Genomic DNA, 144179 nt, shown 5'->3' with positions numbered 1-144179 from the left:
GAGAGCAATCTTCAAGAGTTCAAGAGTTTGACCATGTTGATACGAACTTATTAACTGATAGTCGAGAGTACCGAGATCCCTTTTTTCTCCATAGTATGTTAAAAGTGTTTTCTTAATTAATAGCCAATTTATGTTAACGTTTGATGCTACTAAAGCATCATTCGCTTCACCTCGAATTTTCCTTCTTATGGCTTTATACACCATATGAATTATTTTTTTCATCAGTTGTACTTTGATGATGAGGCTTGTAAAGATTGATTAAACCTTCAGCGTTATTTATCCAGATGCTGACCTCATTTGGTTCGCCGTTAAATATCGGTAAATCTTTCACCAAATCAGATAGCTTCTCAATAGACTCTGGGTTAACGGGTGTTCCGTCTGCGTTTTGGAGAAAAAGTGGTGGATCACTGTAATCCAACTCTTGAAATGCGATTCCTGGTCTTGCATTTTCGAGTGCATTTACTCGATTGTTCAGATCTTGAATTTGTTGTTGAGCCATATTAAGATGGAAATTTTGCAATAAGTCGGCAATGCTGTCAGGATCAATTTTGAAAGTTAAAAATTTTCCTTAAATATTAGTAAAAAAAAATATTCTTCTTCTTTAAAAAAAAAATCGCTTCCTAATAATAATTCTTCTTCTTTAGTAAAAGAAGGTCGTTCCTTAAAATAATTCTTCTTCTTTATTGAAAGAAGGTCGTTTTTTTTTTGTTTAAAATAATTCTTCCTCTTTATTTAAAGAGGGTCGTTATCTAATTCTATTTGTTTCGTATTTTCGTATTCTTATTTAATTTTCTTATATTTTTAATTTTAATTTTTGTGATGTTGTGTGGTATAATTTTATTTTGATAATTATTATTTTTCTTCGCTTTTTGCGGTATTTTTATATTTCACTTCGCTTTATGCGGTATTTTTATAAAAAAAATTATTTGACTTACATGATTAGCCTGAACATCTCGAGGGTACTCCTTGAGACTGCGGGACAACGTACTTCTGGCCACCAATCCTTTATCAGTGGTGATCTCAGTAAGCTCCGGTACGCGTGTTCAGATGGTCCTTACCGAGGACCTATTACTACCTTTTATCTCAGCTTCGCCGGGTGCGAATGGAATCTGCTGAGCAGGAACCTGGAGTGTGTTGCTCACCTTCTCAGTACGTCGCGTTGGATCCCTTTCCTCAGGATAAACCAGCTACTCAGGAACGTTACGTACGGCTGCCTTGTTGCGATTGGGTTAAGCGGTTGATGATAGTCCGGATGTACAAATCCTTTAACAGTTGTACTATTCCGGTGCTTGTGATATGGACTACTTCACTTTAACGTTGTAATACTCATAACACTTGATTCCACACTATGACTATCACTGCACACTCTGGGTCCCTATTCAGGCGCCAGTTAATTTTCTTTCTCTAAGATAAAAGAAAAAAAAAATTTTTAGTTTAGAGCTATGCTCTACTTTTTACTTAAACTAAACTTAAACTTGAACTAACTAGAACTAGAACTAGAACTAACTCTACAATCATGGCCCTGCTCTATTTATATTGATTTGGTGATGCGTCGTTGTGAAATAGCATGATGAAATCTTGCTATCGATTTCCTGGGAAAGTTCCGTTCTCGATAATCCGTCTGGTCAATGTTTATGTCTCGATCGCCCGCCTGTCCGCTGGGTGGCTAATTTATGATCTTCTGCACTTTGTCTGGGATGATGTTTATGGGTGGCTATGCTGACGCTGCGCGATAATGAAGTCATCTCGGTGTTAACTTACACTCGAAAAAATAATTAGAGGAACAGAGTACGAAGCCGAAAATTTTAAGTGTCTTTTGACATGCTGTAACTTCGTGAAAAATCAACGCACATCGATGGGATGCAAATCATTTTGAAGCTATAACTTTCAAGTATTAGAATATTTCACGTAGCTATTTTTATCTTGGTGTGTGTAGTCGGCAACAATATCGGGAAGAAATGAAAACGGATTTTTCTTTGTTTTTCAAGAATATTCTGACTAACACAATTGCTAACCAACTCAACAGCACATTCAATTAACCTTATCAACCAGCTTTTATTTGGTTCCAAGAACGTTCCTATAGGACCTTCCCACACGGAGATATTTCAGTTTGAATGAAAAATTACCCCTCCGTCTTTGATAATGAATAATTCAATAAACAAACATCGCATCGCAAATCGTTTTGAAAACTACAATAAATTCAGTATAGAGATGATTTGCTACTTTGACGAAAAGAAAATAATTTAAATTTTTTGCATCGATTTCAAAAAAGTGTCAAAAACAGGATTTTCATTGTACTTTACAAAATCTACTGTAGTTCTGCAAATATCGCAGTAAGTTCCAATGTTTGCAGGCAAATTTTTAGCCTAGTGTATTCCCTAAACATCCGTGGACGTTTCATATTGATAGGTTCAGCCGTTTTTTCTAGCCGATTGTTCAAAGTATGGAGTAAATTAGAGGAGTATTCAATCGCAAATCGTATCAGAAGTACAAAATCCTACGCGATTCTCAGAATGAACGATTCGTAGTTTTCGTTTTTATGAGTTTCCTTTCGATTTGCGGTGCGATGGTTGTTTATTGAATTATTCATCATCAAAGTCGAGAGGTATTTTTTCATTCAAACTGAAATATCGCTGTGTAGAAAGGTCCTACAGGAACGTTCTTGGAACCAAAAAAGAGCTGGTTGATGAGGCTAATTGGATTTGCAATTGAGGTTGACAAAAAATTGTGTTAGATTTTTCACGAAGGTACAGTATGTCAAAAATCACTCAAAATTTCCGACTTCGAACTTTGTTCCTCTGATTTTTTTGTCGAGTGTAGATGCCGGATGTGAAGACATGTTTTTGACATTTAATTTTGTGAAAACATACTGAGGTCAAGACGGGTCTATGGTACTAGGTGAGGCCGTTTCGTCACTAAGTTGGTTAGGGGAGCGGTATATGAAAACAGTACGGAAGAAAGCAGAAGGGGAATTATTTCCTTGAAGCGTGAAAGAGACAGACTGATCACGAGCGAGCTCCGGCACAAGCGTATTGTGTTTTGTTTACAAACAAAACACAGTAGATTTCCAAGATGGCTGAAGAGTGGTTTTAGCAAGTTGGCCCACCTTAGGATATACTTCTACGCGCCTTGACTGAGGTCATTTCAAAGAACGTGAATACAATTGTTTGTGTGATTTATCGAACATGATTTAGAAATATCGTGATGGTTTGCTCATTTTTGTTCATTATGATTACATTTGAAGACATTTATTCGTGCCATGCAGAGATATTTGAAAAAAAAAAAAAGTCTGGCATCACTCACATACAAGCTATTTCTCTCGTGAAAATGTTTACGGCCGAAAGCGAGTAAATTGCCCCGATCGAGGGTATGCCATACTGCCCGATGGTAAGCTTACCCGGAAAATATCAGATTGAGAAGGAAATGAATCCTTTCTTACCGTTTTCTTCATCTGAGATATTCACTGGGAACTCGACTCAATAAATATGACCCACAGTTATCGCCTTTGAATCGGTTTCAAGCAACGAAAACTTTATAGAAATGATGTAGAAAATTTCATCGAAAATAACTTCCAAAGAAAATGATTGTTCTTATTTTTTTAAAGCATGTTACAAATATAAAACTTGCATGGTAAAATTCTGTCATTGACTAGCACGATTGACTATATCCATTGCATTTCTATTCTTGCCGGTTTACGAGAAAATCAGGTGGATCAAATTGCCCGGCAGGCGCGTTTCAGACACATCTCCTCTACTTCAGAAGGTCTTCGAGAAGTTTTTATCAATGAAATGAAGTTTTCGGACTCCGTCTGAGAGCTCCGTGCAAAATGTATCCATCAACCATTTTTGGTATAGTTTAACAAAAAAAAGTGAAGCACTATCCGTTGCAACAAATAGGGCTCATTTGTGGAGACGGATGGCATTTTAGTGATATCTTGCTGAAGAATTTTGATATTTATGTTGATGTTATGACGTGATATCTACAGTTTCTGAGGATTTGAAACAAAGAACCGTGCGTGAAATGAAACTTTTGGAAACGAACATGTTTTTCTAATGTATATATGATGTTTGGTAATAAAAACCATCCTAGTGTTTTGTAATCCAAAGAAACACATGTCCATTGATAATATAGTAATAAAAGAAAACAACAGATTTGTGTTCAAGCTAACGATTACAGAAACTATAGTCATCTTCATCAGCTACTTGCTATAAATTACAGACATGTTGAACATATACCTTAAAAACGTCCACCATCATAACAAATCATCTCTCCAGAATAAACAAAAACCGAAACAAAAAGCTTTCTATTGGGAAATTCTTCACCGTATACATCAATACAAACAACTTTTTCCATCTTCAATTTCATTGTTTCTACTTTTGTTCTGGCCATTTCTTTCCGGTGTTCCAAATGCCACGCGTGGTTCAATGCTTCCGGATTCATCACAGTTTCTAGGCGACTCGTCGTTTTTCGTCTCGTTTTCCTTATTTTACCTTCTCCTGTGGAAACTGGGACAACGTTATATAAAGCCGACGAGCTTTTTTTTTCTGGCCAGACTAATAATTCGGCACAAACCAGCGGGGACCCAGTGAAAAAGAAATCATTCCTAGCTAACCTTTTTCTGTAGTCTTTTTCTTTCGTTGGCTTAGCTCCAAATGATATTAGCCAAGTTATTTGTACGAATGAATGATTCACACAGTTGGATTCCATCGTGTGCCCAACGACCAGGGATGGTCAATGTTTGTCAGCTGAATGAATTGTGTTCCTTCGCGATTCTGTTACTGCTGGTAATCAATGGTTCTCCTGGGGAAGGAAGTGACGGAAAAGTTGTCTTGCTCATCGTGTGCCAGGCCATTTTTCAGACCGCTCTTTTGTTCTGGTTCGGTTGTCTGTCTCGAGAGAATGTACCCCAATTCGGTGATTCTGGGCGTTGGATAATCCAATTTTACCTTTGCGGTAAAGGGAGGAACTTTTTTTTTGAATAGACGGCGAAATTCTTTTACTTACCGGTAAAGAATTTGTCTAACAGAAAAATAGAAAGGACAGAATAACTTGATCGTCTGGTTAGTATTGGGTTAATCAAATTGTCTAAATCACATTATCTAGGAGTTGCTAGGAGATTCAAAACGTTGAATCTTTTCACACTTTTTCAGTGAAACTTTTACTCATTCGACAATCCGAAATTACTAATATTTTACATTCTTGATATATTCGTGAGGAATATCATCAGTGATGAATTTCACACCAACCCACGACCTCTAAGAAGAACTACTCTTATAGCGAAAAGTACCGTGCATAACTACTTTGTCTTCATTGCGTTCTCGCACCCTTCGGGGAATACCGGATGACACGATGAATAATCCCAGCTGGAATGAATCCTTTCATCTAGTGGCGCTCGTCTCCTGTGTAACATTTGCTACGAGCTCTCATCTAGGATTTTGAATCACGGGAATACGAAATTAGAACCATCTTCTGCTAATGTCTGCTCTTTCATGAAGACACAACTGTAAAAGTGTCATCTCCTCGGCAATCAAGTACATCTCTGACCGGCAGCTGCTTCTGCTGACTATTATTTTTCGTTTGCTTTAATCATCGTTTTTTTTGCCTGCAAACTAATGCTGACTTGATATAAAATAGGTCAACAAGTTTCTCTTTGGAATAGGTTCGTTTTTTCCACTACCACATCGATAAGCTCATCCTGTTTTGTGTGCTTTCGTGGGCAAAGCCAGCGGTTGAGTAGTGCTTAATTTCACGGCTTGAATATCATTAAATATTTTAACATGGCTTCATTGAATTTAAGCTTTTGCAGATCAAGTTAAATATACAGTGATACAAACTCGTAATCGTACTCCACCGTGCAAATCTCTTTTCCCTTCTTTTGAAAGTCGAAAACAAAGTTTCAGAACATTCTATTTAGATGAAGTCATAGTGCCATATGATAGTTAAAAGGTTTACTATCTGTTTTAAGAATAATAGTTTTTATTTCTGTAACAATTGCGAAGTATGTGCGAATGTATGAAAATTGACTCAAACTCATAATCGTACTCTGGTTGAAATTTCAACTCGATTCATAAAGCGTTAATCGATTTCAGGATTCCATCATTAGTATGGTATCTCTTGTTCATTGCAACTATCTTTAGCTGTCTTTAGTCGTTGTCTACGAGTTTTTTGGTGCATTCGGAAGGAATATTCATCCATTTTTTGATCAAGTGATTTTCAAAATCGTTATTTTTAGAAATTTGATTATTTCTAAATTTCCTACACAGATGACTTTCATATTTTTTAACTGGGATTGATGCTGGGAGATTGGGAACAAGTATCAATAACTTTTGAGCAATTATAATGTTAACATGTGCGAACTATATGTGACATGTGTTTAGGGTCATCGTCTTGGTAAAATTTGAATCCTCGATTCAATCTCATTTTGTTCACACTTTGCTGCATGTTTTTCTTTGGTGTGTACAATTAAACATTCTGACCCAATACACCATCGATGGAAACCAAATTACCCTCTACATGCACCCTCATACCATCCCTCCACCACCAACATGTTTATACGTTGCTTTCAGATGTTTATGCTCAATTCATTGTTCGGCTTCCTCGATACGAAACGACAATCATCGGAGTCAAAAATATTAAATTTCGACTCACCTACATCTTACTAGTAAGACATTGGTGTGTTTCATGCTGTTTGGAAAAATGGAAATTGGAGTTACTGATTTATTTTACCGTTGAACGGTTTTTCCGTCTGTGCTCGGACATTCAAGATGTTCTTCCTCGGCACATTACAAACTTTTTTTTTGTTCAATTTGATTTTCATCGATGGTGTATTGGATCAGAATGTTTACTTGAACATCCTAAAGAAAAACTTGTAGCAAAGTGTGAACAAAATGAGATTGAATCGAGGATTCAACTTTTACCAAGACAATGACCCTAAGTATAAGTCACATATAGTTCGCACATGGTTACATTATAATTGCTCAAAAGTTATTGATACTTCTCCCCAATCTCCCACCATCAATCCCAGTTAAATAATATGGAAGTTATCTGTGTAGAATATTTTTTTTTTTTATCCAGTTCATTTATTTGTAAGACTCAATCGCATAAGCTTTGCGGAGCCGCTAATTCAAGGTTTGTTTATACAAAGTTTCAACTAATTTCTATGTTTAGTAGGATTCGACCGAATACTCGCGGTTTACTCGAGGTTAAAAGGGCAACATTTTTGTGGGACGGGTCAGGTTGGGGATATGGATATGAGGTATCGTTGTCAGAACCGAGGGTTGCCGCACGCACTGTAGCATAGTGCATAATGACCAGGGATAGCATCTGGTGTTCGACTAGCTGTCGAGGGTGGGCGACGGTGAGATGGGGGGACAAGACAAACAAACTAATAACGAAAAAAAAAACACAAAATCATTAAATACTTATACTAGACCGTTTCACAAACATATAGATCAACTGCATATAGCAGATGTCGCGAGTTCCCAACACGTCTCTAACAGGAACATAGGGTTGTCTTCCTTGGACCTCAAGGGCATTCAAAAGGTACTCTCTGGCTGCGTAATTATCCGTACATTGCCAAACTGCGTGATCGATGTCATCGTAACCGTTTCCACACCGACAGACGGTGCTTTGAACAAGATTTATTCTGTGGAGATGCACATCTAGCGAGTAGTGGTTGGACATAAGTCTACTCATTACACGAATGAAGTCACGACTTAAGTCCAAACCTTTGAACCACGCTCTCGGTGAAACCTTTGGAATAATTGAATATAACCACCGCCCAAGAATTCCAGTGTCCCAATCGGTTTGCCAACTCAAGAGGGAACTCTGACGCAGTAATTGGAAAAATTCATCGTATGAAATCTGTCTATCAAACAATTCGCCTTCCTGGGCACCCACCTTTGCTAGAGTGTCCGCCTTCTCATTGCCAGGAATTGAGCAATGAGAGGGGACCCATACAAAGGTTATCTTATAAGATCTTTCGATCAGTGCACTCATCTGCAGCCTCACTTTTGTGAGGAAATAAGATGGGTGCCTACTAGTTTTCATCGACTGGAGAGCCTCAGGCGAACTGAGACTATCCGAGAAAATGAAGTAATGGTCTGCAGGCTTGTTGGAGATCATCCCCAATGCGAAGTCGATTGCTGCCAGCTCAGCAACATAAACGGAACAAGGTTCCTGCAGTTTACGGAAGGCGCTTGAATTTTCATTGAAAACACCGAAGCCAGTGGATCCATTGAGGCGAGACCCATCAGTGAAGTATCTTTTCATGCAATTGACTTTTTGGTACTTTCGGTTAAAAATATGGGGAATGAAAGTTGGTCGAAGCTGATCTGAAATCCCAAGTATTGCTTGTTTCATCGACAGATCGTATTCAATTGAGGAACTGCTGATGGTGAAGTGAGCACGGTCTGGAGTAAACGATGGAAGACAAATATCTGATGAAATATAGTGATGATAAATTCTCATAAACCGAGATTGTATATTTAGATGAAGCATTTTATCAAAGTTTTCAATCACAAGTGTGTTCGTGATACCGCATTTCACCAGTATTCTGAGAGAAAGTTCCCAGAATTGGTTCTGTAGAGGAGTTACTCCTGCCAGAACCTCGAGACTCATGTTATGCGTTGAGTGCATACAGCCGAGAGCTATACGCAGACAATGATATTGAATTCGTTCCAATTTTAGAAGGTGACTTTTAGCTGCTGAGAGAAAGCAGAAAGAGCCATACTCCAGAATAGATAGAATAGTTGTTTTATAAAGCGTTATGAGATCTCCCGGATGAGCTCCCCACCACGTGCCGCAAATCGAGCGGAGAAAGTTGACTCTTTTTTGACATTTTTGCTTCAAATACGTAATGTGGGTATTCCAAGTGCATTTTGAATCAAACCAGACACCAAGGTACTTGAAGGTCAATGATTGGGTAATGTTTCTCCCCAAAAGCTTAAGTTGCAATTGGGCTGGGGACCGCTTTCGAGTAAACACTACCAGTTCTGTTTTCTGCGGCGAGAATTCTATCCCTAAGTTCCTTGCCCAAGAAGACAAGTTATCTAGGGAATTTTGCAATGGTCTTTGCAAGTTTTCGGCATGGGGACCTCTGACGGAAACCACACCATCATCTGCAAGTTGTCTTAGCGTGCATTGTTCTGCCAAACAACTGTCAATATCTTTCACATAAAAATTATAAAGAAGGGGGCTGAGACATGAGCCTTGGGGTAGACCCATATAACTATTTCTGGAAGTTGTCAGCTGTCCAAGGGTGAAGTTCATTTGCTTTGCTGACAACAAATTGTACAAGAAGTTATTCAAAATTCCAGGAAGTCCACATCTGTTCAGATTGTCTGACAGAATTTCTATGGAAACTGAATCAAAAGCTCCCGTAATATCCAAAAATACTGAAGCCAGTTGCTCCTTGTGCGCAAAGGCCAGTTGAATATCTGTAGAAAGCAACGCTAGACAATCGTTTGTTCCTTTGCTCTTGCGAAACCCAAATTGTGTACTTGATAGCAAATTATTTGTCTCGATCCATTGATCGAGTCTTCGAAGGATCATTTTCTCCAGCAATTTTCTAATGCACGAGAGCATAGCAATCGGACGGTATGAGTTATGGTCAGACGCTGGTTTGCCAGGCTTTTGAATTGCTATCACTTTGACCTGTCTCCATTCGGGTGGCACAATATTGTTTTCTAGTAGAGTATTGAATAAGTCTAGCAAGCGTCTTTTCGCGATATGGGGAAGATTTTTTAGAAGAACGAATTTAATCATATCGCTTCCGGGTGAAGAGTTGTTCGATGAAAGAAGAGCCATAGAAAATTCCAGCATTGAGAATGGTCTGTCCAGAGGTCCACCGCTTGGAGACGTTTCTCGAAGAATATGTTGGGCTGGAACTGAGTCTGGACAGACCTTATTAGCGAAATCGAATATCCATCGGTTGGAGTATTCTTCACTCTCGTTGGTAGATGAGCGGTTACGCATGTTGCGAGCTACCCTCCACAAGGTGCGTATTGAGGTTTCACGAAAAAGACCTTCGATGAAATTGCGCCAGTAACCGCGTTTTTTTGCTTTAACTAAATGTTTCAGCTGTATTTCAAGCTTTGAATATTCCTCGAAGTGTGTGGATGTTCCATGTCTGCGAAAAGCTTTGAAAGCATCAGATTTTTTCAAATACAATTTTGTGCATTCATCGTCCCAGCCAGGAGTGGCTGGTTTTCTTTTAAATGAAGCACTTGGAACTTTTCTTTTTTGTGCTTCCAGTGAGCTTTTATACAATAAATCGACGAAGAATCGATATTCTTCCAATGGTGGAAGTATATCTATTGATTCGACACCGATTGTTACCGCCGTTGCAAATTTTTGCCAGTCGATGTTCCTTGTTAGATCAAATGGAACTCGAGATGGTTCAGTGGATTGCGGGCTACACTTGATTGATATATTGATTGGCAAGTGATCGCTACCATGGGGATCATTGATGACCTTCCACTGACAATCTAATGATAGCGTGTTTGAGCACAAAGATAGATCGAGTCGGCTTTCTCGAGCCGGAGGTTTTGCAATTCGTGTCACTTCACCAGTGTTCAAGATAGTCAAGTTGAAATCGTCACATAAATCGTAAAAAATAGCCGCCCTAGCGTCATCATAAAGATCGCCCCACCCAGTACCATGGGAGTTCATGTCACCCAAAATTAGAACTGGGGTTGAGAGAATCGAAATTAGATTCCATAGTTGATTACGGCTAATGGAAGTATTCGGGGGAACGTATACTGAAGCTATGCAGAGTTCTTTATTCTTTGCAGTTATTTGACAAGCGACGATTTCGACGTCTGATAGAGCTGGGAGAGGAATTTTATAGAAAGAGTAGCACGTTTTGATCCCTAAAAGTACTCCTCCATAGGAATCATCTCTATCCAGGCGAATAATATTAAAATCGTGGAAGTTGAGTTCTGTGTCAGAAGAAAGCCATGTTTCGGAAAGAGCGAATATATCACAATCATAATTTTGAAGTAAAAATTTGAACGAGTCTAGTTTAGGCACTAGACTATGGCAGTTCCATTGTAGCACATTGATCATATCTTCTACTACGTTAGATGAATTATCCATCGAAAGATATGATTGATGCAAGGAGGGGCCATGAAGCAGTCAATTGCTTAAGGTAAGACTTTAAAGATGGAAGCAAGGCAGAAATAAGGCTTCTGAGGGGGTCTTGAATTTTGAACGTGTTTAGTATGAAGTCCACAATGTCCGAAAAAGCTATCAATCCTCGATTAGACGCGAATTTTCTACGAGAAGATCGAGGAGCAGCGTTTTTATTTCTCTCTTCTCTGGGTAATGACGTAAAATCCTTGCTGCAACCAGGAACTGGCTGAGAAGGAGCCTTCGGATTCGTTTTTTTGCTACTATTACCCTTGGAATTAGACAATCTTCCGAGGGTCATTTTAGCTTTCTTACGGTGCACCATTGGTGAAGAGAGCTTTCTTTTTGATGATTCATCCTTTATTGAAGATTCTGGTGCAGCCGAAGTATGACCCTCATCAGAATCAGAATCCGATTCTTGAGATGACAAAACCGAAAATTGGTTTTCATTTTGAGCGGCTGATGCGGTCTTTAGCATTTCAGCATAAGTCCGCTTGGAGCGTCCAGCGATAGAACGCGTCACTTTATCGGAGTGCTGTTTGTACCTTGGGCACTCTTGTAGAGGGTGAGGATTCTCGCCACAGTGAATACATTTTTCCACTGTTTGAGTGCAAGAATCCTCACTATGTTTATCGCCACATTTGCCGCAACGAAATTTGTTGCCGCAGTGGCTAACCGAGTGTCCCAACTTTTTACATTTGGTACAATTATAAACCCGCGGTACAAACAGGCGCACTGGGAAAAAACATTTTCTACTTTCACATAGTTTGGGAGAACAGAACCTGCGAAAGTAACTCGAAAAGAGTGCGAGGGCTTATAAACTTTTTTATTTTCTTCCAAAGATGCTGAATGAAGATTTCTAATATCCAGGATCTTTACAAGATCTCCAATCATCGAGTTTTTGAAGAAACCCGACGCTTGTTTTAGTTCATCGACACTCAGACTCGCGTCGGTTACTACGCCTTCTATCTCCACTTCTCGAGAAGGGATGTAGATGTGATACTCCCTGTTAAAAACTTCGTGGTCAACAATCTTGTTGGCCACATCAAAAGTCGGTGCTTCTACACGCAGTTTGTCCGGTCTCTCTTTATGTATCGAGACGCCCTTATAATTACGCAGCAAATCTCTGATATTTCAAGAGTTCTCAAAGCTTTTTCCTTGGGCCGAAAAAAAACAACCCATGGTGCCTTCGAGGACTGTTGATAATAACGCGTCCGTGCAACATTGTCATCAGCAGATGTCATAACGGTTGCGCAGACGGTGCGCAACCGCCTATGAAAACGAAAAAAAAACTCGCACGCACACACTCGCGCAAAAACTCAACTTAAAACTAACTTAGACTAAAAACTAACTTAAACTAAAAACTAGCTCAAATCAAAAATCTTCTTGAAAAAAAAAACAATAATTTCGTTAAAAAAAAAATTTTAATAAATAAAAACTCAATAAAAAAAATTAGTCTGATGAGTTCGAACAACTTGAACAACCCTATTCAGGGAGCTATACAACGCTGCACGCTACGGTATAAGCACAATAGCGAGACGGCAAAAACTATTCTATTGTACTTCTCTGTTTGATGTTTGGTGAAGATACAAATGTGACGCTCAATGGAACCAATTCACAGAACACCGGTCCAGCGTCGCTGGAGAGGTGCTGCTTCCTCGCTGTTCCGGATGCGTTGGCACTTAACTTGTCACCAATGGGCGAAAGAAAAAAAAACAACAACCAAAAATCACTTTGGCGGAGGGGAAAAAAAAACTTTCCAGCTTCGATATTGTAGCGGAGGACGGACAATGTGTGTCCGTCTCTTGCAAATAATCGACGAGGAATGTGTAGAATATTTAGAAACCATCAAATTTCCAAAAATAACGATTTTAAAAACCACTTGATCAAAAAATGGATGAGTATTCCTTCAGAATACACCAAAAACTCGTAGATAACGGCTAAAGACAGCTAGAGATAGTTGCAATGAACAAGGGTTACCATACTAATGATGGAATCCTGAAATTGATTAACGCTTTATGAATCGAGTTGAAATTTCAACCAGAGTACGATTATGAGTTTGAGTCAATTTTCGTACATTCGCACATACTTCTCAATTCTTAGAAAAATAAAAACCATTACTCTGAAAACAGAAAGCAAACCTTTTAACTCTCACATGACACTATGACTTCATCTAAATAGAATGTTTCGAAACCTTGTTTTCGACTTTCAAAAGAAGGGAAAAGAGATTTGCACGGTGGAGTACGATTACGAGTTTGTATCACTGTATGTTAGTTTTCTGTTTACAAATTAGCTGAGCTAGTTCTGATGTTACTTTTCGATACAGTAAACATCCCAAAGAATCTCACCCCATGGCGCAACTAGGATATACCAGACAGAAAGCAGTTACAATACAACACAACTCTCATTATCTTTCGGCATTCATTTTTCTTTGTCTTCCATTGTCTAGAACTCTAGACAGACGATTGTCGTCGACATTGATAATGCGTTTCATTGTTTATCCGTTTATCCATTTTCCCCATTTAGTAGCCAATCGAGTTTTAAATTAGTGTGATTATTTTCAAACTTCCACCGTCCGGTTGAAGAGTTATCGAAGCTTGGTTAAAAAACAAACAAAAAATGTTCGCAATTAATTGTTATTTTGTATACCATTCCTATAACCGTTTGACTCGTATCCAGTTCATCCAGATCACACACACACACACACACAGTGTAAATCATTCTGCTTCGCCGGGAATTTAGGACACACTCCACAGCATAGAACTATCGTATCTGCTTATTGAATAGCTCCAGCACGAATGCAATTTCACTGCACAATTTCATGAACAATGTAGTTCCAATCTGTGAGTTGTATGAAACCAAACGCAGCGACTGGTAAATAATTGATGGAAAGGGATATCTCTGCAAATGAGAGCCCAGCGATGGGTCCTCCAACTTGCCTCGGACAGAGACAGACAAGACAAAGTTTTGTTGCTGGTTCATGCCATGGAGCAACATGCATCAACCATAAATACATGTGTAACATTTGCGAAAAGGGAAGTTTCTGCCAGCGTTGGAACATTCAGTCATCTCCTACGATGTGATGCATATTCATGGTGTAAGTTTTTTTTTTAAATTTACTACAATTTCGTGATATGTGAATGTGGGTTTTGTTGAAACACGAGTGGAAGGCCCAGCGAAGGTTGGCTCAAAGTACAAATTCTCAAAGAACAAATTCTGCACTGTTGTAGGAAGCTGGTTTCAGTGCAGTTTTTCATACGTAGTGTTCCAAATATTTGGTCATTATAGCTTGGTCTTTATCTCATCGAACTTAATTTATCTCAGAAAATATTAAAAGGCAGGCTTAAATGTAAAAAAAAATTGTAGTAAAGTATGAAATTGTCAGAATTTCATGATTCAATTGAATCTCATTTGGTTCTTTATTATCATTGAGTATCATCGAAACAATCAATGGAATCAAAGCAATGAAAAACACATGATTTACTCGGTCAGAAGTTTTTTTTTTTTTTTTTTTTTCCAAAATATATATTTTTATAAAGGCTCATATGGCGTTAGCCTCACGGGGCCGGGAGTTCAATACAATTTTTCTTATTATCTATGTTAGTAATATGTAACCGATTACTCGCGGTTGGCTCGAGGTTAGTATTACAAGTGTTTTCGTAATTGGGATGTTGCTGTCTCCAATGCTCTGTACGTGTGCCCGACACGGGATACTTCCTATTGGGATGCAGCTGACCATTAATCAGCAACGCCCCCCTAGTCTGTACCCCATATCTAGCGTGGTGCGTCTTTCTCGACTCGAGGAATCCAGGATAGAATGGTCACTAGCCGGCGCAATCATCAGCTCGTGTAGAGTTGTCATGAGCGGTACAACCTTTGGCTCTTGTTGAATGATCAGTGGACTGCACAACCTTTGGCCCGTGTGTCTGTAAAGAGTGTGTGTATGTATTGCCGCGACTAAGTAAAAGTTTATCGATCGGATAGGAGGGATATGAAACGGGGACACAACGAAGGAAACATCATTAAACGTTGACATCGGCGTTTCTGAGGAACAGGTATAGATGAAGCAGAAGATCAGGATCACGGCTACCTAAGATATCCCGGACGGGGATCTCCGATTGTCTGCCTTGTGCTCTCAGTGCTCTAGAGAGCTGAGAGCGAGCAGCATGGAACCGGATACACGACCAGACAACATGCTCGATGTCGTGGTAGCCATCGCCACAATCACAAAGATTGTTTGCTGCGAGCCCCATGCGATAGAGATGCGCGTTTAGGTTGTAGTGATTGGACATAAGCCGAGATATCACGCGAATGAAATCACGACCTACATTCAATCCCTTGAACCATGCCCTCGTCGAGACCTTAGGGATAATCGTGTGTAACCAACGACCGAACTCATCTCCACTCCACATGCGCTGCCAACTTACGAGCGTATACTGACGAGGAATGTGGAAAAATTCATCATAAGCAATTTGCCTTTCAAAAAGAGTGCCTTCTAAAGCGCCCACCTTAGCTAGCGAGTCCGCTTTCTCATTCCCCGGAATCGAGCAATGAGAGGGAACCCATGCTAAGGTAATCTTGAATAATTTTTCGACCAAAACACTCAATAGTTGTCTTATTCTTGTTAGGAAATAAGATGAGCGTTTATCAACCTTCATTGAGCGGATTGCCTCTAATGAGCTGAGACTGTCTGAAAAAATAAAATAGTGGTCGATGGGCAATGTTTCAATGATCCCCAGTGCGTAGTATATCGCACCCAGTTCAGCAACATACACGGAACAAGGATCTTTGAGTTTGAAAGAGGCACTGGAATTTTCATTGAAGATGCCAAAGCCAGTGGACCCGTTTATGAATGAACCGTCAGTAAAGAACATTTTATCAGATCTAACTATGCCCCCATATTCTGCCGAAAATATAGCGGAATAGAATCTGAGCGTAGATGATCTGGGATTCCATGGATTTTTTGTCGCATGGACAGATCAAAAATGACAGAGGAATTGCAAAAGTATGGGAAGCAAACTTGGTTGGAGATGCCCGGTGAAGGGTGCACGTCGTGGGTAAGGTACTCATGGTATAAAGACATAAAACTTGACTGAGGAGTCAGTTGGAGTAGATTTTCGAAGTTATCAATCACCAATGGATTCATGATCTTGCAACGGATGAGAAATCTGTAGGATAATTCTGTGAACCGAAGAGTAAGCGGGGGTACTCCTGCCAAAACTTCGAGACTCATCGTATGTGTCGAATGCAAACACCCCATTGCTATACGCAAGCAACGATATTGTATTCTCTCCAGCTTGAGAATATGAATCCTGGCAGCTGATCGGAAGCAAAAACTGCCATATTCCAACACTGATAATATCGTTGTTTTGTACAACTGAATGAGGTCTCCTGGATGGGCACCCCACCATGTTCCGGTAATTGTTTGGAGAAAATTGATTCTTTGCTGGCATTTCTGTTTCAAATACGCAATGTGTCTCCCCCAGGTACACTTAGAATCAAAATATACACCCAGGTATTTGAAAAACATAGAGTGTTGGATCGTTTTGCCGGATAGGTGAAGCTGGGATTGGGCGGGTTCGTGCTTCCTAGAAAAACGACCATTTCAGTTTTCTCCGTAGAGAATTCGATACCCAGCTTGAGGGCCCACGTGAACAGATAGTTCAGGGTATCTTGCAACGACTTTTGCAGAACGACGGGATTAGTACCCGTGATGGAAATAACTCCATCGTCTGCAAGTTGTCTCAGCGTGCAGTCTCTAGTTAGACAATCATCCATATCATTGACGTAAAAACTGTACAAGAGGGGGCTTAGGCAGGAGCCTTGTGGGAGGCCCATAAAACTGTAACGAGAAGATTTCGAGCTGCCATGAGAGAAAATCATGTGCTTTTCTGACAGGAAATTGTTGAGAATTGGTGAAAGTCCACGATTATGAAGCTTCTCTGAGAGAATTTCCATGGAAACTGAATGAAATGCCCCTTTGATATCGAGAAAAACGGAAGCCATTTGTTCTTTGCGAGCAAATGCGATTTGGATTTCAGAAGATAGCAGCGCGAGACAATCATTTGTCCCTCTACCTCGGCGGAAGCCAAACTGCGTATTTGACAGCAAATTGTTCGTTTCGACCCACTTGTCCAAACGAAGTAGAATCATTTTCTCTAACAATTTACGAATACAGGATAACATTGCAATCGGCCTATACGAGTTGTGATCGCAAGCCGGCTTGTTGGGTTTCCGTATGGCTATCACTCTCACTTGTCTCCAGTCATGCGGGATAATATTCAGCTCCAGAAACTTGTTGAACAAGTTCAGCAAACGCTGTTTTGCCAAGTCGGGAAGATTCTTCAACAAGTTGAATTTAATCTTGTCCGAACCCCGGAGCTGAATTGTTACATGAGAGGAGGGCAATTGAGAATTCCACCATCGAAAAATTCTCATAGTCGCATTGGAGCGGAATGTCGCGTACGACGCTTTGTGCAGGAACGGAATCGGGACAAACCTTTTTTGCAAATTTGAAAATCCAACGGTCAGAGTATTCCTCACTTTCATTTGTATGGTTCCAGCCACGCATTCTCCTAGCCGTATTCCAAAGAGTGCTCATAGCGGTCTCCCTTGACAAACCATTGACGAACTTTCGCCAATATCCACGCTTTTTTGCTTTAATCAGACCTTTTAGTTTGGCTTCTAGAGCTTGGTGCTTTCGAAACCATTCCACTAGTCCAGTTTTCCGGAATTTTTTGAAAGCGGATGATTTTTCAAGGTAGACCTTTGAACACTCCTTGTCCCACCAAAGTGATGGAGGACGACGTCGGAAAGTGGTAGCAGGAACACGTTTCTTTTGAGCTTGAAGTGCGCTTTCGTAAATCAAACTCGATATAAAATTATACTCTTCGAGTGGAGGAAGTTCATGCATTGAAACAAGTGCTTCAGATATTATTTCTGCAAATTTTCTCCAGTCAATATTTTTCGTGAGGTCATACGCAATATCGACTGACTCACGAGAACCTGATTCATTGGCGATCGATAAAATTATTGGCAGGTGGTCACTACCGTGGGGATCTTGGATTACCTTCCACGTGCAATCCAGGGATAACGAAGAAGAGCAAAGTGATATGTCTAGCATGCTTGCCCGTGCAGGAGGGTTGGCTATTCTAGTTGCTTCCCCAGTATTCAAAACTGTCAATTTGAAGTTGTCACACAGATCATAAATCAAAGTGGCACGGTTGTCATCGTAGAGTGAACCCCATGCTGTTCCATGGGAGTTGAGGTCACCTAAGATTAGCCGCGGCTCCGGCAGTGCCTCGATGATATCAAAAAACTGATGGCGGCCAACCATAGTTCTTGGAGGAATATATATCGAGGCAATGCAGAGGTCTTTGCCATTGATTTGTGTCTGGCAAGCGACAACTTCAATGCCTGTCATCGATGGGAGAGTGACTCTATAGAAGGAGTGGCATTTTTTGATCCCCAATAGTACGCCACCAAACGAGTCATTTCGATCGAGGCGAATAATGTTGAAATCGTGGAAATTCAGTTCGTCGGCTGAAGAAAGCCATGTTTCACAGAGGGAAAACACATCACAGTTAGAACTATGAATTAAAAATTTAAATTGATCTAGTTTAGGGATGATGCTTCTGCAATTCCACTGTATTACAGTGGTCAAATCCTTGACCTCTTGCACTGAATCAGGCATCGAGGGAAATGAACGCTGCTAAAAACCACATTTTTCTTTCAAAAATGTTCTCACAATCGGAAGCAAACATAATACTATGCTTTTAAGAGGGTCATTTATATTTAAAGCATTTAAAATATTGTCCACCAGGTCAGAAAGCGCAAGCAAGCCAGATTGTGGCTGTTACCTCGACCGCGAAAAAGGAACAGACGTGTTGGGCTCTGCTCCGGGAAGTGCTGAGGACCCCTGGTGCGTAGAAGAACCGCTTAAACCAGGAGGTACTTGCTTCGGTCTATTCTCAGCACGTTCGATACGAGGTTTCATTCCAACTTGGGAAGTTTCGGTCTACTTTCTGGGGAGTGATGGAAAAGAAGTAATTTTTCTTTTCCTAATGGCACCCTGCGATGTACCGGAACTTCCTGCATTGGGAGCGTCTGGAACAGGCTCGTCGTTCTGCAGAATGGAGTAGGGATTGTCCTGAGTCGTTGGGGCGGAACTCCTAAGCATTTCTGCATAAGTCCGCTTGGAACGTTCCTTTAAGGAACGCTTGAGTTTTTCCCCTCGTTGTATGTACACCGGGCATTGAGAAAGATCATGGGGGGCCCCGTCGCAATGAAGACACTTACGCTCTTTTGCGCAAGAAGTCCCATCATGACTCTCTCCACAATCTGCGCAACGTTGTTTATTGCAACAATAGGCGGCCGTGTGACCGAGTTGCATACATTTGTTGCATTTCATTACCCGGGGTACAAACAACCGAACAGGTAAACGAAGAGCACCTATTGCAACGTAGTTTGGAAGAGCGGAACCCTCAAATATCACTCGAAAAGAATTTGTCCGATTGAGAACTCGTTTGTCATTTTTAAGTGACACAGACTTCAGTCGATCGCATTCAAGAATCTTCACACTTCTAAGTGAGGAATTCTTGAAGCGACCGACACCATCGAGTATCTCTTTTCGAGTCAAACCCTTTTCGTTTATTACACCGTCTATTTCAACGTTGCAACAGGGTACGTATACGCGATACTCAATCGCAAAGAGATCACAGCGCGTTATTGCATTCGCTTGGGTCCTGCAAGAGACGACAACTCGTAATTTGTCTGGCCCCATCCGAGTAATTTAAGTAACTTTGGAAAATTTTTGCGTTAGTTCTTTTGAGATGCGAATGACATTAAGAGGTTTTGATTTTCGTCTAAAGTATACAATGAATGGACCTTTGAATCCCTCCGGGTATTCCTTTAGACGAAAATCATGTTTTTCATCAATTTCCTCATCTTCAGAACTTTCTACTTCATACACAGAATTTTCCTCCTCAACGTCTGCTTCATCCTCCTGCTCTTCAGGAGGTGGGTCAGCATCAGAAACATTCAATGACGTGGATGGGGGATCCTCCCCACCCTCAGCCATAATAATGAATTAGTCACCTGTTCGATGTGAACAGTGTAGAATAATAATAAAAAATAGAAAAAAATAAATGAGTAAATAAATTATATTTGTATTCAAGGTATATATAAATTATATTTATTTCAATTTTTTATTGTATAAAATTCAAAAATGAAAAAAAGTTTCAACAAAAGTTCAACGGTAATGTAAGAAAGATGTACACCCCTAATGCCAACGCTTGCCGATTTGGTAAATACAATGTTGGACAATGGTGTAAATCGTACACAGGAGGTTGAAGGAATGATATATGGAACAATAGAAAAATAAACTTCTACTTGCCGCTGCTGTGTAGCGTGTGATGAATGTGTGTTGATCTGAACTGGATCCTCAGCGTCTCGATCGTGCACCACTTTTAATTGAGCTCGCTTCACTCGCAAGCACTGATGAAAAAAAACACAATATAGATCTGCGTGAAAAAAAAACACCGTTATCGGATCGATTCTCAAACTTGTCCGATCAGCTCGCGAGTTCCGAGTTGATAGTTGTTCGACTGTTCGACATATTATTGTACGAATGAAGTTTTTCATTCGTACAATAATAGCTCAACTTTCCAACTCACTAACCCTCCAAATGTTCTCGCTCAATAAAGGAAAATGACAAATTTATCCCCAGCAATCAATTTCAATGCCGCCGCATAATGGCATCTATAAAAGAGGCACGACCTCGGTCCTCACAGCAGGAAGCATATGTTTTATAACTAGTTGAAGGCGCTCTTCCTGGAACTTCGAACAATTTCGAACATTGATTATCGTCGAGTTTTGTTATTGATTTAACGACCCGCGCTCGGATCGGTGCCATTTTATTGAATTGGATCGGCAGACAGCAGCGAAATCGCTCCGCGTCGAAACGGGAACCGTTTCATTTTTTGCCATTATTGGCAAATATGTTCGAATCCTCATCCTCGTTGCATTCTCTCTGGCGGGTTGATTTTTCGCCATGTGGGATGATTTTGCTTTCTCCGATTCGTTTAATTAATGTTTGCTTATTCAGGTGAAATAATGACTGACAAAAAGCTTCCAGTGCTGGTTTTCAATTATTGTTGAATTATAATTGATTCTGGGAACCGTATTAATGCTGAGAGGAAATTTATGTGTATGCCTAGCCACATACTGGCATGAATTATGAATCAAATATTAAAATGAGTCCATTGAGGTATTGATTTAGCTGCGCTTCACGCAGATGTATTTTATTTGTACTTCCTATCTTCAGTGGATTTTGTTATTCACATATCATTTATTATTTTCTGGCTGTTATTTTCGTGTAAAGGGCTCAATAAAATGATTGTTGATGTTGATTGTGATTATCAAAGTAATACTGTAGAAAATCTCATATATCTTTGTATTTTATTGTTTTTTTTTATTGAAATTGAAAATATCTTCCAGATGACAATATTAACTGTATAACAGAATTCAAAATTAACTAGTCGTAAATTATGATGAACGAACAATGAAATTCTAGCAGAGCACCGAAGTGAGTTCGGTTTCGTTGTGCGATCTCGTCTTTGTCCAGATACTTTTTTGATGCAGCAACATGCGGAATTACCACTAATATATAAAAGCCCAACGCACTACAATTGTTGGTAAGTCGTCACATTAGTAAATGTGTCCCTGAAGACAGTTCTAAGTTTTTTTAATCTCAATAAAAATAATCAATTGCTCTTATCAAAACAAGTACAGGCAAACCTTTTTTTTTTGAGGGGGATAGGGAAAAAAAATCGCATTGAAAATCATGGGAAACTTCACCAGTAGCTTTAAGAAATCGTGTTCAGTACAAATGTTGACGCTTATCACCAAATTTGCTGATATCCAGGATATTCCCGAGAGCAAACACAAAATTAATTCTATGTCAGCTTCAAGCTGTAAATATTTATTTTACTTCAAAATTCATTTAAATTTTAATTTGTTAGATTACATTTGTCTATCCAGTATGTATATATGTTTCCAAGTTTGTCTTTATAACAAATGGTTTTTTAGGAGAGGTTTTAATTCGTTTTCTGTTATCTATTTCACGTTCCACGTTTTCTCAAAAACCTTTCTTCTGTCTAACTATATTTCTTTGTCTTTCTGTCTTGTTTTTTTCAATTTGTCAATCTGTCATTCTGTCAGTGTCTCTAGTTATGCGCACGGAGTGAAAGGTGTGGCCCAGGTTACACTTCCACATCCGTGGTGCCATTTTCGCGGTGATCGTCGCTAACAATCCCCTCCTCGTATTGATGGTGCCCTGTCCCAGCCATACCACTACCAGAAACGTCGAGTACCGCTATCTTCGCCACTGGTCTCTCCAGTATACCTGAATTGGTCTGGATATCTGCCTTCCGGATCCGGCCATCTTTCCCGGAATACACGCGAATGACTCGTCCACGTCTCCAGCTATTTCTTCTAGTTTCACCCACGATAACTACCAGGTCACCCACTTCAAGTAGTTTCACTTCCTTGAACCATTTACTGCGGCAGGCAATCGAAGGTAGGTACTCCCGAATCCAGCGAGTCCAGAACTGATCCAGTAGCAGTTGAACGTGTTTCCAGTTATTTCTTAAGGTAAGTTTTTCATTTTCAGGTAATTTCATCGGTTGGACAACCCCGGAGGAGCTCAACAGGAGGAAATGATTCGGCGTTAATGACTCCTGCGTCTCAGAACCCAAAGGTAAGTATGTAAGCGGCCTTGAGTTGACCATTGATTCAGCTTCCGCCAAAACCGTGCAGAACAATTCATCATCAGGTTTCTTCGGAGCAGACAAAGCAATCAACGCAGTTTTCACAGAGCGTACCATGCGCTCCCAGGCTCCGCCCATGTGTGGAGCCTCCGGAGGATTGAAGTACCACTGGGTTCTGGCGTTAGTGAAAGTTCCTGCTAATGATTGGTTCATATTCTGAATCTCCTTTACTAGTTCCTTGCCGGCTCCACGAAAATTTGTGCCTTGATCACTGTAGATCTTTTGTGGAGAACCTTTTCTGGCTATAAAGCGCCGAATCGCAAGTTTGCACGAATCAATATCGAGGGAATACGCTACTTCCAAGTGAACTGCTCTCACTGTTAAGCACGTAAACAGTGCAACCCATCATTTGACACTCGATCTTCCTCTTCGGATGAGAAATGGGCCGCAGTAATCTAGCCCAACGAAGGTGAAACAACGAGCATGTGGCGTTAATCGTGCCGAAGGTAGCGGAGCCATTCGCGGAGTCTCCGGAGCGGACTTATACACCCTACACCACATACACTCTTTCGCTGCTTTGCGCACTGTTGTCCTGAGATTGAAAATATGGAAGGACTGACGAATCTCGTTGACTACCGTCTCGTTGTTGCAGTGACCATATTTACGGTGATAGTAGTTAACCAACAGCTTCGTCACAGGATGGTTTTTTGGCAAAATTGTTGGATTCCTCGTTGCGTAGGAGACATACAGTGCGTTACTGATGCGGCTTTCCATGTCCCATGCGACTACTCCTGATTCGTCCAGAAACGGCGACAGTTTATACAATACACTGTTCTTTTCTAGCAGAATTTGTTGATCCGAGGGTCTTTTCAAAAAAAATTCCACATATTCGCGAGTTCGAGTGGGTAAGCTTCCATCTGTGTTAACCGGTAGATTGTTGATTCAGCTTCTTTCAAATCTTCTCTGGATAAAACGCTATTCGAAGAATTACCATAGCTGCGCCCGAGTTTACATTGGGTGATGAAACGATGAACGTAAGCAACCATTCTCACCAACCTTTCAAACTTTGAGAATCTACTAAAATCGATAATGTTTTGCTCGTTCTGGTTCCGATGGATATTGTGAACTGCTCTAATTTCTTCGGACGTATCAAAAATTGTATTTTTCTGGGTTGGCCATTCTTTCTCTGAGTTGTACAAAAAATCTGGCCTTGAACCACCTAGTAGTAGGGTCATACTCCGAGCCTTTACCCCATTTTGTCGCTTCATCCGCAACGTTTTGTTTGGTAGGAACTCATCGCCATTCTGCTATCGTGGATTCACTCAGAATTTCGCTAATTCTAAAGGATACGTACTGCTTGTATCGTCGATGATCTGACCGGATCCAAGCCAACACCGTACTGGAGTCGCTCCAAAAAATTCTGCGACTAATTCGGAGAGAATGATTTTCCACAAGTGAGTTAATACTTTTACAGAAGGTTTATTTTAAAAAAATATTTTTTTGACACCAACGTGTCTTTATTCACTCTTGCTTAATAACTGAACATAGAATTTTAGGATACTGCTATATATAATCTCGCTGTGCCCTGATTCTAGTCTTATCGCTAAATACTGCATTATGGCAAATAATGGAAATGTTTGTTTATTTGGATCTTGGGTCGTGAGATTGTTTATGATGTGATGTGGCTGAGTGGTCCGATGTCTGGAGTTTGTTGATAATAAATTATCGCTTCGCGGGTGGTCCGTTGCTGGCCAGATGGTTGGTGACTTAACTCTTCCCCTCTTAAATGACTTTGTCCTCAAAGTCTAATGGTTCGAAAGGGTGATGGCATGTCGATGAAAGATTGGATTTCGTTTTCGCGTTCTGCTGATAGTTCTGATGACTGTGTCTTGGAGTTTGTGATGATTTCGTTTTTGCTGACGGAAACAGTTTCCGTGAGAATGATGTCGTCTTTGTTAATACTTGGAATGCTGAATTTGGCGTTGATGATTGTTTTTCTAGAAAGATATAGGAAAACTCCAATTGTGGCAATTATTGATACTACCGTGAATCTTCCAATGGGTCCAAACAGGTGTAGCTTCCAGGTGAGAGAGTTACTTTGAAGTTTCAATATTTCCAATTCGTCTCGATGTTCTAATGTCAGGTTTTGTAGATATTCAACAGGTGGTGAGTCCAGGGTATCGAGCTCGGTAACTATTAGGCCGGTTGTAGGGTGATACGGTCGTCCAGGTAGAATAGTTTCAAAGTTAGAGAAGAATTCTCCGTTGATTCGTAGAGTGCATCCTTCAAATTGGATTAGAAATGAACCATTGAGTTGTTGGTTCGAGTTGCTGCAGTTGGATGAGACTTGCACAAGTGCGTTGTTGATAAGTATGGAGGCGTCATCTATTCGTTTGACTAAACCTCTTGAATATATTTTTTCGAAGATGCAATTGGAATGTTGTCCACGTATTAATTTTTCTATGCAGTCATTGCTTGGGGTTAAAGTTGAAGTTTCGCAAAGAAAATAATTTCCTTGATCCTCACATGGTTGGTTTGGTTGGTCAAATTACGCATTAGATAATTGCGTTGCAGTGAGATGCGTTTGTTGTTCTTTATAATGGAATCAATGTATTCATATTCATAAATGTCTTTTGAAAATTGTGGTACTTTTAAAATATACGCAATGTGCGTGTTGTTCAATGTTACTTGTGCCGTTGATTGTGATAATAGTTCCTCAAATGATGTGACGAATATGTCGTGGTTCCCCAGGAAGGTTGCGATCGTATTGAAGTCGCGCATTGATAACAGCTTGCTACTCGGTATACCATGTTTTGCCATTAGAATTGCTTCCTCAAGTGTTTCTATCTGGTCCTGAAGTGAGTCTAAGTTGGACAGTATCATTAAATGATTAATTTCAATCGAATGATTTTTAACTTTTTGTTTTTCCATTAACAGCATTTGATTAGCCAAATCGGTTACTTCTTGTATTCTATTGCTTATAGCTTGGTTTATCATTACTTGCTTGTTGTTTTGGGTGATGAGGGAGTTAAGTGTAGCGTTGATGATACGAAGGTCGTCTGCATCAGGGTTGCCTGCTACCCACTTCCATACAGTGCCTATAGTATCCCATCTTTTTTGTCTTTTTATAAAAGGTTTCAATTTGAGAAAGGTTTCGTACAATTTAAGTTAATACTTTTACAGAAGGTTTATTTTAAAAAAAATATTTTTTTGGACACCAATGTGTCTTTATTCACTCTTGCTTAATAACTGAACATAGAATTTTAGGATACTGCTATATATAATCTCGCTGTGCCCTGATTCTAGTCTTATCGCTAAATACTGCATTATGGCAAATAATGGAAATGTTTGTTTATTTGGATCTTGGGTCGTGAGATTGTTTATGATGTGATGTGGCTGAGTGGTCCGATGTCTGGAGTTTGTTGATAATAAATTATCGCTTCGCGGGTGGTCCGTTGCTGGCCAGATGGTTGGTGACTTAACTAGTGTTTTTTCCCAAGCGAGTACCGATAACCGCCGCCTGTAGTTCAAGCCTCGGTATTGAAAGCGACTTTACCGGAGCTACTTTGCTTTTTGAAGAAACCAAGATACACTTCACCGACCCTCGATCTACAATTCTAAAGTACGCAGCACAAGCATAAGCGTTCTCACTCGCGTCTACGAAAACGTGCAGTTCCAAACTGTCGTAACTCACCGGTTCGTGTTCCGGAAAATAACAGAGTGGAATTTCAATCGTTTCTAATTTCATAAAGGCGTTCACCCAGCGTTGCCAACCAACAAATATTTCTGGTGAAACCTGATCGTCCCAACTTGTTCCCGCCTTCCAAATGGCTTGTATGAGGATCTTACCGTGTATCACAATCATCGATAATAATCCGAGGGGATCAAACACACTCATCACGAGGCGGAGAGCCTCTCTTTTTGTTGGCACACGTTTTTTTCTCGCAATAGATCTTCCATTTCATCACGGAGTGTCAACTTAAACCGGAACACATCTTCGACTGGGATCCACATCATCCCAAGCACCCGTTCACATTCTTCTTCTTTATCGTTGTTGAGGCACTTGAAGGCTTCTACTTCAACCTTCCCCATACGACTTATCAGTTCTGTTGAGTTGGAGAGCCAATTCCGGATTTCAAATCCGGCTTTCTGGTGAACTATTCGCACTTCTTCCGCTACTTGATATGCTTCATCGATCGTATCAAAGCTATCGAGATAATCATCCACGTAGTGGTTGTTTTGAATGGCTGCTGATGCTCTAGGGTATTGGGTCTCATATTTTTCAGCGTTAAGATTCTTTACGAATTGCGTACAACAAGGCGAACAACTGGAACCGAACGTGGCTACGTCCATGACGAACACTTCGGCAGGATCTGAAGGATCGTTCCTCCAAAGGAACCGTTGAGATTGACGGTCGGACGAACGTATCAGCACCTGATGAAATACTCTTTGATGTCACCACTTACTGCTATTTGCCTTTCACGGAATTTGAAGAGCACACTAGGGAGAGATATCAATAGGTCTGGACCTTTGAGGATCATGCTGTTGAAAGAAACGTTTTCAACCTTTGCAGCGGCATCCCATATTACACGAACTTTTCCGGGTTTTTTCCGAATTCAGTACTATTCCCAATGGTAGGTACCATACACGCCGTAGATCAGAACGCTGTAGATCTCCTTCGGTAATTTTGTGTGCGTACCCTTTATGCTGATAGTTAGCTATCTGTTATCGCACGTTGTCGTATAATGATGGGTTTCCCAATAGTCGACGTTCCAAACACTGCAGCCTACGCTCAGCCATCGGAAAACTATCGGGGAATTCAATTTCGTCGTAACGCCACAACAGACCGGTCTCGAATCTTCCTGACGTTGTGCGCACAGTAGTTTTCTCCAAAATAGCTCGAGCTCGCTGGTTGTCGACAGATTCCAAAAGAGGAACAGTGGATACTCCTTCTCTGTCGGCATTGAAGAAACTTTGCACCATAGTGTGCAATTCATCATCCCGCGAGCGAGAACAGACATGGACGTGACGGTGCTTGGAAGTATTTTCCATCACTCCTATGTTCCCATATATCCAATTCTTGTTTTCGATGCAAATGGTTCGTTGAGTTTACCCTCTCGAGGCTTTAGACATGCGCTCAACTGTGCATTGTTTAAACCAATTAATAACATTGGGGTAGCGTTGAAATACTCTGCTACCGGAAGGCCGCGTAGATGGCAGAACATATTTTCCATCTCTTTGAAATCAAGTGTCTGCGATGGTAAATCGAGACTCATTACAGTACGAGCATCTTTTAATGGAAACTGTTTAAAAAATCCTCTATCCGATATCTGTAATTGAACCACTTTCGAGTCGGGTTCTGTCCGAGTCACATTTCCGGTCCACTGCAAACAAAGAGGATCGGGCGTACCGGTTACTCGAAGTCGCTTCACCAATTCCTCTGATATGAGCGTCAATTCGGAACCATCATCCAAAAACGCATAAGTGTCAACAGATATTTCCTTCTCATATACTGTTACTGGGATGACACGAAAAAGATCAAACTCCCGATGAAGTGAAACCGTACCCGAAGTTCCCCTCGGAACTTGTTTTTGTCGAATGAAGCAATTTGTGGTGGCGGTATTCGCAACCATCGATTCCGCAAACCGGACTTTTACATGGTCTTCTCCCATGGGCAACTAAGCAACGGCGACAGAGATTATAATCCTGAACCACTTTCCAGCGAGTATTCAGATCTAATTTACGAAACTGGAAGCAATCCTTTGTTTTATGTCCAGCTTTCTTACAAACTGGACAACACTTACGTTGATTCTCGGATACCGTGCCGGATTCATCCTCTCCCTTGATCGTGTGGGCGTTGACAAAAGCTTTATCTTTTCATTTTTCTCCCCTCACTTCTAGAGACAAATTTGATACTGTTGGCGTGACGACATGACTCAAGGCTGATACCAAGGATGACATAAAATCCCCAAAGACTGTTAGGTCTACTTCGACCTGTTGACGCTGAAATAGAGCCCAATCCAAACGAACGTTCGTCGGTAACTTATCCACCAGCTCTCGTAGTAAGGTTGGATTCTTCGGATGGTTCTCCATACCGACCGCCTTCAACTGAGCGCAAAAATTCTGAACAACTAGACCAAAGTTGACTAAACTTTCTAATTTATCTGGTTTAGGTGTTGGAGTTGCTCGTACCTTCGCTAACATCGTGTTCACAATTAATTCTGGCCTCCCGTACAAGGTGTAGAGTGTCGACATTACGCTTGGCAGCATTGTTGGATGCAAGAGAAAACTTTTAACAGCCTCCAACGCATAACCTCTCAAACTGCGTTGAAGCCGCATTAAATTTTCAGCTTCGGAATATCCACATAACTGAGTGGAATTGTTGTAGTTGGAGATAAAAATAGGCCAATCACAGGGATCTCCATGGAAAATCGGTAGTTCCCTTGGGACCACATGTCGAGCAACCAGTTGCTGTGCATTAGGAGCACATATGATGGAATCGGTAGAATTTCGAATTTGAGTTGAGGAAACAATTGGTGCCTGGTAGCTAGGAACTGTCGTTGCAGAAGTACGATTACAAAATGTACGTTCATACATCGGATCACTCATATTATTGGCAGCGGAGGACGGGTACATGAGAGCGGAATTTATTGTCGAACATGGTAATGGTAGGCAATTTATTGTGTTTGATAAAGGATATGTCACATCAAATTGCATCACGGAAAAAACGCTGTAGAAATTTAATTTTTAGGAATTATATCTTCAGCTTTCGCTTATAATCAGATAAGAGTGTATAGATCACGTTGGCCATGCTTCTCTGTCAATTTTTCGTAAATTTGGAAAAATGTCGTCGAACGAAAAAGAGCGTCGTGAATTAATCCTGTGCACTCATTTTGAGAATCCGGAGTTGTCACATCGGGACATCGGTAAGATGCTGGGAATCGTCCAATCCACGGTCAGCAGAGTACTAAAACGATACTTCGAGAACCTAACCATCGACCGGAAGGTGAAGAACGGCAAAAATGGATGCTCCGTCAGTGAAAAAGATCACAAGCGCGTAGTTAAGCAGTTTAGTCGTGATCCGAGAAGTTCGGTCCGGGATGTCGCCAATAAGCTGAATTTTTCAAGTTCATTCGTCCAGCGGACCAAGCAGCGGGAGGGCCTGCGTACATACAAGGTTCAGAAGGCTCTTAACCGCGACGAAAGGCAAAACATGGTGGGGAAGACGCGAGCCCGGAAGCTGTACACCGAAATGCTGACGAAGCCGCATTGCCTGGTAATGGACGACGAAACCTACGTCAAAGCGGACTTTCGTCAGCTGCCGGGCCTGTTGTTCTTCTCCGCAGAGGACAAATTCAGCGTTCCGGAGGAGATTCGCAAGCAGAAACTATCCAAGTTTGCCAAAAAGTACATGGTGTGGCAAGCGATCTGCTCTTGCGGAAAGCGGAGCGCCCCCTTCGTGATGACCGGCACGGTAAACGGGCAGCTTTACCTTAAGGAGTGCCTACAGAAGCGCTTACTACCACTATTGAAGCAGCACGAGGGCCCGACCATCTTCTGGCCGGATCTCGCTTCGTGCCACTATTCAAAGGACGTGTTGGAGTGGTATGAAGCCAACGGGGTCACCTTCGTGCCAAAGGAAATTAACCCGCCCAACGCGCCGGAGCTTCGCCCAATAGTGAAATATTGGGCGATTATGAAGCAGACCCTCCGGAAGAACCCAAAAGTTGTCAAATCGGAGGCGGACTTCAAGAGAAAATGGATTTCTGTTTAAAAAAAACTACAACCTGACGTTGTACAGAACCTTATGGACGGGGTAAAGAGGAAGGTGCGAGCATACGGGCTTGGGCTCGAAGTATGAATAAAAAGAAAATGCCAAAAGTTGTTTAATAGTTTTTATTTTACTGTCTAAAATTTTCAAAAGGATCGGTCTACTGGGCGAATTCTACAGCGTTTTTTCCGTGATGCAATTTGATGTGACACACCCTTTAATCCTACATTATTTAATATCCTATACAATATTTGCCATAGAGCTAGTGATTTCGTTTGGGGCACTTTTTACTCCCTTACCCGGCCAGACCCTTAGTTTCAATTTTCAAAATAATTTATATTCGGTATTTTGGTAAATATGTATTTTTTTGAAAATTATATGAAATGAATTTCCTAAATTTCATCTTTTGACTAACATTTTGCAGGTATTTTTTTGTTTTTTTTATATATAATTCGTTTATTTTTACAGGCTCAGTTACATAAGTTTAAAAGAGCCGAATTCTTAAATATAATTCTAAAACTATATATCAATAAACAATTTTCTCACATCTATGGCTAGTAAGGAGGAGAACCGATTACTCGCGGTGTACTCGAGTTTAGAAGGGTGACATATTTTTTAGGAGAAGGATGATATAAGAGGATATTGTAACAATGTTGATGAACACTCAATTCTTAAATCTATTCGTATATCTATTGGTAGCAAGGGGATGAATTACTCGCAAAGGAAGAAAAGAGGGGTATAAGGATATAAGGACAATTACACACGAAGATCGATAGCTTTGAGGAAAACATAAGGTATTCTTTTTAGTTATAAGTTTCTGTAAACAAAAACAAGGAAAAAACTTTGACTCTTTTCAATTTTTTTTTTCTTCGAATGATTGAGAAGAGTCCGTTTGAAAAGGAATAAAAAACACACACTTTCAATCCTTATTGACTTCGTCAATGTATCCATGCAGGAAGAACACACATATTTTTGCCATCAATTTCGAGAAGAGCGAGCCGTTTGTGTTGAGTAATGAATATTTATCTTATCGAGGTAGCAAGAAACGCCTATCAAACTTAAGCTAAACTGTCGTAAAGTGCTCGCGGCTATCTCCATTAGCTTTTCCGTAGAACCTTTCGCTTTTGCATATAATCGTCCAACAGCCAGCCCAACAGTGAGCTTATCTAATTGTGCCAGAGTGTAGTAGATCTAATGAAAAAGTTTATCGGTGAAGTGTTATATATTTTTCCAACGGATGGTCAGTAAGGGAAACAAACTCAGAGGTGAGCAAACAAAATGTTACTTAGGAAAATTCAGAGGTTGTTCTTGAGTTTTAGTTTCATGGGACAGATAAAAAGAAAAGTGATGAATTTCTATTTTTGTTTTGTCTGTCTGTCTTTGCAACACATTGATCGATAACTTGTATCTATTACTTAAAATGCGTAGATACATTGTTGGAATTAACTTCCTCTTGGATCTACTTTCGATTTCAAATTTTTTTTGGCAAACGCAGGCCCACCTGTCAGTCACAAAAACGCTAGGTGGGACAGAACACGACACTTCGTTTTGACGAATTAAAGCAGTTGCAAAATGATTATGCATTATGCTGGCCGGTTTCGAGATTGAAGCAGTCAACAGGGTAACAAGATTTTCAATTTAAAGTATCTTTCACTGAACAGTGACTGCATACATAAGAAGAGAGCTTTTCCCTATCACGTCAATGTCATCAGATGGATTGGCGATGGATGTTTGTTATCTGAGGCAACTTCTATGAGAGGACGGTACGTAATCAAAGGATTCGAACTTGTCGGAGCAAAATTTACATAGATTAAAATAGAGAACAAACACTAGCCGGGATCATGGGCAGCGGAGGTAGCAGAAATGGTAGGAGATGACAATGAAACAGCCGATGCCAACTACGATCCGGAGCAAGGGAAACAGTTTTGACGCAGATAAAAGATACCACCTCCTTCCGATAGCGAGCGTTCTGCTAGATATTTCTGTGAGCCCTTCAAAATGTATAATCTTGCTATAATCGGACAAGCAATACCATAAAGGGCTCTTATCTTCAGTCAGCATATTAGAGACAAACCTTCGTACAAATTACACTGTTAGCGGTGTCCATATCAGAAATGGTGCTTTGCACGCTCACACTCCTGTTAGTGGAGTAATATTTGAATTTTCAACCTCGACCGAATGGTAAAAAATCGAAGTAATTTCCATTTTCAATAGACTTTATTGTATTTCATCAGTTTTGTTGAGACAATTTGTTATTTGAATTGTCTATGTCGTTTGATAACTTGTATCACCATCATAAATTCGACATTTGTTTCAATTTATGCTTCAAAACTACACATAGAATATCATTGATTCACTGAATTGTTAAACTGTTTCTAATGTTGACTTTAAAAAAAATAGAATCATGTTCATTTTATTAGCATTACTTTGAATATCTCAGTGTTCTATTAAAACCATATTGTATCAACAGTCAGAGTTTGAAATTTCTATGCATGCATTGGACACCTTGCGAAGGAACTATTTAATTTGATTTAGAATATTTATGAAAACAAATTGATCCTCAATTGAAAAACTCTGTGCAGTTTTCCGAACAGCTTCCCATTTTTGTCAAAATAATTATGACATTTTCGACACCAGCTTGAAAACTATAAATTTTTCAAACGTTGGCGGTTTGCCTCACCATATCAATACATTATTTATTCACGAGTATGTCGGTAATGCCAATCATGTATGTGAGCTCATCGTTTCTACCCGTATCTTGCGTCAATCATAATTACGCATCCTCCCATTCAATACGGCATGCCCCGGAAAAGATCAAATGTTCACGGTTATTCGCAAATGGTGTTTATATACAATACATTAATGGGATGCTCATCGGAAGCAACAGACATTCTGAAATGGGTACTGAAACGTCAATTCGTATCAGTTGAGGGTTCACACAGATGATATAGTGGTTTAACATTAACAGAAAGCTATACAAGTCGCGGTTGATCCGTACTGAATATTGTTTTCTATGTTAACTTCATGTTTGATGCTTGGCATTATCACTATTAACTTGAATTGAACCTTGAATTTAATTGATTCTTACCTAGTGCTCCATCAGACAATAAGCACTAGATGTCTAAGAGCGCATGAGAAAAGCGCCTCGCCGTCGGAATCGCGTAAAAGGTTTGAAGAACCAATAGTATCAAGCTTAAAAAGCAACAATCCCAACTTATTCAGCTAGATAAACCTTTTTCATTCCAACGCTTCTACACTTGGGATAAACTTTTTTCTATAATAAAGTTCAAGCACTCTAGAATCGATTATTACAAACGGAAGATAAGCAAATGGGAAAAATAAACTTCTCACAAAATGCTAGCGATGGAACGCGCAAGATGGCAAAAAGGGAAGCGATGAAAATAACTTTATTTAAAGTGGAAATCCGACCCGGGCGATGCGCCCGGAAAAAACGGAAGAAAGAATGTCTACACAGAGATCCATTGCGGCTGTTAATCCGCCGGCTTTCGGCGGGGATTTATAACGCCCAGCAAAGTTCTGCTATCTTTTGATTAAACAAGGCGAGCACTTCCATGGAAAATGAGCAGCATCGGGTCTCTGTCCACGCTTATCTATGCCAGCGTTTGGGGGGTTTTCTGCTGGCCGAACGATTAGTGTGATCAACCAACGAACTTGGGCGTGAAAATGAACCATAATCTCCTTCGGTTAATCACTTTCACTTGTAGCCGGGCAGTGATTCCCGCTTCAGTTCAATGCTGTCCGGTATAATGGAATCACTGGAAGTGATTGAGTTTTATACAGATGAAAATTCTGCGAAAGAAATAGACATGTGTTTTATGAACATTGCGCTCCGTACATTGCCTAAAGAAAATTTTAAAAAAACAACTTTCACTACATATCATTGAAGGCTCTCCAAAAGCGAACCAAATGGATAGCCGGCTTATATTCGCCGAGCTCTTTAGCGTCATACCATCCAAAACAGATCCAATTGAAGACATCAACTTTGTTTTACTCAAGAGAATAAATCTCTAATATAGAAGCTTCAAACTACAATGTTCTATCCTTGAAAAAGGTCTATTAGAACATCAATCAATGGAGAGTCCTGGGATTGAATCAGCGGTTATTCGCGTTATAGGAGATTGATTATTTTTGACGTAGAACTACGTCTTTCATTAAGGGTGCGAAATCAGAAAACAGGTCACGTTTTTATGAAATAAAGTTAACGTTAATAACTATTTTTGCCGCGAACGGATTTTGGCGATTTACATACCAAACGAATCAGAAATTCCCTAAGATTTGTTTAATATTCTATACATTACAATCCAATAGTCTGTATATGGTTTAAATTGATGAAAATTGGAAGCATTCCCATTTCCTCATACATTTGTTCTGTACATTTGTGTGCTTTCCAGAACAGAGCTGTCAACAACAAGCAACGGAGGGGAAATCGTAAGATGCAAAGTCTCCATGAACAAAGGAAAAGAAGAAGAACGAAGGGGAATATTTGCCTAGAGTATAAACAGTGGATCTCGCTGAGGCAAACTTTCATTCTTCGTGAGGAAATCGACTGATCAACATCTGGGCGAGTTGGACGGCGTGAGATCGAATGCCTTTCTCAAGGCAATGGGGATGGAGGAGTAATATTATGGATAAATTAAAGTTTTCCAAGGGCCTTTTTGAAGATTAGACGAATGAACTGAAGAAGTCCAAAGTCTCGAGCAAGGAAGGAAGGCAAACTTTAAGTATCGTTCTGTATTCAAAGCAATGAATATCGCTTGTTCTTCCTTGTTTTGCGTCATCACATGTCTTCGTTTCGGATTGAGCTATGGACGCGACCAAATTACTCACTAGCTGATGTCTCTGGCATTGCAATCATTGCATCAAACTGACGCCATTGCATTAAAGTTCTGAGCTACACAATTGTGTGGGTAATCATCAAACTAGACTATCGTCAGCTCACCAAGAAAATAAATGTTCTGGAATTTTGTCAGTGATTTTGTTTCGCATGACGGTAGGAAAACTCTCTCCACAAAGGATGACAGCTAAGCTAATCTAGACTGGCCTTCAGTTGAGAAGACCGCAAAACGGAGATAAGTGTGGGTATATTTAGTTGCTGCAAGCCATCGTATATGGATATTTGTATTCTTGCGTGCGTGCTTCGTAACCCGTACGTAAAAATACGCTGAAACCCCATTTGTATCTGCTCCCGTGTGCATTGGCCCTGTAACGATGCAACAATCGCCTAATTTTTTATGCTATGATTGACGATTGTTTAGTGTTGCAAATTAAGCAGTCGTAATGATAAATATAAACAAGGAGGAGAGATAGCGGGAGGGATACTTCACGTTAGTGTATTGGTAATGAATCTCTGCTGAGGAATATATTCAGCCTTTTCCCAAGCAGTTAATTAACATTGTTTGTTTTCTGTCATCAATGCATTGAACTGAAGCTATGGTGAAGCAGGTGTTAAGGTTGTGTGGGCCCACTTGCCAGTCGCAAAACTGCTTTCAACTAGGGTTGCATTTGCGCTAATCTTGATCATAATGTAGCAGTGCTACTTTTTTCGAGGTTGATGAGATTAACAGATACAGTTTATTTTGTTTATTTAGTCACCAAGAAAGTAAATGTCGTTCTGATATTTTGTATGTGATTTGGTTTCACTTGCCACTAGCAAAACTTTCTCCACTAAAGATAACAGCTGCGCTTATCTCTAGCATGTATTGTTCTGCACGAGAATGAATCAATAATCAATTATCGTCAAATGATTCTACAATAAAAAAGACGGGTGGGTAATGTCGGGGACATAACCGGAGTGACGTAGGACTATACAAAGGGGACAGCTTTTGTTAAATATATATTTTAAATATATTGTTTTATTTTCTTCTCCTACGTGAATACCTACCTATCTACCTGAAAAATGGATTAGTTTACTGTTTACTCTTTATGAATATGTTGATGGTTCTGAAAAGAACCTTTGGTGTTGTGTTTTTGTTATCACTCGATATTCCCATCTTGTTCGGTTGAACCTTCCTGTTTAGCTATTGCGTTTGCCACTCGCCACAGTTTTCATAGTTGGAAAATTTCTTCCCATCCAGCTTGTGACATGTTGTTCAGTAAATTACATTTAATGCGACGTGCCGGAGAAACACTTTGCCACTCACTGAAACTAATTGTTGCCTTGATGAGCGTCGAACCGAAGCTGCTCTGTTCTTGATGCGGGTTTTCTGATTGTCGTGAGCAGCTTTGCAAGCCAACTCGAGCACTCCGACGGCCGAAACTCAATAATCGCTGTTAGGTATACTGGTGCTCCGGCACCAATCCGTTCGGCCTAGTTACCCTTGCGGAGCAATCAGTGAATGCGACCAACAGGGAACTGGAGACCTGCACGGTTCGAGTGAGACTTTGCCTTTCCCTTAACTTGTCCTCCTTTGTTACGTCCACGATGCCGATGCCGTACAACCACACGGGTTTACGGTTTGAAAGAAAATAAGATATTTTTTTTTTCACTTAAATTCTTTTTATTTCTTAATTTGGTTTACATTATAATAAAGTACTACATATCAAGTGATCAACCTAGGGTTCTACATCTTTAAGTTGCAATGTCAAGTTTTGTAATGATTTGTATCATACACATTATTCGATTGTTTCATATTCCTATTGTAAAATCATGCCTAAACTTTTCTAGTTTTTTGTTACCTCTTTTTTTACCTAAATCTAACTTATAAGATACCCTCCCCAAATTATTTACATTATCCCAACTTACACTACTTATCTAACTGGAAATAAATATATCTACCCAAACCCAAAGCCGTTACCTTGAAAGGTAACGACTATAAAGTCAGGTAGCATAATCATACAGATTTTGTATTATTCCGTGTGTTGAGAGAGCGCAACTCTGTTCAAATTTCATACAATTGTTATTGATAATTTCATCCAAGGTTTTAATCCCGGCCAGCTGATGTATCTCCGAATTTCGCGTTCTGGGAGGAGTGTTTAGAATCATACGAAGAATTTTGTTTTGTATGCGTTGAAGTTTTAATTTGTGTGTTGGAGCACAGCACTCCCAAACGGGCATCGCATATGCAATAACTGGAAATATTATTTGTTTGTATACTGCAAGTTTATTCGTTAGAGATAATCGAGAGTATCTATTGATCAGGGGATACAATGACCTGATTAAAATGTTGCATCTTGTGTCTGTTTTGTCAATGTGTGCTCAGAAGGTAAGCTTTCGATCGAAAGTTAGACCCAGATACACTACTTCTGAAGACCATTCAATACTATTGCCATTAAGACTGACTGTCATATTTTGAGGAGGAACAAGCTTTGGAGTGTTCTTGTGGGGAAACAATATAACTTGTGTCTTTGCGGCATTTATGCATATTTTCCAATTATTGAAATATTCAGACAAAGCGTCTAACCCTCTTTGAAGTTTAGATCTTAGTTCTGTGATACTTCTGCCCTTGTAAATGATGACAGTGTCATCTGCAAATAGTGACAGTTTCCCATCAGATGGGAGTGCGGGAATATCTGAAGTGTAGATATTGAAAAGAATTGGTCCCAAGATGGATCCTTGAGGAACACCTGCATTCACAATGAATTTCTCCGATGAAATATTGTTTATAGAAACATTGAACGCTCTATCAGAAAGATAATTTTTGATAATTTTTATCAAGTAAAGGGTGTGTCACATCAAATTGCATCACGGAAAAAACGCTGTAGAAATTCGCCCAGTAGACCGATCCTTTTGAAAATTTTAGACAATAAAATAAAAACTATTAAACAACTTTTGGCATTTTCTTTTTATTCATACTTCGAGCCTAAGCCCGTATGCTCGCACCTTCCTCTTTACCCCGTCCAAACTACCGATTTGACAACTTTTGGGTTCTTCCGGAGGGCCTGCTTCATAATCGCCCAATATTTCTCTATTGGGCGAAGATCCGGCGCGTTGGGCGGGTTCATTTCCTTTGGCACGAAGGTGACCCCGTTGGCTTCGTACCACTCCAACACGTCCTTTGAATAGTGGCACGAAGCGAGATCCGGCCAGAAGATGGTCGGGCCCTCGTGCTGCTTCAATAGTGGTAGTAAGCGCTTCTGTAGGCACTCCTTAAGGTAAAGCTGCCCGTTTACCGCGCCGGTCATCACGAAGGGGGCGCTCCGCTTTCCGCAAGAGCAGATCGCTTGCCACACCATGTACTTTTTGGTAAACTTGGATAGTTTCTGCTTGCGAATCTCCTCCGGAACGCTGAATTTGTCCTCTGCGGAGAAGAACAACAGGCCCGGCAGCTGACGAAAGTCCGCTTTGACGTAGGTTTCGTCGTCCATTACCAGGCAATGCGGCTTCGTCAGCATTTCGGTGTACAGCTTCCGGGCTCGCGTCTTCCCCACCATGTTTTGCCTTTCGTCGCGGTTAGGAGCCTTCTGAACCTTGTATGTACGCAGGCCCTCCCGCTGCTTGGTCCGCTGGACGAATGAACTTGACAAATTCAGCTTATTGGCGACATCCCGGACCGAACTTCTCGGATCACGTCTAAACTGCTTAACTACGCGCTTGTGATCTTTTTAACTGACGGAGCATCCATTTTTGCCGTTCTTCACCTTCCGGTCGATGGTTAGGTTCTCGAAGTATCGTTTTAGTACTCTGCTGACCGTGGATTGGACGATTCCCAGCATCTTACCGATGTCCCGATGTGACAACTCCGGATTCTCGAAATGAGTGCGCAGGATTAATTCACGACGCTCTTTTTCGTTCGACGACATTTTCCCAAATTTACGAAAAATTGACAGTGAAGCATGGCCAACGTGATCTATACACTCTTATCTGATTATAAGCGAAAGCTGAAGATATAATTCCTAAAAATTAAATTTCTACAGCGTTTTTTCCGTGATGCAATTTGATGTGACACACCCTTTATGTAGGAAAACCAAAGTTCTGAAGCTTGTAAATGAGACCGTTATGCCAAACATTATCAAATGCTTTTTCAACATCAACAAGTGCCATGGCAGATGATTTTGAAACTGACTTGTTTCGTTTGATTATGTTGTATACTCTACGAAGCTGGTGAATGGTAGAGTGGCCTTTTCGGAATCCAAACTGCTCATCCAAAAATATATTGTGCTCATCTGCAAAAGCAAGAATGCGCGTTAATATATTTTTTTCGAATACTTTCGAAAATGCTGGGAGAAGGCTAATTGGTCGATAGCTCTTTGAAGAAGAAGGATCTTTTCCGGGTTTTAGTATCGGGATCACTTTTGCCAACTTCCAACTCGAGGGGAAGTAGCCAAGTGATAGACATCTGTTGAAGACAGAAGTCATAATTTCATATAAGTTGTTACTAAGATGTTTCAACTCAATGTTAAATATACTATCGAAGCCGGGGGCCTTCATATTCTTCAACGAGCGTATAACCGAGATAACCTCTGCAGTCGAGATGATTTCATTCTCTTGAGGTACAGAATGAATATTGTCAATAGCCCTTACAGTATCATTCGCCGAAGCTTCAAATGGACTTGTAATGTTCTGGCCAAGATTGTGTGAACTAGCGAAATGGTTGCCAATTGCAATTGAATTGTCAGGTTGTAGAAGAGGAGGAATAGGATTAGACTTGGTCTTGAGAATTTTAGCGAGCCTCCAAAATGGCTTGGAGTTATTCGGAAGTTTACTTATATCTTTTGCGAATTTTTTGTTACGGAGATCAATCATTCTGGTCTGGATAACCTTGGTTAACTGATTATACTGTCGTTTGCTCTCTCGAATACCAGTACGTTGGTACTGTCTTCGATAGAGGTTCCGAAGTCTAATCAAATGTTTAGTAATTGGATCAATTTGAACAGAGTCACTCACCTGAATCGTTTCTGGGATGTGTTTTTGGTGAGCCTCAATAACTGCAGTTTGAATATAGCTGACTGTTGTTTCGATATCTTCGGGAGATTAAAGAGGCTGATCGAGATCAATATTGTTGTCGATAAGCTGCTGGAATTCCACCCAATTCGCACGATGATAGTCTCGTCTACATTGTGGCCTCCTGACTACGACATTCACTCCCAATTCAACCATCACTGGGAAGTGATCCGAACTCAACTCGTTAAGGGCAATAAGATCACCGATGTGGCGATCCATGTTGGTAATGAAGAAATCAATGATGGAATGTACTCCAGAACGAGAAATTCGAGTGGGGGTTGCTGGACTAAGAATCCTGTAGTGCCCACACTGTAGATCATCGTTTAGAGTCACTCCATTTTGATCCCCCTTTGGTTTCCCCAGGACTGATGTCGAGCATTAATATCCCCGCCGATGACGTATTTCGACTGCCTTCGTGTGAGCTTAATGATATCGTTTTTAAGAAGCAACGCCGAGCCATCTCTGATTGACGTCTGCTTGGGATTGTAGACCGCAATCACGATAATAGGCCCAATCGATGTTGTGATTTCCGCTCCTATAGCTTCGATGATGTTGAGTTTCAGGCACGACAAAAGTCGATATTTGATGTTATTTCTGATGGCTAGGGCAACACCTCCTCCACCAGAACTAGTACGATCCATTCTCAACAGATGATAATTCGGAACCCGAAGGTTAATATCCGGTTTAAGATGCGTCTCGGTAATGATAGCTACGTCGATGCTGTTTGTCACTAGGAAGTCAGTGAATTCGATGACCTTACTCTTGAGAGAGCAGGCATTCCAATTAATTAGCCTGAGAGATGACCGATCCATGGTTATAATAAAAGTGTAGCATGAGTTGCACTTGTTCCTGTTGGTTGCGACAACTTCTAGTCTGTCGATCTAGTTCAAGATAAGATATTTTTTTTGGGGTCCGCGTGTTTTATACTCTAGCGGTACACACTCACAGGATAGAGACAAATCGGCAGACTCAGCCAGAGGGGCGAGTCCAACGAGACGAACGAATGAGCGTTAAAAGGGAGCGAAGGCAAAAAAAAAATACATTCATTACGATTTGTTCGCTCGTTGGATTCACATGCAGGCTAAAAATGGTCCTTTTCAGGATCACAAAATTATCTTCAATCTAAAGAGTTTATTGTTTTGTTATCCCTCGATATACCCATCTTGTTCGGCTAAAACTTTCTGTTTAGCGATTGCATTTGCCCCTCGCCACAGCTTTCACAGTTGGAAAATTTCTTCCCATCCAGCTTGTGACATATTTTACAGTAAATTACATTCAATGGCAAGTCGCATTACCACCACTCAGTATCGGATTGGAGGTAATTTTAACCTGTAATTGAACATTTGCGATGACAGTGGTACAGTGTCGATTTTCAATGTGGGGTCATAATTTGGACCCCGAACTCTATGTTTACAAAAATGTCCAACTAAATATGTCGCATTGCAGGTCCGTCCAATTAGCTAAATGTCGAGATAAGTGTAAATTACTGTACTTTCAATCTAGAAGCAATTTAAGAATTGGTGAAAATCAATAAGCTCAGAACAACTGCCAAATTCACATACTCATCGGATCCTGGCAAACAAATTATGAAAAAATCAATTTGTGTTTTATTATTATTTTGGATAATGTTTTAGAAAGCATTGAACTGTATTTCCTAAACTCTTTTTTGGAAGGCTTAATGGTCCTGAAAAGCGCCTTGTTTTATGGAATGGTTCCAATTTAGAAAACTTAGTACTCGTGGTTTTAAAAAAAACCATTTCGAACGCCCTCGATGCCGCCTTGTTCTGGATTTGCCAGTTTGTATAAAGAACAAACTTTTTTCTTTTGCTACCTGATGCCGTTTTGCGATTGCGTTTGCCACTCGCCACTCGCTGCAACTGCCTGTTGTTGTCTTGATGTCCACCGAACCGAATGTGTTCTGTTCCGAATGTGGGTTTTCTTATCGTCGCGAGCAGCTTTGCCAGGTAACTCGATCACTTCGGCGGCCGAAACTATATAACGCCGGCTAGGTGGACTGGTGCACTGGTACTAACGCGCTCGGCCTAGCTACCCTTGCGGGGAACTCCAGATCAACACGGTTCGAGCGGGATTTTGCCTTTCCCTTCACTTTTCCTCCTTTACCATGTCCAGACATGGCTGCTTCTTCTTCTTTCTTTGTTTTTAAGAGGCTTTAAACTTTGCAGTTCATTCGCCTCTATGGCTGCTTGGGGTGGTTTGTTGATGTGTTGTGATGCGAACCGATGTGGTGTACGGTTTGAATGAGAATGATCGTTACGGCAGCGGAGCGGGGATTTTTAAGCTGACTGGCTGGCTCGAGAATTACGCATGTGTGAGACTGCGACCAATGTTTCGTTTCATTCTATTTCGCTGCTGCTCTGGTTGCCCGTTTTGGTCGGTACGATTTGAGGAGCACAAAATGGACCAATCAAAAATGGGCACATAGTGCATTTTGACAACGCTTGATATTTCACAATTATTCAATTATTTATCTCAAGAAAAATGAAATGTTATTCGTTATGATAGATGCGTAGATATATTTCCTATCAATTGATGCAAAAACCTTTGCGATCTATTGAGAAATGCTCGAGTTATAAGCGTTCCAAATCTTGCATTTTTTCCTACTTGTCCAGTGCCCAGATTTCCGTTTCACCCCCTATATCTTCCGGTTAGACGTAGTCCTACGTCAAAAAAAAAACATTTCAGGGCGACCAAACTCGTAGAATGTTTATTGCAAAATTTGGTAGCATTATAAAAATGATATCCGCAGTTATAAACAAGCGGCTTGAATTAAAATACAGCTTAGTTCTACGTCAACCATGCGGTCGTATCTTGAACACAACCTCCTATTTTTTTTTTCATATTATAAAAGCTTTAAATAATAAAAGCGTGTACCACATATTTTTGTTTTGAGAGCCCCTCGTATAATTTATTTTTTCATAGGCTCAGAGCTTTTTGTTTCTTTTTGATTGTGTATGAGATGCCCGGCAGAGCGAGAGCCGGTTTCCCATTTTTTCTCATTTTTAAATTTCTAATACAAAACTCTCGAGATTTGACTTTCTGTTGATGAGATTATCTCCCAGCGACTGAGAAGCAATCTTAAGAGTTTTCTTTTAGTTGAAAACCCGGCGTGAGATTCGGCCTAACTAGGACTCGGAGGGTGATCGGCAGTCTTCAGAAAGGAACGCGGTGCTGATGTGTAACAAATATTTTGTACTCAGTTGAGCTCTCACTGTTTGTAACCACATGCGCTTTGGCGGATGAACACGCTCCGAAACACAGATCAAATGTTTTTTTCCAGCACCGTTTTTGCAACAAGTTTTTCGCCGTATTTCTATATTCTTTCTCTGTTGAGTTATTTTGTTTACACAAGCGCATACAGTTGGCATGGAGGCGCGCTATTGTTTTTATGCTTTACTAAGAACGAGCGATAACAAAACATGCGCTAGAATTTGATGTGAGTGTATAAAGTGAGGCACGCATCACACAAGTGAGAAGCTATGTGGAGTATCTGAATTCTGCGCTGTGTTCATTGGGCCTTCTCATGTTTATGAATTTGGAGCACTTCGTACCAAAAGAGAATACGTGTTTGTTATGAACGCGCGCAGATGAAAATTAAACTCAAATGCAGCACAGCGTATGTTTTCTGAAAACTGGTGATAGGTTTATTCCATAGGGGACTCGGGAAACAATTCCGAAACCGGGTGGATAAAGTTTTTTACTAGCTTCGCGTGTATGGTTCAATTCAGTTTAGTCTTTTTTGCTTCGTTTAATTTGATTTGAAGTGCAGTAAGTGTACCCTCTCTCAGATTATCATCCCTGAAGGCAGTCCTATGTTTTTTTGATCTTGAACGAAAATAGTTGATTGACGCTCTTTGCTTATTTGAATTCGTAGTACTTACTCATACTCGACTAGTATAAGTTTGCCGGATATCCGGTATCCGGCATCCGGATTAACAAAAAAGCTAGCTAGAGAAATCGAAGATAGAGTTGGTCGATCAGGCACCAGGACTTAAGCGATCGAATCCCAAAGCTCATGAACGTATGTGAGTAAAAATTGTGGTTTTAGAGTGAAATGAAAATCATAAAATGATTGGATGTTGGGGATATAATTATAAATATACTAGCTGACCCGGCAAACGTTGTTCTGCTAAATAAATTATTTCTAGTGAATAATTTGGGTGTTAAATAAAACACAACTAATGTATTGTAAGTGTGTTTGAATGTTGAACGAAAGCGTGTATGTTGTTTTTGATGTATTTCATTAACGTAACTTACATGTTTGATCTCTTAAAAGCTAAACGTAAAGAAAAAAAAGTAATATTATTTTGTGGTAAAGTATAAAAATGGAATATAGAAAATCGATATTCGTTTCGTTTAACAGCCGTCTCGTCGGTTGAAAATACGCACTCGTTCATGAATTGGGAAAACAACGATACGTCAGCTAACTTCAATGGAGCTGATGTACCGACCTATTTGGAACCACGTTATTACATCGTTGTCATTCTATCGAGGAGTTTTCACATCGGTAATTTAAGTTTGAAAGCCGCATTGTTTCCTTGCAAATATTTTTATTACTCTTCACCGATCTGCAGAACTCAATATTCATATACTTAGAATACTTAGTTTGTTTTAGAAGCGTATTTATTCCACCCAAACATCCATTATCATTTTTGCTTCACAAAAACGGAACACGGAGCTCAAGGTCGTCTATGTCGAATTGCGCGGCAAGGTTGCCACATTTGCTCAACTCGATTGGACTTGACATTACAGAATGCAAAATAGCGATCCATTCGGGTTATTCTGACTCGATCGGATTTCAGAATACGGGTGAGTAAAAAACTGAAAAAAAGAAAATTACCAATCTCAAAGTCGCTTTTTCCATTCATCCAGCAATATTTGGGGACAAATCTGATCGGACTTCATTTTGTGTTTGAACACACGCGCTACAATCTTAAAGGGTGTGTCACATCAAATTGCATCACGGAAAAAACGCTGTAGAAATTCGCCCAGTAGACCGATCCTTTTGAAAATTTTAGACAGTAAAATAAAAACTATTAAACAACTTTTGGCATTTTCTTTTTATTCATACTTCGAGCCCAAGCCCGTATGCTCGCACCTTCCTCTTTACCCCGTCCATAAGGTTCTGTACAACGTCAGGTTGTAATTTTTTTTTGGACAGAAATCCATTTTCTCTTGAAGTCCGCCTCCGATTTGACAACGTTGGCTTTGGCTTTGTACCACTCCAACACGTCCTTTGAATAGTGACACGAAGCGAGATCCGGCCAGAAGATGGTCGGGCCCTCGTGCTGCTTCAATAGTGGCAGTAAGCGCTTCTGTAGGCACTCCTTAAGGTAAACCTGCCCGTTTACCGTGCCGGTCATCACGAAGGGGGCGCTCCGCTTTCCGCAAGAGCAGATCGCTTGCCACACCATGTACTTTTTGGAAAACTTGGATAGTTTCTGCTTGCGAATCTCCTCCGGAACGCTGAATTTGTCCTCTGCGGAGAAGAACAACAGGCCCGGCAGCTGACGAAAGTCCGCTTTGACGTAGGTTTCGTCGTCCATTACCAGGCAATGCGGCTTCGTCAGCATTTCGGTGTACAGCTTCCGGGCTCGCGTCTTCCCCACCATGTTTTGCCTTTCGTCGCGGTTAGGAGCCTTCTGAACCTTGTATGTACGCAGGCCCTCCCGCTGCTTGGTCCGCTGGACGAATGAACTTGACAAATTCAGCTTATTGGCGACATCCCGGACCGAACTTCTCGGATCACGTCTAAACTGCTTAACTACGCGCTTGTGATCTTTTTCACTGACGGAGCATCCATTTTTGCCGTTCTTCACCTTCCGGTCGAGGGTTAGTTTCTCGAAGTATCGTTTTAGTACTCTGCTGACCGTGGATTGGACGATTCCCAGCATCTTACCGATGTCCGGATGTGACAACTCCGGATTCTCGAAATGAGTGCGCAGGATTAATTCACGACGCTCTTTTTCGTTCGACGACATTTTTCCAAATTCACGAAAAATTGACAGTGAAGCATGGCCAACGTGATCTATACACTCTTATCTGATTATAAGCGAAAGTTGAAGATATAATTCCTAAAAATTAAATTTCTACAGCGTTTTTTCCGTGATGCAATTTGATGTGACACACCCTTTAGCCAAAGATTGCAAGCATCCGACCGAAGAAAAATCTTAAATAATTTTCCTGGTCATTTCATACCGATGGCTTATGCCAACGCTAAAATGACACAAATAAAAATTCCAAAAATCACCAAATATAATCGATCATTCAATCAAACATCCAAACATCCACTCACCCCTTGCATAAAAGCGACAAAAATTCAGTCGTTCATTCAATGCACTCACAATTCACTGACTCCATTGCCAACAAATCAGTATTTGAAGAATAAACAAATCGATACGTTTGTTTTCCAGTGCAGTGAGTTTTTGTTTTAATTTTATTCACGGATGATTCCGTAAAACGCATCACCGAAAGCAAGGAAAGTATAACTTACATATCCTTTCAATTATTGGATGTGAAGTTTTTGACGTAGGACTACGTCTTTCATTTCTATACCGGGGAGTAAAATCGATGTTTCGAAAACGAAAGCGTTACGCCGGAGACCGATATTTTGAGCGTTAATAGCTCTTAAACAACTGAACGAAATGGTATGATAAACACTTCATTCGAAAGATAAAATGTCTACGCGTCATATACTTGTTACTTTTTCATCCAAAAACTTGTTTCAATAGTCTTAAAATTGCTTTCAAAAACAGGCTATTGAAATCACCAATCGGTATATAAGCGAGCGCCGCTCGTAAATCCACTCAGTTATGATTGAACAGCGATTGGAGCATGTTGTCGCTGTTGTTGTGAATCTAATTTCGTTTATCATGAAAGCGCTGATGAACGGTGTCACCAAGAGCCTGTTTGTGCACCTAAGGCCATCAGGGAATCCATCAGGAGGAGAGTGATGCCACGGTTCCGCTTGAAACATCGGAGCAGTCGCCACACACACACATACACGCGCGGAACCCTCGTTGCGGAAAAAAATCTACCAGTTCCCCTGGGAATTGAAAAAAACATTCATGCGAAAGAGTTCATTTTAATGTTTTCTATCCATACAACACTGCAACCAAATACATTTGGTTTTGTGATTTTTCAATCAATCTCAATTAACAGGAAAGCTTTTGAATATTATTTTTCCCCATCAGTAGAAAAGTTTCGTATCCAATATTGGATGCATAACATGAAAAACGGAAAATGTTTCACATCGCGAAAATCGTGTAATTTTCGAGCGATTATTTGCTTCCTACTCATATAATGCTGCGACCAAATACATTTCGTTTTGGATTTTTCAATCAAGTGCGATCAAAGGAAGACCACGGCTTTCGGCAATTTATTAGAGGTGCAATGAATCTTAAGGAATTCCCGCTCTACGCGCACTGGCAAACGATGTTTACTCAACAATTTCTCAAACGAGAAATGGGTGTTGTGAGAAAGGATTAGCGAACGCAATAACGACAAACGGGAGAAAGAGATGTTTGGAGGGTGAAGGAAATTGGCAGAAAACATCTTCATTTTATCTTTCGAAAAATGTGATTCATACCACTTCGTTTTGCCAGAAAGAGATTGTTGATGCTCAAAGGAGGAATCGAGTCCTCCGAGGAAATTAACCAGCGCAAATTAGAGAACACTATCGATTGCGGCATTCGTACACAAATAATTTTATAATGCAGTTTCATCAAAATGATTTCTTCGATATGGGGATATATTCACTACATCATGTCATATATTTCATATTCTTCATTATCAAAAAATTATTTGAATTTAAATGTAAAGCAAAGTGTCCAGATTCAAATACATTACTGTATACTTACTTCGATGTTATTCGTTTCTCTCTCAGGGTAAGCTACGAATATAATAAAGGTGGGGCGCACATTCTATACTTTTATGGTTTATAAAATGACGCTTCCTTTGCTTTCGTTCATTTCTTACTCTACTCTCGCACCGTGAGGACTCGTTTGTTTGGGACCAAGCAGACAGCTCGTTAGTCTTTCGGTGGTAAGGCACCACGAAAGCAGCTCGGATAAGCGCACCAGCCGCAGGAAGTGTGAAGAAGCCACATCGCTATCGACCGGGAACTTTGCGTGGAATTCGTCGCTATCAGAAGTTGACCGAATTACTGATCCGCAAGCTACCTTTGCACCATTTGGTTCGTAGAATTGCTCAGAACTTCGAAACTGACTTGCGCTTCCAAAGTTCCGCGGTTATGACGCTGCAGGAGGCCTATTCGAAGATACCAATTTGTGTGCAATCCATGCAAAACGTGTCACATCAAGCCCAAGGACATTCAGCTGGCCCGTCGAATCCAAGGAGAGCGTGCTATATTAGCTTAGCATATAATCAACGGCCCTTTTCAGGGCTCCAAATTTGATGGATTAGAGTTCAGAAAAGTTTTTTGCAGGCCAAACTGAAAGGAGTATTTTTATTTGGATGTTATTCAGCATCGAGAAAATTCCGGAAAGATCTAATCGTTGCTGAAAAATAATCTGCCAGTTCCCCTGGTAATTGAAAAATACATTCATGCGAGTTTATTTTAATGTTTTATATCCATATAATACTGCGACCACATACATTTGGTTTTGTGATTTGTCAATCAAGTGCAGTTAGCAGGAAGGCTTCTGAAGATTATTCTTCAGAACAAGGTTTTTTGTATCCAATATTGGATGCATAAAACCTTGAGCTTCCAACGTAACGTTCTCGTTTTCGAAGTCCCCCAAATATTCATTTATTCATTCATTCAGAATGGATTTAGATTCAACTTCAAACAAATGATCTCTAAATCAACGATAGTCCTACGTCTCCCTTGCGGTTATACCATAGATATAACTCACTTCCTGTTTTCTCTTTGTTTCTTCCCCAGATTAGGTTCGACAACAAGCATCACCGGCAGAACGCGATAAACAACAAAATGGACGAACCGACTCAGACGAAAGGATGAAACCCATTCGGATCCGACAGAGATGGCACATGATCAGGAGGACAATCACTAGACGAACAACAGATACAGAAATCAGGAATCACTTCAAGTACAACAAAGGATGGGAATAACAACCAGGAAGACGGGAAGAAACAGCCAATCAACAAAGGATGGGACAGGATAAATGCTGATGTTGCGCCGAAAGAAAAACATAAATGAAAACGGGATGAAATCAAGGATTGAAAGGATTAGACAGGATGACTGGAAGAGCCAAACAATAAAACAGAATCACAATGAAAGTATTTGAACAGGATACGAGCTGGAGGACTACTTACAAAACCGGACGGAGGAATCACAACGATAAATATGAAACATTTAGTATAAAATTAATAACTAAATACTAATTTCTACTTTTTTTTAGAAACTAACGAGAAGACCATTAAAAAAAATTGAACGTAAATTGCTTAAACTAGAGATTTATTCGAAACCAAAAATCAACAAATATAACAATTACGAAGGACAAAATGACGTATGATTCAGAAAGATGGACAAAGGAAAAAATCGTGAGTGATTAAAATTATTTACATTAACAAACTAACCTAACTATATAGAAACTAGAATCTAAGTGATAGGGAACTAGGATTTACTAAACTACTAATCTAATACTAATATTTACCATTTTATTTACAATCCGAGTTAATTTGTTTACATACTCGATTCCGAAGGTCAACTCGACTGGTCTTTTCTCGTTTCTCATAGCTTGTTTTCGTGGTATCAACCAACCGAAATGGACTCTAGTCGCTTCTCCTTCAGATTGCTCTAAGTGCTAAGGCGCTCCCTTCATCTTTTCTTCACGGTGCTCACTACTGATGTTCAAGAAGTCATCATCGGGGCTCGCTTTAAGCTTCGCGGTTACCTTACCACTACTTTGTACAGGTCATAGCTCCGATTCTTTCATTTCCTTCATGAGCTCCGCTACTTAATCTAAAGTCATCGCAAGCTCTCAACCTAGCATTCTGGCAATCGTCCAAAGAATTGACGATTCCTCGGTAGTTGGGATTCAATGTAGATTTCCCCGTAGGTATTTTTTGTTTTTTTCTGGTCTCTGTATGTTACAAAACAATCGTGAACAAAATAGAATATCGTAGAATGCCCAACTTAACGATTCCAATGACATTTTCATATCTGTCTGGCACCACAACGCGCAAGTCCATACTGTTCCCAACACGAATCTCGAAGAGCAGTATGCTTGCTGTAACTGGTGCTTCTAGAAAGCACTGCACGACAACCGTCTGTTTCGAATGTTGGAAATGTTTACTCCGAGGATCAGTTTGCCCGGAATTTTTCTCACAGCTGGTAGCGTCGGTCGAGATCCGTTCCGGGCGTAGAATTACGACTGGGAGGCAATTTTAGTGTGTTTTTCGTAAAAAATTGTTCCAGAGATATGAATCAGTTTGACAGTTTATCAGTGACAACGTATCACCTCTTTGCAAATAATTTTACAAGTCGGCGCTATAATATCATGGGAGTCTGACAACATGACAGTTGACTGCTTCCTTAAGGATGACCAAAAGCGTGGTACAAAAAACATCGTTCACGCGTACCGTTACACGGAAGTACAATGAGGATAGGGATCATGATATTTACCGTCCTGTTTGGGGCACCCGTTTTCGCTGACGTTGTAAATTTAGAACCATCCGGGCCGGTGAATGTATGCTGTTGTGGCACATCAACTTGTTGCTGCTCGCAGAGAGAACACCGGCACGGGAACAAGCAGTGACTGTCGGCGGAAAAATTCACAGTGGAACAGAACAGTGATAAATTACTTGTGGAAGAGTACCTCTGGCTGCGCTTGGACGATTGCCGGGGGAGTCGTGAAAAACACATTCGTACATAAAAGAAGGGATGGTAACTTAAAGTATGATATCTGTCGTTAACACATTTCATGGAGCGCATTGGAAGGAACTAACGATGATGAAAAAAAAACCAATGTAAGGATTGTCATAACTTCCCTTCGTTTAATTCACTTACTCGTGCTAAATTGTGACAAGGATAAATGAAATTCTCCACATGTCATAGAAAACAATCCAAGTGTTGGAAATACCGATATATATAGAAGTATCATTCTCAAAAGCGAAAGCATTGACACATGAAGAGACATAAAATTTGACGAGCCCATTAAGTTCACTCAGCTGTCTCGTGCAAAGATAGCGTTTGTCTGTTTTTTGACACACCCAATTATTCAATTTGGAGTATTTTTTATGTTAACGTGTTAGGTAAATATAGACATTTACATTGAATGCCTATTATTATGAATGTTATCGTTATTGATTTTGCAAACCATTTTGAATGAATTTGTGCTCTCGAAATTAAAGCTTGTTCGAGTTTGGGAAATGAGAAGGTTTCACTTACTTCCCTGAACGTTTTTTTTATTTCCATAATTAATTATATATTATTTGTGTTAATCCTGAGTATATTTGAGTTGGTGTGGATTTTCATCTTCCAAAGCGTCTCCAGAAATACGGGAACGTGAACAGCATTTTGGTTCAATTCAACGTATTAATCACGTCGCGGTGATGTAATCGAGATTGAAGTTAGTGAAAAGTTTTATATATACAGCAATTTCATGCCAAACCGCTGTAGTGGTTCTCAGATTTTCTTGAAAAGTGATAGTTTTGTTTTGACGTAGGACTACGTCTTTCATTTCTATACTGGGGTGTAAAATCAAAGTTTCGAAAACGAAAGCGTTACGCCGGAGACCGAGATTTTGAGCGTTAATAGCTCCTAAACAATTGAACGAAATGGTATGATAAACACTTCATTCGAAAGATAAAATGTCTACGCGTTATATACTTGTTACTTTTTGATCCAAAAACTTGTTTCAACAGCCTTAAAATTGTTCTCGAAACAGGCTATTGAAATCACCAATCGGTATATAAGCGAGCGCCGCTCGGAAATCCACTCAGTTCTAATTGAACAGCGATTGGAGCATGTTGTCGCTGTTGTGGTGAAGCTCTTCGTTTATCATGAAAGCGCGGATGAACGCTGTCACCAAGAGCATGTTTGTGCACCTTAGGCTAGACATGAATCCATCAGGAGGAGAGTGATGTCACAAACGGTTCCCCGGGAAGAAGATACACACACACACACACACACATACACGCGCGGAATTCTTTCCGTTTGGATGCCATTCAGCATCGAGAAAGATCCGGAAAATAATCTGCCAGTTCCTCTGGGAATTTAAAAATACATTCATGTGAAAGAGTTTATTTGAATGTTTTCTATCCATGTAACACTGTGATCAAATATGTTTCAATCAAGTGCTATTAACAGATGGTTATCGAGTTAGCATTAACCACTGGTGGGCTTCCAGTATCGAGGAAAATGTGGAAATATCTAATCGTTACTGCAAATAATCTGCCAGTTCCTCTGGGAATTTAAAATTACATTCATGTGAAAGAGTTTATTTGAATGTTTTCTATCCATGTAACACTGACCAAATACATTTGGTTTTGTGATTTTTCAATCAATCGCAATTAACAGGATAGCTTCTGAAGATTATTCTTCTCCGTCAGTAGGATATTTCCGTATCCAATATTGTATACGCCCGCAATCGATTATTGCTCAGTCGCCGAAAGTTCCGAGCTCAGAGAGTTCATTCCCCTCTAGTTTGCCTTCCAAATTGCCATCGTAAACCACACCTTCTCTCGATTCAATCACACACAAAAAGCATACTTAAGCGATATTCTGGTGGTGAGACACATTCATTTTTCGTGAGGACATCGACAAGACAACATCGTTGCCTAACGTGCTGGAGGAGGTGGACGGCGAAGGATCGACACATACACGCGCAGAATTCTTTCCGTTTGGATGCCATTCAGCATCGAGAAAGTTCCGGAAAGATCTAATCATTGCTGGGAAATAATCAGCCAGTTCCTCTGGGAATTTAAAAATACATTCATGTGAAAGAGTTTATTTGAATGTTTTCTATTCATGTAACACTGTGACCAAATATTTTTCAATCAAGTACTATTAACAGGTGGTTATCGAGTTAGTATTAACCACTGGTGGGCTTCCAGTATCGAGGAAAATGTGGAAATATCTAATCGTTACTGAAAATAATCTGCCAGTTCCTCTGGGAATTTAAAATTACATTCATGTGAAAGAGTTTATTTTAATGTTTTCTATCCATAAAATATCCATATAATACATTTGGGTTTGTGATTTGTCAATCAAGTACAGTTAGCAGGTTAGCTTCTGAAGATTATTCTTCAGAACAAGGTTTTTCGTATCCTATATTGGATGCATAAAACCTTGTGCCTCCAACGTAACGCTCTCGTTTTCGAAGTCTCCCAAATATTCATTTATTCATTCATTCAGAATGGATTTGGATTCAACTTCAAACAAATGATCTCTAAATCAACGATAGTCCTACGTCACCCTTGCGGTTATACCATAGATATAACCCACTTCCTGTTTTTTATCGCAAAATATGAGACGCGTATTTTTTTTTTGTTTTTTCAAGAGGGTACCCATTTCCATTTTAGACTGGTCTAAAAAACCTATTTTTTACTCTTTTTATCCAAAAATTACTTTATTGTCAAAAAATATAACTTTTGAATTATATTTTGAATTATAGGACCTTTTCAGATTGTTCACGCCAAAAAGGGAACTTCAAGAGCCACCCTACATTTTAAAGCTTATCGCCGTTATCTCTCACGCTTAGCTTGAGATGAAAGCTTTTCCACTGTCATACAAAAACCGATCGATCTGCTCTTGATCTAAATCCAGTCTAGATAAGAGAGAAAGTCGTAATCTCTGTAACAATAGGTGAACAATTACTCAAGCCAGGTTCTACAGAGGATAGAAACGCAATCTGCAATCGTATGAAATAGATCGATTTCCAAAATTATCAGAAGATTAGATTTTTTACCTGAGAATAAAATACAGTTCAAATCCATCCACATTATATCTTACTAGCTGACCCGGCAATCTATCTATATCTATATATATATATATATATATATATATATATATATATATATATATATATATATATATATATATATATATATATATATATATATATATATATATATATATATATATAAATGGAGTGATGTCTGTCTGTCTGTCTGATTCTTATAGACTCGGAAACTACTGAACCGATCGACATGAAAATTGGTATGTAGGGGTTTTTGGGGCCGGGGAAGGTTTTCGTGATATTTTGAGACCCCTCCCCCCTCTCTTAGAGGGGGCTGCCATACAAATGAAACACAAATTTCTGCATTACTCGAGAATTAATCAAGCAAATGAAACCAAATTTGGCATGTGGAGGTTTTAGGATGCAATAAATGTTTCTATGGTGATAAGATACTCCTTCCCCCTCTCTTAGAGGGGGCTGCCATACAAATGAAACACAAATTTCTGCATTACTCGGAAATTAACCAAGCAAACGAAACCAAAGTTGGCATGTGAAAGTTTTAGGGTGCAATAAATGTTTCTATGATGGTTAGACAGTCCTTTCCCCACTCAAAGGGGGGGCTGCCATACAAATGAAACACAAATTTCTGCATTACTCGAGAATTAATCAAGCAAATGAAACCAAATTTGGCATGTGGAGGTTTTAGGATGCAATAAATGTTTCTATGGTGATAAGATACTCCTTCCCCCTCTCTTAGAGGGGGCTGCCATACAAATGAAACACAATTTTTTGCATTACTCGGAAATTAATCAATCAAACGAAACCAAAGTTGGCACGTGGAAGTTTTAGGGTGCAATAAATGTTTCTATGATGGTTAGACAGTCCTTCCCCCACTCAAAGGGGGGGCTGCCATACAAATGAAACACAAATTTCTGCATTACTCGAGAATTAATCAAGCAAATTAAACCAAATTAGGCATATGGAAACTTTAGGGTGCAATGAATGTTTCTATGGTAGTTAGATACCCCTCCCCCCTCTCTTAGGGGTGGCTGCCATACAAATAAAACACAAATTTCTGCATTACTCGAGAATTAATCAAGCAAATGAAACCAAATTTGCCATGTGGAGGTTTTAGGATGCAATAAATGTTTCTATGGTGTTAAGATACTCCTTCCCCCTCTCTTAGAGGGGGCTGCCGTACAAATGAAACACAAATTTCTGCATTACTCGAGAATTAATCAAGCAAATGAAACCAAATTTGACATGTGGAGGTTTTAGGATGCAATAAATGTTTCTATGGTGATAAGATACTCCTTCCCCCTCTCTTAGAGGGGGCTGCCATACAAATGAAACACAATTTTTTGCATTACTCGGAAATTAATCAATCAAACGAAACCAAAGTTGGCACGTGGAAGTTTTAGGGTGCAATAAATGTTTCTATGATGGTTAGACAGTCCTTCCCCCACTCAAAGGGGGGGCTGCCATACAAATGAAACACAAATTTCTGCATTACTCGAGAATTAATCAAGCAAATTAAACCAAATTAGGCATATGGAAACTTTAGGGTGCAATGAATGTTTCTATGGTAGTTAGATACCCCTCCCCCCTCTCTTAGGGGTGGCTGCCATACAAATAAAACACAAATTTCTGCATTACTCGAGAATTAATCAAGCAAATGAAACCAAATTTGCCATGTGGAGGTTTTAGGATGCAATAAATGTTTCTATGGTGTTAAGATACTCCTTCCCCCTCTCTTAGAGGGGGCTGCCGTACAAATGAAACACAAATTTCTGCATTACTCGAGAATTAATCAAGCAAATGAAACCAAATTTGACATGTGGAGGTTTTAGGATGCAATAAATGTTTCTATGGTGATAAGATACTCCTTCCCCCTCTCTTAGAGGGGGCTGCCATACAAATGAAACACAATTTTTTGCATTACTCGGAAATTAATCAATCAAACGAAACCAAAGTTGGCACGTGGAAGTTTTAGGGTGCAATAAATGTTTCTATGATGGTTAGACAGTCCTTCCCCCACTCAAAGGGGGGGCTGCCATACAAATGAAACACAAATTTCTGCATTACTCGAGAATTAATCAAGCAAATTAAACCAAATTAGGCATATGGAAACTTTAGGGTGCAATGAATGTTTCTATGGTGGTTAGATACCCCTCCCCCCTCTCTTAGGGGTGGCTGCCATACAAATAAAACACAAATTTCTGCATTACTCGAGAATTAATCAAGTAAATGGGCGGGACGAAGTTTGCCGGGTTAGCTAGTTCCATATAAATTGATTCTAGTGAATATTTTGGTTGTTAAATAAAAATTAACTAATGTATCGTAAGTGATTTTGAATGTTTCCACGATCTATAGAATTAATCGAATGTGTTCAATAAAATAGAACAAATGAAACGATTTGAACGAAAGTGTGATGCAGAGCAATTCAGAAATAGCCCCCCCCATCCCCTAAGAGAGGGGGGTGAAGAGTCTAGCCATAATAGAAACATTTATTGCACCTTAAAACCTCAATATGCCCAATTTGGTTTCATTTGCTTGATTAATTCTCGAGTAGAGTCTCGACCGAACACTCGTCGGGTGCGGATGAGTTTTTCTTCGCTCCGCGTCTGATTTTTTTTTCTTCTTTGTTTAGCGCGTTTCAACCTGTTTCGGCTCTATTCGCTGCTAGGAATAATTTGTTGGTGGAAGTTATCGTGAAAATGGTTTCTGGTTTCGTTGTGTTAATGATGTTGTAATGAAAAAAAAAAAGTTCAAATTCAGTTAATCAGTTTTGTGGTTATTTTACTGGATTATGGCGTTGTTTTTTTTTCAACTCTCTCGTGTACCGTGGTTATGTGTGTATGCGTGGTAGCTTGCTTTTTAGAGCATGTTTTTTACAGCAGTGATATTAAGGATGGAATCCACTAACCACTAATTCTGCCAGCAAAATGATCCAACTGTATCGAGAAACATCAACATCCCAGCTAAGTACTATTAACAATTTGTTATTTTTATAACCGATCCGAAATGCAATCCGCTTCAAGTCTCTCGGTGTTGTGTGCGAGAGAGAGAAAGTGTCAGTCAGTAGAAGACTGCGGTGATGGCGGGTGCGGCTGCGTGTGAGAGTGTGGCATTACGAGTGCGCGATCGTGGAGGATGACCAGCAAACATGTGATTGTATTGGTGTGGTTGCCTTGCTTCCCAGAACGGACTCGTTTGCTTCGGAAGACCAAGGTAGTTTGATTCTTTTCGTCGGTTGACGTACAGTCGAGTTTTTGTGAGAGGATTGGATCGGAGAGCATATTTTGATTGTGCGATAGCTGACGGATGGAGGCAGGCTGTTTTGTTTGTTCGAGGCAGACGATTTCGGTCACGGCAAGGCGGAGCGGACGGTGTAGCCACGCCGGTGCAGTTCTATGTCGTTGTTTACTTCTCGCAGTTGCGTGAGATTTGTGCAGCCGCATTTTCGTGCGAAGTTGCATTTAATCTAAACGACATTCTAGAGTTTTAGAAGATCCAATAGTTTTAGAGGTTTTTATATATCTAATATTGTCTTCGTGGTAAAGAGCGCATTGACGCCAACGTAACATCGATTTTCTTTTCTTTTAAATCTAGCTAGACGTTGACTTTGATGTGTATGTACAAGCGGCCATAAGATTTCCATGCAAGAATATTCAATGTAGTGTGCGTTTCGACCATGAGAATGTTACGGAGGTCGAGAGAAAAGTTTGAATTAACTTACATTTGTCTCTTTTGCTCACCCATGTTTTTTCTTGGGATTAGTAGTTCACCTTGAATGTCAGTGAGTTCTTCTTGTATGTATCTCCTTTTCGTTTTTTTTTTGAATAGTGGATTGACGTTGCTTTTCCTTCAATTATGTCATTCTAACCCTTACTACAAGAACAATGATTTCGTTGATAATTGCTCGACTGATTACTTGAGAAATTGTTAGTTTTTATTACAAATCCAAATCGCAGGTATCAAGTTTTCCTTTTCGAGGTTCAAATATAAATTGCAAGACTAGGTTCAAGATGCTAGAGTCCCAATTCGGAAAACTTCCGTGATTTCCGTGTATTACAATGGAAGAGCATGACGTGCGACTAGGCACAAGTATTAAGTCCGATCCGAGTCTGATAAGACCTTATCAGGTGACCCTTCAATATATTCAATCTTCAAATGCATTTGATTTTCGAGTTTTTGCTCCGTTGAACAGAGGAGACTTTTCAGGTTACCGTTCAGATGCTACGAAATGCATTTGATGTTCGAGTTTTCGTTTCAACGAGTAATTGGGTCCACGCTTACAAAATTAATTCACTTACCAGAGTTATGATCCTTTTGCAGAGACCTTTTCAGGTCACCCTTTAATATCTTCACGGTTACGAAATGCATTTGGTTTTCAAGTTTTCGTTTCGTCAAGTGATCTCTAGTTTGCGTTAGCATAATCACATCACTTACCACAGTGAATCCTGATTATTACCCCTTCCCACTAACAAACTATCCCTTCCATGATAAACGCTAGGGAACCACGCTATAGAGGCGACCCTTCTGGCCTTCGGGCGGCGAATATCATACTAACATTCCTTCCCTTCCCCTGGTGACTGTAAGGACGTGGCCGGCGTCGTTATTGATCATTGAAAGTTCGAATCACCGAAAATTGCACAACGAGAATGATTTGCTAGTCCCAAGCGTCATTCTGTGTGTTCTTTGTGCAATTTGGTTGGTTCAGGTCAATCACGGAGAGCAACTACGAATTGTACAGTCTACCCAAGCTCAAGCTCAAGCTCATTTGCTTGATTAATTCTCGAGTAATGCAGAAATTTGTGTTTCATTTATATGGCAGCCCCCCATTAGAGAAGAAGGAGGACTATCTAACCACCTTAAAAATATTTATTGCACTCTAAAACCTCCACATGCCAAATTTAGTTTCATTTGCTCCATCTCCATCTCCATCATGTGTCTAACCACCATAGAAACATTTATTGCACCCTAAAATCTCATTATGCCTAATTTTGGTTTCATTTGCTTGTTTAATTCCCGAGTAATGTTGAAATTTGTGTTTAATTTGTATGGCAGCCCCCCTTAGAGAGGGGGGAGGGTTCTCAAACTCTCAGTAGTTTCCGAGTCCATAAGAATCAGACAGACAGACAGACAGACAGACAGACAGAAATCCATTTTTATATGTTAGGCTGTCAAAAAAGTCCTGCGGTATTTCCGCGAGGTGTCGTTGTAAGCGCGTAGTTCTAGTTGTATTCATTGTATCGAGTCATACAATAGCTTGTTGGAAAGGTATTTTTGAGCGCTATAAGTGTTTTGTTTGATTAAGTCGTTCGTGAGTTATAGTGTCGCAAATATGAAGCAAAATAAAGAGAAAATCCGACATATTTTACAGTACTACTATGACAAAGGCAAAAATGCATCTCAAGCTGCCAATAAAATTTGTGCAGTTTATGGACCCGATACAGTTTCCATTTCCACCGCACAACGATGGTTTCAACGTTTTCGTTCTGGTGTAGAGGTCGTCGAAGATGCGCCACGCTCCGGAAGGCCTGTCGTCGAAAATTGCGACAAAATCGCTGAATTAGCCGAGAAAGACCGGCATAGTAGCAGCCGTAGCATCGGCCAAGAGCTGGGGATAAGTCATCCGTTATTAACCATTTGAAGGAGCTTGGATTCACAAAGAAGCTCGATGTATCGATGCCACTCACGTTGACGCAAAAAACATCTTTGACCGTATCGACGCATGTGAATCGCATCAAAATCGACCCGTTTCTGAAGCGGATGGTGACTGGCGATGAAAAGTGGGTCACTTACGACAACGTGAAGCGCAAACGGTCGTGGTCGAAGCCCGCTGAAGCGGCTCAGACGGTGGCCAAGCCCTCATTAACGGCCAGGAAGGTTCTGCTGTGTGTTTGGTGGGATTGTCAAGGAATAATCTATTATGAGCTGCTTCCCTATGGCCAAACGCTCAATTCGGACCTGTACTGCCAACAACTGGACCGCTTGAAGGTAGCCCTCATGAAGAAGAGGCCATCTTTGATAAACAGAGGCCGCATTGTCTTCCATCAGGACAACGCCAGGCCACACACTTCTTTGGTGACGCGCCAGAAGCTCCGGGAGCTCGGATGGGAGGTTCTTTTGCATCCGCCGTATAGTCCGGACCTTGCACCAAGTGACTACCACCTGTTTTTGTCCATGGCGAACGAGCTAGGTAGTCAGAAGTTAGCCACAAAAGAGGCCTGTGAAAATTGGCTATCCGAGTTTTTTGCCAATAAGAAAGCGAGCTTCTATAACAGGGGTATTATGAAGTTGGCATCTCGTTGGGAACAAGTCATCGAACAAAACGGCGCATATTTGACTTAAAACAGATGATTGTAACTAATTTTATGAACAAATGAAAATTCAAAAAAAATACCGCTGGACTTTTTTGACAGCCTAATATATAGATGTGCGGATACACAGATGATCGACAGACCAAATCGAAGCCAATGAGCTAGTCTTATTTTGAAAAAAAATATTACATTAGCGATAAAATTAGATTGTGTTTTCGTAATTATTGATTGTGTTTGTTTTACATGGTTTCGGGACCGAGGGCGTTATATTTTTTATGTTTTTGATTGAAAGCTGAGGTTTTTTTAAATCACATCCAAAAATCAGAGAATCAAATTATTTTGAAGAACTAGCTTACTGGCTTAAATGTTACATTATATGTCGATTATCTGAATCAGTCTAGTAGTTCAAAAGTTATGAATTTTGGAAAAAAGGTCATTTTAGGAAAAAAAAAAAGGAAAACAATGATTTTTCGAACCACCCTTAAATAAGAATAGGCACCCTAATGAAAAAATAATAAAAATAAGGGTCCGTTATTTTTCGATAAGGAATAAAACTACTAGTTCAGCTATATCGGATGAGCATGGAATGGCTGTTTATATAACCAACAGACCCGGCAAACAAAAAAAAATTAATTTTCATTCAAATAATTTGAAACACTCATAATGAACACGCAGAATTTTTTTTCGTATATTCGGGATGAATAAGAGATGACACCACTCGAATTTCAATTAGTAATTGAATGAAACACATAAAAAAATTCTCTTGAAATCAATTTTTATTATTTAGGTTGGAAGTACAGGATGGTCCGTAATTACCCTACAAGATTTTTTTACGCATTTCTTCCCACAAAATGTGAAGAAAAAGAGGAGTTATCTAGTCTATAAAATTTAAAAAAAATCGATTCTTCATATTTCTTATATTTATACGGTATATTATCATATTATTTGTTCAGAGCTCTAATAAACGTCCAAAATCATGACTCTGCACTAGAATACCCAAAACAACACATGAAACGATTTTATTCGTATCTCAATATTAGGAAAGGAAAAAAAATCGATGTGACCCAAAAATGACGGCCCCAAATCGGCCCAGGTATGACTCCAAGGCATCCATGTCATTTCGTTGAATTTCCTTCTATGCTTTGACCAAGATTTTCTTCAACAGCATTCATTCTTCTCACTCATCTTTGGGTATCACTGAGGAAAACTTTGCCACACACCAGCTTTGAAACGTTTTCTTAATGTGAGCCAGAGTCCCATTTTGCATGAAGGTTCTATTCTGGTTCTTGTTGGTTTTCTGAGCCTATTGCATCACGTTATTCTTCAAAATCTCATCCAAGCACTTCCTATCAATTTTTACGCCATTTTTCGACAAAAAAGCAGCGGTTACTCCAACGAAACCCATCACAGATTCGGGATGAGACAAACCGAGAATCAATGAGGTGGCTGAATTGAATGACTACAACAGCAGCGGCTTGGACATTCCTTCGTCGTTGATAGCCATTCACAGAAGGACCTTCTTAGGGGACTTAGTGTGGGAAATATATTTGACGCGATAGCTTACATCCTTGGTGGTCCCCTGTCAGTTGTTGAAGTTCAGCTTCGAGTAGGTCTCGTCATCCTTATGATCATGAAGTCAGAAAGATGTTTTCAACCAGGAGCTTCCGCCGTTCCTACTAGGTGTTTGTTCACTGCTGAGACAAGGAAGGCCTCGACTGACGCTTTCACATAAAAAGATCCATTATCAATACGTTGAGCTTTTTGGTAGGAAAATGCTCACTGACTGGGACTGACAGTTTCAAAATAAGAAAATAAAAATATATACGGTTTGTTTTCGGATGTTTTACAAAATGGGACTACTTTCTTGTCGAATTTCTAACAATTTTCTATTCATACAATAAGTATCTTTGGAAGCTGCTCAACGTGTTAAGGCACTTCGTCACCATTTGGTCGGTTGCTATGACCTCTCGGCCCAAGGTGCGGAACGTTAAGGCCACCTTGCTCACAGTCTTCCTCTACAGTTTCTGCTGCACTTCATGGTCCCGCTACACTTTTGTAGCATTTTTGTAGAAGGTTTAATAATCATTGAATTTAAGGAAAATTTGTTCCACTGAATTATATTTTGTAGTTTTTTTTCATCACCATCCGAATTTTTTTAATGCATACGTTAGCAATTTGAACCATTTGGCTCGTTTTGTAACGAACCCAACCGCAGTCAAGTCGTAATCAACGGTAGCTTTTTCACAAAATGTTATAAAGTAATATTGTATTAGGTGTACCGGTAAGTTTCTTCGGTTTTACAATAGATGACGTAACTTGATGACGTAATTCCAGTGAATCAACCAGACATTCGTTGGAAAGCTACTGTCATTGCGCGTCTTTTCAGTATATGTCAAAAAGTTGAAGCGTAAACAACATAGTTTTTTGCCACTTTGAATATGTCGAATTTCGTACCAACGAGAGTGTTCTTGCGGGGAGTGTTACTTCATTACTTCAATATGAAGAAAAAAAGCTGCGGAAAGTCATCGCAATTTGGTGAAAGTTTATGGGGACCATGCTCCAACTGAGCGAACGTGTCAGACGTGTTTCGCACGGTTTAAAAGTGGTAATTTTGACTTGGAAAACGAAGGACGTCCCGTACCCCCAAAAAAGTTTGAAGATGAAGAATTGGAGGCTTTACTCCATCAAGATCCGTCACACACGCAACAAGAACTTGCAAATACACTTGAAGTAGCTCAGCAAACCATATCCGATCGTTTAAAAGCAATGGCAATGATCAGAAAGATAGGACATTGGGTGCCGTATGAATTGAAGCCACGAGACGTCGAACGCCGTTTTTTCACATGCGAACAACTGCTCCAAAGACATAAAAGAGAAGGTTTTTCTCTACTCTACCTCTTCTCTACCGACGACAATTGATGCGTTTGAGTCGTGCACTGACGGAAAAACGGTCACAATACGAGCAAAGACACGATAAAGTTATTTTGCAGCACGACAATGCTCGGCCACATGTCGCGAAACCGGTCAAAACATACTTGGAAACGCTGAAATGTGAGGTCCTATCCCATCCCGCCGTATTCTCCAGACATTGCTCCGTTCGATTACTACCTTTTTTAATGATTCCGATTGATATGAGAGTACAAAAAAAGTTGGCAAGTCTTGCAAACTAATGAAAACTGAACCGATTACAACTTGTGCTCAAATCAATATGGGCAAAATTTTCAGAATCCAGTGAAAATTCATCAACCCCAACTATTGCAGGTAGAAGACTGTGGCGCATAGCACCACCCAACATTCCAGATGCAGCCGGGACAGACCGGTTCAACCGATGCGTTGTGTTGAGTAAATGTATGATGTTTTCCATCGGTAGTAAACTGAGAAATGTACTCTATTCATGCTGCTACCAAAATCCATAGCCACGGAAATTTGAATGCAGAAATGTCTCCGCATACTCAACGGGATAATGTGTGCGATGTCAGGTAAATGGAAATAGGTTCGTTAAAGGTCAAAACGATGCGGAACATGCAGTATCTGTTTTCACAATCCACTTTTCATTTTTCCATGGTTATCGAATTACGTTTGAATTGAATGTTCAATGAGAATTGATTTTTTTCTAGACCGTGACGTTTTCACAAAACAAAAAAGAAATATTACAACTGAGTTCGTTTGCATTTTTTCATGTTGAGAATAGGAATGCAAAACAACACAAACATGCATTCACAGGAAGCCTCAACAAAATGTTTTTCATTCAGTACATACTCATGTCCTTGCAGCACATGCCTTTGTCGTTTCGAAAATAAAAGTCCTCTTTGAACGTACGACCAAGCTTCAAAGCTTTCTTTTGATTCGTCTCTTTACTAAACCCACCATCCGTCCCCAATCCCATGAGAAAATCTTCAATCTCAACGACATCCATAACACATGGAGGGCGAACAATATGGCTACCAACCGAATAATGGATGTGCTTCTTTATATGCTAGACAAGGCTGCGACACGAAAATCAACACTGAGCACCCAGATGCGTTGATATGGTTTTAACCACTTCAGCAAACAGCTTCCGCTGATCGTAACGCCGTTAGGGACAACAGAACAGGTGTTCGGGGATAAATGGCAATATGAGGAAAACAAGTTGTCGTACGTTCATGCTTGAGGTTAAATGCATGGGAATCGGGGCAAACTTTCCAAACACACATTTTTCACTGTTGAGCGAAACGATATCAGCAGACCGCATTAAGGCCGTTTTATATTATCCAGCACGTAGCGTAAACGGCACGTACCGACACGGGGAGACAAATAAATGATGTATTTATATTATCAGGCATAGCAACTTTTCTGTACGGACCGGCAGCGCATACGGTGCGGAGAAATTTGTTTTCGGAGCGGGATAGTTAATTCGCGTTGACAAGCGTAGCTTCCAGCGTTGCCAATGTTCCAGTTTAAACTGGATTCTTCCAGTTTTTTTTCTCTCGATCGAGTCGAACAGTTAAATCCTGAAATCTTCCAGTTTTTTGAAATATCATCCAGTTTTATCCAGTTTTTTATATGTGTGCTTCAGTTTTACCCATTTTATGTAAAATAAATTCACAATGTATACATAATATCCCTCACTCACCCTTCCTATCTCTTGACCAAGTTATTTTTTTGACATTCATCGTTCGATCGATCCAATGTGTATTTACCTTGGATCGACCTTTTATTCAAGTCAGTGTTTTTTTCTCTCGCTTATACTTCCGAATCCACGGTTACGATTAGCGCACAGTGCGTGCTACACTGTCTTTGAATTTATATAAATATCAGATGTTATAGGATCTCCAAAATATTCTGAAGTTCTGACTTGAACTATAATTTCAATCACTACTGGCAATGTTCATAGCAAAATATCTCGCCAAAATAGGTTCATAGAGCCCGTGTGCTATGCTGCCTTTGAGTTTATATAATCATCAAATTTTATTGGTATTCCAAATCATTCCAAATTTCATAAGAGCATAGAGTCAATGTGTTCCATTGACTTTGATTGATATGAACATAAAACCCAAGTAATCTTGTTTCCATTTACATCAAAGGGATATTAGTTTCTGATGGTCTCCCAAAGGATTTTCAGTTCTAAATAGCATTGACATTACGCATGATCTAAACTCTCCTATTCGATGCATGATCGAACCGCTTTCAAATGTTAACGAGTGGGAGCTGGAACCAACTACGCAAAAGCGACAAACCGAAGATCAAATATGGTCAAAAGGAACACTACAGAAATCAAAAAATAACTTCAAATATTGTCTCACAGTAAAGTTCAAGTAATGGGAAACGGCATTTTGATCTGCTCGAATGATATGATTAAGAACTACATATAAATACTACACGACGCTTCGAAGGAAATTCTATCTCTCAATCATTGGAATGGGCAAAAAATCATTTTGAAGCCGATCTTTTTAAAATAAGACGGTTTTACATGATCCAGTTTTCTTCCAGTTTTTTGAAAAATATCTTTGGCAACCCTGGTAGCTTCTGATGATTGAACCGATGTCGTACCGAAAAGCGACGAACGCACCCATACCACGAACTTCGACGTTTGATTTGTATGTATGGTGCTTCTCGCCCGTGTAGTTCGTGCCCGGCACCGGCAAAATATTCTTTTCGAGAAAAGGTAATATTATATTATCAGGCACGTAGCGTAACCGGCACGGCACGTTTCATGCAAGACAAATATTATTGCGTGTGTTTCAAATGTGTATGCGTATATACAGCGGAACGGCTCCGGGCATACACAGCACGCTTCAGACAAACGCATGAAGGAATTCTCGAAAAGAATATTTTGCCGGTGCCGGGCACGAACTACATGGGCGAGTAGCACCATACATACAACCCCAACGTCGAAGTTCGTGGTGTGGGTGCGTTCGTCGCTCTTCGGTACGACATCGGTTCAATCACCAGTAGCATTTCTCCGCTCCGTCTGCGCTGCCGGTCTGTACAGAGAAGTTGCTATGATATGAATACATCATGTATTTGTCTGCCGGTGTCGGTACGTGCCGCTTACGCTACGTGCTGGATAATATAAAACGGCCTAAATCCTTCATGCATTTGTCTGAAACGTGCTGTGTATGTTCGGAGCCGTTCCGCTATATATACGCATACACATTTGAAACACATGCAATAATGTTTGTCTTGCATGAAACGTGCCGTGCCGGTTACGCTACGTGCCTGATAATATAATATTACCTTAACGGTTGCCGTCGGTAGGAGAGGATAGACGTGACCGCAAAAACGCACTTGTTCAATTCGATGCGTGTGAATAATGGAGTAGAATGACATCGAGTGAACTTTAATCGTGATCCATCCCTGAGGATTGTATTTGGTGATATGTACTCTCATAACTCTATTCTCTTCGTGTGATTAAAAATGAGAATGAAAGTAACAGGTTCTACTTAATTTTCCAGCGTTTATTGGCTGACAGAAGATGCTATCCCTGCGCGCGTTCCGTCGAATAACTGGTACGGTAAAATGAATTATTGAAGAATGATACCAGTGAAAGCAATACCAATGCTCACATTTATCATTTTAATAATACACGAGAGAATATCGTAAAATGGGTTCAGTGGATGGTTCAAAGTCAGAATATTACCAAAGATTCAATCAAGTTTATTGTGGAATTTATTTCGATCTCTTCCATCTGATTGTTGATAGATGGCAGAAATTAGAATTGATATTGGAATTACTCGCTTGAACTATTCTGTAATTTTCCTCCTCCATTGAGTTTCTATTGCTTTCCATTTCTTTTTTGTGAACCGAGACTTATTTGAAATCACTTCCCGCTAAAGATGATAACAACGCTCTACATGAAACGAAAAAAACAGATGAAATTGAATAGAAATCTTTGCTATCAGTCTGTGTTTCCGCTGCCTTTTTCGAACGTTGTACACTACCAAACAAGACGAGCTTCTAACCAGCAGCTGAGCTAGTATCAATTACAACTGAAATTTAGTACTCAAAACAGTATGCACATGGTCTGTGGCAGCTTTGAGAACAAAAACTTCTGGATCTTCCCACATTTTTCTCCCCTCCCATGTGATAATGCAGAACCATCAACATCATTCGTTGGTGCTCTCATTCGCCAACGCAATGAAATCATATCTCTTACAAAGCACAGCATCTAGCATAAAGTGGTCGGAGCCGTTCCTATAACCAAGGCACTGTACCATCTCGATGCCTGTGTTTTGGCTATCCTGCGGTAAGTTGTGGATATCCCATCACTATCTCGTGTGTCTCTCGGTACGGGGTGTTCGGAGCCGTCAAGATAAATCCTTTGTTAGCGTTCCCTCGGAAGCCACAAGAATAGGCCAATTAAATATTTGTGAAGGCCATGCACACTCGAACGTCTGGCGCAGCTTGTTAGACGTTTTTCGCTTGCCACCCATGTGCAGTGGATATCAAATCGTCGTTACCCTTCATATTGGGAAAAGTAGAGTGGTCTTGAAAATCTCTTATGAGCCTTACGGGAAACCATCCTCTTTAAGATATGTAAATTTGTTCTGGATGCTAGAGAAAGGACGGGTTCATTTTATTGCCTCGGAAGAAAAACACATCGATGATACGCAGGCCTAAAATCGAATGGTTCGGTTCTTTTTCCATGATGAACGCCAATGACCGTGACCATGGTTCGAACTGCGAAGTTTGGGGGAGAAATATCTTTAAAGTGGAACCACGGTAAATCTTCCAAGCATCGAAATATTCGATCTCTTCGTTCCTTTTCGATTCGGGTGAGTTGACAATTGAATGATTTCATCGAAATAATATTTCCGCTAGGTTTTATTGCGTGTTTTTCTCCAGGGTTCAAAATAGAATAAAATCAGAAATATTGAAACTAGGTTAGTGAAAATAATTGAGTTCGCCTTAATGTTCAGATTCGAAACCCTCTGTATATAATTGGGAATCTTGAACGAGCAGAATCCTCAAGCCATTCGACGATGTTTCTGCTGATAGCGCAGATTACCTGGAAATGTCTAACAGATGATCGCAAAAAGTATGCGCCGGAGCACACGACAGTTTGCTTTGAACCGTCTTTCGTTTTCCACCATATTTTTGCGTCTTCTTAAAGTTCCGCTTGACGATGGCCTGTGTTCACCATTTCACCTTGTTTTATAAGCTACATCATGCCCTTCTGGTCTCACCAAACACAGTTAATCGCCTATCGGTCGAAACGATTTTAGTTGCAGTGGACGGGCCGACTTCATCAGATGAACGCCATGACTGCATGCGCTTGGACTTCTCGAAGTCTTGTCATGTGCTTTGACCGCTTTTTTCTTCGAACGATAAACAGTTCTTAGTTTCGAATATTGAATTCGATTTTAGATTCAAAATGTTATTTTCCCTAAATAGTTCATTAGTTTTCCAAATACATTATTTAACATCATATTTTAATCAGACATCTGCATTTTGAGCGAATGCCGCAAATGGTCTTTATGGTCTGAACAGAATTCGGCAACATACTTGAAAAACCAAGTTGCTTTTTTCTGCCAAATGACACTAACAGATTTTTGAAGTTGAATGTCAAATAAGGAAAATGATATAGAGCAGATCCACGCCAAATCAACTGTAAAAATGTCCAATTTAAATTACGACTGATTTTTTAAAAGGGTGTATTCAAAATCATTGATATTTCGCAATTCATCGTAATCGTAACTCGAAACCTAGATGTCTGATTAAAATATAATGTTTGATGAAGTTGTTGGGAGATTATTGAACTATTTAAGAAAATTAACATTTTAAATGCACTGTTAAAAATCTTACTCAAAAATTGATTTTAATATTGAAAACTTTTATATCTCAAAACTGACTTTTATATCTGCCTTTGATAATTTTAGTATTTTTTCATTGGAAAACCCCCCAATTTGAAAAATAGTTAGACGTACAGTGGTGCTGTGGCAAACTTGGAGAAGTCTTGAAAATTGATGAAATTCAATACATTTAAGTTTTACCTTCCACCTATTGGAGGGATTGAAGCTGTTGCTTGTCATGCAAACATCAGAGGAAAAGACCTCTGTATTGTCAGCTTGTATTGGCCTCCGAGAGCTGCGGTTAGCCGCAAGCAACTTGTTGACATGTGCTCACTCCTTCCTGAACCACGATTGATCTTGGGAGACTTCAACTCTCACGGAACTGCCTGGGGGGAACAGTACGACGAAAATCGTTCACTGTTGATCTATGATCTTTGTAACAGCTTCAATATGACACTTTTGAACACTGGGGAAACAACACGTATACCTAAACCTCCTGCTAACCCAAGTGCTCTTGACCTCTCGCTTTGCTCGAATTCACTATCGTTAGATTGCAAGTGGAATGTAATCCAGAACCCCAACGGTAGTGATCACTTGCCAATCAAAATTTCCATCACCATTGGGTCGAATTCTTCTGAATGTATAAACATGGCATATGACCTCACAAGACACATTGACTGGAAAAAATATGCGGACGCGATTGCTCTAGCCATCAATTCCAGAGATGGTTTACCTCCATTGGAGGAGTATAACTTCCTTTCTCGTTTGATCTATGACAGCGCGGTTCGCGCTCAAACGAAACCCATCCCAGGCTCCACTATTTGTCGAAGGCCTCCCAATCCATGGTGGGATAGCCAATGTTCCAAGCTATATTAGGATAAATCGAACGCATTCAAAGCTTTTCGGAAACATGGAACCATTGAAAATTTTCAATCGTATTTGGACCTTGAAAATCAATTTAAAAACTTGATCAAAGGGAAAAAACGTGCTTATTGGCGAAATTTCGTGGGAGGTTTGTCACGAGAAACGTCAATGAAAAAATTATGGAAAGTGGCTCGAAACATGAGAAATCGCTCTTCAACAAATGAAAGCGAAGAATATTCACATCGATGGATTTTTAATTTTGCACGGAAGGTTTGTCCTGATTCCGCTCCTGTGCAAAAAATTGTTCGAGATATACCACAAGATAGGTGCAATCTTGATTCCGAGTTTTCGATGGTAGAATTCTCTCTTGCTCTCCTTTCTTGTAACAATTCTGCTCCGGGATCGGATAGAATTAAGTTCAACTTGCTGAAAAACCTCCCTGATGTGGCGAAACATCGCTTGTTGAATTTATTCAATCGATTTCTGGAGAATAATATTGTTCCAGATGATTGGAGACAAGTAAAAGTTATAGCTATTCAAAAACCCGGAAAACCCGCGTCCGACTTCAATTCGTACCGCCTAATAGCAACGCTGTCTTGTATACGGAAATTGTTGGAGAAAATGATCTTGTTTCGCCTTGATCGATGGGTTGAAACGAATGGCCTACTCTCAGATACACAATATGGGTTCCGCAGGGGCAAGGGGACGAATGATTGTCTTGCGTTGCTTTCTTCAGAAATTCAAATGGCTTACGCCGGAAAAAAACAAATGGCTTCAGTATTCTTGGACATAAAGGGGGCCTTTGATTCTGTTTCAATAGAGGTTTTGTCAGACAAATTACACTCTCGGGGTCTGCCGCCTCTATTGAATAATATGTTATATAAATTGCTTTGTGAGAAGCATTTGAACTTTTCTCACGGAGATTCGGCAGTAAGTCGGGTCTCTTACATGGGCCTCCCCCAGGGCTCATGTTTAAGCCCCCTTTTGTACAACTTCTACGTAAGAGACATTGACAATTGCCTTACACAAAATTGCAGCCTAAGACAACTTGCAGATGATGGAGTGGTGTCTGTCGTAGGATCAAACGAATCCGACCTGCAAGAACCCTTACAAGATACATTGAACAATTTTTCAACCTGGGCCATTGGGCTAGGGATCGAATTCTCCACGGAGCAAACAGAGATGGTGGTTTTTTCTAGGAAGCATAAACCAGCAAAACCAAAGCTTCAACTTTTGGGTAAACCGATCACTCATGCTATGTCATTCAAGTATCTTGGGGTCTGGTTCGACTCCAAATGTACTTGGGGGGCCCATATTAGGTATCTGAGTAAAAAATGCCAACAAAGAATAAACTTTCTCCGTACAATTACCGGAACCTGGTGGGGAGCCCATCCCGAAGATCTTATAATGTTGTATCGAACAACTATTCTCTCAGTGATGGAGTATGGTAGTTTCTGTTCATCTGCCAAAACACACCTCATTAAACTCGAGCGAATTCAGTATCTTTGTCTCCGTATTGCGTTGGGATGTATGCCCTCAACGCATACCATGAGCCTCGAGGTTTTGGCAGGCGTACTTCCACTAAAAGATCGCTTCAATTTATTATCTCTTCGGTTCCTCATCCGGTGTAAGGTTATGAACCCATTGGTGATCGGAAATTTTGAGCAGCTGATCGGGCTAAATTTTCATTCTGGATTCATGACTTCATATCATGAATTCATCTCTATGCAGGTTGATCCTTCTTCGTATATTCCCAACCGTGTTTGTTTTCCTGACTACATCAATTCCTCTGTACATTTTGATCTGTCCATGAAGCAAGATATCCATGAATATTCAGATTATCAACGATCGAGGATCGCTCCAACGATCTTCGATGCAAAGTATGGGGGTATCAATTGTGATAATATGTACTTTACTGATGGGTCCACTATAAACGAGTTCACAGGATTTGGAGTGTTCAACAAAATTTTCAGCACCTCCCACAGTCTTCAGTTTCCTTGCTCAGTGTATATTGCTGAACTGGCAGCGATACACTGGGCGCTGGACAGCGTCGCCTCACGACCTGTTGAACACTATTACATTGTAACGGATAGTCTTAGCTCTGTCGAAGCTATCCGTTCAGTGAGGCCGGAAAAGCACTCGCCGTACTTCCTTGAGAGAATACGAGAAAATTTGAGTGCTTTATCCAGACGCTGTTATGTCATTACCTTTGTGTGGGTCGCTTCTCATTGCTCAATTCCGGGTAATGAGAGGGCTGACTCATTAGCAAAGGTAGGTGCGATTGAAGGCGATATTTATCAGCGTCAAATCGCCTTCAATGAATTTTACTCTTTAGTCCGTAAAAATACCATCGCTAACTGGCAACGCAAATGGAACGAAGATGAATTGGGCCGGTGGCTCCACTCGATTATCCCTAAGGTTAGCCTCAAACCATGGTTCAAAAGTCTGGACTTGAGTCGGGACTTTATTCGCACCTTCTCCCGACTCATGTCCAATCACTGTTCGTTAGACGCGCTACTCTTTCGTTTCAATCTGGCCGGCAGCAATATCTGCGTTTGTGGCCGAGGTTACCACGACATCGAACACGTTGTTTGGTCGTGTGAGGTGTATCTTGTTGCCAGATCGAATTTAGAGAACTCCCTTCGGGCTAGAGGAAGGCAGCCCAATGTGCCGGTGAGAGATGTGTTGGCTCGGTTAGACCTTGATTACATGTCCAAAATATTTGTTTTCCTTAAATCTATTGATGTTCGTGTGTGATTATCCTTATATCCTTATACCCTCCATTTCTTCCTTTATGAGTAATTGGTCCGCTTGCTATAAACAGGAGAATGAAATGTAAATTCACAATAGATGTACGAATAGATTTAAGAATTGAGTGTGTGTGATTATCAACATTGTAATAATTTCCTTATACCCCATCCTTTTCCTGAGAAAAATATGTCACCCTTCTAATCTCGAGTTCACCGCGAGTAAATGGTTTCCCACATTACTAACCATAGATTTAAGAAAATTGTTCATATATATAGTTTTAAAAATATATTTAAGATTTCGGCTGCTTTAAACTTATGCAACTGAGCCTGTAAAAATAAACGAATTTATAAAAAAAAAATATACATTTAAGAAAAGAAACATAAAAAATGGAATCGACATGTGATTCTACATGAAAAACTATATATAACGTTTTATCCCAAGACCGTTCCCGTTCTCCGTTCTCAAAATATAAACATTTTTATATATTGAAAATAATTTGCTACGGCACGAACCGACTATTTCGCCCATTCAAAAAATACAGTACATCTCGAGACGCTAGAACCAATCAATTTTATTGAGTTACAGATACAGTCGGGTGAAAGTTGTCGATATAATTTTTCCGAGCTGTTTGGTTTGTTTGTTGCATTTCTGGTGTTTTGCTTTGGGAAACATTTCGGTAGCGTTTCAAAATATGAAAATCTTCGACGTTCGAGAAATAACTCGATTCGATAATTTTTTATCGATTTACAAAATACGAAAGTTTGTTCAGTATGATAGTTATAGGGATCGAATCGACCGTTCGATTGGATTTACATAATAGGGTCCAATATTTCCGATAGAGGGTCCTTCCCTCCAGGTAATTGAGGAATACAATAATCATCTTGTGTCAGTTTTTATGGAAAATAAATGCTTTGTATGTTCATAAATGACAATTTCCTTAAAAAAACGATATTGACTTATGTGTTATCCCATAAGGGAGATATAAAAAAAACACTTTATGTCATTTTTCACTAATTTTGGGTTACAATGCATTACTGACGTCTTGTCAGTTTGAGAATCAAATTAAGACTAAACTATCCCTGCCGTACCTACTACCTAGCTGGCTAGCAGGGCACATCCGTCCAATTGCTGCGTCAGGGTTTCCGTTCGCCGCCGTTGGTCGGTGTGCGGTTTCAACTGTCCTGCTGGGTCAGGGAAACTGCATCCGTTTCGCTGTCAGCAAGATTGTCCACGCTGCTGCCAGGAATGCCACGTCGGCTTCTTCGTCGGTGGTGTTGTCACGTTAAAACAGGAGAAGAGCCCACGTGTTGTTGATGTTGCATTTGTAGGGTGATGGTGATGTCCATAACTATTGATTAATAAGACTTTACAGAAAATAAAGTGTTACTTATCAATTATTTAGTAACCGATAATTATTTTTATTTTTTAGAATAATTTATCATTGAATATTTATTAATATGACCTATGTTTTTCCTCTCATTAACACCTTTAGCCCCGCGTCAGTCCCTAGGGGCTGACGTTGAGCTTTTTGGTAGGAAAGCGCTAACTGGCTGGGACTGATAATTACAAAATAAGAAAATAAAAATACATACGGCACATCCGCTGTGCCGTACTGTCAAACTTGACGTATGTCGTACCACCATTGCATGACAGTGTTACCAGTAGTTCAAATGTGAGAGAAATGAATCTATTATTGTTAAGCCCAGCATGCACCTTACATTTACAACCGGCCCAAACTTGAAATTGTATAATCGATATTACGCGAGATATTGATCACTAAAGCCAGCCAACGAGAAAATAATGGATAATTTTTTCTCCAACCTAATACGGTTAAATAAGAGTCAGGAAAACGTGATTCAAGAAATTAATTTTTGTGCTATTCAGCTACATCTGCATCCGTAGGACAGATCATGACTAAGCAAAGAAACCGCTTAGCCGGTTCTAGCTTAGACATGATCTTGTTCCTGCAATCGATCGATGAAAGTGTTTGGTTTTCTTGAATTCCAAATATGTTCAATATGAATATGTTCAATAGGAGTTAACATTGTTTCGGATAAATATTGTTGCAGCTTATATTTTATATGCCCCATTACCATTTACCGCAGCGCCACTAGCAACTCGAATGACAAATACATGTAATTCTATCGGTCCGAATATACAATTATAAGTAATTAAAACGGCAAACAATTTCTAGCAAATGAGAAATATTGGTCTAACTAATTATTTCTCTCAGTGTGACGATTAATCGAAAAATGGAATATTTGGGGCGATTAATCGTATCAAATAAAAATTCGATTAGCTGATGAACGATTAATCTTAAAAATCGGGAATCACTGGATACAGTCTACGTTGGAAGACCACCGCCTAACATTTGAATAATTAGTCGCCCGCAATGCCCAAAAGTTTGGCCACTTCTGTGCTATAGCAATATAAGAACAATACGAGCGAGCGAAACAAGAGATACATTGTAAATAAGCTCGCATTGAAGCTTTTCGCATACTTTGCCACATGCACGGCCCAGACCGAAAAGGATATAGATTCTCGTTTATTCTCTCCTTTTTACTCTTAGAAAACACTTTCCAACTTCATTTTACAATGTGTTGTAATGTTATCACGCATATATGCAACAGCACCAGTGGCTATGTGGATAGCGAGTCGTGTAAAACAGCCATGCATTTTAGCCGGCCTTGGTTCGATCCCCATTGACATCGTTTTGACTTTATTTTGGGTACAATCCCAAGCTAACTTTCAGTCTCCGAGAAAGAGATGTCTGCTCCCATGCATACAAACATTTTAAAACTTTTTAAAAAGCTGCTTTTATTTGTTCATTTCATCCTTCAGCACGCGAAAACCGAAGGTGAGTTGTTTTCTGCCAACGCTAGTTTACTTATTTATACATTGGTTTATATATATACTTCAGTTACATAAGACATACTGCCTTTTTTGGCTACAAACGAAAAAAATATGTATACATGAAGTGCGCCCCATATTCTTGAAAGGCGTTTACGTTCCCTGTGGAACTTTTGGCGTCTCAACGTATGCATTATTAACTAACGTCATTGATTAATACTTAGTTGGATTTCTTAAGCCAAATAACATGCCTGGAATGTATTCCGAGGGGCAAGCTCTAGAATACGCGTGACCACAGTGCAAGTCGAAGGAAATTTCTCTGACGAAAAATCCCCCGGCCAGAACGGGACTCGAACCCGAACACCAGGCATGATGATGTGAGACGCTAACCACTCGGCCACGAGTGAACGAAGGGCGCCCCATGTTATTGCGTTCACCGATGGTTCGAAAAATAATTTTTTACCTTTTTTTTTCGACCCAAAAATTCACAACTTTTGATCTACTGGATCAATTCAGATGATCGACACATAAAATTAAAGCCAATTTGATGGTCATTTTGAAAATTTTCGACTTGTGAAAAAAATGGATTTTGAATTCGTAGTTATTGATTGGCTTAGTTTTTTTTATAGTTTACATGGTTTCGGGACCAAGGATGCTATAAGTTAATCTTAAACACTAAACTTTACTTAAAAAAAAACAATTTCTTCTTTTCGAGCACACGATGTGCATCTATTCACTATTCAAATTTAACTCTATCCTTACATTCATTGTCCCTGCTTATATATATCAATGATTTGTGTTTACAACATCTTGAATGTGGGAATGTTTATTCATGGCATCAGCGCGATGCTGATATCGATTCTTGTGAACGGTTGATTGTTTATTCTTGGTCTCCGGGTGGTCCGATAAGTTGTGATTGTTGATGATGATGCAGCTGGATGGTGATTCGGATGTTTATATTCCGCTTATCGGCTATGCGGTCTCGATTTGTGCTAACTGTGCTAACTCCTCCCCTCTTGATTGCTTTGTCCTCAAAGTTTACTTTTGGATGGTGCGTAATGGTGTTGGTGCATCAAAGAATGCTTGAAGTTGTTTTTTTCTTTCGTCTGATAATTCCTCTGTGTTGTTGGTGTCAGGTTTAATTTCCGTTGTTTTTGGTGGCTCATTTATTAGGATGGTCTCAGCGTTTTTGTCGAAGTGGACTGTTATGTTGGCCTTTTGTTTACGTCTGGAAAGGAATCGAAGAATTGCAAATGTGCTTGCGATTAGAATTATTGTTGATAGTCCAAATGATCCAAAGATATTGAGTTTCCAACTCAAGGAATGATTTTGCAGGTTTAATAGTTCCAATTTTTCGCGATGTTCAAGGGTTAAATTCTGAAGGTATTCCACAGGTGGTGCGTCTATGATATGAATTTCGTTAACACGAAGTCCAGTGGTAGGATCATATGTTTTTGCAGGAATAGTTGTTTCATAATTGGAATATTGTTCGCCGTTGATATGAAGATTGCATTGGCTGAATTGTATTAAAAACGATCCATATAGGGGTTGACTGGAATTGGTACAATTTGATGAGACTTCTGCACCAGCGTCATTGATCAAAATTGTTGCATCGTTGATTCGTTTTACGAGTCCCTTTGAATATACCTTTTCAAAGGTGCAATTTGAATGTTTCCCTGTAGTAAGTTTATATATGCATTCATTTGCATGTTCTATTTGAGAATTATCGCATAAGAAATAGTCATCTTGCTCTTCACAAGGTTGATTCAATTCGTAAACATTTGTTTGATTTCTGATAATGTAATTTTTGTTCAATAAAATGCGTTTCATTGACTTGATTATTGAGTCAATGTAGTCGTATTCAAATGTTTCAGTTGATACTTGTGGAATCTTTAGCATATAGATAATGTGCGTATTATTCAGCATTACTTGTGCTTTGGCTTGTGTTAATAATTCTTCGAAGGAAGTTATGTGAATATCGTGGTTTTGTAGAAAGGTTGCAATTTTTGTAAAATCTTTTATCGATAGTAGTTTGCTACTAGGGATTCCGTGTTTGGCCATTAGAATTGCTTCTTCTAATGTTTCTACCTGATTTTGTAATGAGTCTATGTTGGAGAGAATTATCAATTGATTAATTTCGAGGGAATGGTTTTTTGTTCTTTCATTCTCGATCTTTAGTACTTGATTGGTTATGTCTGTTATTTCTTGGATTCGTTTGTCGATAGCTTCGTTGATGAATAACTGCTTGTTGTTCATGGTTATCAGGGCGTTCATGGAGTGATTGATGATTCGGAGATCTTCTGCATCTGGGCTGCCGGCGATCCATTTCCAAACTGTTCCGATTGTATCCCACCTTTTTCTTCTGTTTACAAATGGTTTGATTTTCATAAATGTTTCATATAACTTATAATTTTTGATTTGGATTAATTCATACAATGGATTATTTGAAGGATTATTCTGTATGTCACTATTAACATTGAAAATTGTATTGCCAATTTGAATTAAATCAATAGGATGTACAATGCGTATGTGTCCTATTTTTATTTTTGCTTTTCCTAGTGGTACAATTGCGAGTGGGTTATTTGTAAGGTCGTGTATTTGAATTCCTGCCAGTACTTGAGACGCGCAGAGGGCGAGTCTGTAAAGAAACGAAAAATGTTTTTATTCGCTTGTATTCTTTCGTAAATTACATTTATGGATTTTTCGATTATTGGAATCTATAATGTATGTATTGTGATCTTCTTTTATTTTTATAATGTTGTATCGACTCTTACGTTTATTGTGAGTATTTGTTTTTTCATATGCATAGCTATTGGGTTCGTATGTTTGATAAGCTTTTGGAATAATTTTTTCTTCTTTGTTTTTGTATAATTTTAATATTTTTTCATTATTTTTGTCTCGACTTCTTGCTATTTCTTCATAGGACGCATTATCTCTACTTTCTCCTATATAAATATTTTTTGGTGTTTTGTTAATAAATGAATGTATTGTGTTATTGTATTTATGAGTTGCTTCTTGAATGAGAGTAGTAATTGGCATATCTGGATTTAATGCTTTAACACATCTAGCTATTTCTCGTATTGTAGAGTGACATCTTTCTACTTGGCCATTGGTTTCAGAATGATTAACAGGAGTTTTGAAGATTTTGACACCTAAATTTATAATGTTTTGTTCTACGACATTTGATATAAAAGAACTTTCATTATCTATTACAATTAATGCGGGCAAGTCCCAATCATATAATAATTCCAAAAGAACATTCTTTACATCAGAAATGGCCTTTGACTTAATTGGTTTCATTTTGAGATATTTTGAAAATTTGTCAAGTGAGGATATAAAAAGGAAATTGGCATTGTAACAAAATATATCGAGATGTATGATCTCGCCAGGATAATTAGGGATTGGAGTTCTTACGGGGATAAATTTCTGAGGTTGTCGTTCATATTTTTCCATTTTGCAAATTTCACAAGTTCTTATATATTTCTGGAAAAGTTTATGTATTCCTGGGAAAAAGTATTTCTTTATGAGTTGAAGTGAGTTTTCCTTTGCATTCCGATGAGCGAAATTATGCACATCCTTGATTGTTTCTAACTGTTGTTCTTCATCTTGAATATCTTCTACTTTTGTTTGCGAAAATCTCACTTTCAAAATTTTTGAATTATAGTTTGTTTTATAAATTTCTTGTATAATTCCCATGGTTCGTTCATCTGTCATAATTCCGTTCAATATTCCTGGGTTGAGAAATTGTTGTAGTTTGTCCTTTAGAAAGTTTATATCAAAATTTGGTTCAACAAAAGTGTGTCTGTTGTATTTTTCAAAAAGAACATTAAATTCATAGGATGAATTAGGCCCAATCTGAAAAATTAATTGGTTCCGAAAAACGTTAATGGGAGCCTCAGTTGAGGGTATATAGGAACTGTCATCTTCTTCTGCCGAATGTTGAGTAGGGGTTAATGAATTTATTTGGATGCGTGAAAGTGCGTCAGCTACTACGTTGGATTTCCCTGGTTTATAGAACATTTCATAATCATGTTCCTCAAGGAAAGCTTTCCATCGTTTTAGCTTTGCATTATTGTTTTTGGGTGATAATGTGAATGTGAGTGGGAGATGATCTGTGTAAATTTTTAGTTTTGCTCCGTAGATAAAATTCCTTAAGTTGTGAAGAGCCCATACGACTCCAAGCATCTCTTTTTCGTTTGTTGCGTAGTTTTCTTCGGTCCTGGAAAGAGTTCGAGAAATAAATGTTATTGGTCGTTCGCCGTCCTGGAATTGCTGTGATAACACTGCTCCTATTGCTTTATCTGATGCGTCTGTGGTGAGAATGAAGGTTTTTTCAAAATCTGGAAATGTTAAAACGTCTTTAGAAGATAAAATTTCTTTAAGAGTATTAAATGAATTTCGTGCATCATCATCTAGATTGATGATTGTGTTTTTTGACTGATTTTTCAGAATTTGGCGATGGCCATCCTCCCCTCTTAAAAGTTTTGTAAGGGGTTTTGCGATTTTAGCATAATCTCTTACAAAACGTCTATAATATCCAGACAGTCCTAGAAATGCGCGTAAATCTTTCAGAGTTTTTGGTTCAGGGTATTTACGAATACATTCAACCTTCTTATCGTTTGGTTTTAGACCTTCTTTTGAAACAATAAAGCCAAGAAATTCGACTTCGGTCCTTAAAAATTCTGATTTGTCAGGTTGAATTTTGAAATTAGCTTCTCTTAATGTTTCCAAAATTGTTCTTAAATTTTTCAAATGTTCATCAAGTGTTTTACCGAATATTATGATGTCATCTATATAGACATGACATATTTTTCCTAAGTGTTCTCTTAAAACGTCATCCATTACTCTTTGGAAGATTGCTGGTGCATTCTTTAAGCCAAAGGGTAAACGAATGAATTCATATTTTCCATTATTAACTGAAAAAGCTGTTTTTTCTATATCTTTTTCAGACATTGGGATTTGATGAAATCCTGATGCCAAATCCAATGTGGTAAAAAATTTGTTTTCTCCTAAGTTAGATAGGACTGTGGATGTATCCGGAATTGGATATCTGTCACTAATTGTTTTTGAATTTAATTTTCGGTAATCTATAACCATTCTGTATTTCTTTTCTTTAGAAGCATCCTGTTTCTTTGGTACTATCCAAACTGGTGAGTTGTAAGGGGATCGTGATGGTCTAATAATTCCATCATGTAAAAGTTTTTCTAATTGTTTATTAACTTCAGATTTTAAAGCTTGAGGATAAGGATAAGTTTTGCTATAGACTGCATTTTCGTCAGTAGTTCTGATATCGGCTTTGACCTTTGTAGTAAATGGTAATTTTTCATCCGGAGGTTGAAATAAATCTTGAAAATCTTTTAAAACTTTTCCGAGTCTGTCTTTTTGTTGCTTGTCTAGGTGATCATCTCGAATATTTATTTTGTTGATTTCCTGTAGTTTGTATTGGAGTAGAGGAATAATGAATTTGTTTTCTAAAATTAATTTTTCATTTGAAGTATCTATTACTGCTTTCAATTCTTTTAATGTGTCGTGTCCTATGATTGCATCAAAAGATTTTAATTCATTTAAATGAAAGAATTTAATCAAAACATTAGAATATGGTTTGAATAATTTTCCGCTGGAATATTTATTAATTTTTATATCTCCGCCTACTGAAGATACATAAAAAGGTTTTTTTATTTTGTGGCTGATACTTGCGTATCGAGGGTGAATGAAATTTTTGTTTGATCCTGTGTCAATTAGAATTTTTAGTGGTTCTTTTGCCTTACCAAAATAAAGAAAGTATGGTAGGGCAGATTTTAATCTAAAAAATTTAGTTCTGCTTTTTCTATGTCTTCTTCTTCAGGTGTTTCCCGTTCTTGTGTGTCAATTGTTTTCATATATCGTTCATATTGAGATGATTCTTCGGTTTGTTCCTCTTCATTATATTCGTTATCTATGCATGGATAATCGTGATCATTGGGATTAATTTCAACGAAATTTTGGGGATCTTCATATTGGCCGGTTTTAATGTTGAAGAGTCTTGGTCTCTTCATTGGGTTTACCTGAGTTGTATTTTGAGGTCTATTGCCGTAATTTATTTGTCTAGTCCTAATGGATGGATCTACTTCCATAGGTTCTGGTGGAGGTTGTCGGAAAGGATTTCTGGGAGGTAATTGTGGTTTTGGTTGAAAGGAATGTTGCGGAAATTGTTGGAAATTTGGTTTTGGAGCATTCCATTGAAATGGGGGCCTAAAATTATTGTTGTTATTAATAAAGGGCTGGGGTTTGAAATTGTGATTTCTGAAATTTTGAATGGGATTTGGTTTTAACATACGTGGTGGTAATTTTAGAGGATTAATTGGAATTAAATTTCTGGGTGCTGCTGTATGTTCAAAATGTTTTGGTTTAGTTAGCATTTTTCTGCATTCTACGTTTTGGAATGCGATACAATAACTGTATGCACTTGCTAAAGAAGTTGGTTCATAATTTCGGATGAATTTATAAATGTCTCCATCAAGCCCTCTTATGAATGCATCTATTGCCTTTTTATTGTAAGATTCTATTAAAGCTTTTGAAGCTTCTGGGTGACTAAATCTGTGATCTGTTTTGATTTGATTTGCTATTAGTGATAGCAATCTGTTTACTTCGTCGTAATAAATTTCTAAAGAGTTTCCTCTTTGTTGTACGGTCATTAATTGATAATCGAGTGTTTCAAGATCACGCTTTTCACCATAATAAGTGACAAGTGTTTTCTTGATCATCGTCCAGTTGATACCAATGTTAGAAGCGACTAAAGCGTCATTTGCTTCTCCTCTAATTTTCCGTCTGATAGTTTTGCATACCATGTGGAATTTATTTTGCAATTCAACACTATGGTTTGCAGTAGTATTATATAATTGGATTAGACTGTCAACATCACTGATCCAGTTATTTAATTCACTTGGATCGCCTGTGAATATTGGCAAGTCTTTGACTAAATCGGGAATTTTCTCAAAAGTATCTGGGTTTACGGGAGAACCGTCTTGTTTTGTGAAAAATAGGGGTGGATCACTGTAATCAGGAATATTTTGTGGAGCGGAAGCGGCTTCCAGAGCGGCAATCCTGCTCAGTAGTTGGTTAACGTCGAATTGTTCCATATTATTTATTCTTAATTGATTAAATGCTTCTAGCAGGTTATCCAGTTTAAAAAATTATTGAATGTTAAAAAATGTTGATAAAATAAATGTTTATTTTAACCTGAAAAAAAAATTGTTTAATATAAAAATAAATGTTTGTTTTAAAAATATTTGTTTCACAAAAAGTTTTATCCTAAAAATATTGTTGGAAAATTATCAAAAAATTTTAACCTTACCTGAAAAAGAATTAGTATATATATATTTTTTAAATAATATGATTATTTTCAATGAATATTTTGGAAATTACCTTTATTTTTTTCTGAAATTAATTGTTTTGTTATTTTATTTAATTAATTAATTGTCACACTATATTTTGGAATTATACAATTATTTGCACTACTTGTATTTGAATCTTTGTTAAATTATTCACTTTATTTCACTTTGTGATATTTCTGTTTTTGTTTTTAGTACTTACATGTAAATCCTGAACATCTTGTGGGAACACCACAAGACTGCGGAACAACGTACTTTCGGATGTCAATCCTCTTTCAGTGACGTCTCGAAAAGCTTCGGTGCGCGTGTCCAGTACTTTTGTCTCGATGTCCTATTATCACCTTTTGATTTATCCAACCGCTGGCGGGTTCAGCGAGACTGGTTGGTCGGGATCCTTGAAGTGTCTTCCTTCCTTCCCAGTGTGGCGGCAAATTCCTGTTCGGTCCACAAGCGAGCTCCTAACTGTTGTGGCTACTGAGGGGCTCTTCCACACGGCTGCAGAGGTCCTGCGGTCCAGAGAGGCTTCGTGCGTTCGGATATTTTTTTCGGATAGTGTGGGTGGTAACTCTATCGTTCACCCTATCACTTCACTTGTCTCACTTCCTTGGCACTACTTTCACTTGGCAAGGTCCCTATTCGGGCGCCAGTTAATCTTAAACACTAAACTTTACTTAAAAAAAAACAATTTCTTCTTTTCGAGCACACGATGTGCATCTATTCACTATTCAAATTTAACTCTATCCTTACATTCATTGTCCCTGCTTATATATATCAATGATTTGTGTTTACAACATCTTGAATGTGGGAATGTTTATTCATGGCATCAGCGCGATGCTGATATCGATTCTTGTGAACGGTTGATTGTTTATTCTTGGTCTCCGGGTGGTCCGATAAGTTGTGATTGTTGATGATGATGCAGCTGGATGGTGATTCGGATGTTTATATTCCGCTTATCGGCTATGCGGTCTCGATTTGTGCTAACTGTGCTAACTTATATTTTTTTACATTTTTTCTTAAAAGCTGAGTTTTCTTTACATAACATATCCAGATTGAAGTGCTCCATAGAATTTACCACATTGCATATCCCAGTTGGAACTGGAAACAATGGTAGCTCCTAAATAGTTGCATGGTCGACAAAACGTATTTTTTCTAGTTCCTAAAACAATTCTGGCAAAGCAGGTGATCTGCAAAGTGATATAAACAGGATATTGCATTATCATTATATAAGCAAATTGGCTTTTTTATAATTCTTTCAAAAGTTTTTGATTAATCACAAAGGATTGAGATGGTACGTAGATTTGAGAGTGAGTTTGCGTTTGATTTTTGTTAATTGGGATGATTTATTTTGGGTGTAGTTTTGAAACACCGGCTCTTGATTTACTTTGGAAGTTTTCATCAAAACGAAAAAGGTTATAAAGCTAGTTTTATGGAAGAATATACTCATTGTACAGTGGAAGCCCGACTATCCGCGAAAACGAGTTCCATAGTAATTCTATAGAGCTTCCCAAAATTTGTCAGTGAGACGTAGGCGCTTGCTCTTTTGTTTTAGTCATAGCTTTCATTTAATTTGACAACTGGTGCATACGACCTTGCAGATGGATAGTTTGATGTTTTCTGTATTTATAAAACCTAGTTTCCATGCTAAAATATCTTTATTTCGTGTTTAATCCTCATTTTTAGTCACGTTATCCGCGATTTTCGTTATTCGCGGTGGCCTAGCCAGACTATTTCGCGGATAATCGGGGTTCTACTGTATATCATTTCATCAATTCGATCGATTTTTTGTATCTCCAGAAGCTCGAAAAAATTGAACGGTTCTATCATCTTGAATTAGGTAACAATTAAACTCAAAAAGAATGGCATGGGATGTTGCTGAGATGAAGAGATGATGGTGGAATAAAATGGCCGGTCAGGTTAAACACCGCATTGCTCAAAAACTGATGCGGATATCGAAGAAAGATTTGAAATTTCATCAGAACCAAATTGAATTTTTTGTTGTATTTTTCATGAAAGTGCAATAAAAAAACTTCATTTTGAGACCAAAACTATCTCAAGACAGAGCTGGTTCTTGTGTATAGATTTTAACTTTATTTGCAATTTCACAATTTTCGTCGATTTCACAGTAATGTACCGAAAACTGGTACATTGCTTGATGCTAGAAGTTCATCATTCAATGATTTTTGACAACAGTGTTATTTTAATGTGTTCTTATAATGAAAACAATCAGTAGCAGACGTTTCTGGAAGGGTGACACCATTTTTGGGTTGACCCGTTAAATAATGATTCAATCGAACTGAAGTTTGTATTGGCATGAGACATAACTACCCTTCTTCGTGCACTAAACCAACGTATCGTAATATCTCCAAACAATTTATGCCGGTAATCCATCATTTCAATCCAACTAGACTACCGAAGCACTTGCATATATAACGCGTCATTCGCAAAACCCCTTCAGTGTATTTGTGTTGACATTTCTTGATAAATTTCATGTGAGTTTTTCACAATACACGAGGGCTCTTCATGGGGAAAGAACAAGCAACATTTCAACGTGATGAATTCATTGTAAAGTTTCACTTTTTTCTCGGATCATGCATCACAATTAGAGTGCGTGCGATTTGGCACAGGGGCCGTGCCGTGCCAAACAAAAATGGCGTGCCATGGCACGGGACATGGCACAGTGGACATCCATACTTTAAGTGGTGACCCTCGAAAAAATCTTTTTTTTTTTTTGCATTTTTGGGAAGCTCATGTCCTCAGAAATGTTGTCCTGATATTTGATTTCGTTGGAAAGTTACAGCCGAAAGTATGAGGTTACCTCAAGGGATATATTAAGTATTACTGTGCGAATTTTTGAACGTGTTTTTCTCGAAACCTTGTTTTTTGAGCTGGTGGTATCGATATCTCAAGATCTACTCGACCGATTTGGCTGAGTTTTTTTTATCAGCATGTGAAAATGAATTATCTAAATCCTTACATAGCCGCTTTATTATCTCTTTTTTTCGATTTTTTATGAGCTTATAAACTGCGATATATCATGAAAAATAACTCATTTTTAGCAAAAATGGTCGCCATTTTGGTAATTTTCGGAATTTTTAAAAACCCATATGTAATGCTTTAGGTATTGTCCTAAAGTTCCAAAATATTCATCGTTCTGCGACACCCCGTTGTTTCAGAACCGAAACCACCAGTAAGGTATCCAGCTGTCAACAGCGTAATAATTATCATTCGTAAACTCGAAAAATGATAAATACATCTACAAATATAACTACAAAAAATCACGAAAACTAATTATTTTTCGACCTTCCAGACAGGGGTCCCTTCTTAATACATTTTGTATAACATTTTTCCCTTGCAACTTTTCGATACTCTTTCGGGTTTTCATCAAAATAGGCCTCAGTTTCGGTAATCACTTCATCATCGGTCTTAAATTTCTTGCCAGCGAGTATTCTCTCCAGGGCTGCGAACAGAAAATAGTGGCTGGGGCCAGATTTGTAGAGTACGGTGGATACGGAAGCAATTCGAAGGGCAATTAATGCAATTACACACGAAATTCGGATTTTTCCATTTTTTTTCACAATAACCAAACTTGCTTCACTCTCAATGATGTAACTCACGAACCAATCGACCGGTTGCTGTCAAATTTGACGCGTATCCATTGAAAGATGATGCTTTGTGATAGTCAAGTAGATTTTTGCAAGAGGCGCCATCTAGACGTCAACCTTATGATCTTTTTAGCCGAACTGTTACTAACCATAGAGTTAGGAAAATTGTTTATATATAGTTTTATAATAACTCTGTTATTGTTAAAATTCGACCATATGCTAAGAAGGATTTTTTCAATAACATACGGGTGTAGGCTGATAAATAATACATATACACGCTTGTAGAAAACGGACAAAAACAAGAAGCATGGTTGGGTGAAAAACAAATCTTTACCTGCAAAACATGTATTATTTTTCGACATAGTCACCCTTTAAGCATTACACATTTCTCCCAACGTGTAACATGTTTTTTTTCATACCATCACTGTTAAATAATGATTATCCTTAAGGTCTCTCTCTCTAGTAGAGGAAAAAATCGCAAGACACAAGGTCGGGAGAATACGGGGAATTGGTGGAATTAATTCAAGCTTCAGGTTTTTCAGAGTCTCAGTTGCACGCGAAGTGTGTGAACGAGCGTTGTCATGTTGCAATATTATTGACGCCAGGTTACCTCTATCAAGACAAACTCGACGTCGGAGGTGCTCCAGTGTCTGTATATACTGTATATTCGACGACTTTCACTTGATACTCATATTAAAATATATGGCGCCATTTTGTGGTGGCGGCCATTTTTTATTTGCATTTTTTCATAAATAACTGTGTTCTACTAGTCAAGCCCTTTCATTTGATACCCATATTGATGGGGTTTTGAAAAAAATATATATGGTGCTACTTTGTGATGGCGGCCTTTTTGGATTTGCGTTTTCTATAAATAACTGTGTTCTATTAATCAAGCCCTTTCATTTGATAGCCATATTGATGGGGGTTCGAAAAAAATATCTGTGGTGGCGGTCATTTTGAATTTCCATTTATCATAAATAACTGCTAGCCAAGCCCTTTCATTTGATACTCATATTGGTGGGGTTTTGAAAAAAATATATGGCGCCATTTTGTGGTGGCGGCCATTTTTTATGTGCATTTTTCCATAAATAATTGTGTTCTACTAGTCGAGCCCTTTCATTTGATACCCATATTGATGGGGTTTCGAAAAAAGCGTTTGACTATTTTTTATCGAAGCTTTCAAATTCTTCCATCACCCTTCTTCACCTTGCTGTTTAAATTGGCACAACAATTTATATCAACCGTCATCTCCACACTTTGATTAACTCAAAGTAATACCTATCTGAATACCTATAGTGAATCGTTTCACTTTCCGGGAGTTTCCCGAGAGCATGATCTCCCGGTTCATGCGTAAAATCCACACAATGCCACTCACGTAATGAATGACGTGATTCTGTCGCTCCGCAATGGGAATAAATGATTGATGAATTGGGAAGCCTTGTGACTATACGGTGTCGTTTTTTTCCATTCCAAACCCCAAACCGCTTTACGTCACCGCCAAACATAATCTTCCCGTACCATGACCCGGATACTCCCGAAGGTCGAATAAATTACAACATCCCCATTTTATCTCAGTAAAATACGCCCACCTCATCATAAGCTTCGTCGTGGGGATTAAGGGATAAATCCGAGCTGAAAAACAACTTACACTCGAGAGCGTCACGAAATGGTTAATTTTTTTTTCCCAAAATATATTTTTTATTAAGGCACATGTGGCGTTAGCCTGACGGGGCCGGGAGTCCAATATTTTGACAATTTTTGTCTTACAACTATGTTAGTAATATGTAACCGATTACTCGCGGTTGGCTCGAGGTTAGTATTACAAGTGTTTTCGTAATTGTGATGTTGCTGTCTTCAATGATCTGTACGTGTGCCCGACACGGGATACTTCCTATTGGGATGCAGCTGACCATTAATCAGCAACGCCCCCCTAGTCTGTACCCCATATCTAGCGTGGTGCGTCTTTCTCGACTCGAGGAATCCAGGATAGAATGGTCACTAGCCGGCGCAATCATCAGCTCGTGTAGAGTTGTCATGAGCGGTACAACCTTTGGCTCTTGTTGAATGATCAGTGGACTGCACAACCTTTGGCCCGTGTGTCTGTAAAGAGTGTGTGTATGTATTGCCGCGACTAAGTAAAAGTTTATCGATCGGATAGGAGGGATATGAAACGGGGACACAACGAAGGAAACATCATTAAACGTTGACATCGGCGTTTCTGAGGAACAGGTATAGATGAAGCAGAAGATCAGGATCACGGCTACCTAAGATATCCCGGACGGGGATATCCGATTGTCTGCCTTGTGCTCTCAGTGCTCTAGAGAGCTGAGAGCGAGCAGCATGGAACCGGATACACGACCAGACAACATGCTCGATGTCGTGGTAGCCATCGCCACAATCACAAAGATTGTTTGCAGCGAGCCCAATGCGATAGAGATGCGCGTTTAGGTTGTAGTGATTGGACATAAGCCGAGATATCACGCGAATGAAATCACGACCTACATTGAATCCCTTGAACCATGCACTCGTCGAAACCTTAGGGATAATCGTGTGTAACCAACGACCGAACTCATCTTCACTCCACATGCGCTGCCAACTTACGAGCGTATACTGACGAGGAATGTGAAAAAATTAATTATAGGCAATTTGCCTTTCAAAAAGTGTGCCTTCTAAAGCGCCCACCTTAGCTAGCGAGTCCGCTTTCTCATTCCCCGGAATCGAGCAATGAGAGGGAACCCATGTTAAGGTAATCTTGAATAATTTTTCGACCAAAACACTCAATAGTTGTCTTATTCTTGTTAGGAAATAAGATGAGCGTTTATCAACTTTCATTGAGCGGATTGCCTCTATTGAGCTGAGACTGTCTGAAAAAATAAAATAATGGTCGATGGGCAATGTTTCAATGATCCCTAAAGCGTAGTATATCGCACCCAGTTCAGCGACATACACGGAACAAGGATCTTTGAGTTTGAAAGAGGCACTGGAATTTTCATTGAAGATGCCGAAGCCAGTGGACCTGTTTATGTATGAACCGTCAGTAAAGAACATTTTATCAGATCCAACTTTCCCATATTGTTCCGAAAATATCGACGGAATAGAATCGGAGCGTAGGTGATCTGGGATTCCATGGATTTTTTGTCGCATAGACAGATCAAAAATGACAGAGGAATTGCAGAAGTGAGGGAAGCAAACTTGGTTGGAGATGCCTGGTGAAGGGTGCACGTCGTGGGTAAGGTACTCATGGTATATAGACATAAAACTTGACTGAGGAGTCAGTTGGAGTAGATTTTCGAAGTTATCAATCACCAATGGATTCATGATCTTGCAACGGATGAGAAATCTGTAGGATAGTTCTGTGAACCGAAGAGTAAGCGGGGGTACTCCTGCCAAAACTTCGAGACTCATCGTATGTGTCGAATGCAAACACCCCATTGCTATACGCAAGCAACGATATTGTATTCTCTCCAGCTTGAGAATATGAATCCTGGCAGCTGATCGGAAGCAAAAACTGCCATATTCCAACACTGATAATATCGTTGTTTTGTACAACTGAATGAGGTCTCCTGGATGGGCACCCCACCATGTTCCGGTTATTGTTTGGAGAAAATTGATTCTTTGCTCGCATTTCTGTTTCAAATACGCAATGTGTCTCCCCCAAGTACACTTAGAATCAAAATATACACCCAGGTATTTGAAAAACATAGAGTGTTGGATCGTTTTGCCGGATAGGTGAAGCTGGGATTGGGCGGGTTCGTGCTTCCTAGAAAAAACGACCATTTCAGTTTTCTCCGTAGAGAATTCGATACCCAGCTTGAGGGCCCACGTGAACAGATTGTTCATGGTATCTTGCAACGACTTTTGCAGAACGACGGGATTAGTACCCGTGATGGAAATAACTCCATCGTCTGCAAGTTGTCTCAGCGTGCAGTCTCTAGTTAGACAATCATCCATATCATTGACGTAAAAACTGTACAAGAGGGGGCTTAGGCAGGAGCCTTGTGGTAGGCCCATAAAACTGTAACGAGAAGACTTTGAGTTGCCATGAGAGAAATTCATGTGCTTTTCTGACAGTAAATTGTACAGGAAATTATTCAGAATTGGTGAAAGTCCACGATTATGAAGCTTCTCTGAGAGAATTTCCATGGAAACTGAATCAAATGCCCCTTTGATATCGAGAAAAACGGAAGCCATTTGTTCTTTGCGAGCAAATGCGATTTGGATTTCAGAAGATAGCAGCGCGAGACAATCATTTGTCCCTCTACCTCGGCGGAAGCCAAACTGCGTATTTGACAGCAAATTGTTCGTTTCGACCCACTTGTCTAAACGAAGTAGAATCATTTTCTCTAACAATTTGCGAATACAGGATAACATTGCAATCGGCCTATACGAGTTGTGATCGCAAGCCGGCTTGTTGGGTTTCCGTATGGCTATCACTCTCACTTGTCTCCAGTCATGCGGGACAATATTCAGCTCCAGAAACTTGTTGAACAAGTTCAGCAAACGCTGTTTTGCCAAGTCGGGAAGATTCTTCAACAAGTTGAATTTAATCTTGTCCGACCCCGGAGCTGAATTGTTACATGAGAGGAGGGCAATTGAGAATTCTACCATCGAAAAATTCTCATAATCGCATTGGAGCGGAATATCGCGTACGACGCTTTGTGCAGGAACAGAATCGGGACAAACCTACCTTGCAAATTTGAAAATCCAACGGTCAGAGTATTCCTCACTTTCATTGGTATGGTTCCAGCCACGCATTCTCCTAGCCGTATTCCAAAGAGTACTCATAGCGGTCTCCCTTGACAAACCATTGACGAATTTCCGCCAATATCCACGCTTTTTTGCTTTAATCAGACCTTTTAGTTTGGCTTCTAGAGCTTGGTACTTTCGAAACCATTCCACTAATCCAGTTTTCCTGAATTTTTTTAAAGCGGATGATTTTTCAAGGTAGACCTTTGAACATTCCTTGTCCCACCAAAGTGATGGAGGACGACGTCGGAAAGTGGTAGTCGGTACACGTTTCTTTTGAGCTCGAAGTGCGCTATCGTAAATCAAACTTGATATAAAATTATACTCTTCAAGGGGAGGAAGTTCATGCATCGAAATGATTGCTTCAGATATTAATTCTGCAAATTTTCTCCAGTCAATATTCTTCGTGAGGTCATACGCAATATCGACTGACTCACTAGATTTTGAATCATTGGTGATCGATAAAATTATTGGTAGGTGATCACTACCGTGGGGATCTTGGATTACCTTCCATGTGCAATCCAGGGATAATGAAGAAGAGCAGAGAGATATGTCTAGCATGCTTGCCCGTGCAGGAGGGTTGGCTATCCTAGTTGCTTCCCCAGTATTTAAAACTGTCATGTTGAAGTTGTCGCACAGATCATAAATCAACGTGGCACGGTTGTCATCGTAGAGTGACCCCCATGCTGTTCCATGGGAGTTGAAGTCACCTAAGATTAACCGCGGCTCCGGCAATGCCTCGATAATATCAAAGAACTGATGGCGGCCTACCGTAGTCCTGGGAGGAATATATATCGAAGCAATGCAGAGTTCTTTGCCATTGATTTGTGTCTGGCAAGCGACAACTTCAATGCCTGTAATCGATGGGATAGTGACTCTATAGGAGTGACGTTTTTTGATCCCCAATAGTACGCCACCAAACGAGTCGTTACGATCTAGGCGAATAATGTTGAAATCGTGAAAATTCAGCTCATCGGCTGAACAAAGCCATGTTTCACAGAGAGAAAATACATCACAGTTAGAACTGTGAACTAAAAATTTAAATTGATCTAGTTTAGGGATGATGCTTCTGCAACTCCACTGTATGACAGTGGTCAAATCCTTGACCTCTTGCGCTGAATTAGGCATCGAGGGAAATGAACGCTGCTAAAAAGCCACATTTTTCTTTCAAAAATGTTCTCACCACCGGAAGCAAACATAATACTATGCTTTTAAGAGGATCATTTATATTTAAAGCATTTAAAATGTTATCCACAAGGTCTGAAAGCGCAAGCAGGCCAGGTAGTGGCTGTTGCTTCGACCGCGAAAATGGAACAGACGTGTTCGTTGTTGTTCCGGGAAGTGCTGAGGACCCCTGGTTGGTAGCATGACCACGTAAACCGGGAGGTACTTGCTTCGGCCTATTCTCAGCACGTTCAGTTCGAGGCTTCATTCCAACTTGGGAAGTTTCGGTATTCTTTCTGGGGAGTGATGGAAAAGAAGTAATTTTTCTTTTCCTGATGGCACCCTGCGATGTACCGGAACATCCGGCATTGGGAGCGTCAGCAACAGGCTCGTCGTTCTGCAGAATGGAGTAGGGATTGTCCTGTGTCGTTGGCACGGAACTCTTAAGCATTTCTGCAAAAGTCCGCTTGGAACGTTCCTTTAAGGAACGCTTGAGTTTTTCCCCTCGTTGTATGTACACCGGGCATTGAGTAAGATCATGAGGAGTCCCGCCGCAATGAAGACACTTGCGCTCTTTCGGGCAAGGATTCTCATCATGGCTCTCTCCACAATCTGCGCAACGTTTTTTGTTGCAACAATAGGCGGCCGTGTGACCGAGTTGCATACATTTGTTGCATTTCATTACCCGGGGTACAAACAATCGAACAGGTAAACGAAGTGCCCCTATTGCAACGTAATTTGGAAGGGCGGAACCCTCAAAAGTCACACAAAAAGAGTTTGTCCGATTGAGAATTCTTTTGTCATTTTTATGTGACACAGATTTCAGTCGATCGCATGCAAGAATCTTCACAGTTTTTAGTGTGGAGTTCTTGAAGCGACCGACACCATCGATTATCTCTTTTCGGGTCAAACCCTTTTCAGTTATTACGCCGTCTATTTCGACGTTGCAACAGGGTACGTATACACGATACTCAATCGCAAAGAGGTCGCAGCGCGTTATTTCATTCGCTTGGGTCCTGCTTGAGACGACAACTCGTAGTTTGTCTGGCCCCATCCGTGTAATTTCGGTAACGTCAGAAAAATGTTGAGTTAGTTCCTTCGAGATACGAATGACATTGAGAGGTTTGGATTTTCGTCTAAAGTACACAATGAATGGGCCTTTGGAGCCTTCAGGGTATTCTTTAGGACGAAAATCCTGTTTCTCGTCGATATCCTCATCTTCGGAACTATCAACTTCGTAAACAGAATTTTCTACCTCAATTTCTGCTTCATCCTCCTGCTCTTCAGGAGGAGGTTCGGTATCAGAAATATTCAATTGCGTCAACGGGGGCTCCTTTCCGCCCTCAGCCATATTAGAAAAATCGGCCAACTGTTCGATATGAACAGAATATAATAATTATCAAAATGAATAAGTAAAAAAAAATATTATAAGGTTATGCTGCGGATAATATTTATATTAATTTATTTTATTTATATAAAATTCTAAAATGAAAAAAAGTTCCAATAAAATTTCAACGGTAATGTAACCAAGAAAAAATAGACACCCCTAATGCCAACGTTTGCCGATTTGGTAAACACACAGATGAACAATGGTGTAAATCGAGCACAGATGGTAGAAGGAATGATAGGAGGACAAAAGAAAAGTAAACTTATACTTGCCGCTGCTGTGTGGCGTGTGTGATAAATCTGTCTGAATTGTATCCTCTGCGTCTCGGTCGCGCACCACTTTGAGCTTCGCTCTACTCGCAAGCGCAACCGATGAAAAAAAACACAGTCTGATTCGATGTGGGAAAAAACACCTTTGTTGGATCGTTTCGAAAACCTATCCGATCTACTTGCGAGTTATCGAACGAAAGATGGTTAATGTTGTTTGATGTTTCCGTGGTCAAAGTAGAGATTAACCTATCGGGATTTCAAGGGATCAAATTATAAAATTGTAGATTCAATGTTTGTGTGTCATGTTTTTTTTTCTGTCTAAAAACAATCCAGAATGTGGTTTTTTAAGGCTCTTCGAGTACAACTATCTGTAGTAGAACAAAATTATTCCTATTGTAGGCAGTATACATGAAGTCGGCCTGCCTGACGTTTACAAAATGCATCGATTCTAAAAATTGAACAAACTGATTGAAGTTTTGTTAGTGTTCGTCCAACAGAAAATATTCCGCAGCAATTGAGACTTTATTGTCGCCGGTGTAAATCATAATTATTCCAAACAAAAACTCTGGAACATTCTTGTAAAAATTCTTTAAAAAAATAAGAGTTCGCTCTTGAACAGATTAGATAATAGATATAAATGATACGATCCCAAAACGTGGCTATGAGGAAATATTGAAACAAATACTACAACTGAGTTATATCATATCAGAGAGCAATTATTTAACTTCGGGCCAAAAATACAAAATGTATTTATTTTTCCCCTCATTTTACAGCCCTAATGCTAAAGTGGCACAGCACAATTCATTGTTGCACATAAATTTTAAGCTTCGAGTGTAAACCACAAATCCGACACGAATCTGACAGATAAATCCAGCCGAGCGATAGCAATTCTCTACATTGGATTAAAGTTTTACTTTCAGGTTACCCAACAGACAGGACCGAACCGAATGCTAGAAGTATTATTTGCACTCATTCTGGTTTCAACATATCGAAATCCGTGTTCGGAACGGGAATTTTGGTTCGACACATTGAGTAGCATACGTATAATTAGCTGATATTCAGCTTCATTAATTAATTCGGCAAGCATTTTTGTTTGCTTTTTGTTCAGCTATTTCAATTCATTCATAAATATAAGTAAATAAATTCATAAATTCTAGAACGAATCAATGCTTTGGGCAAAAGCTTCACCGTTTATGATGAAATTAAATTCTAACTTTATCATCAGGCGAATGTTAAGACTCGAGAGTATTTTTCACTGCAAAGTGAATCATTCGGTAAATCTCTAAACACAATTCCCTGTATCAAGAGCAGAGTCCAAACTCCTTAACTAGTTGGTCGATCATTCCCAGCTGTCGGTATTTCTATACAATCCAATAATTCAAACAACCACAACTCCATACGAACGCGTCCACTTGTCAATTATCCCAAACAAGCAAACGCATCAAATGAATTTGGTTTGTCTATCGCTGGTTATGTACAGTTGGTTTCTCGGATCTCGGGTGGAATCCACTTCCCATCACTATTCTGCACCATTTACGCGTTAATGCAAGTTGAGCAGCGATCTAGGTCAACCGTGATAAACGATACGAGATGCCAGTCCGCAGCGCAGGAATGGTTCATCGCGAAAATGCAGTCAGCCTGGATGTGTCGCCGGACATTCATTCCCATCTCGTGAGGCAGCCTGTGGCAGCAATAATTTGTGCTAGTCCTCGAAGATGTCTTTTAAGCGCTCACAGCACATAATCTGAGGGTTTCTTCGCGAACAAGTCACGATTAAGTGTACAATTTTGATTAAGATTATTCTCACTTTCATCCCTTCAATTGTTCCCATTCCATACCATTTAATTTCATTAATTTCAAATTTCTACCACTATTTCACACAGCTTATAATACGTTTCCGGTTTTGGTATGCCTTTCTAGTTGAAGTGAGCTACAAATGATTCAGATTATCTTTGATTTCCGGTCAATGGTCAATGATTCATGTTTCGCATTAGCGAAACTAGGAACAGGAAGATATATCAGAAGCTATAGCTGAATGTCACGCCAATAAATCAAAATGTAAATTTTTTTCGAATCCTGTTATTACCATGCTTTGCAGTGAACCCAATGCGGGGCATTGGTTTTATCTTCAAGCTGTGTGCCATTTACGCGTAGGAAACGATTTATTCCCACGGTCTTAAATCACCCAGCAAATTTGGTTGATATATTATTCATGCCAATGCTTCCGGTTTTGAATATTAAACAAAGCTGTTTCACATTTCTCCGAAAGTGGGAAGCAACGATTCAGCTATTTATTCGGTCAGAGGTGGATTATTTATAATACTCCAAAATTGCATTACCTGCTAGCGTCCGTTTTAATTCCGCGAATGACTCAATTGGAATGGATTAAATTTATTTTGGAAATATAATTTTGGTTTTTGTTCCGAATAACGTTGGTTCAGCTGTTCATTCAATGGCAAAATTGTTATTTCATGGAAATGGAAAATTTAGAATAAAGCAATGATTAGAACAAAGCATTGAGGTCTCGATAAGCAAACAATTTCATACATTGATTTGCGATGCGGTCCATACGATGAAAATGAGATTTCTTTTGTTCTATTTTCTTTGTGGAACTGATCAGTATTTATACGCTTCTCAATTTGCGCCTTGCCTAAAGCTCATAAAAAGTGGTGCGCTATCGAGACAATCCGGCAGCAAGTCACATCACACACGCTACACAACAGCGGGGCAAGTAGAAGTTTATTTTCCTCTTACCTCTTCCATCATTCTGTATAGCTTCTGTGCTCGATTTATACCATTTTTGAACTTTGTGTTTTCATATCGGCAAGCGTTGGCATTAGGGGTTTTCATTTCTTACATCACCGTTGAACTATAATTGGAACTTTTTTCATTTTCAAATTATACATAATAACAAAAATTGAAATAAATAAAATTTTCATCAATAACTAATATAGAAATATAATTTCTTTTACTGATTTATATTTTCCAAATTATCATATTCTGTTCATATCGAACAGTTGTCTACTTCTTCGTTTTTATTAATATGGCAGAGGGCGGGGAGGATCCCCCATCCACGCCAAAGAATATATCAGATAATGAACCTCCTCCTGAAGAGCAGGAGGATGAAACAGAAGATGAGGAGGAAAATTCTGTATACGAGATAGAAAGCTCTGAAGATAAGGAAAAAGACGAGAAGCAGGATTTTCGTCTAAAAGAATACCCTGATGGCGCCAAAGGCCCATTTATCGTATACTTTAGACGAAAATCCAAACCTCTTAACGTCATTCGCATCTCAAAAGAGTTGACACAGAAATTTTCCGAAGTTACCGAGATTACTCGGATGGGGCCAGACAAATTACGAGTTGTCGTCTCCAGCAGAACCCAAGCGAATGAAATAACGCGCTGTGATCTCTTTGCGATCGAGTATCGCGTATACGTACCCTGTTGCAACGTTGAAATAGACGGTGTAATAAACGAAAAGGGTTTGACTCGAAAAGAGATACTCGATGGTGTCGGTCGCTTCAAGAACTCTTCACTTAAAAGTGTGAAGATTTTTGCATGCGATCGACTGAAATCTGTGTCACTTAAAAATGACAAAAGAGTCCTCAATCGGACAAACTCTTTTCGTGTGACATTTGAGGGTTCCGCCCTTCCTAACTATGTTGCAATAGGTGCACTTCGTTTACCTGTTCGGTTGTTTGTACCCCGGGTAATGAAATGCAACAAATGTATGCAACTCGGTCACACGGCCGCCTATCGTTGCAACAAAAAACGTTGCGCAGATTGTGGAGAGAGTCATGATGAGAATCCTTGCCCGAAAGAGCGCAAGTGTCTTCATTGCGGCGGGACTCCTCATGATCTTATCAAATGCCCGGTGTACATACAACGAGGGGAAAAAATCAAGCGTTCCTTAAAGGAACGTTCCAAGCGGACTTTTGCAGAAATGCTTAAGAGTTCCGTGCCAACGACACAGGACAATCCCTACTCCATTCTGCAGAACGACGAGCCTGTTGCTGACGCTCCCAACGCAGGAAGTTCTGGTACATCGCAGGGTGCCATCAGGAAAAGAAAAATTACTTCTTTTCCATCACTCCCCAGAAAGAAAACCGAAACTTCCCAATTTGGAATGAAAACTCGAATCGAACGTGCTGAGAATAGACCGAAGCAAGTACCTCCTGGTTTAAACGGTTCTTCTACGCACCAGGGGTCCTCAGCACTTCCCGGAGCAGCACCCAACACGTCTGCTCCTTTTTCGCGGTCGAGGCAACAGCCACAATCTGGCTTGCTTGCACTTTCTGACCTGGTGGACAACATTTTAAATGTGTTTGCTTCCGATTGTGAGAACATATTTGAAAGAAAAATGAGGTTTTTTTGCAGCGTTCATTTCCCTCGATGCCTGATTCAGTGCAAGAGGTCAAGGATTTGACCACTGTAATACAGTGGAATTGCAGAAGCATCATTCCTAAACTAGATCAGTTTAAATTTTTAGTTCACAGCTCTAACTGTGATGTATTTTCTCTCTGTGAAACATGGCTTTCTTCAGCCGATGAGCTGAATTTCCACGATTTCAACATTATTCGCCTCGATCGAAATGACTCGTTTGGTGGCGTTTTGGGGATTAAAAAATGTCACTCCTTCTATCGAGTCACTCTCCCATCGATGACAGGCATTGAAGTTGTTGCTTGCCAGACACAAATCAATGGCAAAGACCTCTGCATTGCTTCGATATATATCCCTCCCAGAACTACGGTAGGCCGCCATCAGTTCTTTGATATTATCGAGGCAATGCCGGAGCCGCTGTTAATCTTAGGTGATTTCAACTCCCATGGAACAGCATGGGGATCACACTACGATGACAACCGTGCCACTTTGATTTATGATCTGTGCGACAACTTCAAATTGACAGTTTTGAATACTGGGGAAGCAACCAGAATAGCCAACCCTCCTGCACGGGCAAGCATGCTAGACATATCTCGATGCTCTTCTTCGTTATCCCTGGATTACATGTGGAAGGTAATCCAAGATCCCCACGGTAGTGATCACCTACCAATAATTTTATCGATCGCTAATGAATCAAGCTCTCGTGAGTCAGTCAATATTTCGTATGACCTCACGAAGAATATTGACTGGAGAACATTTGCGGAAATAATATTTGAAGCAATTGTTTCAATGCATGAACTTCCTCCACTCGAAGAGTGTAACTTTATATCGAGTTTGATTTACGAAAGCGCACTTCAAGCTCAAAAGAAACGTGTTCCTGCTACCACTTTCCGACGTCGTCCTCCATCACTTTGGTGGGACAAGGAATGTTCAAAGGTCTACCTTGAAAAATCATCCGCTTTCAAAAAATTCAGGAAAACTGGATTAGTGGAATGGTTTCGAAAGTACCAAGCTCTAGAAGCCAAACTAAAAGGTTTGATTAAAGCAAAAAAGCGTGGATATTGGCGGAAATTCGTCAATGGTTTGTCAAGGGAGACCGCTATGAGCACTCTTTGGAATACGGCTAGAAGAATGCGTGGCTGGAACCATACAAATGAAAGTGAGGAGTACTCTGACCGTTGGATTTTCAAATTTGCAAGGAAGGTTTGTCCCGATTCCGTTCCTGCACAAAACGTCGTACGCGATATTCCGCTCCAATGCGATTATGAGAATTTTTCGATGGTAGAATTCTCAATTGCCCTCCTCTCATGTAACAATTCAGCTCCGGGGTCGGACAAGATTAAATTCAACTTGTTGAAGAATCTTCCCGACTTGTCAAAACAGCGTTTGCTGAACTTGTTCAACAAGTTTCTGGAGCTGAATATTGTCCCGCATGACTGGAGACAAGTGAGAGTGATAGCCATACGGAAACCCAACAAGCCGGCTTGCGATCACAACTCGTATAGGCCGATTGCAATGTTATCCTGTATTCGTAAATTGTTAGAGAAAATGATTCTACTTCGTTTGGACAAGTGGGTCGAAACGAACAATTTGCTGTCAAATACGCAGTTTGGCTTCCGCCGAGGTAGAGGGACAAATGATTGTCTCGCGCTGCTATCTTCTGAAATCCAAATCGCATTTGCTCGCAAAGAACAAATGGCTTCCGTTTTTCTCGATATCAAAGGGGTATTTGATTCAGTTTCCATGGAAATTCACTCAGAGAAGCTTCATAATCGTGGACTTTCACCAATTCTCAACAATTTCCTGTACAATTTACTGTCAGAAAAGCACATGATTTTCTCTCATGGCAGCTCGAAATCTTCTCGTTACAGTTTTATGGGCCTACCACAAGGCTCCTGCCTAAGCCCCCTCTTGTACAGTTTTTACGTCAATAATGTGGATGATTGTCTAACTAGAGACTGCACGCTGAGACAACTTGCAGACGATGGAGTTATTTCCATCACGGGTACTAATCCCGTCGTTCTGCAAAAGTCGTTGCAAGATACCATGAACAATCTGTTCACGTGGGCCCTCAAGCTGGGTATCGAATTCTCTACGGAGAAAGCTGAAATGGTCGTTTTTTCTAGGAAGCACGAACCCGCCCAATTCCAGCTTTACCTATCCGGCAAAACGATCCAACACTCTATGTTTTTCAAATACCTGGGTGTATATTTTGATTCTAAGTATACTTGGGGGAGACACATTGCGTATTTGAAACAGAAATGCCAGCAAAGAATCAATTTCCTCCAAACAATAACCGGAACATGGTGGGGTGCCCATCCAGGAGACCTCATTCAGTTGTACAAAACAACGATATTATCAGTGTTGGAATATGGCAGTTTTTGCTTCCGATCAGCTGCCAGGATTCATATTCTCAAGCTGGAGAGGATACAATATCGTTGCTTGCGTATAGCCATGGGATGTTTGCATTCGACACATACGATGAGTCTCGAAGTTTTGGCAGGAGTACCCCCGCTTACTCTTCGGTTCACAGAATTATCCTACAGATTTCTCATCCGTTGCAAGATCATGAATCCATTGGTGATTGATAACTTCGAAAATCTACTCCATCTGATTCCTCAGTTAAGTTTTATGTCTTTATACCATGAGTACCTTACCCACGACGTGCACCCTTCACCAGGCATCTCCAACCAAGTTTGCTTCCCATACTTCTGCAATTCCTCTGTCATTTTTGATCTGTCCATGCGACAAAAAATCCATGGAATCCCAGATCACCTACGCTCCGATTCTATTCCGCCGATATTTTCGGCAGAATATGGGAAAGTTGGATCTGATAAAATGTTCTTTACTGACGGTTCATACATAAACGGGTCCACTGGCTTCGGCATCTTCAATGAACATTCCAGTGCCTCTTTCAAACTCAAAGATCCTTGTTCCGTGTATGTCGCTGAACTGGGTGCGATATATTACGCATTAGGGATCATTGAAACATTGCCCATCGACCATTATTTTATTTTTTCAGACAGTCTCAGCTCAATAGAGGCAATCCGCTCAATGAAAGTTGGTAAACGCTCATCTTATTTCCTAACAAGAATAAGACAACTATTGAGTGTTTTGGTCGAAAAATTATTGGGTCCCCTCTCATTGCTCGATTCCGGGGAATGAGAAAGCGGACTCGCTAGCTAAGGTGGGCGCTTCAGAAGGCACACTTTTTGAAAGGCAAATTGCCTATAATTAATTTTTTCACATTCCTCGTCAGGAAACACTCGTTAGTTGGCAGCGCATGTGGAGTGAAGATGAGTTCGGTCGTTGGTTACACACGATTATCCCTAAGGTCTCGACGAGTGCATGGTTCAAGGGATTCAATGTAGGTCGTGATTTCATTCGCGTGATATCTCGGCTTATGTCCAATCACTACAACCTAAACGCGCATCTCTATCGCATTGGGCTCGCTGCAAACAATCTTTGTGATTGTGGCGATGGCTACCACGACATCGAGCATGTTGTCTGGTCGTGTATCCGGTTCCATGCTGCTCGCTCTCAGCTCTCTAGAGCACTGAGAGCACAAGGCAGACAATCGGATATCCCCGTCCGGGATATCTTAGGTAGCCGTGATCCTGATCTTCTGCTTCATCTATACCTGTTCCTCAGAAACGCCGATGTCAACGTTTAATGATGTTTCCTTCATTGTGTCCCTGTTTCATATCCCTCCTATCCGATCTATAAACTTTTACTTAGTCGCGGCAATACATACACACACTATTTACAGATACACGGGCCAAAGGTTGTGCAGTCCACTGATGACAACTCTACACGAGCTGATGTTTGCGCCGGCTAGTGACCATTCTATCCTGGATTCCTCGAGTCGAGAAAGACGCACCACGCTAGATATGGGGTACAGACTAGGGGGGCGTTGTTGATTAATGGTCAGCTGCATCCCAATAGGAAGTATCCCGTGTCGGGCACAGGTACAGATCATTGAAGACAGCAACATCACAATTACGAAAACACTTGTAATACTAACCTCGAGCCAACCGCGAGTAATCGGTTACATATTACTAACATAGTTGTAAGCAAACATTGTCGAAATAATGAACTCCCGGCCCCGTTAGGCTGACGCCATATGAGCCTTAATAAAAATATTTATTTTGGATAAAAAAAAAGAATCAAACGTTATTTAAAGGGAAGTTTCAATTCTTTATCTGCATTTCTACTCATAGTTTTAATGTAGGACTACATCTTCCAGTAAGGTTATAAAATCGGAAAACGGGTCATGTTTTGTTAAATAGCTTTTAGGCGTAGTACATAAACTACGTAATACCAAAAATGCAGCTTTTGGACTCCGTAAAAGTCGTTTGAAAAATTTTCATAATACAGGAAAACCTTTTTTTGTGCGAGTTTTTTTGCGCGATTTTTTTTTTGTGCGGTATATGAAAAGAATTTCGTCAAAGAAATTTTCTTCCGACTTGCACTGTGATCGCGCGTATTCTAGAGCTTGCCACTCAGAATGCATTCAATGCGTGTTATTCGGCATAGAAATCTCAACTAATAGCTAATCAAAATGACGCAAGTAATACTACGTTGAGACGGCGAAGTTCCTCTAGGAACGTTAGTGCAGTTTAAGAAGAAAAAGAAGAAGATATGAAAAGGAGCATATTCAAGCAGAGACGAAAAATTAATGTTCACATCTGTTGGGATTGGCACTTTCAAACCATCAGGTGTTTGGCTGAGAGGAACATGGGCTGGTATAATTTATTGTTGATTTATACAAAAGTAACTACTCCTTGATTCAATGAGCAGTTCAATGAGAAGTTCGTTACATTTCGCTACTTGCAGAAGGTACTGGGATGTCCTTACGTGACGAGCAAACCGCTCGGTTTAATATCGTACTAATTCCGCTTCATCGATCTGGAAGCTTGTGGATTCAATATATTCTGCTATTGATCACTAGGTTACTCCACACATTAGTTAACGATTTCCTTGCATACTCAAAATGTTTAATTTTCCGTTTCGGGTCTCTTGTTTTAAGTGTTGACGTAGGACTACGTCTTATATAAGGGTGCCAAATCAGAAAACAGGTCAGGTTTTTTAACGTTAATAACTATTTTTGCTGCGAACGGATTTCAACGATTTGCATACCAATCGAATCGGAAGATTTGTTTTATATGCTATACATTACAATCCCAAAGTCTGTATATGGTTTAAATTGATGAAAATTGGAAACATTCCCATTACCCAAACATTTGTTCTGTCCATTTGTGTGCTTTCCCGAACAGAGCTGTCAATAACGGGCAACCTATGCAGCCTCTAGAATAGAAACAACGAAGGGGAATAGCGAAAAGAGAATATTTGTGAAGTAAACTCCACCCTTGCATACTAAGTAAGCTGTCGCTAGCGTATAAGTATTGCATCTCCTCTGAGGAAAATTCTCAGAATCTTCTTATGCCCGAAACAATAAAGTTCGCTTATTCGGCTCGTTTTGTGTTTTATGCTTACCTCGAGCTGTGAACGCTACCGAATATTTCACTTGAAGTGCATCTGGCATTGCAATTAACACAACCATCCGAGCCATGGCAAAGCATGCGGAAGTAGAGAAGAAAATGATTATTGGTCGCTTCTAGCCATCAGTGTTTGGCTTTGTATGTGTTGCTTGTTTTCGTTGCGTGAAACTTAGAACTTGTTCAATTCCGGTACATGTGAATAGCACACCTTCGATACTTTTAGTGGCCATTTGTATTTGGCCTCGTGCGTTCTGATGCAACAAGCTCCTAGCTTTGTTGACGGTTTTGACCGAGAGTCGAGATACGATTTTTCATAAACGGTCATTCTTGCGATGTTTCATTTTTATCGCTGCAACTGTGTGCATCTGTTTGACGCGTATTTCATGCTTGTTGAATGGCGATGTACGGAAGATGCCTATCGTTAATTACTCAGTGCAATGCGTGCATTGATGTGAAGAAACAAATTGCGACACATGATCAATGAGTGTACTGTTCTTGCAAAGGCAAGAAAGAATAGTTGCTTCTCGAGATGATTCTACAAAACCACACAAGCCATTAAAACTTTTCAGGGTCCACGTTGAATACACTGCGTCCTGAAACATTTATAGCAACGATTATTGCATCAAGATCCAATTGGTTATAATGATAAATCGAAAATATCTATGAACTTTTTAAAACGTTCTCGTCTGATCCTTCATCCACATTAATTACTGGCTTGACTATTCCTCAATACCGAATAATCCGAATTCAGGCAGCTCGCACACCCTTTTAAAACTGAGCTAATGAGAAAATGCGTTCCAAGAACAGTGCCTTCCTGGTCGAACGGCAACATACATTGGACCACTGTATTGAACTGCTACAGTATGACAAACAGGCCGTAACTTTATTTTGCATGATGACAAAGGACAATAACTTATGTTTAGCATCCATGGAAAAATCATGATCCGGTAGATTAAAGCGATATTCGAGATGCATTATTCGGTGCCTGCTTACTGGCTGCTGTTGAACCCATTACAACACATGCTTTATCATCCTGGCTCAGGAAACACACTTCATTCGATCGATGCTAGTTAATCAAGCATAAAGGGGCGCGTGAATTTATGCGTCTGTATTGTTGCATCACACGCCCACATTATTGTTAGTTTTAAGCACTACCGAATATAGATTGAAGTAGCGAGAACATGTGGAATAATGGTTCTGAATATCTGTGGACGAGTGTGTGCGAAAAAGACCGCCGCGATAGCGTTTGCAATGAATGCTCAGCGCAATGCGTACATTGACATCAGTAAACAACATACAAAAACAACACAACAACATACGACCAGCTTCTATTGTTCTCCCCGAGCAAGAATGAATCATCAATCAACCATAAAATTTCGATGCATTCTAGAATAGTACCCGAAGAAACATACAACATACATAAACTCCTATAGGATCTTAGCACTGATGGACATAGCAGAATTACCAAGCGTTTTTCAGTAAAGCCTGGCCGCTGGTTAATAGAAGACTGGATTTGCCTGGATATTTTCAATTTATTGATTTTACATATCTACATCCAAACTAGCGTTGGCAGAAAACATTTAACCTTCAGCAGAAAAAAAATTGCTTTCCGTGTGCTGTATGGTGAAATGTACAAATAAAACTGCCTTTTCAAAAGCTTTTAAATGTTTGTATGTATGGAACCAGACATCTCTTTTTCTCAGACTGAACGTCAGCTTGGGATTGTACCCAAAAAAAAAAAAAGACCAAACGAAGTCAATGGGGATCGAACCAAGGCCGGCTGGAATTATTCGGCGAATCCCCAAGGATACGTAAGAAAGGAGAGAGCTCCAAAGTAAATTGAAGCTCTCTGATCAGCGAGATAAGTGGAAAATAGTTAGAACAGGTTTGAATAAAGGGTGTGTCACATCAAATTGCATCACGGGAAAAACGCTGTAGAAATTTAATTTTTAGGAATTATATCTTCAGCTTTCGCTTATAATCAGATAAGAGTGTATAGATCACGTTGGCCATGCTTCACTGTCAATTTTTCGTAAATTTGGAAAAATGTCGTCGAACGAAAAAGAGCGTCGTGAATTAATCCTGTGCACTCATTTCGAGAATCCGGAGTTGTCACATCGGGACATCGGTAAGATGCTGGGAATCGTCCAATCCACGGTCAGAAGAGTACTAAAACGATACTTCGAGAACCTAACCATCGACCGGAAGGTGAAGAACGGCAAAAATGGATGCTCCGTCAGTGAAAAAGATCACAAGCGAGTAGTTAAGCAGTTTAGACGTGATCCGAGAAGTTCGGTCCGGAATGTCGCCAATAAGCTGAATTTGTCAAGTTCATTCGTCCAGCGGACCAAGCAGCGGGAGGGCCTGCGTACATACAAGGTTCAGAAGGCTCCTAACCGCGACGAAAGGCAAAACATGGTGGGGAAGACGCGAGCCCGGAAGCTGTACACCGTAATGCTGACGAAGCCGCATTGCCTGGTAATGGACGACGAAACCTACGTCAAAGCGGACTTTCGTCAGCTGCCGGGCCTGTTGTTCTTCTCCGCAGAGGACAAATTCAGCGTTCCGGAGGAGATTCGCAAGCAGAAACTATCCAAATTTGCCAAAAAGTACATGGTGTGGCAAGCGATCTGCTCTTGCGGAAAGAGGAGCGCCCCCTTCGTGATGACCGGCACGGTAAACGGGCAGGTTTAACTTAAGGAGTGCCTACAGAAGCGCTTACTACCACTATTGAAGCAGCACGAGGGCCCGACCATCTTCTGGCCGGATCTCCCTTCGTGCCACTATTCAAAGGACGTGTTGGAGTGGTACGAAGCCAACGGGGTCACCTTCGTGCCAAAGGAAATGAACCCGCCCAACGCGCCGGAGCTTCGCCCAATAGAGAAATATTGGGCGATTATGAAGCAGGCCCTCCGGAAGAAGCCAAAAGTTGTCAAATCGGAGGCGGACTTCAAGAGAAAATGGATTTCTGTTAAAAAAAACTACAACCTGACGTTGTACAGAACCTTATGGACGGGGTAAAGAGGAAGGTGAGAGCATACGGGCTTGGGCTCGATGTATGAATAAAAAGAAAATGCCAAAAGTTTATAAAATATTTTGTATTTTACTGTCTAAAATTTTCAAAAGCATCGGTCTACTGGGCGAATTTCTACAGCGTTTTCTCCGTGATGCAATTTGATGTGACACACCCTTTACTTAAAAATTGTTAATGCAAATAAAGCAATCTTTGAATTTGAATGTTTCCCGGGAAACAATTCGTCAAGTTTTGGAAAAAGTTCTTACATAAAGAGTGCTAAAAAGGTTAGAGCTTCTAATCCTACACTATCTCACAACATAAGACGTCTGAGTTTTGCCATAACTCACATGAACTCACAGTGGGACATGGTATGTTATGACAAAGAATATTTCCAAAATATACGTTTTGCTATACACCATAACGAAAAGTTCTTCAATGTAAGATGGCATTCATTTTACTTTTAACTTTGGTAGGTTATCTTTAGTGATAAACAAAAAAGTTCAATTTGGATGGTCCTGATGGTTTCAACGGGTGTTGGCGTAATTTATGGAAGGAACAGAATTTTTGAACCAATAACTTTGGGGGCGGCTCGTGCATGGTTTGGGCGGGCTTCTTTTCAACCGGAAAACTCAAGATAGCTTTCACATCCTCCAAAATGAATAGCAAGAATTACATACATGTTCTGGAATCCTCTCTCCTACTGTTTCAGCGTAGATATCGTCGCAAAAAATTCACATTCTAGCAAGAAAATGTCACTATTCTTACCAACAAGGGAACTAAGCAAAGGATTACGGCCCAAAAACATGACTCATTTGATTGGTCGGCGCGCTCTCCAGACATGAATTCTGTTGATAATCTTTGGGGTAGTCTAGTATGCAGAATCCACGCTGAGGGAAAGCAGAGCAGAAAGCAGTTGATAAACTCGGGGCCGTAATTTCGGAGACATGAGAAAATATCGAGAAATCCGGTCTGCAGAATTTGGTAAATAGTATGCCAACCTGATTTTTCCAAGTTATTAACCGAAATGGCAAGGTTACCAATTATTGACATGTAAATCTGCCGATTGTTTTGAATTTTTCATTGATAATACTTATGAATTTTGAAATGGTCTTATAAAAACTGAAGGGTGAACTTATCATATTCAAGTCCAATAAATAAACAAGCGACTCTATTGATCGAACTTGACGTTAAATATGGAAAAAAGGTAATGAAGATGGTGGTTTTTTCGGGAAACATAGCATGCGCTGCCATAACCATTTCTCAAATAGTGACGTCAATCTTTGTGTTTATATTCGATTGCCTACCAAATCCATGTGAAAATGCTATTTTCAGTATGTGCTTTATCAATGAAAAACATACATTTTTTTAAGTTCCCGCTGATTATGAATATAATGTGACAGCATGCAGTGGATATTTGTGAAATTACGTTGAAAAAGACAAATAAAGTGATATTTCAGTAAAACATTTTCACTCTCCCACGGCCATAGAAACGAACGAGCTTTCATTGGTTTTACCATACCATATTGATATTACTATGGCTCTCAATGTCGGTGTGTGTGATGTGGGAAAATAGTGTTCGATTGAGCAACGTTTCACTGGATATGTTAATGATTCCGAGGACTCAAAATATGACTGCTCTCTGGACTATTTCACCGTATAAATAATGGAAATAAGTAACAATACAATTGGCTTCTGTTAAAAAACGAACCGTTACAAGATTTCATTAGAAATTGAGCTTAAATCATCATGAAACCGTGAGTATTTTGAACATTGTTTTGTTTCTTCCATAGACATTTCATAGCGAACGCAAATAATTACGACACGAAATTTTGCATGCGAATACAAGTATACTTCGCCTACTACTACTACTACTACTACTACTACTACTACTACTACTACTACTACTACCTTATTGCAACATCACTCTACATTCAGTACAATTTACACTGCCTATAGTGTATTCAGTCTGTATCACACATTTTTATTTGATTTAAGGGGGGACTCCGGTCTGGAAAATCTAAACAAATGATTTTTTGTTTATTTGCATTTTCGGGAAAATCGAAAATGTTATCCTAAAAGGATTTTTCGATATTTGATTTCGTTGGAAAGTTACAGCCAAATAGCATTGCCGTACGAATTTGTCAACGAGTTTTTCTCGAAACCATGTTATTTCAACTGGTGGTATCGATATCTCAGGAACTACTCGACCGATTTGGCTGAAATTTTTTCATCTGCATGTAAAAATGAAGTATCTAAGACGTTACAGAGCCGTTTTTTGATATCTTTTTTTTTTATTTTAGAAAAATCGCTATTCAGAGATTTTTCATTAAAAAAATCCATTTTTTTACAAAAATGGCCGCCGTTTTGGCAATTTTTTTCGAATTTTCAAAAACCCCTATGTAACGCTTTAGGTATTGTCCTAAAGTTTCAAAATATTCATTGGAATTCGTTCTGTTACATCCCGTTGCTTCACAACCGATACCACCAGCAAGGTACCGATTTTTCAGACAGCATTTACGCATCCAGCCATCAACAGCGTCATAATCATTATTCGTACCCTTAAAAAAAATGGAAAATACATCTTCAAATAAACGTTTTTTTTGTCCCATTTATTTATTTTAGGCTCATTAGAATTTTAGCCGTAACAGTGCCGAATTTCAATCGTGTACATTTCACATGTTTGTGCACCCGTGGCCGAGTGGTTAGCGTCTCACATTATCATGCCGGGTGTTCGGGTTCGATTCCCGTTCTGGCCTGCGGATTTTTCGTCAGAGAAATTTCCTTCGATGTGCACTGTGGTCACGCGTATTCTAGAGCTTGCCCCTCGGAATACTTTCAAGGCGTGTTATTTGGCTAGTTAATGCATACATTGAGACGGCAAAAGTTCCACAGGAAACGTTGCCGCCATTCAAGAAGAAGACAAGTCACATGTTTATCATATCTATGATTAGCACATTACACAGTTGCCATTTTTCGGCGTAAGAGTATTTCCTTCTATACCAATGCATATGGTACATTTACACAGTAGCCATTTAGGCGTAAGAGTATTCCTTCTGTTCTTCCATTATCCAGTTAGACCACCGGACAGCGGAGACAGTTGATTGATCGTTGTTGAGTTATTTATAGAACAGCAGCCCGATGTGTCTTGCAGAGCAGAGCAGTTGTATGGATGAATCAATCTAATTTCGACCGTGGATCGATCTCCATCGCTGATGATTGTTGCGTGGACGTAGTTATTCTGTAATAACACAAAGATGGTCAATAAGGGCCCTGAGTTTTGAACTCACGATCGATCGCTTACTAAGCGAACGCGCTATCAATGTGGCTACGGAGACCTCCTCAAATATACCTTAAACAATAACCAAAATACACGAACACTTCACTTTATTCGTAACATCCAAAAAAAAAACCAACGAAAATAACAGGGGTCCCTCCTTAAGTCATCGTAATAAAAAAAATTTCGTGCAGAATTTGAAATTTGATTTTATTTGATTTGCAATTGTATACAATACCTTTGAAAAAGACAAAGTAATACGTAAATTATCTTGAGAAGGTGATGTTACTCAATGGGTTGTATTACCATTGAAGACGGGGTAAAATTCCGCGATGTGAATCAACGTTTTTATTCATACAAAACACATTTTCCACTCATTCTACATAGTAATAAGAAAACGTTACGAACGGCTTAAGAGAATGACAGCCTCCACCGTTAACAATAATTGCAGTGATGCTAATAGCGTTATGCAACACCAACAATGTATATAATAATAAATTGCATTATTTGCGTTCCTTCTCGACACAGAAAACTTGAAACATAAACGATGTCGCTGCAGCCAGTAATTGGCGGTTGTCTAAGAAACACTTGCTGGCTCCGTTCCTTATCATTTATTACCAAGTGGCGCATGTAGAGTGCATAGAGATAGTGTATTGTGCCGACCTATTGCTCGCTGCTCATCTGAAAGTCTAATGACATTCGGTTGGAAGCGAATTGGGATTCTGCTGGGACATCTTTCTCAACAGACGGTCAGGCCATTTTCTAAGAGCACGCTGAAGGATGATGACAGCTGAAACATTTATTAGTTGTCCGATCATTAATTATTAAGTTCATCACCTTTTCCCTTATGTGATTTCAACTACTAAAACATTATAACATATTCACGCGTATTGAGATGAAAATAGAACTGCTCCCTATTTGCGAAATTATTCGTTCATTATTCAATATTGCACTGAAATGCTTTGGATACGACATGTGAAGACTCATGGAATGGGTTTGTATACTACATTTTCTGCATCACCATCTGCATCAAACGAGCGATAATAGCGACTTTCTCTTTTTCCACTGGTTTAGTGTGCTTCATTTCACTCTGCAAAAGCGATACGTCATTTCACGAGTGAAATTCAGGATTACGACAAGCGGAGAAACGAAGGTTAAGGTAATTCACTTTTGTAATTTTACAAGCATACTCAAATTTGAAAACACCCAACCAAGAAAAATTTCCATTTAAAATTCTATTGTTACCCTTACCATTGGGAGTATTCGTATTTTCCAGGCGTAGATTTTCTGCTGCGTGGATCGAACATCATCGGAGTCGGATAAAATTGAATGTTTACCCATTTTAAGTAGATGGTACCGACACAAATTTCTTATATTAAGATGTAAACAATTCTGTATGTTTCTGATACGTTTGCATCTCCGAAGACAACACAATCCATGCCGAGCACGTTTCCGTACAGAACTTTCCTCTTAGAACACAACTTGTGTAACTTAAACTTTACTTCCAAACAAAGTTTCATCCCGGATATCGCATCTTCCTCGTTCATCTGCTACAACAACTTGGAAAGTATGATGACCAGATGGAAAACAGATAAGTCCATTCATCTCGGAAACGGAAGTTTATCTCGGATTAAGTGAGTGTCTCTGTCTCCAGAAAGCTTTTAGAAGAGGAGAATTATCAACCGATAGAATGGAACGGATTATGAATTTGTTGCATACTAATTGATTACTTCCCAAGAATAGCCTCCGATGGTACTTTCCGGAATTGATTACTTGTCTTCAGATACATTCCAATGTTCGGTAGCAGATGTGTATGAGCTTTATTCACGTTGGTTAATTGAAGCAGATTTATAGAGATGGAAGATAGTTATATTTTATTGTACTGTAAAAGAGGATGAATAAATATAGATTTGATAGATCTTATGTGAAATATAGACAAAAAATTTATATGATGCATCGTGTGGATAAAAATTTGGTTAATTACGAAGCTCTCAGAAAAGAGTAATCAGAAATTTGAATACAGGTATGCTAGCAGGGCTCGGCATAGTCATATTCAACTGGGGTCCGCAGATTATGAAAAAATTCCACTTCGCATTCAATCGGAAATGACTTTTGGTTTTTTCACGCAGTTTCTCCGTCAACATGACTAGTCAGTCAGTCGGGCGTTTAGTCGCCAACTCCCTCTACGACTCGACTATTTCATTTCATTCTTTATTGCATTTTGGAGTGACTCCCCTCAAAATGAATTCGTTTCTCTCTCTCTCTCTCTCTCTCTCTCTCATGTATCACATATGCATGTATCGATATTTGAGTTCAACGTGGTGTGACATATACTACACTGCCTTTCTACGCATAGTTGTCCCATGTTCCGAAATCAGCAACCGAGAAAAATGCATTCAAAGTTTTCTAGCATAATTGTCTACCAGAAACTTAAAGCTATTCGGTTTGGCAATACACTGGGTTCTTTATAAGCAGAAAACTATTGTTTAATGATATGTGAAAATATCTCCTCATTTCAATCAATCAATCATAGTTATGGGCTCAAAAATTCATGGTGGGACAGTTATGCCTAGAATATCAACATGGGACAATTGAACTCGATGTTGTTTTTTGAACTACTGGGAACAAATGATAAGTTTTTTGTGTTTTTCCGAAAGATTATGTATAAAAACATCGTTTTATGAAGAAGGGAATGATCTGCAATACTTTGCAGAATATAAATCTCATTGTTATTAGGCATTTGCTAAGGTGTACGCGTGTACTGTTAAACTTTTTTTTTTATTTGTTTGAGAATTAGTTCGTTCTTTCAAACCAGAAATGAGTACATTAGCCGTGCTGGAGGCGTGACATAAAATTCTTGTACTTGAACCGATTTATTTGATATGGATCTACAAAAAAATACATGGTGGGACAGTTATGAATAGAATATCAACATGGGACAAACGAGCTTGATGTTGTTTTCTTAAAAGCTGAGAACAAACTATAACTTTTTTGTGTTTTTCTGGGAGGTTAGGCATAGAAACATCGTTTTATGAAGAAAAGTGAAAATTGTCAAAAAGTAACAGGGGACAACTATGCGTAGAACGGTATTACAGGTAAGCTAGTTTTTTACTCACAGTTGCAAAAGTGAAGTAAAGCTGGAAATTCGTCTGATCCGTGCAATTATCGACCCATCTCGACATTGTCAATGATCAATAAAATATTTGAAAAACTTTTGGTAAATAGACTTGTTGAAATTAATTCAATGGGCTTCCAAAATTATTATTATTCTCCGGCACACGGAAATGAAAATGAAACCCTTTGATACGATGTTGATGCAATAGGAGAATATAATTTTCCTGTCAAATAACGATTCACAGATACATGGAATTATTATGACAATACTCACTTTCTCATCTCTTCTTGTTTCCTACTCACGTTTGGTTCCCTTCAACACTGTTTCAGTTTTCAATTCTTGTGTCAATCATTAAATCTCTGGTGGTAAATAAAATCACTAGTTAAACGTTCTTCTACACAGCTTCAACACGCAAAGTAGGAAAACACGCACACGGCATGACAGCAATACACAGCATAGTATAATATATGGAACAGCCACCAGAGCGCTTCGCTCGTTGTTGTCAAATAGCAAGGTTAGTTCCATGGTGCGCTGGCCTAATAAGGTGGGCCAACAAGATTGGTAAAAGATTGGCAAAATTGATAACAAGAATATTATTGGGGGCTTTTATATTGGTTTGAAAAAGGCATTCGGTGTCCTGAGCCACAATATACTATTATATAGTAGCAATATTGGTCCCCTCTTGTTCCTTCTCTACATAAATGATATATTTGTCATTAAAAGGAATACCAAAGTTATTTGCGGTGATTTGCGGACTATTCTACCTGAGCCCTAGTATATCTTCCATTATTTGTTGCATCAATGATGATTTACAGATACTCATGAGATATTTTAATACAAATTTTCTTTCACTTAATCTTTGAAATATATTCTCATGTGGTCCTGAGTACGTATGGTCGTATATTTCGCATACATTTCATCAGATTTATATGATCGTAATTCGAGTCAATGAAATTTACATATAATTGATTTATGTTTGGATTATATCGTCCTTGCGTCGCACATTATGCGGTGCCATTTCTATAGAGTAAATTGAAGGAAGGCCACCGTAACCGGAGAAGAACTAATGTGTTAAATAAACGAAGTAAAGGTTTTTTTTTGACGTAGGACTACGTCTTACATTAAGGGTGCCAAATCAGAAAACAGGTCACGTTTTTATGAAATAAAGTCAAAGTTAATAACTTAATAACGTTAATAACAATCCCATAGTCTGTACATGGTTTAAATTGATGAAAATTGAAAGCATTCCCATTTTCCCATACATTTGTTCTGTCCATTTGTGTGCTTTCCCGAACAGAGCATTCAATAACTAGCAACTTATGCAGCCGCTAGAATAGGAACAGTCGGAGACGAATGAATCGTTGCATTTAAAGTCTCCGTAAACAAAGAAAAAAAAATCAACTGCAAAGTTTAAAGCCTCTTAAAAACAAAGAAGAAGAAGAAGAAGAAGAATATTTGCGATGTAAGTGAGCTGTCGCTAGCTTATAAGTTATTGCATCTCCTCTGAGGAAAATTCTCAGAATCTATCTGTGACCGAAACAACAAAGGTCGATAATTCTGCTCGTTTGTGTTTTATGTTTCCCCTCGAGCTGTGAACGTTAGCGAATATTTCACATGAAGTGTGTTTCGATGTTTCATTTTTATCCCTGCAACTATGTGCATCTGTTAGACGCGTGTTTGATGCTTGTTGAATGGCGATACACGGAAGATGCCTCTCGTTGAATGCTCAATGCATTGCATTGATATTGATATAGAAACAAATTGCGACATATAACCAATTAGTGCATTGTTCTCTCAAAGGCAAGAAAGAATCGTTGCTTCTCGAAATGATTCTACAAAACCACGCAAGCCATTAAACTTTTTCTGGAACTTTTCACTAAAGAGTTATTTATGAACTTTCGACGTATTCGCAAATGATATCCGAAATGATGAACCAACAAATTAAAAAAAAGATTGCGTAGTCCTACGTCCTAAGCGGTCGTGTCTCGGATACAACCCCTCGATTTTTTCTCTCTCCGGACATGATTTTGTAGATTATTCCCGGAAACGCTCCGCATACCACATTAGTTTTACTAACATTGGCTGTTCAGCGGAAAGTAAATTACCAAACTATTGATCATGCTGTTTTGATGAGCTGTTTTATTATATTAACATGGCCGATTTTGTCCTTTAGTGGATGCCCTTGTTGGGTGATCAACAATTATTACTGCAGCTTGCTATTGTTATCGTTAGATAATTCCTATAGATGAGAACCAATTGAATCGATGGGATCTATTATAATAGGAGTACCGGTAAGTTTTTTTGACGTAGGATTACGTCTTTCGGGAAGATATTGGGGTACAAATTGAAAATCGAAAATCGAGCACATCGTGAAAATGGTCCAATTTGAAATGCTTATTGCTCAGTCATTTCATGATGGATTGATGAAATTTTTGCGTCAATCGATTTCGGCACTTCATAACAAATTTTATATTGAAGAAAATAATATATGTCATTGAACTAACTAACGAACAATTGAAAAATCTCAACCCCTATCCCAACGGAAATACCCACTTCTGATTGGTAGAAATTGAAGACACATGCGGCGGGTCCCTAAAAGAGACATCGAAACTAAGCTGCCTGGGGGAAATCGGCATTGCAAATACATGAAAGTAGGGAGAGCTTTTGTTCCTACCGAAATGTATTCCCTAACAGAGACATCAAAACCAAGCTGTCTGGAGGAAAACGGCATGGCAAGTATATGCAAGTCGGGGGCATTTTTATATTGCAAGTAAGGTGAGTGATACGATTAATTCTAGCAAATAAAATTTAATCTTAGAACTTTAATGTTGGTTGCTTCGTGAAATTTTATATCCATGACCGATCGTGTATTGTGAAAAATTTAGCACAACTGTAAGTGTAAGATTGTATATGGTAGCAGTTGTGTTAAAAATAACTTGATATATGAAACGACTTATTTCATTTTTTATAAATAGAAACCAAGGTGTGTTCCTGCTCGAGAACATGTCGTTTGGTTTAAGCTGTCTGTTTTGTTGTGTTCATTTTCACCCAAGGAAAGTTTATACGGCGTGAAAGATTGGAAAAGTGAAGAAATATTAAAAAAAGTGATTCCCCATATGCTCTACATATAGTATTAGTATTAGTGTTTTTAGTCCAATTAAAATTCGCATTGGGTTGAATAAACACTTATTAGGTAAAAATTATAAAATAAAATTAACTTTTCCATTTCATATATGTAGCATGTTTTCACTGAGAAGAAAAATTCATAATTGTGTTCGGTATTGGTAATTATCTTATATTACATTGGTGAGTTTTTTTCTCTTTATTGCATTCATACATATCAAAGGAGACATCTCGTCTAGGGCAGACCTGCATGTTTTCATCAATGTAACTTACAACTGACGAGGCTCGCTAGTCATTTCCTACTGGCAAAAATCTCGGTCAAATGATGACTGACAGAGTACAACGCAACAATTTGCCTGTTACTGAGCTTTGTCAATACGTTTGACCGATCAAGTAGGCGGTAAAATTGTCCATAATGAATTGATGATTGTCGCAGATTGCATTTTATTTTCATCGAGCAAAGCTTCGATTTTCATTCCGGTTGTTGTTCCTTGTATTTACTGAAGTAAATGCTATGTCTAACACGTGATAACGTGTGAGAGATTGCAAACCTTTTAGGCAACGGAATATATAATTGACCAAAGCTTGAACAATCTCTACATGCTGAAATAATGAAGAAATTTCTCTTTTCGTTGAAATTTCTGCCCGATATCGAAATTCACGTATTTGAAAGTCCGTTTAGACTCATTTATATCCTTTGTTTTCCTCGAAGTTTTGGCATTTTATATAATAATGGTATTCAGGTAGCAAAGTGAACAAATGCATCCTGGTAAAAGTGTAAACTTCCATTACATCAGATGACATTTCTTGTATTTCTTGTCTTGACGATAATAGTGCGCTGACTTGTAACATGCTTTGATGGTCAAAACACTGACAAACTATTTAACATCAAAGAGTAAGGAATTTGTTTTGTTGCACGTCGTTTGGCGGTAATGTTGCAATGGTCGTCATAGTAGCCCAAATATACGCAGTGACTGTGACAAATTGCAGCACTGGTCTAGGATCACAGAGTGCGGTTTTCGTCATATCTCGTTTCAATTCGGTTATCTTTTATCTAATACGCGCCATCCAACGTCTGTTTACCATCCTTCTGTCATCATCACTCGGTAAATACTGGTGGAGTGGACAACCAAACAAAACGTCCCTTTTCAGGGCCACCAAATCGTTATCAAAGAATTTAACAATGTAATTCTTCAAACATATCCAAAATCAACAGATAGCCTAACGGAATCCTACGTCAACTATGCGGTCGTGTCTCGGACACAACCCTCCTGTGACTTTTCTATTCCCTTAATTTGTGGGAAAGGATTAAGTTTGGCATATCGATTTATTTTGTGCGTACCGCTTACATTTCGGATGCGCATTGGTGCTGTGATTTTGCATTTGTTAATATTAACGTACTTGGGATCGATGTAATTTTTATTGGCTCCCGTATCGATAAGGAACCGTAGGGGACCTTTTGTTGTTTCAAGTATATATATGGGATGAAATTATTTATGTTGGTGGCCGTGAATATTCGACCGTCTGAAAATTCAAATCATCAGTTTCATTATCGTCTTGTTGTTCAGCTATCGGCTCGTTCGTCATTTCTGCAGTATCATCAGTTTGATTTTGTTGTGACCCTGGCATATTTTCTTCTTCTGTATGTTCGTAATAATATTGCTGCTGATCATATTCATGATCATTGAACTCGAGTGGATAATTTTTATTTTCAGCGTTTTCTTCTGGAATTTGGTAATTATATATTTATATAATTTACTCGCCGCAATCTTATCGATGGATCAACTTCCATAGGTATTGGCCTTGGTTGTGGTATATGTCTTGGAGCAAATGCATTTTTGTTTACAAATTGATTTTGGGGAAATTGAAGTGTGTTCTGGGGTTTTTGAATGTTAAATGGATTGGGTTTGTATTGGAAATTTTGCTGCTGTGGTCGCGGTGTGTATTGTTGGAAGGGGTTATGGTTTTGTCTCGGGGGAAATTGTGGGAACGGTTTTCTGTATTGGATAGGATATGAAGGGAAAGATTTTGTATTATGGTTTGGTGGATATTGTGAATTAGGTTTCGAGGGAATTGGTGGAGGTTGAGGTTTAGGAGTATATTTCCCAAAATGATAATTCTTTTCCTCTAAACATAGCCGTAAAGCTTCTTTCATATTTCAGGGAGCTTGCGCACGTATAATTGGACCTAATGGATCTTTCAAGCCTGACAAAAAGACTTTCAAACCCATCTGTTGGTAAAATAAATTTTTGGCAGTTTTCACTTGCACGTTCAGTTCGTTTATATTCAGCAAATTTACTAACAATGATACAATGTGAGATATTTTCCCATAAAAATCCTCAACTGATCCAATTTGACTGATTCCAAAGAGATCTCTAGTAAGAGAAATTTCATCTCTTCGGTCGCTGTAATGAGTAATTAAATTCGATTTTATTTCTCTCCATTCTAAATTTGTGCCGTACAGTGCATATTTGTTCCTCGCACAGAATCAATTATTGGGATGAGATTTTCGATTGATCGTATGAAGGAGTGGAGTTTTACGGGATTGCCGTCAAAAGACGGTAGGTCCCGGAGAATTTGCGGTGTTTGTAGGGATTTGAGGACACTTTCAATTTGTTGTCCTCTAATTACATTGTTTGCTGCTGCTGCCTGGGCGGCGGCGGCTTCGTTCGCGGCTTGCGCTGCTTGTTCAGCTTGTTCTGCTTGCGCTGCGTGTTCGGCTATATCTGATTGTGCGTTATTCGTTGATAGTTGAACGGCTGGCTGGCCGCGTTGCTGACGGGATGTTTATTCGTGGGAGGTTTGATGCTGCTGATGAAGCGAGATACACGCTTGGGGCGGTTGGCGTTTGTTTCCAAGTTGGGTCTGCAGTTTCGTCGTTATATATATATATGATTCTTATGGACTCGGAAACTGCTGAACCGATCGACATAAAAATTTGCCTCCCCCCTCTCTAAGGGGGCTGCCATGCAAATGAAACACAAATTTCTTTATCACTCTAGAATTAAATAAGCAAACGAACCCAAATTCGGCGTTTGGACGTTCTAGGGTGCAATAAATGTTTCTATGGTGGATACAAATGAAAAACCAATTTCAGTATAACTCGAGAATTAATCAAGCAAACAAACCCAAATTTGGCATGTGGATGGTTTTGGGTGCAAAAAATGTTTCTATGTTGGATAGACACTCCTCCCCCTTCTCTAAGTGGTGGGGGGAGGCTACCATACAAATGAATCACAAATTTCAGCATAACTCGAGAATTAATCAGGAGTAATTGTTTCTATGGTAGTTTGACAATCCTTCCCTCTCTTTGAAGGGGAGGGGGACTGAATAACTCGAGAACTTATCAAGCAAATGGAATCAAACTTGGCATAAAAAGTTTTTTGGGGATCGATAAATGTTTCTATGGTGGTTTGACATTTCTTCCACCTCCCCCAGGGGGGATGCTTCAGAACTCGTGAATCAATGTATATTAATAATATAAGGGGCAATAAATGTTTCTATGATGGTGTGACACTCGAGAACTAATCAAGCAAATGGAGCTAAATTTGGGATGTGAGGGTTTTTGGGTACGAGAAATGTTTCCATGATGGTATGACACCCCTCCCTCCTCTTGAATGGAGAGGGGATCCCATAAAAAATATTACACACATTTCAACCAAACATGACAATTGAAAATTTTAAGAAAACTCTGAAGGGAAATGGGAAAACTCAATTCTCATATGTTCTATAATTAAATAGTTACAAGCGTTGTTGATCCAGTCGATGTTTGCGCCAACGAAATTGATTTTTGTTCGAAAGTGGAAATGGATTTTAATTTGATAAAACGCACTCCTATATCGTCTTCTATCTATATGAACAAATATGGATCGCCGAATGTGTTGATAAGTGCAAAGCTCGAGAGAGGAATTGTTCGACTTAGAGCTGTTTTCATTCTATCATATTTTCTGTATCAAACATTTATTCCATGAACGGAGAAACATGTTATTTGCCAGTGGGTGGAAAATCTTGAACGAGAATTGTATCTGAAAATAATCTGCGTTAGGAACTCATTACCTTCACCAGCGACCAATCAGAGCACATGGCGTGCAAGCCATGTGCAGCAATAGGAATGTGCTAAACAAGCACAAATAACGTTATAAAAGAGCCACGACAACGTGGCTCGGTCTCTTTTTCCTTTGTATCGCGTAGTGCTAAGTTTGTGTCCTAATAAATTAATCTTTTTAAAAAGTGTCATTCTCTAAATCCGAACCTAACTCTGATATTATAATGACGATTGGACATATGAACAGCGTTTAGTAAGAAAACGTGGGTGTGATAACGAAAAATAAATTTTGGGCGTGACGAAGTTTGCCGGGTCAGCTAGTATCTTATAAAACTACTGTAAATCATGAAAAAAAAATTATTTAGATGTTTTGAAACATTTGAATACCTGATTTGACACAGGTGCGCTGAACTAGAGTATTGAAGAAGTGGACAAACTGAGATCATATTTTCGATTGGACAAACCAACGTGATTAGTCTTATATTCCAAATGAAAAAAGCATAGTGACACACTCACTGAAATGTCACACTCAAATAAAATCTCTCCTCCGCTTGCAGCTTTTCGTGTATTTCACAAAATTATAAATTGAAGTGAGTGAAAACGTGAAACGGATAAAGATCGGAAATAATCGCCGCAGAATATTAGGCTGTCAAAAAAGTCCTGCGGTATTTTTTTTGAATTTTCATTTGTTCATAAAATTAGTTACAATCATCTGTTTTAAGCCAAATATGCGCCGTTTTGTCCGATGACTTGTTCCCAACGAGATGCCAACTTCATAATACCCCTGTTATAGAAGCTCGCTTCCTTATTGGCAAAAAACTCGGATAGCCAATTTTCACAGGCCTCTTTTTTGGCTAACTTCTGACTACCTAGCTCGTTCGCCATGGACAAAAACAGGTGGTAGTCACTTGGTGCAAGGTCCGGACTATACGGCGGATGCAAAAGAACCTCCCATCCGAGCTCCCGGAGCTTCTGGCGCGTCACCAAAGAAGTGTGTGGCCTGGCGTTGTCCTGATGGAAGACAATGCGGCCTCTGTTTATCAAAGATGGCCTCTTCTTCATGAGGGCTACCTTCAAGCGGTCCAGTTGTTGGCAGTACAGGTCCGAATTGAGCGTTTGGCCATAGGGAAGCAGCTCATAATAGATTATTCCTTGACAATCCCACCAAACACACAGCAGAACCTTCCTGGCCGTTAATGAGGGCTTGGCCACCGTCTGAGCCGCTTCAGCGGGCTTCGACCACGACCGTTTGCGCTTCACGTTATCGTAAGTGACCCACTTTTCATCGCCAGTCACCATCCGCTTCAGAAACGGGTCGATTTTGATGCGATTCACATGCGTCGATCCGTTCAAAGATGTTTTTTGCGTCAACGTGTGTGGCACCCATACATCGAGCTTCTTTGTGAATCCAAGCTTCTTCAAATGGTTAATAACGGTTTGATGACTTATTCCCAGCTCTTGGCCGATGCTACGGCTGCTACTATGCCGGTCTTTCTCGGCTAATTCAGCGATTTTGTCGCAATTTTCGACGACAAGCCTTCCGGAGCGTGGCGCATCTTCGACGACCTCTACACCAGAACGAAAACGTTGAAACCATCGTTGTGCGGTGGAAATGGAAACTGTATCGGGTCCATAAACTGCACAAATTTTATTGGCAGCTTGAGATGCATTTTTGCCTTTGTCATAGTAGTACTGTAAAATATGTCGGATTTTCTCTTTATTTTGCTCCATATTTGCGACACGAACGACTTAACCAAACAAAAAACTGTCAAGGACTATATTATAGCTCATTCCAACAAGCTATAGTATGACTCGATACAATGAATACAACTAGAACTACGCGCTTATAACGACACCTCGCGGAAATACCGCAAGACTTTTTTGACAGCCTAATATTGTTTAGCGCCCTAAAGCTAACTTTTTTGATATTAAGAAACTTTCCAACCGCCAGCAGAGAAAGGAATTTCAATTTCCACATTGTGAAGTGCGGAGTTTCGTTGTTCTATTCCACTTCAGTGAGGGTTTGGGAACAGCAAATGAGCATATTTCTATGCAAACAATGTCACGCCACGTAGGAACCGTTCCTTCTATTCAGCGGAGAAAATGTTGGTCGCCGCCGGTGAGCAGTGGTTCGCAGTATGAAGGTGTGGCTATTTCCTGTGCACAACAAAAACCAGGCCACCTCCGAGGCTGTACAAGCCATCCATACGATGTATGAGCGGTGAACATTATAAAAACAATTTTCGCAGAAACTGCACTTGGCTCTCTAATTCTATTTGATGTGTTTTGGTGGTTAAGCGATATATGGTTCGACGAGCGTGTGGGAATATAAATGAAAAATTTATTAAATTGTTTACTCGTTGTAGAATAAAATTTCATTCACAAATTGAAGTATAAAATTTCGATTACAGCTCGAATGAGAAGAACTATTGTATCAGCACTTGGTTTTTGAGGCTCGCTTTTTATCATTGTGCATCTTATGCATGAACTCAGTTTTTGAAAGATAATTTTGAACTTCATACAACGATCCAGATTTTTGTTAGAGAAACATCCTAAATTGTAAATGTTAATAGGTTTACAGCAAATTGCATTTATCTTGAATGATTTCTGATTTGCTCTACAATATAACTATGATCTCAGTCGCCACAACGGCGATGAACTTCATTTCGAAAGAAACTTTTTTCAAGTGCCTCCAAAGTATGGGTAGACTTATTTAACATTGAATTGGATTGGAACAGAATCTTTACTCAATCAGAATTTCGCTCGAAATCCGCTTATCCGAATTAGGAATATTATGGAATATTACTTTGAATCATTATCGGTCATTGATTTGAAATTTCAGGAAGCAACCAACATAAAAGTTCCAAATTTATTTTTTTTTTATATTCCATCAAGCATAAGTTCTATTCAGCTCATTGACACATCATTCTTCAATCAACCCATCGAAAGATTCTTATTGGAACGAAACTAACAAAAAAAAAGTCAAAGGAGGGTTGTGTCCGAGACACGACCGCATAGTTGACGTAGGATTCCGTTAGGCTATCTGTTGATTTTGGATATGTTTGAAGAATTACATTGTTAAATTCTTTGATAACGATTTGGTGGCCCTGAAAAGGGACGTTTTGTTTGGTTGTCCACTCCACCAGTGTTTACCGAGTGATGATGACAGAAGGATGGTAAACAGACGTTGGATGGCGCGTATTAGATAAAAGATAACCGAATTGAAACGAGATATGACGAAAACCGCACTCTGTGATCCTAGACCAGTGCTGCAATTTGTCACAGTCACTGCGTATATTTGGGCTACTATGACGACCATTGCAACATTACCGCCAAACGACGTGCAACAAAACAAATTCCTTACTCTTTGATGTTAAATAGTTTGTCAGTGTTTTGACCATCAAAGCATGTTACAAGTCAGCGCACTATGATCGTCAAGACAAGAAATACAAGAAATGTCATCTGATGTAATGGAAGTTTACACTTTTACCAGGATGCATTTGTTCACTTTGCTACCTGAATACCATTATTATATAAAATGCCAAAAGTTCGAGGAAAACAAAGGATATAAATGAGTCTAAACGGACTTTCAAATACGTGAATTTCGATATCGGGCAGAAATTTCAACGAAAAGAGAAATTTCTTCATTATTTCAGCATGTAGAGATTGTTCAAGCTTTGGTCAATTATATATTCCGTTGCCTAAAAGGTTTGCAATCTCTCACACGTTATCACGTGTTAGACATAGCATTTACTTCAGTAAATACAAGGAACAACAACCGGAATGAAAATCGAAGCTTTGCTCGATGAAAATAAAATGCAATCTGCGACAATCATCAATTCATTATGGACAATTTTACCGCCTACTTGATCGGTCAAACGTATTGACAAAGCTCAGTAACAGGCAAATTGTTGCGTTGTACTCTGTCAGTCATCATTTGACCGAGATTTTTGCCAGTAGGAAATGACTAGCGAGCCTCGTCAGTTGTAAGTTACATTGATGAAAACATGCAGGTCTGCCCTAGACGAGATGTCTCCTTTGATATGTATGAATGCAATAAAGAGAAAAAAACTCACCAATGTAATATAAGATAATTACCAATACCGAACACAATTATGAATTTTTCTTCTCAGTGAAAACATGTTACATATATGAAATGGAAAAGTTAATTTTATTTTATAATTTTTACCTAATAAGTGTTTATTCAACCCAATGCGAATTTTAATTGGACTAACAACACTAATACTAATACTATATGTAGAGCATATGGGGAATCACTTTTTTTTAATATTTCTTCACTTTTCCAATCTTTCACGCCGTATAAACTTTCCTTGGGTGAAAATGAACACAACAAAACAGACAGCTTAAACCAAACGACATGTTCTCGAGCAGGAACACACCTTGGTTTCTATTTATAAAAAATGAAATAAGTCGTTTCATATATCAAGTTATTTTTAACACAACTGCTACCATATACAATCTTACACTTACAGTTGTGCTAAATTTTTCACAATACACGATCGGTCATGGATATAAAATTTCACGAAGCAACCAACATTAAAGTTCTAAGATTAAATTTCATTTGCTAGAATTAATCGTATCACTCACCTTACTTGCAATATAAAAATGCCCCCGACTTGCATATACTTGCCATGCCGTTTTCCTCCAGACAGCTTGGTTTTGATGTCTCTGTTAGGGAATACATTTCGGTAGGAACAAAAGCTCTTCCTACTTTCATGTATTTGCAATGCCGATTTCCCCCAGGCAGCTTAGTTTCGATGTCTCTGTTAGGGACCCGCCGCATGTGTCTTCAATTTCTACCAATCAGAAGTGGGTATTTCCGTTGGGATAGGGGTTGAGATTTTTCAATTGTTCGTTAGTTAGTTCAATGACATATATTATTTTCTTCAATATAAAATTTGTTATGAAGTGCCGAAATCGATTGACGCAAAAATTTCATCAATCCATCATGAAATGACTGAGCAATAAGCATTTGAAATTGGACAATTTTCACGATGTGCTCGATTTTCGATTTTCAATTTGTACCCCAATATCTTCCCGAAAGACGTAATCCTACGTCAAAAAACACTCGTTCATCGCTCCCAACTTATTTGTCAGCACGTATGCAATCAGCAATGCCCACGCTAGTTACAATGAGCACTATCCATTTGTGCGCGTCGTTAGTTAAACTATCGACCACGAGGGTATTTACATGCTGATTTCCCCCAGACACCTTGGATTTGAAATCTCTGTTAGAGGATACATGTCGGTGGGAAAAAAGCTCCCCCTACTTTCATGTATCTGCAATGCCGATTTCCCCCAGGCAGCTTGGTTTTGATGTCTCTGTTAGGGACCCGTCGCATGTGCCGTCAATTTAGACCATACAGAAGTGGATATTTCCGTTAGGATAGGGGTTGAGATTTTTCAATTGTTCGATAGTTAGTTTCATGACATATATTATTTTATTCAATATAACAAATTGTTATGGAAATTTATTGACGCAAAAATCCATCATGAAATGACTGAGCAATAAGCATTTGAAATTGGACAATTTTCACGGTGCGCTCGATTTTCGATTTTCGAAAGACGTAATCCTACGTCAAAATACAATATGTACGTACAAATAAATATTGCTGAGGTCAATAACTCACCTGAACGAACGAGAAACAATGTTTCTTACACCGCATGCACTACCTAAATTTCGTCGCAGTTATAAAAAAAAAAAATAATGAAAATGTTTCCCTTTCTTCCCCATTTCACAGATTTTACATTCTGTTGATAGTCGTATGGATTGATAACCTGTGAAAGGTGTGATGCACGAAGACCTCCAGCTAGGTGAACTACATCGGGGCATATGTTTGGTATACATTCTACTCATCGTTCCGGATACATTCTTGCAGCTCGTACCAAGCGGCAGCGGCAGCCGACATGAACAGCAGAAACAGTTTCTCAGAAAACCAATTCGAAACTCAATATATACTGCACTGACGATGTTGTCGTGGAGACCGGGTCAGAGCCACAGCATATGTATACATTTCCGGCATATGTATGCCTCTCTACGCAGGAATATGATCCCACGGTTTGCCAAACGATGCCAGACACAGGATTACAAATACGGAATATGATGTATCACATTGTAACAACAAGTGCGGCGTGTTTTAACTCAAGGTTAATCAATACAATATGATGACTCTCGTTAATTTCAATCCTCGGATATAATGGTTAAAACTCACATCGGTTCACAATTTTGAACGAGACGTTTTTCTTCTATTTTCTATTTGTTCCCAAATAGTACTTGTTCCCATAAATATATTCTAGTATTCGTGCGCATGTATTTTTACAACAATTTCAACGGTCAATACTCATACTCACCATATAATCGCTCCAAGTCAATCGATTTTTTTTTGGAAACAGAGGCGAATAATCTGTGAAATTTTAAAGCCTCTATAATTCAAACCATGACTATGATTATCATTATTCAAGATAGATATCGCACACAGTGATGCAATTTTGTTTGGTGGAGGCAGCGCAAAGATTTACATGTCGCCTGGCTCAGAGTGCTTCTGTATTTTTACACCACATCATTTCTGTATCTGAAAATGGGGTGTAAGTTTAAAATTTAGAAAAAAAATCCAAAGATGAAAGGTATATGGGTGATGTTTGTTACTTATTGACCCAATTTTTTTTATTATGGCTCATAAACTGCATTGAAAGCAAAGTATTGAAATCACAAAGATCTATAAATATGCTTGAGAGTCCATCGAATTCAAGATTGGTAAGTTGTTGATGCATGTCACCGGATGGCCGTGAAAGCACTAACAATGTTGTGCTCGCCCTGGCCAACCTCAGGTTCTATTTTGCTACCGTGTTGAACGGACGTGCAAAATTTTTCACCTCACAATTCATTCTCATAATATACGCGAAGTAAGTATAGTACAGAGCGTGAACTGACGGGTAGAAGCAAAACAAAAGAGAAATATTGAGTAGGACCTTCTGCGTCGGTTTTCGGATCGTTATGTGGAGAGTGGTTGTGTATGATAATCACTTACACATTTTATGCATTATTAAATAGATAACGGTGATGGGAGAACAAATAAATCGAGAATAATTTTCACTATAAACACAAAGTACGCTATGTGCATTGGTAAAAAGGACACAAATCATGAATCATGAATCACCCATCTTGATCTGCTTCTACAAAACGACGCAAACGTGTCATTTTCGGGGCCACCAAAACATTTTCCCAAGGATTATTTTGAAAATTGCCTGATTGCATCTGCATACGAACATAAGAAATTTGTATTGAATTGTACTTTTTTTTCTGCTTAAGTTCCAAGTCTAGAGATAAATTTCAAACAGATGGTAATTTTGGAAATTGATCTATTTCGTACGATTGCAGATTCCAGACTGACTGATTCTGCCGTTTCTATCCTCTGTAGAGCCTGTCTTGAGTAACTGTTCACTTATTGTTACAGAGATTACGACTTTCTCTCTTATTCATACTGGATTTATATCAAGAGCATATCGATCGTTTCTGTATGACAATGGAAAAGCTTTCATCTCAAGCTAAGCGTGAGAGATAACGGCGATGAGCCTTAAAATATAGGGTGGTTCTTGAAGTTCCATTTTTGGTGTGAACAGCATCGATTCTGAAATAATATCCGAAGTAATTAACAGCGATTTGATTTTTATAATTGTTTGCTTGAAGAGAGCTTCTGTAAATTTAGGAGCGTGTTCGAGGTTATTGGTATAATGATGATGATGACATTTCGAATTATGGAAGAATTATAGAAATTCTCAGACTTCCAGACTTTCTCAGTTCATTCGCCTCCAGCTTTTAAAAAGGCCAATATGAAAACCAAACTGAAAACTCGGCCTTGAGAAAGGACATTTAGAAAGCCTCACTGCCGTTGGTTGCTAGATTGATAAATCGGTAATTACTTATTGGTGACATTTTCCGATCGATCAATCTATTTTCGTGAATTCGAGCATTGTTTCCGGGTTGAAGTGGCGTCAAAGGGCAACGTATCTCAAGCCGAATGTGAATAACATATTTTTCAGTGAGCTACATTCTACGGTGGAAAATTGAAGGTGAAAATTTGTTCAGCAATGGTTGCTGTCAACGCCGCCACTACACAACCGATTCCGTTAGGATTATCTTTTGCTGTTCTGAGTGTATTTCGAAGCGTCTGAAATGTAATTTTACTAAGTGCCGCTCTAGACAGCAAACAATCAACAGTACAGGTTAATTATGAGAGTTAATTCCATTTGGCGTTTTATTGCTTCACGAAACGAGTCCCTCACTCATTGAAAGCATTCATTTCTATTATCAATGATACCAAAAGTTTGTAAAAAGAGTTTCATTCGTGAATATGTTTGTTTCTCGACGGTTATAATTTCGTAGTCCTACGTCAACAATGCGGTCGTATCTTGGAAACCACCCTTCTTTCTTTATCTTTTTGGCGGCCCGCGACACCACGACTAACTCAGGTTTGTGCCCCCTGTGATAAAAAGGTTGAGTACCGCTGGTCTAAATGTCTCTTGGTTTGTCTTTTTATTATTTTTCCGCGTACGAAGCTCTAGGGTCTAACTTGAATTGGTTTGACATCAGGTGCATTCGCCCCTATCCTTGGAAAAGGCCATTCTTAGAAGATTTTAAATGGGGGGCTTGAGGTTTGGATACTGAATGAATCGTTCGCTTACTATTTTTTTTTCAATATTAGACCGTCAAAGTGATAACTGACGAGTTTCATTCATGCCAAGTCATCTGAGGAGTTGGCAGCACCAAGTTGTCAAGAAATTCGGCAACTATTACACGGGTTTCAATTCAGAAAACAAATTCGCTCATTGTAAAATTATACTAAGAATTGTGTGCTCGGTTGGAACAATTTTGAATCATGATCTGCTGTGAAGTACAGTTAGAAAGTAGGGAAAATTGGAAATATTTCACACGATTATCTGATGCTCAATATTTCCGAATATAATGTTATTCGCAGTTTTTTTTGGCTCCATCAGAGCAAAATCCCTTAATAACTTTGTTCAAAGGACAAATCGCGCTTTCTGAATTGAAACCCTTGTGGTTATAACTTTTTATTTGTTTTTCAGTGAACTTTTTTTTCAGAACGAAACGTCGTGATTTGTCAACTCTTATCTTATTTCTATGGGCAATATTGTGTACGATACAAATAATCTAGCAAATAACGGGTGTTAAATAAAAAATGAGAATTTTTCCAATACCTTTCAGTAACTCAAATAAAGAGCGTAAAATTTTCTTCTCCAAGAAAATTGCTCTTTGGGCTCCCTAGAAACAGTAGGCGTGTTTCGTTTTGCTAGTTTGAATTTTGTCAAAGCAAAGATGGCGTCGAAACAGCACGTGCTCCGCGAACGCATTGTACGGTTCTACGAAACGCATTTCCAGCAAGGAAAAAAGTTCACGGTGGCACATTTTAAGGAAGTATTGATCCATCGGACCCTCAAGATGGAAGGAATCGTCTGCAGGAAGAAGACGAGGTCGCCGGAGTACACGGAGGAGCAGATTGAGACGGTTAAATCACAGTGTCGGTGGATGACCAAAAATACCGCGGGACGTCTTTCGTTCTGGACGACGAAAGCAATTTTCCGCTGTCCAAAACGCATATTCCAGGAAATGATAATTACTACTCCAGCGACAAGTCATCCACACCGCCTGAAGTGAAATACAAGTTCAAGCACAAGTTTGAAAAAGTTTTTTTTTTTTTTTTATCCAAAATATATATTTTTATTAAGGCTCATATGGCGTCAACTTGACGGGGCCGGGAGTTCAATATTTCGACAATGTTTGCTTACAACTATGTTAGTAATATGTAACCGATTACTCGCGGTTGGCTCGAGGTTAGTATTACAAGTGTTCTCATAATTGGTATGTTGCAGTCTTCGATGCTCTGTACGTGTGCCCGACACGGGATACTTCCTTTTGGGATGCAGCTGACCATTAATCAGCAACGCCCCCTAGTCTGTACCCCATATCTAGCGTGGTGCGTCTTCTCGATTCGAGGAATCCAGGATAGAATTGTCACTAGCCGGCGCAAACATCAGCTCGTGTAGAGTTATCATCAGTGGACTGCACAACCTTTGGCCCGTGTATCTGTAAATAGTGTGTGTATGTATTGCCGCGACTAAGTAAAAGTTTATAGATCGGATAGGAGGGATATGAAACAGGGACACAATGAAGGAAACATCATTAAACGTTGACATCGGCGTTTCTGAGGAACAGGTATAGATGAAGCAGAAGATCAGGATCACGGCTACCTAAGATATCCCGGACGGGGATATCCGATTGTCTGCCTTGTGCTCTCAGTGCTCTAGAGAGCTGAGAGCGAGCAGCATGGAACCGGATACACGACCAGACAACATGCTCGATGTCGTGGTAGCCGTCGCCACAATCACAAAGATTGTTTGCTGCGAGCCCAATGCGATAGAGATGCGCGTTTAGGTTGTAGTGATTGGACATAAGCCGAGATATCACGCGAATGAAATCACGACCTACATTCAATCCCTTGAACCATGCACTCGTGGAGACCTAAGGGATAATCGTGTGTAACCAACGACCGAACTCATCTTCACTCCACATGCGCTGCCAACTAACGAGTGTTTCCTGACGAGGAATGTGAAAAAATTCATTATAGGCAATTTGCCTTTCAAAAAGTGTGCCTTCTGAAGCGCCCACCTTAGCTAGCGAGTCCGCTTTCTCATTCCCCGGAATCGAGCAATGAGAGGGGACCCAATAATTTTTCGACCAAAACACTCAATAGTTGTCTTATTCTTGTTAGGAAATAAGATGAGCGTTTACCAACTTTCATTGAGCGGATTGCCTCTATTGAGCTGAGACTGTCTGAAAAAATAAAATAATGGTCGATGGGCAATGTTTCAATGATCCCTAATGCGTAATATATCGCACCCAGTTCAGCGACATACACGGAACAAGGATCTTTGAGTTTGAAAGAGGCACTGGAATTTTCATTGAAGATGCCGAAGCCAGTGGACCCGTTTATGAATGAACCGTCAGTAAAGAACATTTTATCAGATCTAACTTTCCCATATTCTGCCGAAAATATCGGCGGAATAGAATCGGAGCGTAGGTGATCTGGGATTCCATGGATTTTTTGTCGCATGAACAGATCAAAAGTGACAGAGGAATTGCAGAAGTATGGGAAGCAAACTTGGTTGGAGATGCCCGGTGAAGGGTGCACTTCATGGGTAAGGAAATCATGGTACAAAGACATAAAACTTGACTGAGGAATCAGATGGAGAAGATTTTCGAAGTTATCAATCACCAATGGATTCATGATCTTGCAACGGATGAGAAATCTGTAGGATAATTCTGTGAACCGAAGAGTAAGCGGGGGTACTCCTGCCAAAACTTCGAGACTCATCGTATGTGTCGAATGCAAACACCCCATTGCTATACGCAAGCAACGATATTGTATTCTCTCCAGCTTGAGAATATGAATCCTGGCAGCTGATCGGAAGCAAAAACTGCCATATTCCAACACTGATAATATCGTTGTTTTGTACAACTGAATGAGGTCTCCTGGATGGGCAACCCACCATGTTCCGGTAATTGTTTGGAGAAAATTGATTCTTTGCTGGCATTTCTGTTTCAAATACGCAATGTGTCTCCCCCAAGTACACTTAGAATCAAAATATACACCCAGGTATTTGAAAAATATAGAGTGTTGGATCGTTTTGCCGGATAGGTGAAGCTGGGATTGGGCGGGTTCGTGCTTCCTAGAAAAAACGACCATTTCAGTTTTCTCCGTAGAGAATTCGATACCCAGCTTGAGGGCCCACGTGAACAGATTGTTCATGGTATCTTGCAACGACTTTTGCAGAACGACGGGATTAGTACCCGTGATGGAAATAACTCCATCGTCTGCAAGTTGTCTCAGCGTGCAGTCTCTAGTTAGACAATCATCCATATCATTGACGTAAAAACTGTACAAGAGGGGGCTTAGGCAGGAGCCTTGTGGTAGGCCCATAAAACTGTAACGAGAAGACTTTGAGTTGCCATGAGAGGAATTCATGTGCTTTTCTGACAGTAAATTGTACAGGAAATTGTTGAGAATTGGTGAAAGTCCACGATTATGAAGCTTCTCTGAGTGAATTTCCATGGAAACTGAATCAAATGCCCCTTTGATATCGAGAAAAACGGAAGCCATTTGTTCTTTGCGAGCAAATGCGATTTGGATTTCAGAAGATAGCAGCGCGAGACAATCATTTGTCCCTCTACCTCGGCGGAAGCCAAACTGCGTATTTGACAGCAAATTGTTCGTTTCGACCCACTTGTCTAAACGAAGTAGAATCATTTTCTCTAACAATTTGCGAATACAGGATAACATTGCAATCGGCCTATACGAGTTGTGATCGCAAGCCGGCTTGTTGGGTTTCCGTATGGCTATCACTCTCACTTGTCTCCAGTCATGCGGGACAATATTCAGCTCCAGAAACTTGTTGAACAAGTTCAGCAAACGCTGTTTTGACAAGTCGGGAAGATTCTTCAACAAGTTGAATTTAATCTTGTCCGACCCCGGAGCTGAATTGTTACATGAGAGGAGGGCAATTGAGAATTCTACCATCGAAAAATTCTCATAATCGCATTGGAGCGGAATATCGCGTACGACGTTTTGTGCAGGAACGGAATCGGGACAAACCTTCCTTGCAAATTTGAAAATCCAACGGTCAGAGTACTCCTCACTTTCATTTGTATGGTTCCAGCCACGCATTCTTCTAGCCGTATTCCAAAGAGTGCTCATAGCGGTCTCCCTTGACAAACCATTGACGAATTTCCGCCAATATCCACGCTTTTTTGCTTTAATCAAACCTTTTAGTTTGGCTTCTAGAGCTTGGTACTTTCGAAACCATTCCACTAATCCAGTTTTCCTGAATTATTTGAAAGCGGATGATTTTTCAAGGTAGACCTTTGAACACTCCTTGTCCCACCAAAGTGATGGAGGACGACGTCGGAAAGTGGTAGCAGGAACACGTTTCTTTTGAGCTTGAAGTGCGCTTTCGTAAATCAAACTCGATATAAAGTTATACTCTTCGAGTGGAGGAAGTTCATGCATTGAAGCAAGTGCTTCAGATATTGTTTCTGCAAATTTTCTCCATTCAATATTTTTCGTGAGGTCATACGTAATATCGACTGACTCACGAGAACCTGATTCATTGGCGATCGATAAAATTATTGGCAGGTGATCACTACCGTGGGGATCTTGGATTACCTTCCACGTGCAATCCAGGGATAACGAAGAAGAGCAAAGTGATATGTCTAGCATACTTGCCCGTGCTGGAGGGTTGGCTATCCTAGTTGCTTCCCCAGTATTTAAAACTGTCATGTTGAAGTTGTCGCACAGATCATAAATCAAAGTGGCACGGTTGTCATCGTAGAGTGATCCCCATGCTGTTCCATGGGAGTTGAGGTCACCTAAGATTAGCCGCGGCTCCGGCACTGCCTCGATGATATCAAAAAACTGATGGCGGCCGACCATGGTTCTTGGAGGAATATATATCGTGGCAATGCAGAAGTCTTTGCCATTGATATGTGTATGGCAAGCGACAACTTCAATGCCTGTCATCGATGGGAGAGTGACTCTATAGAAGGAGTGACATTTTTTGATCCCCAATAGTACGCCACCAAACGAGTCATTTCGATCGAGGCGAATAATGTTGAAATCGTGGAAATTCAGCTCGTCGGTTGAAGAAAGCCATGTTTCACAGAGGGAAAATACATCACAGTTAGAGCTGTGAACTAAAAATTTAAACTGATCTAGTTTAGGAATGCTGCTTCTGCAATTCCACTGTATTACAGTGGTCAAATCCTTGGCCTCTTGCCCTGAATCAGGCATCGAGGGAAATGAACGCTGCCAAAAAACCACATTTTTCTTTTAAAAATGTTCTCACAATCGGAAGCAAACATAATACTATGCTTTTAAGAGGGTCATTTATATTTAAAGCATTTAAAATGTTGTCCACCAGGTCAGAAAGCGCAAGCAAACCAGATTGTAGCTGTTGCCTCGACCGCGAAAAAGGAGCAGACGTGTTGGGTGCTGCTCCGGGAAGTGCTGCTCCCTGGTGCGTAGAAGAACCGCTTAAACCAGGAGGTACTTGCTTCGGTCTATTCTCAGCACGTTCGATTCGAGTTTTCATTCCAAATTGGGAAGTTTCGGTTTTCTTTCTGGGGAGTGATGGAAAAGAAGTAATTTTTCTTTTCCTGATGGCACCCTGCGATGTACCGGAACATCCGGCATTGGGAGCGTCAGCAACAGGCTCGTCGTTCTGCAGAATGGAGTAGGGATTGTCCTGAGTCGTTGGAACGGGACTCTTAAGCATATCTGCATAAGTCCGCTTGGAACGTTCTTTTAAGGAACGCTTGATTTTTTCCCCTCGTTGTATGTACACCGGGCATTGGATAAGATCATGAGGAGTCCCGCCGCAATGAAGACACTTGTGCTCTTTCGTGCAAGGATTCTCATCATGACTGTCTCCACAATCTGCGCAACGTTTTTTGTTGCAACAATAGGCGGCCGTGTGACCGAGTTGCATACATTTGTTGCATTTCATTACCCGGGGTACAAACAACCGAACAGGTAAACGAAGTGCACCTATTGCAACGTAATTTGGAAGGGCGGAACCCTCAAAAGTCACACGAAAAGAGTTTGTCCGATTGAGAACCCTTTTGTCATTTTTTGTGACACAGATTTCAGTCGATCGCATGCAAGAATCTTCACAGTTTTTAGTGAAGAGTTCTTGAAGCGACCGACACCATCGATAATCTCTTTTCGAGTCAAACCCTTTTCGGTTATTACGCCGTCTATTTCGACGTTGCAACAGGGCACGTATACGCGATACTCAATCGCAAAGAGGTCGCAGCGCGTGATTTCGTTCGCTTGGGTCCTGCTTGAGACGACAACTCGTAGTTTGTCTGGCCCCATCCGTGTAATCTCGGTAACTGCAGAAAACTTCTGAGTAAGTTCCTTCGAGATACGAATGACATTGAAAGGTTTAGATTTTCGTCTAAAGTATACAATGAATGGGCCTTTGGAGCCTTCATGGTATTCTTTTAGACGAAAATCCTGTTTTTCGTCAATGTCCTCATCTTCGGAACTTCCAACTTCATATACAGAAGTTTCTTCCTCAACTTCTGCTCCATTTTCCTGCTCTTCAGGAAGAGGATCGGTATCGGAAATATTCAATGGCGTCGATGGGGGATCCTTCCCGCCCTCAGCCATATAAAAAAAAATCGGTCAACTGTTCGATATGAACAGAATATAATGATTCAAAATAAATAAATGAGTGAAAAACAAAATTATTTTTTTATAAGGTTATGATTTATTTTATGTCAAATAAAATGCTAAAATGAAAAAAAGTTCCAATAAAAATTCAACGGTATATAAGAAATAATGATCACCCCTAATGCCAACGTTTGCCGATTTGGTTAACACAAAGTTGAACAATGGTGTATATCGTGCACAGAAGGTAGAATGAATGATAGGGAAACAAAAGAAAAATAAATTTCTACTTGCCGTGGCTGTGTGGCGTGTGTGATGAATGTGTCTGATTTGGATCCTCAGCGCGCACCACTTCAAATTTCGCTACACTCGCAAGCGCAACCGATGAAAAAGCACACTATTATTCGATGTGAAAAAAACACCTTTGTTGGATCGATTAAGAACTTGTCCGATCTGCTTGCGAGTTGTCGAACCAATCGAATCGTTTATGTTGTACATCGCCATTTCCGACCGGGGCATTTCAAAGCCTTGGTTTAAGCCGAGCGGTCTGGCCATCAACCAACAAATCTATCGAGAAGAGCGCCTCCATAAAATCCTGCTGCCGTTCCTGAACGAGCATCACGCGGATGGGAAGTACGTCTCCTGGCCGGACAAGGCGTCTTCCCATTACGCCAAGAAGACGCTGGCGTATCTTGAGGAGAAAAAGATACCGTTCGTGTCGAAAGATCGTAACCCAACAAACTTGCCCCAGTGCAGCCCAATAGAGGATTTCCTTGGCTCACTTAGTGCCCTAGTGTATAAAAACAATTGGAGGACCAAGGACACGAAGCAACTGACTACAAGAATCCGGAATTGTACCCGGAAAATGGACGTAAGTGCCGTACAACGTTCTTGTGAGAGCATCGCGACAAAGTTGCGTCGAACAGCAGACCACGGCTCTTACTCAAACATTCACTGACATTTTTTTGAAGGAAATACATTATGTTATTAATAAAAAATACTGAAATCGATGAAAAAAAAATTTTTTTTATGTGTGATTCAAAAAATTTTCATTTTTTATTTAACACCCATTATGTAGTGAATGTAAAATTTTTTTGGACCAAAAAAATCCGTTTTCTGTTTGTAATTTTGAAGATACTTTATTTCAACCTAAGTCTATCCTAGTTTCTGTCTCTTGATTTCTATCGTTATCCTATTTTTTCCCTTGAATTCAAAAATCTGTATCATATATGGATATAATTTTACCAAGTCAATATGTAACGTATTATTTGGAGACAACAAAGGGGATTCTTTCTGTATTACAATTATATAAATGAATTGCATTATTCGAACTCATATTTTGGAATGTCATTCCATGTACCCTCGAAAAAAAAATTAATAATAATTTACATTCTATGCACCGTCAAATACATTGGTGGCCATATTATTACGAAAGTCACAGTAACTTACACAGCATAAATAAATTATATGCATAAGCTGTACATATATTATCATCATTGATTTGTTTTTTTATACGTTTTAATTCGGTTTTGTTGAAAATGTATTAAAAAACTTCCTTGCGAATAGGAATTTTGGCCACTGTATATGTTATCCTGATCTACACGCCAAGGACCAATCTACGTTCAAAAAATAAAAGTGTGTCTTTTCAAGAGAACAAACGAGATTTACATCCGTGATTCATCTCCTGTATACAACACGTATATTGTTCTTTGTTGTCATTTGCAAACTATTTCAAAATATTAAAACAAAAACTCTTCATTCATCACATTCAGCATAAGATGTTCGTAGTTGCAAAAGATACTCAATTTCAAAGCTTACTCCAAGAACGAGAGCATATCCGGCACTGCAAACGAGAGCATATCCGGCTCTGGCAAACTCATCAACATCCGGTGCTCACCGTTCCATCTCCTATCCTGAGCTCTCGAGCATAGCGCTTTCATCTGAACATAACAGAAGTTTTAAAAGTTTTAAATGTAAAGTCGAACGCACAAACTCTGCACCAAATGCAGAAACATCATTTCATTATTCAATGGTGAAAACTGGTATAAAAATCTGAGTTTGCAATCAAATACTTGAGATGTTGCAATTTGAGAACTCATCCGTTTCTACAGGATTGCGAGAAAACTCATTCTTCCTCTTGACATTTTAGGAGCATTTTAGATGGATGAGGATGGATGCTTAATGATCGATGGCGATGAAGGATATTTAATGTAAAATACAATCTAAAACAAAATACGAGAAACTTGGGGTTCGGGTTATGTTCACAAAATGAAATTAATTAAACGAAACTCAGAAGCTATTTGATAACAGTTGCTTTTGAATTTGTTATCGTATTAATTTACATTAAGCCGGGTTCAGACGGAGCGAGTGAACATACGAGTCAGTCTAGTCAGTTACTACAGTGCAGCTACTCACGCCGTGTGAACACATCATGCCAGTTAGTGTCATGTGTGATCCGGCGTGCGAGCTACTTCAAAGTTTTTTGAATTTACTCGCACTCGCATCCCTCAAAACGTCAAAAATAGAATTTAGCGCTTGAATCAGGGATGCCAAATGTAAAGAAATGTCTCTATTTTTAAGATATTTGAAAATATGCGAAGATATTCATAGTCTTGAAAATTATTGGAAAAACAAATAAAACCCTCATAGTTTCTAAACGAAATCGTTGTTATTTTGTTTTCCACGCTGGCGGGACATGTTTGCTTTTTGAGATAGTTTTCTTGAGAATCTCTACAATAGAATCATTATTAGGCACAGTTTTCATTCAAATTTCACAGAATACATATTCGATTTAAAAAAGTACATTTTCATTCATTATTTTAGTTTTTGACGCGTATTTATTATTCCTGCAAATCTACCATCATTTTCATTTCACAAATTGGTACATGAAGCTGGCAAGGCGAAATAAATAAAATTTAAAAAAATCATATAAAAAATAAATAAAATTAATAAATAAAATTTATTCTATTTAAATTGAATTGCACAAATTTCCATGCGTGTATCTTGGCGTTGTATTTTTGGAGCAATGAAATCAAACAGTGCTTCCACTTATTCAGGTGTTTTTTTTCTCAACACTGCTCTGTTCTCTAGGGGATCATCATCGTAAAGTTCCTTCAATTTTGTATTTGTTGCTCCTTTTCTTACATCCAATTCCTGGCCCAAATACTTTTGTCTTTCTACTTTTTTCGGATAGTACCTTCAGTTCGAAAAAATTCAGCACAGAGTATTTTTATACACGGTCAGCGTGTATTTCGCGATAAAATTGTGTTATGATAAATGAACCTGAAAACCTGAGATGTAAACTGCCAATAGAGAAGTCGATTTCGGATCAATCATCTGTCAAATTCGGACCTGATTGCTGTTTCTGACAATTTGATGGACATTTGAAAAAACATCTGGCATCCCTGGTAAGCCAATGCTGTAGTATCTAGTTTCTCGTCAGCAGCTCACACTGTGTGAACGGACAAGGTGAGTCAACCAATTGTCAAGCGAGTTCACCGGCCCAGTAGCTGCTCACTGTCAAGTCAGCTACTAGCAACGTATAAATGGGCCTTTAGTCTTGAATTTACATTTGTTTTGTTACACTAAAAGCAACAATGAGTTCAACTAGGTAGAGTGAATGACTCACCAATAATAACGAAAAATAGAAACTAGTCGCAATATTAACTTACCGATGCTCCGCTCCGCTAACATGTACACGATTAAAATTCAGTTCTTAGATGTAGCTAAAGTGCGAACGAGCCTAAATGAATAAACAAATGAGATAAAAACCCTTATTGCAGGTAGCAGGGATTTTCAATGAGTAAAGGGTGTGTCACATCAAATTGCATCACGGAAAAAACGCTGTAGAAATTTAATTTTTAGGAATTATATCTTCAGCTTTCGCTTATAATCAGATAAGAGTGTATAGATCACGTTGGCCATGCTTCACTGTCAATTTTTCGTGAATTTGGAAAAATGTCGTCGAACGAAAAAGAGCGTCGTGAATTAATCCTGTGCACTCATTTCGAAAATCCGGAGTTGTCACATCGGGACATCGGTAAGATGCTGGGAATCGTCCAATCCACGGTCAGCAGAATACTAAAACGATACTTCGAGAACCTAACCATCGACCGGAAGGTGAAGAACGGCAAAAATGGATGCTCCGTCAGTGAAAAAGATCACAAGCGCGTAGTTAAGCAGTTTAGACGTGATCCGAGAAGTTCGGTCCGGGATGTCGCCAATAAGCGGGAGGGCCTGCGTACCGTACCGGGATGACCAAGCAGCGGGAGGGCCTGCGTACATACAAGGTTCAGAAGGCTCCTAACCGCGACGAAAGGCAAAACATGGTGGGGAAGACACGAGCCCGGAAGCTGTACAACGAAATGCTGACGAAGCCGCATTGCCTGGTAATGGACGACGAAACCTACGTCAAAGCGGACTTTCGTCAGCTGCCGGGCCTGTTGTTCTTCTCCGCAGAGGACAAATTCAGCGTTCCGGAGGAGATTCGCAAGCAGAAACTATCCAAGTTTGCCAAAAAGTACATGGTGTGGCCAGCGATCTGCTCTTGCGGAAAGCCGAGCGCCCCCTTCGTGATGACCGGCACGGTAAACGGGTAGGTTTACCTTAAGGAGTGCCTACAGAAGCGCTTACTACCACTATTGAAGCAGCACGAGGGCCCGACCATCTTCTGGCCGGATCTCGCTTCGTGCCACTATTCAAAGGACGTGTTGGAGTGGTACGAAGCCAACGGGGTCACCTTCGTGCCAAAGAAAATGAACCCGCCCAACGCGCCGGAGCTTCGCCCAATAGAGAAATATTGGGCGATTATGAAGCAGGCCCTCCGGAAGAACCCAAAAGTTGTCAAATCGGAGGCGGACTTCAAGAGAAAATGGATTTCTGTTCAAAAAAACTACAACCTGACGTTGTACAGAACCTTATGGACGGGGTAAAGAGGAAGGTGCGAGCATACGGGCTTGGGCTCGAAGTATGAATAAAAAGAAAATGCCAAAAGTTGTTTAATAGTTTTTATTTTACTGTCTAAAATTTTCAAAAGGATCGGTCTACTGGGCGAATTTCTACAGCGTTTTTTCCGCGATGCAATTTGATGTGACACACCCTTTATTTGGAGTTTTTACAGAAAAAAAGCTCTCACAATGTCCAACAGAAAACTGAAAAAAGTATTCAATTTTCTTCTATTCACCAAAAGTTTTTCTTCGTCGAGTGTGTTTTTGTGCGGTTATTTGACATAACGGAGAAACTGTAAGGGAAAGTCGGGAAAAACGGACACGGTAGGAGAGACGGACACCCCTGTATAATTGATAAATTATATTTTTATTTTAAATTTTAATGATGTACAAACTTGCAATACAGTGTATCAATAACTTTGACACTTACTGTGTACACCTAGCTGGCTGTTAGCATTGTAAATAGAAACAAAAAAATTATCTACATAGAGCAGCTCGATGTTAGTTTTCGTCTGCAGAAAATAAGGTTCTCATTGTTATCGTGTATTTTTTTTGGGATATTTTTCGTTACGTGAATGTTTTATCTCTTCTCTTCCAGTTTATCGAATCAGAAGTGAAGTTTTCTCCTTTCTACTCCAAAAATATTGACGAAAATAAAATACCAATCAAGTCGGGTAAAACGGACACTTCACAGACAAAAAACAAACACTTTGTTTTTGAAACGATTTGGTTACCTCCTCCTTCTCTTATTAACAGATGCCCACTAACTACGTTTGCAAGTGCAACCACATATCATAGACGAATCAGAAGGGCGTTTTTTAGAACGTAATCCAAATTTGTCATTCCGAATGTCGGAAGCTATTTTAGACATGAAAAAATGTGAAAAATTATAAGCCCTTCTAGGTGATTTAAGTCAAGTTTTTTTGTTAGATTATCTTTAAAGCATATTTGAAGACCTCCAAAACTTATCGAGTACATAAATGTGAATTTTGAGTTAGTGTCCACCCTTCCCGTCAAGTGTCCGTCTTTCCCGGCTTAATCTTATTTTTTCAAAGATACCGGACATATTCATTTTTTAAAAAATCTCTATTAATTTTTTTTATAAAAAGAGACCTAGACTATCAATTTGTGGTGAGATAGCTATATTTTTTTTTGTGAAATTCTCGAAAAAAAATCAACTTTTGGAGACGGGTGTCCGTCTTTACCACCCTTCCACAATCATTTATTAAATGTTCGTCATGCAGAATTTTCCATATTTCAATAAACAACGTCCGACCATGATCTTGTTTTGAAGCGGAAATAAATGTTTATTTCGTAATGAAAAATCACTTTTTTTCCATTTGCCAATTTCACAATACTTCAAAAGTTACTAAAACACCGCACAACTCTGCCACAGCCTTTATACAGCAACATCATCATCCCATCCGATTCGGATGCTGTTTGTCAAGTTGATCCTCGTCGGGAATTCCGTCTCCCAAAGTGGGTCAAACTAAACGGGAGCCAATTTTTAAAATGCTGTTGAGCAATGGTTTAGTAGAGATGAGAGCCACAGCGGGATGTAAAAGTTTACGAAACGTGGTGGTCAATACTGTATCAGTTCGTGTACGGAATGTTAAATGAAGCTGGGACATTATCCACAAATGTTTGTCATAGAAAGTGGAGAATCACATCTCGTAATAGAAACAAGAACCACTTGAATAGAGGAACAGTATAAATTAGAATCACTGTCATTAGATTTGATTCGAGACCATGACATATCGCTGATGAAATCGTCTAAATAATTTTGTTCATCATACTCACAGATAGCAACGAATATTAGTCGAAATATCTATTCTGAGCATTTCTATCGAATTTCAGAGCAGCAACAACCTGATGATAATATACCACAAAATGTGGTAAGGTTATCCAATCAACTGAGATTTTTTTTTAAATAAAATAAAAGTGCATTATTCAGAGCTTATTGGCGTGTTCCTCATTGCACAACGCGGATAGCACAGAATATCCGATACAACACGCGTCTTCAAAGGAGATTGAATCTCGGAAAAGTATTTAGACAAACAAAACTGTCATTCGTCCTGAGGCGATGATAATAATAAGGAGCTAGAAATTCCGATATCCGTTCATCTTTCTACAATCTGTGCAACTGTTGATGCAGCAAGCAAAAAGGGGGCGCTGCCGGAGATTGGTATGATTGAACAGGGACATGTTTCTTGTCACATATTCCACAGAGAACCAGACTAACGCAAGCATATTTTCTCGCCAGATGATTGGAAAACATTTCCATCTAAGTGAAAACAATTGTGTGTGATTTTGAACGATCCTCAAAATACGAATCGTATCCTATATTTATACTCGCATTTCGGTGCCTATTCTATCAAATTCTTTGGAGGAATCTTATTCAATTTGGATGAGAAAAGGATCACCTAGATCTGGGTGACGGGGTGACGAACATGTTAAATCGACCGACCATATTTTAACTGTAGTAAAATTATACCAATCAGAAGCAGTTTTTGCTCGCAAAGAGCTACTTACACGTCATGCATGTGGGTAACAACACGGAACGTTAGATTTCCTCTTTGATGTATCGCGTGGCTGACGAGTGTTTCCTCCTATTAGATAAGCTACAGTGCGTCAAGTGGAGCTATCCACAGGTAGATTGTTACGATGTTACGGTACGATGGATCGAGGCCAGTCAAATAGCGGCTTAGTGGTTGAAACCATCGAACAAAAGCTTGCACCTGCTTCATCATTCCGAAGCCAACAGAAACGAGCACAGAAGCTGCTGATGGTGATGGAAGATATACTTTGAGCATTAGATTCAAGTTGATCCTGATTTATAGAGGACTTTTTTGAGTTAACAACTTTGACTACGCAAAGTGCACATCAAGTTTTCCCCCGGGACTAGCGAAAGTTCTGAAAGGGGGAGGTCCAAAATGGGG

At 39.5% G+C, this 144179-nt stretch overlaps 1 long non-coding RNA gene across 1 annotated transcript; it reads left to right on the top strand.

The window, feature by feature from the left end:
* The first annotated feature begins 50891 nt into the window (after nucleotides 1–50891).
* Nucleotides 50892–127504, top strand: LOC129771849 (uncharacterized). The gene is made up of 3 exons (XR_008742489.1): nucleotides 50892–51541; nucleotides 111820–111904; nucleotides 126791–127504. It is a non-coding gene; the product is annotated as an uncharacterized LOC129771849 (long non-coding RNA).
* The last annotated feature ends 16675 nt before the right edge of the window (nucleotides 127505–144179 follow it).

The sequence above is a fragment of the Toxorhynchites rutilus genome, chromosome 2, assembly GCF_029784135.1.
Source record: "Toxorhynchites rutilus septentrionalis strain SRP chromosome 2, ASM2978413v1, whole genome shotgun sequence".
Lineage (NCBI taxonomy): Eukaryota > Metazoa > Arthropoda > Insecta > Diptera > Culicidae > Toxorhynchites > Toxorhynchites rutilus.
This window is presented reverse-complemented; position numbering and strand designations above follow the sequence as displayed.